General features: G+C 42.5%; 5 protein-coding genes, 1 long non-coding RNA gene and 1 pseudogene across 12 annotated transcripts; 3 read left to right on the forward strand and 4 right to left on the reverse strand.

The window, feature by feature from the left end:
- The first annotated feature begins 18,449 nt into the window (after positions 1-18,449).
- LOC150053725 (NADH dehydrogenase [ubiquinone] 1 beta subcomplex subunit 9 pseudogene) lies at positions 18,450-18,965 on the forward strand (annotated as a pseudogene).
- Positions 18,966-25,756: 6,791 nt separating this feature from the next.
- Positions 25,757-26,676, reverse strand: LOC150053726 (uncharacterized). Its single transcript, XR_016537783.1, has 2 exons — positions 26,368-26,676; positions 25,757-26,153 (listed from the first exon to the last, which is right to left on the reverse strand). It is a non-coding gene; the product is annotated as an uncharacterized LOC150053726 (long non-coding RNA).
- Positions 26,677-26,679: 3 nt separating this feature from the next.
- Acadsb (acyl-CoA dehydrogenase short/branched chain) lies at positions 26,680-62,300 on the reverse strand. 2 transcript variants are annotated; one of them, XM_090345681.1, is made up of 11 exons: positions 62,224-62,300; positions 45,486-45,645; positions 43,145-43,245; positions 40,486-40,692; positions 39,094-39,264; positions 37,375-37,500; positions 36,163-36,255; positions 33,563-33,652; positions 31,075-31,212; positions 28,235-28,334; positions 26,680-26,863 (listed from the first exon to the last, which is right to left on the reverse strand). In XM_090345681.1, exons 2-11 carry the CDS (start codon positions 45,520-45,522, stop codon positions 26,793-26,795), a joined length of 1,134 nt encoding a protein of 377 aa, XP_090201807.1. In that variant the 5' UTR covers positions 45,523-45,645; positions 62,224-62,300; the 3' UTR covers positions 26,680-26,792. The 2 variants fall into 2 exon arrangements, with proteins under 2 accessions (XP_090201807.1, XP_090201806.1); XM_090345680.1 differs by lacking the exon at positions 62,224-62,300 and adding an exon at positions 61,938-62,042.
- On the forward strand, positions 62,295-78,388 carry Ikzf5 (IKAROS family zinc finger 5). Of its 5 annotated transcripts, none has more exons than XR_016537779.1 (5): positions 62,295-62,390; positions 69,643-69,814; positions 72,098-72,280; positions 74,164-75,180; positions 78,301-78,388. XR_016537779.1 is itself a non-coding variant. In XM_090345682.1 (4 exons), exons 2-4 carry the CDS (start codon positions 69,682-69,684, stop codon positions 75,105-75,107), a joined length of 1,260 nt encoding a protein of 419 aa, XP_090201808.1. In that variant the 5' UTR covers positions 62,295-62,390; positions 69,643-69,681; the 3' UTR covers positions 75,108-77,858. The 5 variants fall into 5 exon arrangements, 1 of the variants encoding a protein (XP_090201808.1); XR_016537781.1 differs by lacking the exon at positions 62,295-62,390 and adding an exon at positions 62,582-62,650; XR_016537780.1 differs by lacking the exon at positions 62,295-62,390 and adding an exon at positions 62,851-63,035.
- Positions 78,389-78,520: 132 nt separating this feature from the next.
- On the reverse strand, positions 78,521-87,088 carry Pstk (phosphoseryl-tRNA kinase). The gene is made up of 6 exons (XM_090345684.1): positions 86,845-87,088; positions 84,751-85,042; positions 84,019-84,217; positions 81,569-81,644; positions 80,995-81,088; positions 78,521-78,739 (listed from the first exon to the last, which is right to left on the reverse strand). Exons 1-6 carry the CDS (start codon positions 87,058-87,060, stop codon positions 78,543-78,545), a joined length of 1,074 nt encoding a protein of 357 aa, XP_090201810.1. The 5' UTR covers positions 87,061-87,088; the 3' UTR covers positions 78,521-78,542.
- Positions 87,089-89,555: 2,467 nt separating this feature from the next.
- Positions 89,556-101,147, forward strand: C15H10orf88 (chromosome 15 C10orf88 homolog). Its single transcript, XM_090345685.1, has 6 exons — positions 89,556-89,757; positions 90,448-90,648; positions 91,361-91,433; positions 92,764-92,970; positions 96,052-96,497; positions 99,968-101,147. Exons 1-6 carry the CDS (start codon positions 89,597-89,599, stop codon positions 100,200-100,202), a joined length of 1,323 nt encoding a protein of 440 aa, XP_090201811.1. The 5' UTR covers positions 89,556-89,596; the 3' UTR covers positions 100,203-101,147.
- Positions 101,148-103,369: 2,222 nt separating this feature from the next.
- Fam24a (family with sequence similarity 24 member A) lies at positions 103,370-108,512 on the reverse strand. 2 transcript variants are annotated; one of them, XM_090346861.1, is made up of 4 exons: positions 108,419-108,512; positions 107,393-107,517; positions 105,390-105,618; positions 103,370-103,451 (listed from the first exon to the last, which is right to left on the reverse strand). In XM_090346861.1, the coding sequence occupies exons 2-3, from the start codon at positions 107,506-107,508 to the stop codon at positions 105,426-105,428; spliced, it is 309 nt and encodes a 102-aa protein (XP_090202987.1). In that variant the 5' UTR covers positions 107,509-107,517; positions 108,419-108,512; the 3' UTR covers positions 103,370-103,451; positions 105,390-105,425. The 2 variants fall into 2 exon arrangements, with proteins under 2 accessions (XP_090202987.1, XP_090202986.1); XM_090346860.1 differs by having other exon boundaries at positions 103,370-103,468.
- Between the last annotated feature and the right edge of the window lie 2,919 nt (positions 108,513-111,431).

Consider the following 111,431-nt stretch of genomic DNA (forward strand, 5'->3'; position numbering starts at 1 on the left):
AAGATTAATCACAATATTCACTTGCAATGGTCACTTCTAGTTGTCATTGTGTCTTTGATCTTGGAAGTAGGAACCCAATTTTCCTATGGAGTCTTCAGGGAAGCAGCCTCTGACGGCTGGCATCCATCACAGGAGGCCCAAGGCAGAAGCCTCACTGGCGCTGTCTTTCTGCCTCTGTGTCTTGTTGGATGAAGCCACTTTCTGTTTTCAGGTCCCAGGTTTCTTTGATCCCGTCATCCTGGGATAGCCTGTAAAGTAACTGGTGCCCCAGAGACTCTCAACAGGCTTTAGTATATGTCCCCTTGTTGTCTCTACAGGTCCAGGGCTCACTCAGTGGCAGCTGATAATTGTTTCCTGGTAGGCCATGCATGCCATTGCCTGAATGAGTGATTCACACCAAAGAAGAAACTCCCATAGGCACTGCAGTGGCCAGGTAATGGAACATGAGTGGGTTTTACCAGTGATGACCAGGTGGCCACGTCTATGAACAGCTCCAGGAGGCAGGAGATAAATACCTATGGACAGAAAAGATGGGCATGACTTGTTTCTACAGCTCCCACCCTCCGTACAATGTCTCATCAATGTGCATCATTATATTTAAAGCTCTGCCATATCTGAGGCCACAAGCTTCTGACTGAGAATGACCCTTAGTGGGTCAGCATGGTTGCTGCCTAGACACCAAGATCTTTCTTCTGCAAGCCTGCTTATGGAGGGAGAAGCTATTCCTAGAATTAGAGACAAAGTTCCAATAACAGGACATACATGTAAAAGGGGCCTGTGTCTGTGTGGGCATTCATGGCAGGGAAAGGGGGTAAAGGATACTGAAAAGTGACATATGTACATCCATCTAGAGGAGGGCAACATAATAAAATATGTCAGACACTATTTAAGAAAGAGGGGGGAGGAACAGTGTTTTGGGAATACCATGGAGTGAGTGAATTTACACTAAGTTCAGTGTGTGCATTTATGGAATTATCACAATGGAACCCTCTTGTATTATTATCATGTGTTAATTAAAAACTAAAACAAAAGATGTTCCAACAAAACTCTATTTGGGGCTCAGCAGCAGAGCTGAGACATGGATGTAGTAGTTAGGGAGTCATCACAGGTGAGTTCTGATGCCCTTTCTTGGGTGTGTAGCAAAAAGAGAGGCCTGGGGCCTAATCAAGGTGTCTGAAGATGTAGTCTACAAGATCACTTTTGCTGCTTTTGTGCAAGGTCTGTATGTTCTCAGTTCTGCTTGTGCTGAATTTAATTATTTGTAACGAAGCATTTTCACAGCCCCTAGCAAAAGTATGTGTAATTAGGATGTGTAATGATGTAAGAACCCCAAAGCTCCTCCCGGGAGCCCCCTCTTCTTGGGGCAGGTGGAACTTCCGGATTGAAGCAGTGGCTGCATCTTGGCCAAACACCCCCATAATAATAATTAGGTCGCATTAAGGATGCAATGCCCGTAAAATTGGATTGTTTAAAAATAATGAAACTTTGAGCAGCAAAATAAAAAGGGAATTCTAACAATTAAAGATTTTCAGAGGGTGATTAGGAGAATGTTTCTGTCCAATACCGATGGATTAAAATGTCGCCCATGGAGCTAGGGAGAAATGAAAGGGATGCCTTTGTCTCCTTTGGATGGGTGGACTATGATGAGTCCTGATGGCCAGACTGTAGAGGGCATTGCCAGGTGTGGTGTCAGGGCTGTGGGATGAATTTGGGTCCCACAATGAAAATCGCCCAAGGTTTGGCCATTCTGGCTTTGATTCCAACACTGGGATCAAGTCAGTGAAATCCACACAAGACCTCCAGCCCTTTCCTGCTGCCTCCTTTGAGGCCCTGTCAGCTTTCCTCAGCCTGAGGAGCCTCCCTGTCCCCACGTTCAGGCCCCCACATTCTGCACCCCAGGATCAGAGAGAGGATAGGTGGGTAGAAACCTTCCTCATCCTTGGTGCTCTTCCCCAAGAGGATTCACAAACTTTCCTGGACCTTCTCTCGAAAGCCCTGCTCATCACTAGAGCCTGGTGGCTCATGCCTGTAATCCTTGCTAATCAGGAGGCTGAGATCTAAGAATCATGACTAGAAGCCAGCAAGAGTGAAAATGTCTGACAGACTTAATTACAGTTAACCAGCCACTACTTGTGGCTCAAGTAGTTCCATTCTTAAACAAAATAGCTGAGGCAAAGCTCAAAGTGCAGAGTTTAAACTCTCATACCAGCACAGGGGAACAAATGTCTCAGAAACTTACCCAGTGAACGCCAAATCAGGTCATGGCTACTGGCCAACTTTCCTGCTGATTCTGGAAATTCTCTGCTATCTATGGAAACTGTTGTGGTCTTGAAATCCTGTCATTCATCTGCTCATTCATTCATCATTTGATACTTCCTCTGTGTGTCCTCTGGGACAGACCTCAGTCGGAGAATGCAGTCTCAGTTATCCAAGCACTTGCAATAAACAAGGACATGAGAGGCAATGAAAAGAGCCAACCAGGATGAGGTGATAGAAGATGATCAAGACTGTGCTGGTGACAGTGATCCAGGGACCTAAAGAGAGGGGGGTCAGCTAGTCCAGGGGTGTCTCAGCCTGGTTTCAGGTCTTAGTTTTCTGGAGGAAGTTGGTTCCTGGCTGCAGGCTCCTGGCTGGGGGTGAGTTGCTGTGATTGAGTCTCTGCTCTTGAGGCAGTACTGCTGGGAAGATGCCTTTTCCTATCCCCGTGGCATTTCCCACCTGTCCCTCAAGGCTTAACTTCACTGGAACACATTCTTTATGAAGCCTGTCTGTGTAGAATTCCTCCTTCCTGCCCCCAACCCAGTAGAGGTCTTTATGACCGAGTGATGTCATAGTTCTCATCATGCACGTTAGTCACAAGCCAGCCCCTTGTTCCTCCCTGCTGATGCCTTGTGTGGAGATCATTATCACTAGATGTTTGTCACCTGGACTGAACAGCAGGGTCCCCTCCTTTAGGTTTTCCTTTCTCTTAGAGCTCCTTGTCTGTGTTCAACCCAGGGGCCCTCCAGATTGAATTTGGGTCTTGGGACCCTTCACAAAGGGGAATCTACCAGCCTGGTCATTCCTTGATTCCTTATTGAACCACTGTAGTTTGTTGTTGATGTGGCCTGAGAATTATTTGCCGGATACTAGTAGGTCCATTATCCTTTCTCAAAGAGACAGAGTAACATTCATTCCCCTAGATGGAATAAAGCAATCATCTTCCCCCAAATCCCGCTAACTCAGTGATTCAGAAGGCCATCGAAGGGCCTGACTGCCCTGGAAAGTCAAGAATGCCTCTGATTGTCACTGAAGCAAGTTAACTTTTGTGCTGGCAGACATTACTAGTGACTAGGATGCTAGAGGAATCCTATTTCGGCACTGCCCTGGGAACCCCTACCCAGCCTTCTTCTGTTTTCCCTCCCTACGCTTAGTGCACAGTGACCTTAGGCCACCCAGCCTCCCTGTGCCTCACATGTCTTTACATGGAGGGCATCCAACTTGCCAGGGCAAATTTGCTAGATGCTACAGGTTTCTCGTTGAGGCCACAAGAACTGATGCGTGCAAAAAAGCCTTGAAAACCACTACGTAAATACACTACTAAGAATCATCTGCTGGGTACTAGTGGCTCACACCTATAATCCTAGCTACTCAAGAGGCTGAGGATGGAAGTCAGCCTGAGCAGAAAAGTTGGTGAGATCCTTATCTTTCATCGACCAACAGAATGCTGGAAATGTAACTGGGGCTCAAGAGGCAGAGCGTCAGCCTTGATTGAAACAGCTAAGCAAGCCTGGCTCAAGATTTCAAGCCCCAGTTCAGGAACACACACAAGCATGCCTGCATGCACATACACAGATCCTGTATGAGAGAATTATGTCCTCTGGGATATCATGGGAACAAACTGCAGAAAGACACACCTGTGGTGTGTGACATTCTGTCTGCACTCTCTCCTTTGTCCAAGGAGTCCATCCTGAGAAAACCAGGACTGGCCTATCCAGCCAGGCTCCACTGTCACTCACCCACAAGTCTCAGTCAGGCCCCTGGGCAAAGCCGTCTGCATGCGAGTGTGAGGATAGACAAGACATTTAAATTTTACCAGCTCTCAGTTACAGGCTTGACATAGAGAAATGGCCACAATTCTTTTTATCAGCAGAGAGAATAGGCATGAAATGACAAAATATTAGCCAGGGCTTAGATTCAGGAAAGCTGTAAGTTTGGAAGCATTTCATGAACTCTAAACTTGAGGCAAGGCTGGAGGCACAGAGGACTGAGCCTCTCATTTCTGGGCTGAATCTTAGAGCTCCTTGTCTACTTTTATATTTATTGTTTGGCTCAATCACTTTATTCATCCGTCTGTTCATCTGTGTCAACCCATTTTTTTTAAAAAATTAATTCTTATTTATAGACTGACCTTAATAAACTCTCTTCAAGTACTGCTGGTTTGTCACTGTCACAGATGAAAACATTATTAATGATCGCTGGCTGATGGGGTGAGAACTACCCTTTAAACTCTCCTGCAGCTGCTGGACTGCCGAGCTGGGACTGGGAGAGAGGGTAGTCGATGGGGTCGAGGTCAGTTGAGAGGCCCATTATTAGCGCCCTTTTCCATCTCTGCAGCCTGCCATGCCTGCAGGTGGAGCCTTCTGCTCCTCACTCAGGAGGCGTCCCCATCTCCCCAAAGCACTGGAGAACCCAAGAGCCCAGAGCAGCAGCCTGGACTATTTATTTAACATAAAGAGAAATAAAGAGGGGTGAAGGCTAGGGAAGGAGAATGTGTCTGATCTTGTCCCAGGGATGGGGAGTGATAGGGGAGGTAGGAGCAATTGGGACCAGGTTGGAAAAGGAGGATTCCCTTCCAAGAGCTGTTCTGGCCCAGAAACAGCAGATGTGGTTCAGTGTGGAGGGCTTGCCCAGCACTGGCACTATAAACCAAACCAAACAAAAAGCATTCTTGGAGAAAGACTGGGAACTTACATTGAGAACTAGTGGCTCACGCCTGTAATCCCAACTACTCAGGAGGCGGAAATCTGAGGAGCAAGTTTCAAAGCCAGCCTAGGCAGGAAAGTCTGTGAGACTTCTCCAAATAACCACCAAAAACCTAAAAGTGGGGCTGTGGCTCAAGTGACAGAGCACCGACCTTGGATAAAAAAGCTAAGGGACAGCACCCACTCTGGCTCTCAATTTAAGTCTCACCACCAGCACTTACTCACATGCACGCGCATACAGAAGAAAGAAACAGAACCTGGTCCGGAAACCTGGACCAGGTATAGCTAGCACAGTGTTCAAGGTCCATAAAAATATGATTTTTTTATTGCTTCTAAAAATCAGGAAAAAAATGAATGTAATAGTAAGGACTACCTAATAATGATGGCGGTCTAGATTATATAACAAAATGCTGTCATAAAACCTAATTTCAATTACGTGTGTGTATGTATGTGTCTGTGTGAACCCAAAGCACAGAAGACTGATGAATATCTGCATACAGCATCTAGTCCAAGTGTTTTTTAAACAACATCCACCCTCTTCCCAGATGAGTTACCCACAGTGTTATTAAAAGCACGTCCTGGCTCTGAGGCGTTCTCTCATTACCTGAAGCCATAAACATTACAAAGGCTTCGGCAAGACAGAACAATATGGCATCAAATTGTAAATCAAGGCTATTCCCATTAGCCTGGAGATTAAACATCTCTACGTTAAATCTTGGGCACATTCTTAACAGACAATGGTTGCTAACCTGATTGGGAAGCAGATTAGAAATTTTGTTTGTTGGTAGAAGACTGATATGCCTGAAATGTACCTTTCTGCCCCCTTCCCCCAGAGACTTGAAAGAAGCTTCCCAATTATTTGGCTAGTTATCCCCAATATTGCTCATATTCATCTCCCATGTATGGGTACTGAAGACAGAGCAGAGGGCGGAGGCAGCCTTGGCTTTCCCAAGCACGTGGCCAACTTGAGTGTTGGAGTCTTCCCTCACTAGCCAACCCAGAAGTGGCTACATAAATCACGCTACGCCCCCATTAAAGTCTCATGTTGTTGCAGGGTGGTAATTTTGACAGCAAAATAAGCCACCAACTGCATATGCTATTGGGTGACATGTAATTTTAACTTCATTCAGGAGCGAGACTTTTGAGACATTGCTACCTGCCAAAGCCAGCAATAAAGCAAGGATGTACAGGAATGTGTCAACTCGAGAGCCTTCCTAAATTACGCCGGGAGGCCCAGATTAATACATTTAATATATTCTGGTCATGAGTGAGGGGCTCACAGTAGAGCAATGGCTCCTTCAGCAATATCATTCATGAGAATGAACTAGAGCCACACTGACAGCTTGGAAAAATGCCCCCACTTTTCAAACTGTACAAATGGTGGTTGGACACAGTAACTCAAAACTGGACACTTCATTTCAAGTTTAAAGCTAGTGGCCCAGCCACAAACTATTACTCCATCTTCTTTATTTGTGGCCCATGGTTTTGTACTCTTTAAGAATCAAATAAATACTGGTGTAATGGTTAGCAACTGCCAGTTCAACGAAAAATACTGCTAAATTCACCAATAAGTCTTTTTCCCACACACACAAATTTATGTCCCAAGAACAGAGCCTATTCCTGCCACAGGGCCTGGATAGTTTTTTTTTTTTTTTTTTTTTAATGTAGAGGGAGACTCACTTTAGTGATAAGAGTTTAAACCTGAACTCCTTTTTCCTTTCTTCTGGCTCATACATCTAGCTCTGGGAGCAGAGGGAGGTAAAATCAATATATGTAAGTGGAGGTGCATTAGCGCTAACCATTCACTGCTTGGTGAGAACTAGGCAGGACCCTTTACCGTCTCCCCACCCGCCGCTCCAGCTGGACTCAGCTTTTGGAATTCCCACCCGTGATGGATATCTTCCGGGTTGGCTATGGCTGAAGGCATTTTGCATACCCACCCAGTCTGAGACTTAGCAATGTCAACATCACTGACCCTGTCGTGGTGTAATTACTCCTACTTTCTCACTACTTTGTTGTTGCTTCCCTGAGTAAACTTTATCAGTATATTAGCTCTTGTACTGTGCAATTTATTTCTTTGTTTCAAATGTACATTTCAGCTGGGTGCCAGTGGCTCACCCCTGCAATTCCTGTTACTCAGGAGGCTGGGATCTCAAGATCATGGTTCAAAGTCAGCCCGGGCAGAAAAGTCCCCGGGAGGCTCTTATATCCAATCAGCCACCAGAAAACTGAAGTAGCACGGTGGCTCAAAATAGTAGAGCACTAGCCTTGAGCAAAAGAGCTCAGGGATAATGCCCAGATCCTGAGTTCAAGCCCTACCATCAACCAACAAACAACTTACCCCCCATCCCCAGCCCAAGTACAATGTAGAAACTGGATCGGCAGACCCTCACCTAACATGTGCAAGGTTATGAGTTTGGTTCTCAGTTTAACCAATCAATCAATATTTATAATCTAATGGGTTTTTGAGGTACTGGCAGATAAGTGAGACTAGGCATTCTATTATTATTAATGATGTTATTGTTATTGCCATTCCCATACTCATTAGCAATCACTTCCTTAATTCTTCCACTTAGCCTGAAGCAGTTGCTAATTTATCATCTGTTTCTACAGATTTGCCCATCCGGGATATTTGAGATAAAGAAGAATAAAACAGTATGTAGTTCTTTGGGTTTGGCTCCTTTGACTTAGCCTAATGTCATTCATGTTGCAACATGAATCCATCCTTCGTTCCTTTCAATGGCAAAATAATCGATCACTGAATGGATAGAGCATACCACATCCATTTATCACTGTTAGACCACAGCATCTACTCTCTCCTAGTTGCCACCCACTCTAAATCTTCATAGTAGGCCTATTCCGCATCAAGCAAAGTATGTGTTTATCCAGTCTGGTTATATTGAACACTCTTCTACGTATTGTCAACTCCTGGTTAGTTGACAGCTGGGACACTGGAGAAGAAACAAACTAAGAGACTTAAGGGGACTTACAAGCGTAAGGGCTCAGAAAGCAGCTTTCTGTTAAAGGCTCTTTCTTATACACTGTGAGCCCTGCCCAGTGGGTGGGGAAATTCCAAGCTATCTCTGGGAGGGAGGACAGAGGAGGGAGGAGGGAGCTAGGCTCCTTTAGAAATGCCACTATATCTAAGAGATGGAGTATTCCCCTGGCAGTGCTCACACAGCAAGCAATCTGGGAAAGGCCTAGACTGGGGATCAACAAGCTTCTTCTCCACATGTACCCCTGAGTAAGGAGGTTCACCTGACTAATCAATGTGCTAAGAATAGAACTCCTGTCAGGAGCCTGGGTGAGACTAGGAGAAGCAGTTCCAACAGAGATGGCACAGCACAGCTGCGGGCACTGTGGCTACTGCTTGGAGCGTTGCCAACTCTGGGCAAAGGTGGAGATCTGGTCTGATGTTTATTCTTTACTTTGTCCCCATCGGCAGAACGCCAGTCGTCCCCAGGCATCAGTATGTCCTGCCAAAAGGTTATGTTTCCTAACTCCTTTTTCTTTTCCTTTCCTTTTCTCTTATCCTCTTCCCCCTTTCTTCTCCTCTCTTCTCTCTCCTCTTCCTCCCTTCTTTTCCTTCCCATTTTCTTGCCTGTATGGTGCTTAAACTTAGGGTTTCACACTACACCTGCTTTTAGACAGTCAGTCACATATTTTCTTGCTCATGACTGGTGCGCTGCTACTTGAGTCACAAGTCCAGTTTGGCTTTTCTTTTCTTTTCTTTTTGTCAGTCATGCAGTTTGAACTTGGCCTGGGTATTGTCCCTGTCCCTGAGTTCAACTCAATGCTAGCATTCTTCCACTTGAGCCTCAGCATCACTTCTGATTTCCTGGTTGCTAATTGGAGATAAGAGGTTCATGGACTTTTGTGACCAGGCTGGCTTTGAGCCATGATCCTCAGATCTCAGCCTCCTGAGTAGCTAGGATTACAGGTGTGAGCCACTGGTGCCTGGATCCAGCTTGGCTTTTAGCTAACTGGAGATGAAGTCTTACAGGCTTTTCTGTCTAGGCTGGCTTTGAACTGAGATTCTCTGAACCATAGCCTCCTGAGCAGGATTACAGGGATGAGCCACTGATGTTTGAAAGTCTCTCTTTTCTTCAAGGTGTGGGCAGTGAGAAGAGAGCAAATGTTGTTAGGCAAGGATTATGGGTAATACCTTCTTTGAAAAAAAAAAGCAAAGCAAAATTTTTATTAAAAAGAATTCAAGGGCTGGGAGCATGACCTAATGGTAGAATGCTTGCCTAGCATGCATGAAGCTCTAGATTCGATTCCCAGAACTGGCTCTATGGCTCAAGTGACAGAGCGCTAGCCTTGAGTAAAAAATGTTCAGGGATAGTGCCTAGGCCCTGAGCTCAAGACCCAGGAGGACAAAAAAAAAAAAAAAATCAAGCATAAAAAAGTAAAGAGGTTTGGGCCATAGGTATGCAAATATACCCATCACATGAATTTAATAGTTGTTGACATTTTGCCATTCTTCTTGTTCCAAGTAATTCAAAATAATTTAAAGATGTCACTATATTTTACCTCTGTATAATTTATGATTCAACTCCCAAACCAAATATGTTTATATATCCACAACATCTATCAACCTAGCAAAATACTCCTTCTATCTAGTTAATTTTTGAGGCAGGGTCTCAGGCTTGCTTCAAACTTGCTTCCTGCATCAGTCTCAAGTGCAATACAACCACACTCAACTAAAAGTGTTTCCTTTCTTGATTATCAGGAATTAGCTCATATTTGGTGGCAGAAATTGCTTCAAAACATACTGAGCTGGGCCCACCAGGGTGTTCATTTGTCTCTTCTCTCTTTATTCAGATTTTCTAAACCACAAATGAAAGCTGGACCTTTAGCAGCTCTCTTGTGTCTCTGACATCTTGGGCTTTTTTTTGGTGGGGGGTATTAGGGGGCTTGAACTCTGGGTCTGGGCACTGTCCATGAGCTCTTCAGCTCAAGGCTACGGCCCTACCCTTGTGCCAAGCCCCACTTCCCGTTTTGTAGAGGTTAATTGGAGATAAGAGTCTCAGGTCCTTTTGTGCCTGGGCTGGCTTTGAACCTAGATCCTCAGATCTCAGCCTCCTAAGTTAGCTAAGATTACAGGTGTGAGCCACTGCACCCAGCTCACCTTGGGTATTAAAAAGCCAGGGATAAATACTGCAAGGTGGAGTCTGATGTGATGGCATATGTATGTCATGTCAGTTACTGGGAAAGCAAAAGCAGGGCAATCATGCCTCGGATGCCAGTGTGGGAAAAATTAATGAGACCCTACCTCAAAAATAAAATAGAAACCGAAGGACTGGAGGCTTGGCTCAAGTGATAGAGTGCTTGCCTGTCGTGAGTAGGACTTGGAGTTAATTACTAGTACCATGGAAAAGAGCAAACCAGAAATTATCCTTGGCAAATTATAAAGAAAATATTGCAGCAGAGACACCAGTGCAGCGGTCAAAACTCCTTGGTATAGACCCCCATTCTGCCTTGCATATAAGTCCTAGACAGCTCCACTGGAGCCCTACACAAAATCCGGCCACTTTAGAGGACAGAGACCCAGATCTGAGGAGAGTTCCTGCTGACCTCTTGTCCCTTTACCTTCCTCCCAGTATTCTACCTTCCAAACCAGCCCGAGATGGTGTGCAGCCACTAGAAAACAAAGGAAGCAAACCCTGGATGAGTGCTCCTCCGAGAAAAGAGGAGACACCACAGACAGAGTCGAGAAGGCAACCGAGATAGCAGGCGTCAGGGCAGAGCCCAAAGGAGCCATGAAGCTGGTCATAGGGCCAAGCTCCTTCCCCTGGCCTAAGGGAGAAGGTGAGGATTGATTGGCCAGAGCAACCATGGAGCTGGGGTGCAGAGGACCTCTCAGGGCTACTGAGGTATCCCCTGATTTGTTCATGAGACCAGAGAAAACAAGCACCCCCGCCAGTATCATCCATGTGCAGCTATTGCACGGAGCCCAGGCCCCCGACTCTGCTTGTTTCTCAGCAAAGTGCAGATGGAGCGGGCAAGGCCTGGCAGGGCCACAGGATGGTGCGCTGGCCTCCCTGGGCGAGCCTGTCTTCTCAGGAGCATTCGGGGCATTATCCTTCATGGATTCAAAGGTTAGGTGCTGAATCCACCTTGCTGCGGCAATGAAGAACACAGAAGATGGATGGAGCCTCCCACTTGCTCTATGCTAATTCCCTGTGGGCCCACTGGACCAGGAAATGGCCGGCCATTTTCACTGCCATCAAGACGAAGAGACGCTGCCTCAAAGCTCACGTGCCTTTAATGCCATCCCCTTGCTGGGGCTCCTTAGTGCAATTGCTTCTGCCAATTTCCATGTCTACAGACAGCACGAGGATCGGGGAGAGTGATGGATGAGTGGGGCTCTCTGGAGGTGGCAGGTGATGAGGAGTCCTTACCCACAATTCCACTGTCCAGGCTTAGGGCACTGCCTGGACCACCTTGGGCCAGTCCTCACACTTCAGTCTCTGCTGGGAGAAACAGACTGCCAAGATCTCTGGGCTCTGGCTGGCTTCAGGTGTCCGGTAGACTGCTTGGAAGGCTTTAAAACTCTAGGATGGAACAGAACAATCAGCATACAAGCCAGCGCTTTGGAAGTCTCTGCTGACTCTCAAGGGGTACTGGGTGAGGGGGGGTCAAATGCAATGTTTGTAGTTCAGATTCTGTGATTCACTGGTCACTGGCCTGGGGCTGCCTCCTCAGATGCCCGTCAGTCCCTCTTACGTCCAGGCCTTTAGCTCAGTACTGTAGACCTGGCCCTAGCGCTCCTTTCCCTCTACCTACCAACTACCCACCACAGAGATATAGGTGCTTGTTTGATTCTGAGTGTCTACTCAAACTGGGAAACCACCTCTGCCAGGACAACGCAGAGATGCTACTTGGTCCCAGACTTGGAAATAAAAGCTCAGGGAGTGTGTGTGTGTGTGTGTGTGTGTGTGTGTGTGTGTGTGTTTGCTTTGTGCTTATACTGGTCAAAGACGGGTGATGGAACTCTTCAACACTGAGCCTCTAGTATAACAATGAATAAATACATTGCTGCACACCAGTGATTCACACCTGTAGTCCTAGCTACTCAGGAGGCTGAGATCTGAAGATTACAGCTCAAATCCAGCCCAGGCAGAAAAGTCTGTGAGACTTAACCACCAAAAATCCAGAAGTGGAAATCTCACTCAAGTGATAGAACGCCAGTCTTGAATGAAAAGCAAAGAGATAGCACCTAGATCCTGAGTTCAAGCCCCATATCTACACACACAAAAGAAAGAAGGCATTGTCTCTCAGGTGTCCCAAAGTACACAAGATCTTTGTCACCCACGAAAGAGGGTTCTGGAAAAACCTGTCTTTCAACTGATCAAACATGAACCACCTTTCCTAGTAAAAGTGAAAACAAGAAGACTGATAGAGAACATGTCATAAAGCTTAAACTTACAAAACAAACTCATCTTATTTTGCAATTAAGGCTACCACTTCATCTACTATCTCTGCGCGAGCAAAGAATGAATGGATTGTTACATGTGGGAGTGGGGGGCAGTGGATAGGCTTTTCAGTGACAAATTGCGTGATGGCTCACTCTGTGGGCCTGTCTCTGTGGTTGATTTTCCCAGCATGGTCTTAGAGAGTGTCATTTTGTAAAATTGTCCCAACTCCTCATGCATTGTCACAAGGGCGTATCTTAATCCCAGTACTCAAATCACTCTCTTTTGAGTGTCTTCTGGGTCATCCCCCAGTCTGTTTTTTCCCCCTTAAACTCAAGAATGGCCAGATCCTCATTTGTCAAGGGCTTTGCATAACATTCAAATCAATCTCCAGGATCATTTTCACGATGCCATGAAATCCTGCAAGGGTAGCACAATTTGCAGCTTCATTTTGCAATCAATTTGTACAATGTATTCCTGGAACACCTGACAATTAGTGCGATGGGCGATAACTGAGATGAGATGAGATGGGTTGAGCAGACAGACATTGGAGTTTAGCAGAAGGGGTGTCTTTGCGGAAGCTCCTTTCATTGAGAGGACTTTAGTGGATGCAGCATTATGTGACTCTTGCTGTCCTAGGGTGGCAGCCTGGAGGACAAGATAATGGGTCCTAGGATAAAAACCACAAGTTGCTTTTTATATACTCAGCTCTTTCTTCCTCATGTAAGAAACAAGCGCCTTTTCTTTTTCTTTTTTTTTTTTCCCTTCAGTGTTTTCCTACCGGTTCTGGACCACATTGGAGAGGAAGCCTGGCACAGGGCATGAGCCTTGGGAGAGTCAGGAGAACTCTGGTGAAAAGAGCTCTAGATCTGTGACCTCTTTAAAAATAGCCTGTAGAGGGGCCAGGAGTTTGGCCTAGTGGTAGAGTGCTTGCCTAGCATGCATGAAGACCCGGGTTCAATTCCTCAGTACCACATACATAGAAAAAGAAGCCAGAAGTGGTGCTGTGGCTCAAATGGTAGAGCTCTAGCCTTGAGAAAATCCAGGGACGGTGTTCAGGCCCTGAGCTCAAGCCCAGGACTGGCAAAATAAATAAATAAATAAATAAATAAATAAATAAATAAATAAATAAATAAATATAGGTTCTAGAAAGTTCTCTCTGGACACTCTGGTTCAGTCTGCGAGGACTCAAGGAGGTTGGGGTCAGCATCTGTGGAAATTTATTCCATTACACACCTGTAGAAGTTCAGGTTTTTTAGGGGGCCGGGAGTTTGGCCTAGTGGTAGAATGTTTGCCTAGCATGCACGAAGACCTGGGTTCGATTCCTCGGTACCACATATATAGAAAAGCTGGAACTGCTGCTGTGGCTCAAGTGGTAGAGCACTAACTTTGAGGAAAGCCCAAGGACAGTGCTCAGGCCCTGAGTTCAGTCCCCAGGACTGGCAAAAAAATAAAAGCCCTGAACTTTTTTTTTGCCAGTCCTGGGGACTGAGCACCGTCCTTGGGCTTTCTCAAGGCTAGTACTCTACCACTTGCACCATTTCTGGCTTTTTCTGTGTTTGTGGTACCGAGGAATCAAACACGGGTCTTCATGCATGCTGGGCAAGCAGTCTACCACTAGGCCACACACCCAGCCCACAATTTTACACTTTAGTAATAATAGGAATACGTGTTTATACTGTGTACATTCTTAATGTTGACAGCCAGGTATTGCTGTAAACATTATTAATTCTCACTAATCTGCTAATTTTATCCTCATTTTAAAGTTGGAGAAATAAAGCCATAGAATGAGAGATACTTTTCCAGGTCACACAAGGGGTAAATTGTGACCAGAACCTACAACCAGGCCATCTGACTCTATCTGGACTTCATATAGTTGACAGTATTTCATTGCACACCATGTTAGCTTCTCACTGCAGTGACAAATACCTTAGAGAAATGAGTAAAAAGGGGAAAAGATTTATTTTGGCTTGGAGTTTCATCCTGTGGTTAGTTATTTGGCTCCATATTTCTGGGCCTGTGGTAAGACAGAGCATCATAGGGGAGAGAGCTGCTCACCAAATTGTGGCCTGGAAGGGGGAGAGGAAGAGAGAGAGATAGAGAGAGAGATAGATAGAGAGAGAGAGAGAGAGAGAGAGAGAGAGAGAGAGAGAGAGAGAGAGAGAGAGAGAGAGAAAGAGAGAGAAAGGGGGCGGGAGAGGGAGGGGGGAGATATCATAGACATCATAGACAAGAGAGAGAGAGCCAGGAGCAAGATACCCTCTAGGGAACTTTAAGCAGACCCATCTCTTAGCACCAGTTATGCTATCAAATTATGAATCTCCCACTGGATGAATTCATTGATTAAGACAGAGTCTTCATGATGCAGTTGCCTCTCAACCATTGGACCCGCAGCTGAGGATCAAGCCTTCAGCACATGCATCTTTCAGGGAGAACGCTTTACATCTAAACCACAACAGACACTACCTCTGTTTTTTTCCTTTTGGGTTTGAGTACGGCCGAGGATGAGTGGCGTGAAGGATCATCTCACCTGCCCTCACATACATCCAATGACTTGAACAGGTCAGCCCTCTCAAACAAGAGCGGTCTCCTAAACCCGTAACAAGGCTGGTTTGGTTTAAGGATGAATCCATTAAAAATACGCCATATGAGAGCCAGAAAATGATCATATATGAAAGGATTCCCCAGAGAAGCTGTTGTCACTGTATCTCAGCATGCACGGAACTATTTCCAACAAGATGCTTCATTTTTTGAAAGTAATAAAATAATTGGGTTGAACACACTCAATGCAGACTTTCCTCTACCAGTGAGTTCTTTTATAGTGACTGAAAAGTCACTTTTTGGGGGGCTCATTATCCCTCAAGATCTTGGGCTGCTCATTTGCATATGAAAGAGGAAGTTCATAAAAGCCCTTTCTTATTTTCTAACACAGGTTCAAATCAGGGGCCATTATCATCCTATAGAAAGGCCCAAATGGCATATGGATCATTCTGAAGAAGGGGTGAATGCTTTTTAAGAGAATTGTTTTAGTTTTTGCAGGAAATTAATCAGAGGGATGGGCTTTGTGGAGCGGAGAGTAAATCTAATCTGTCCTTTGTTCGAATTTGCCTTGCTCCAATTCCTACCAATTGTAGACAACACGCTCTTTTGTCCAGGAGACACTTGTTACATGCATAATTAGAGACTGCAGTAGCCGTGTTTAAAGAAAAACTGTTTTCCAATGTAATGTGTGATCTTGATAATAGTATTTTCATCAAAGGTAGCAATTACATTCATTAAGCTGGGACTGGCGTTCAAGGCAAGGAAATTAAGTGGAGCATGAATAAAAAAAAAAAAAAAGAACTCCCCTCCTCCCCTTTTATCTCCTCTTTCTGAGTTGAAATGCATCACGGTGAGCAGTAACTGGGAAATACGTAGTGAATATAAAAAAATAAAGTCCTCCTTAACCTTTCTGAATAATGACCCTGCAGATATCCTAGGGACAGCAACTATAGATGCACTTTTCAAATTAAAGGGCTTTATTCTGCCTTAATTTCCTATGCAAGTTTTAAATGAGCTCAACATATGATTTGGATCTTTAAAAGCTGCTAGGATCTTTAGGATTAACTCCTCGGTCCTTTTCACACACAAATTAATAGTTTTTGTGTCTTCTAAGAAACCCACAACAAGGCATAAATCAACCAATTTAGGAGAGAAACAGGGCTGGTTGCCTATTTTTAATCTCACCTTTAACTATCCATTAGGCTTCTTTATACTTTAATTTTGAGGATGTTGTAAATGAAGCCCAGAGATTTAGGATGAAGAAATGGTGTAGGGAAAAAAGAGCCCTGTGAATCCTTGAATCTTGCTGGCTTGCTGTGAGAAATTTATTCTGGAAAAGGTATGTGTATGTGTGTGTGCAGCTGTGTGTGTGCGTGCATGTGTGCCCGTGTGTGTGTGTGTGTGTGTGTGTGTATTGTGTTGTGTCTGTCCTCCAGCAGATGTTCTGGGGTTTTCCTCCTTGGATTAAAAACTGTCCTTGCAGTGCCCCCAAGGGCCTGATAATTTCAATTTTATCCAGCAGAGCACAGTGAGAGTGAGGTAGGTATCCCTGTGGAAAGTAGATGTAAATATGCCTCCTCATCACAAACATGCCAATGCCCTCAAACCCCCATGCTTGACCTGAAAAGCCTTCTGGGAAAATGAAAGCAATCCACAAACATCAGTATGGGGGATCCCTCTTTTTGTGATTGGGTGTGATACAGCACAAATCATTATCTCTCGGTTGATGGGCCCACATTTTCAGATCACACTGGAGCCGACACAGAGCTGGTCCAGCTTCCACCTTTTCCACTGACTGCACAGTGTGACACAGCAGTGGCCTTGATGGATGACCTGAAACCAAGGGGTTCAGGATATTTTACTTCCTAAGGGTGTGTTATAACTTGAGAAAAAGTGGGATTTCAGAAGTTTTTCACTTTTATTTCCCTAACCCGCTGGTTAACGTTTCATTTTATGAGACAAGAAATGGAGTGAGGGATCAGAAGGTGCAGCCTGTGTCTGAATGGCTGGTTACAGGCCTGGTACTCAGCCCGAGGCAGACACATCTTGTAATTTCCTCCTTGCAGCAACCCTCTGGGGAAAACATTGGTTCCATCATCATGCCCATTTTATATTTTAGGAAGCCAAGCCTTACCCAGGCCAACTAGCCCGTTACTATGGTCCGAATGTGTGTGCTTTTCCGAATCCAGATACTTCTGAAACCTAATTCCCAACGTGGTGGAATTGAAAAGAGAGACTCGGCACTTGTGAGACTCTCACAGCTCTTCTGAAGAACAGAGACCTGTGAGAACACTGGGGCGGGAAACAGAAGTGGGAAGGCACACTCATGATGAAATTGCCCCCAAAGGGGAAAGAAACCAGAAAAGAATCTGTGAAAAAGAGTGTTGTTGCCAGACGCTAAAGGGAAGGATGGGTGAGGATGCTGAGAGGAGAGACACCCATCAAGATATGCTGCATTCATAAATGGCTTTGTTAAACGGCAACTCCTTTATACGACTACTTACAGGTAATAAGTAAGTAAGCAAATAAGTAAATAAGGCAAAGGAAGAGGAAAAGTACCCGAAACCACCCAAATTGGAACCAGTGGATCAGGCCACCATGAGAAGGGTGAGTTTTGAGGACACTTTCGATCCATTAACAGGGCAAGTACAACCCACTGCAATCAGGAAGCCGGCTTTGTGGAGGAAGGGGCTGTCCATGTTTTCAGGCCATCATGCAGAAGCTCGTGGGAATTTATTTTCCTTTTAAGGATAGTGAAGCAGGGGCATACCCCTCCTCCTGCCTCCCTTCCTCTTTCTTTCCTTTCCTCTTCTCCCTTCCCTCCTTTGTTTCCTTTTTCTTTCTTTCTCCCCCACCCCCTCTCTATGACACCTAGAGTCAACTTCCTGATTTAGAAGCAACCATTTCCTAAGGGCTTAGCCAACTGTTCCTTAAAGGAGCAGGTGATATTTTAGGCTTTGTGAGCAAGATGCAAAACTAAGGATATTATGTATATATTTATATGTTATTTAAAACACACCACTGTTCTTAGTGTATAATCCATAACAAAAATACGCAGTGGGTTGGACTGGGCCCTAGAGTCCAGTCAGTTTATTCTTTGGACCTGGGTCCTATGAACTGGAATGAAAGTTTTGAATTTTCTTCTCTTTGATATTTTCAATTCAAGTGTGTGTTGACATTTGGATACTTCAAGTCAAATTACATAAAATCATGTCAAAGCACAATTAAAGAGCAGACCTAAAACACAAGGCCAGTGCAGATGGCCTAGCTTGTTCTGTAAGTGTGCAAGAAGTTGGGGAAAAGCCCTGATCAGCAGAGTAGGACCATATGGTTTTGTTTAGAACACTTGGATAAGGTCACTATTTGCGTACCAACATCAACTCTTCTGGGGACCAGGGATCATCCTGTTTCACCCTCCTGTGCCAGGACTGGATAGTGGTTCCTACTTGGCTGTGTTTGTTTGAGGGAAGCAGAAAGATCAGTTAGGGAAAATAGCGTGCAAAGATGAAAGGTGTTGGTGGCAGCCATGGCATTGTGTGCTCCGCCAGCCTATCCAACCTACCAGCAGAAGGTGCTGCGGCTTTACAAGCGGGCTCTGAGACACCTGGAGTCGTGGTATGTCCACAGGGACAAATACCGGTACTTTGCTTACTTGCTCAGAGCCCAGTTTGAAGAACATCGGAATGAAAAGCATATGATGAAGGCCACACTGCTGCTGAGGGAGGCAGAAGAACAACTCTGGCAAAATCAGCACCCACAGCCATGTATCTTCCCCGACTCCCTGGGGGCACCTCCTACGAGAGACACGAGTGTTACAAGGTTCCGGAACGGTGCTTAGATGACTGGCATCCTTTGGAGAAGGCAATGCATCCTGATTACTTTTCCAAGAGAGAGAAATGGAATAAACTACGAAGAGGAAGCTGGGAGCAGAAATGAAGCAGCTGCAGGAAGAGACCCCACTCAGTGGTCCTAAGACTGAAGCTTTGCCTCTGGCCAGAAAGGAGGGTGACTTCCCCCACTGTGGTGGGAACAGCCAGTGTAGACACACACTCTTCCTGCTAGCAAGTGACAATGGAAGGTAGGTTAGGAAACATACACATTTGCCCTAATAAAAATACTGAACGTAGTCTGCCAAGCCTACGCTGTCTGTCATGTGACTGCCTGTCAGTGTTCTCATTACCATGTAAAGAAAACCAGTCATATGTCCTAATATTGACACTCATGTGATCAGTAAGGTAAAAGTAGCCAAATCAGGTAAAAGATTCACTCTGAAGACAGAGCTGACCAAATTCTAGGTTGAGGGCTTTGCGCTCCAATGCAGAATAAACAAAGCTGAGAAGGGAAAGTGAGAGCTTGGAATCCCTCTTTGTTTTCCCAGTGATTGCACTGATGGGATGAAAAGAACAGGTGGTCTAAGAGGTGACATGTCCACAGACACCTGTAGGGGGCGCTCACGGTGACGAGGAGGTGCAGAGTAGAGGTTGGCTGGTTGGGGCTAAAAGGGAAAGACATAGTAACCTTACTTTGGATGCAGTCGTCCAGCTGTGTTGTTCCAGAGGGGCGGTACTGTCACACACTTAACTCACAATGATCCAATAAGGGTTTATGCTGCTTTTTTTTTTTTTTTGAAAAGATACTGTATAACCGTCACCAGAATCAGCTGGGTTTTCCCTTTATTTCTTGCTAATGATTAGATAAGACAATGCTTGTTCTTGGAGTTATGAGCATCATAAAAGATTTTGTCAGTTGTCTAAATGAGCTCAGTCTGAGTCTCAGTCCCACTTCTGATTTTAATAAAGACTTGAAATGAGGGGCAAAAAAAAATGAAAGATGTCAATAGCAATACAGGTAGCACTAATTTTATTTACGTTGAAAGAAGTAACATTATTCTTGTAGAATTTCAAATAGTATAAATGCTGCTAATGACTCCTCCATCCCAGCAGAATTCCTCAAATTAAGTGTAGTGACATTACTATTCAAGATTTTGTGGTTTTTTTCCCCAAAGAATTTACATATAGTACTTTGTTACACATAAAAATAAAAGTAATGGTTCTGTCCTGTGCCAAATAAAGTACCTATGATTAGGGTTTTGTCACTTTTTACATTGTATTTCTAGTTGTTTTACTCCGTATGTTGTGTTTCTTAGGGACATAAAGTTCTTGGTGAATTCTTCCTTTGTGTGAGATTGTTTTTTTTCAGTATTAGGGTTTGAACTCAGTGCCTTGGACTTTGTACTTGCAAGGCAGATACTTTGCTGCTTGAGCCTCCTCTCTCCACCTTTTTATTTTTTTGTCCCTTTCAGTTATTTCTCAAATAGGGACTTAAGTTTATGTGCCGGCTGACCTGGACTGCAACTCTCTATTTGGCTGGGCTGGCAAGCAAATACTACCAAACCCAGCTTAAAAATAATTTTAATTAAATTGATTTAATTTAATCATAAGTTCTCATGAACTTTTGGCCCAGACTGGCCTCAAATCTCAATCCTGATGTCCACTCCCCAGCAGCTAGGATTGTAGACATGAGTCACTGTACTTTGCTACTTTGGTCTTTAGTCCAATTTTGTTAGATCATAACATCGCTGTTGTTGCAGTCTTTTCCCATCTCTTTCCAATTGTCTCTTTTGTTTTAGGTGATGGGAAATAACTGAAAGCACTCACCCTCTCCACCTGACAGCCATGTCTCCTTATCTTACAACTGTCCTTGCTGTTTACCGGGCTAGAACATCTCCCTCCCCTCCCACCTGAACAAATGTACCCTGTGGTCTTGGAAGAGAGCCTGAGACCAAGGCCACGGCTAACACTGACACCCCTGGTGGACACAGATGCTGTTAAGACCTCATAATTGCTCTCCTACCCCATCTCCATCTCACCCTGCTTCCATCTTCCCCGCCTGACTTCACTTCTGCTGCCTGATAAAAAGGGACCCTAGTTGTAAGGAGGGCAGGCCACTTCCACTTCAGCGGGGCTGTTGCCCTCCTGTTGGTCTGTTGAGTTCATCTTTCTCCGCTTTTCCTTTTCTTACTTTAGGTACATCTAACTTCACATAGCTGGAACTTATTTATTTTTTGGTGGGCCTTGGGGCTTGAACTCAGCCTGGACGATGTCCCTGAGCTCTTCAGCTCAAGGCTACCGCCCTACCCTGGGCCTGGGCATTGTCCCTGAGTTTTTCAGCTCAAGGCTACCACCCTACCTTGAGCCAAGCCCCACTTCCTGTTTTCTTTTTTTTTTAATATATTTTTATTGTAATTAATACAAGGGTTACATTATATTCATCAGATAGAAGGTGCATTACTTCACAAACATTACTACCCTTTCTCATGGTTTTGTCCCCATTTCCCACCCGCAAAGTCCCCACTTCCCGTTTTCTAGAGGTTAATTGGAGATAAGAGTCTGAGGTCCTTTGGCTGAACTAGCTTTGAACCTTGATCCTCAGATCTCAGCCTCCTGAGTAGCTAGGATTATAGATGTGAGCCACTGCACCTGGCTGGAACTTAATTTTTTTCTTTTGCCTTATATGAACACTATTTTTCTTTAGTAGGTTGACCCACTTGCATCTATAAATATATGCATCCCTATTTTTTCCTGCTTACCATGATTTTTCCTTTTCCTTCTCCCTTTCTCCTTTTGCTCACCAACCTCTTTCTCTTTCCTTCCCTCCCCCTTTTCCCTCTCCTTCCTTCCTTGTTTTTATGGGGCTAAGGATCAAATCCAACACCATGAATGCCAGGCAAAGGCGCCACCATTGAATATCCCCAGCCCAGCCAAGATTGGGTTTTGTAATTAGTATTTTATATTGTGAGCTATATCTAGAAATATCTACAATTCAAACTTTCTGTAGCCGCTACTTATGACTTTTCTCTTGCTCTTTTGGCATTCCTTATGCCTCAGGGAAGTTTTAAATTATATTTTCTTGATTTTCCCCAGATCTAGTCAAACCTGGCATCAAGAATGTTCCCATGGATTTCTGGAGATGACACTGGGGCATTTTCTCCACTCTTTTTTCAGTGCTCTGAGATCATATCATTATGTCACTCTGTTTACCTGGTTTCCCTCCTTTCCTTATTCATTTATTTATTTATTATTTGTGATGTGGGGGATGGAGCCCACTTACACATACTGGGCAAATGCTCTCACCCTGTGCGACACAACCAGCTTCCACTCTCCCTAAACACACCTGCTCTCACATCTGTTTATTCATCTTGTGGGCCCCATTTTAGCTAGCTTTTCTGCTTAAAAAATTCATTCTCACTCATGAAGAATGACCACCTAATTAAGGCTAGTTGGTGGTAGCATTTTATTGCATGTTTGTTAAAGATGAAAAAGCCTCAGAGACCCAAAGGAGTGAAATGGGAACATCGGTCTGGTGTGAATCCCTTCCCCACTGTTCACCAGAACATCTTCCTATTTCGCCTCTCTACACCAGTGTTCTTGCCTATAAAATGGAATCCCCATGTCATTGGCTGCAGAGAGTTTGTGTCAGGAGTGTGGGATGACAGCTAGCGTATGGTAAAGTTCAAGAGGTATTAATGCTTGCTATTTTTCAGTAGCACTGAAGTCCTATCTGTATAGAGGTGACCGTGGAAGATTTGTATGCGATATGTTTGTGAGGGTACACTAATAGAAAAAGATAGTGACATGGGCATGCATTGAAATAAGAGGTTGTTATTGCTCCTCTTTGCAATGGCAGCTCAGAGCGCAAAGGACCTAGGATGTAGCAACCACTCAAACATGGTGCTGAGTGACAGGAAGAAAAAAAAAAGACTGGTTATCTAGCTGTATAAAACAGTGTAGAAAATAAAGGGGAGAGATAGTCTGATATTTCCTGTGATTTCAGACTGTCATGTGTCACTGAATAAAAAGTCCAGTAATATAAATTTCCAAAAACAATACTGAAACGCACAGGCATAAACATCAGCCAGATAGTATCTGTACTGGGAAGACATACTCTAAAGAGGTGACCTCTCTAAGAGCTGCTTATATTGCCATGAAAAAAAAAATACGAGTCTCCTGGAAAAAATGTTTTAGCATCATGAATTTAAACCTGGTCTACATTTTAAGACCTCTTCTCTGAAAACAAAGAAAATTGGTGTACATGAGAGGCAAGCTATCAGCTTGGTAAACAAAAGAGTTGTGTCTATCTTGCAGGAAGATTACATTATTTTCTTCCTTCAACTGTATATGTGACAATTTTACTTTATTAGAATAGCAAACAGCTCCACATAATTTAGTGCTTTATATTTTCTTTCTCCACAGAATATTGATTTTCTAACAATAAATACAATTTGACATATGTCATCAAAAAGAAGCTTTCAGGGTGGGGAGTCTGGCCTAGTGGTTGAGTGCTTGCTTAGCATGCACGAAGACCCGGGTTCAATTCCTTGGTACCACATAATTAGAAAAAGCCAGAAGTGGTGCTGAGGCTCAAGCGGTAGAGCTCTAGCCTTGAGAAAAATCCAAGGACTGGCAAAAAAAAAAAAAAAAAAAAAAAGCTTTCATTTTATGTCAGGGCTATAACTAGGGCACGAGCTAACATGTCACACAACAATGCAGCCAAATGATCGCACACAATAATCCTCACATGGAGCAAGCTGGTTGTAGCAGCACAGGAGCACATGCCAAATGCCAGGGCCTTCGGCAAGTGATTAATTTATGTGGTCATTGATCAGTACTAACACTTCTGGAATGTTCTTTCCTTATAGGTTAAAACTGGAATCAATCCACAAAATACAGCAAAGATGAAAGCCTGACTGTGTTGAGCAGGTACAGGATTTAATAACACTAATTAAGAGTTAGTACATCCTGAATCCTTGCCTGGGAATGGACTGTACTGAGGAAGTAACCCACGTCACAAATCCTTTAACATGGGCACTTGGCAGGAAGACTACAACGCCTTCTTTTCTCGCTTCCTTACAGTGATTCATTTTGTCTCGGCTACTGAAATCTCTAATGATACTAAGTTGGCTGCTGGTTGAGTCCAGCTCTGTCCACATCATTCTGGTTAATTCTTTGAGCCCCACGTTGGCCCAGTCCTCAGTCTACCAAGCAGTAATGATGGGCTTCAGGCTCTCCACTAAACTCAAACTGGAGATTGTTTGAAGGCTAGGGGCATGGGTCAAATGGGAGCATACCTAGCAAATGCAAGGTCCTGAGTTAAAACCCAGTGTGTCCCCCTTCTAAAAAACACAGTTTCAAGATAGACCCTGAAGTTTCAGTCTGAGAAGGAGAGCTTTAGTGCAGGAACTATAGGGAGAACACATTTGCTTTGGTAAAACAACATGATGGTTGCACAGAGAACTATAATAACTGTGTGTGTATGTGTGTGTGTGTGCGCGCGTGTGCGCCAGTCCTGGAGACTGAACTCAGAACTTGGGTGCTGTCCCTTAACTTTTTTGCTAAAGGTTAGTCCTCTACCATTGGAGCCACAACTCCACTTCTAGCTTTTTGTTGGTAATTAACTGGAGATAACAATCTCATGGACATTTCAGCCTGGGTTGGCTTTGAACTTCTGTCCTTAAATAGTAACCATTAATAGTTCTTTGCAAATATGTACAGAATATACTCACCAAATATACATTCAACGTCCAGAGGTATGAGGGAGGCTCTCTCCTCCTGTGACTTTGAACACATTTGTCATACTGTTAATTGTTTCTACTTCTGTAGACACTGGTATTCTGTTTACTAAGGCTGACTTCTAATCCACTAGCTGCCATTACAATCACCAAGGTTAAAATGTCTAGGCCTCTCTATAGCATTTCACCCACCTTGCTTATTGGATTATGCTTTTTGTTCTCAAGGTGCGGGATTTTAAAATTTTTATCATTTCCCTATTTGAAAGTCAAGTAAATTTTATCTCTCTGGATTCCAGGTTTAAATTTGTCCTTATTTCTACCTAATATTTTAATGTAATTCCTACCTCAATTGTATTTTTATAATTTTGAATATTTAACTATGATTTGCATTGCAGAAATTAATCCAATTCAATAAACATAAATGTGCAAGGCAAAATTACTTTGAAAATGTCAGGTTTTATTAATAAACTCCATTTTTTCATTAAAATACTAAAATGCTCCCCATTTAACAGTAATGGCAATTTTCAGCAGCTGTATGAGCGCTGGAACATTTTTCATTCTAAGCCACACTCCTCTGTCAGGAACCATGGAGCTCTCACGTGACTGTGGTCTGCCTTCCTGCTTTGAGAGCTGAATACTGAGGACGGGCGGCTAGTGTCGACTGCTCACACTGAAGAAGCAGCCCCTCTAGCTCTGTGCTTGTTCAGTAACTCATTTGGTCTTGTCCAACAAAATCCCTAACAATACTGACTTGCTCAACGGGTTGCGTCCAGCTCTACCTCAGCAGTCTGGACACTTCTTTAAGATCTGCGCCCCATATCAGTGGCCCCACCCACCTTCGATTTAACTAAAGTAATGATGGGCTTCAGATCCCCATCAGATAAAGTCAAGATAGAGTTCCAGAGGCTATGGCTGTGTCCATCATTTGCCTATTCAAATATAAAAAGTCTCCTCTACTTCCCCATCCATTTTAAGATTACAATGTATTTCTTTCTTTTTTTCTTTTTGGCCAGTCTTAGGGCTTGAACTCAGGGCCTGGGCACTGTTCTAGGGCTTTCTCGAAGATAGAGCTCTACCACTTGAGCCACAGAACCACTTCTGGCTTTTTCTGTGTATGTGATACTATGGAATCAAACACAGAACTTCATACGTGCTTCCCGCCCACGATATATTTCTTTATGGGGGCAATCAACTTTGTTTTCTTGAGAATCACTGAACCAAAAACCAATTTCTGAATTATACTAAATTAAATAATGCCCAATAACCAAGGTTGAGAAAAAATTTTATTCAGTTAAAACACAGATATTGTACAACTTACAAATAGTGCATGATTGGATAAATACCATAATATTGGAATATTTTCTGATTAAACCAAATTATTTAAACTTTATAGTTGAAAACTAAGGTAGAGACAAGCTTTAAAATGACCTGCTGAAACCACCATGGAACTTGTAGATCAGCCGTAGCACTGTGCTCCTCTAGTGCTTTACTTGGTTCAAATCATGTTTTCTTTTTGGTGGTAGTTGTTTTGCTTTGTACCTGTATCAATTAGATGACTTACAAAGTTATATTCTTATTTTCTGCTCATTCCCTGTTATTGAGAACTAGATGTTTAAGATTTTTCTGAAAAAATTCCTTTATCAGTTTCTACCTCATTAGCAACTTACAACTGAATCTTTTTTTTTTTTTTTTTGCCAGTCCTGGGCTTGAGCTCAGGGCCTGAGCACTGTCCTTGGACTTTCTCAAGGCTAGAGCTCTACCACTTGAGCCTCAGCACCACTTCCGGCTTTTTTGTACGTATGTGGTACCAAGGAATGGAACCCGGGTCTTCATGCATGCTAGGCAAGCACTTTAACCACTAGGCCAAACTCCCGGCCTTACAACTGAATCTTAAAGTATTAAATAAAAATCGCCTATAATAACAAATGTCTTTCTGACTGATAAGACCAAGATTTAGCGGGGATATAAAGTAACCATTTCTGTAACACTTCAGATGTCTTCATTTTCCAAAATTCAGAAACTCCTATATTTCCTGAAATTTAGGATGATGATATAAATCTGTGCAAAGTTTAAGTTTAAAACAGTTTTGGAGAAAAGATGAGCATATTTGTTTTCCAGTATCGAAATGATCTCTTGTGCTTAAATCAAGCAGACAGAAAAGAGGAAAAAGCAAAAGACACACCTAAGGATCTGAGGAGAGGCTCAATAAAACTATGGTACGACAGAGCCATTCCCCCAGCGAGGCACAATAATGTGAAATGGCAAAATCGACGACCAGGAAGGGACCTAACACTATGCCTATCAATAGTCTGCATCGATAAACTTTGCAATGGTGTTCAGTTGGATATTGGAAGCTCCTTCATATATGGTACCTTAAAAGAGAGCAAAGAGAAGAATTAGACTGGGCCCATAGTTAAGTACAATAGGCAAGTTCCAGCCTGTCATCCTAGCTACTCAAGAGGCTGATATCTGAGGATCTCAGTTTGACGTCAGCCTGGTCTGAAAAGTTCATGAGACGCTTACCTGCAATTAACCAACAAAAGGCTAGAAGAGAAGCTGTGGCCCAAATGGGAGAGAGCTAGTTTTGAATAAAAAAAACTCAGGGAGCTGGCTCTGGTGGCTCATGCCCGTAATCCTAGCTACTCAGGAGGCTGAGATCTGAGGATCAGGGCTCAAAGCCAGCCTGGGCACAAAAGAACCTGAGACTCCTAACTCCAATTAATCTCTAGAAAATGGGAAGTGGGGCATAGCTCAAGGGTAGGGCATTAGCCTTGAGCTAAAGAGCTCAGGAACAGTGCCCAGGCCCAGAGTTCAAGCCCCATAACCGTCCCCTCCCCCCACCAAAAAAACAAAAAAACAAAACTCAGGGACAGAGTTCAGTCCTGAGTTTAATATTCTAAAATCAATATCCACACCCACACCTAGACCCACACAAAAGACATGAGTTCAACAAATATAACCTTTGTATTTACCACAAAACTATTACTTGTAAAAGTCCAGAATTGCAGCTACTGAAACAGGTAAATATGACTAAGAGATCACAATTTTCCATTTGCTTTCCATTAGCTCCTGATCAGGTTTGAATGGTAGAAGACTGCTTAGACTATCAGTGCAGAGGCTCAGATGACACAGCTTTTGGAACTGGGGTGCTTATTTTCCTTTCTGGTATTAGAGCACTGGATGCTTGTCCTAATTTCAGAAGCACATAGCACACAACACATAGCTTCTGAAATTAGAAGACAATGCCGCAATGCCGCAAAGAATAGAATTAAACTACACTAATCAAATGTCTTCATAATTTTGGTTAAAAATGAAAACAGTAGACTTTGTTCCAGTTGAACTAGAAGGCCTGCCTGCTGGGGCATTTTAAAAGGCAATTTTGCAAATATAGCAATGGTACTCACTGGAAGTATATTGAAAATAAGCTATACAACTTGTGGGTGGGGGAAAAGGGAAAAATGACAGAGAGCGAGGGAAGGGGTGATAGTGTCCAAAAAGAAAATGTACTCTTTACCTGACTTAATGTACATCACCTACATAATAACAACAGGAAACAATTTTAACAAGGCAATTTCAATGTTTTTAAAAAATATAAATCTGTTTTTCTGATAGGAAGAGACAGGTAAAAAAATCTAGCCAGAATTGTACTGATGAGATTAAAATTGCCTTTGTCTATAAAATTGATGAATAAAATAGCCCAAACAGTGGCAAATAAAACAAAATGAAACAAAAAAAAATCTTACCAATCTTTGAATCTCGGAAAAACTTTTCCACAGGGAAATTCTTGGTATAGCCGACTCCTCCCATCCATTCAATGCATTTACTTGTTGTTATCCCTGAAATCTACCAAAAGCAAGTCTCAGACCACACTGAGAACACACTGGTTGCATATTATGAATACTCTGTATAGCAACATGGATTCACTAATACAGGCCAGTATAGCGCTGGTTATTTTATAAATTGGTACTGTCTTTTTAATCCCATTCTTGACACCTCTTTCATAAAACATCCCATCAACCTACAGAATTCTCCTCTTCTTAAGAAAACCAGAGTGTGCGGGGGGAGCGTAATGGGGACCAAGACATGTGGAAGGGTATCAATGTATGTGAATTAATGCACCTTCTATCTGGCAAATATCATGTAACCCTTTTTTAAATACAATAAAAAAATATTAAAAAAAACCCAGAGTGTTGCTCAACTACTTATCAAGAACATCATTTTACACCACACCCTCTGATGAGGGATGGGCAGATATGGCCCTTTTGGTTCTGGTGGTCATCCAAACTGTAACCCAACAATCTTACAGAAGCTGCTAGAATGCACAAGAGAGAAGGGCTTGCTAGGAAAGCTACTGTGATTTCGATGGTGACCTGTTTGAGGAAACAGATTGACTAAGATTTGAAGCTTGAGTTAGGGGCATTTAAACAAATGCTTCAGGCGGGGGCGGAAGAGCACATCAGCTAAGGCCCCCGTGGCCATGGCTCATGTCAGGGTGGGAGGTGAGAAGGAAGGAGGTCAGGTGGCCTTGGAGAATGGAAAGCAGGTTAACTATTGCAATCATTTCTTAAGGAAGTCTCAGACTAATCCCCAGAAACTGAATGTGCTACCTTAAAGGGCAGCAAAGACCTGGCAGCTGTGATTGAGTCCAGGCCCTTGAGATGAGGAGATTATCCTAGTTCACCAGGAGTGTGGGGCCAATGGCACAGCAGCAGTTCTTTTTGTAAATTTCATTTTGTTGGGTGATGTAAGAGGGGTTACAGTAACATAAGTAAGGTAACGAGTACACTTCTTGTCAAGTATTGTTACCCCTCTCTTGTTTCTCTCCCACTGTCCCTCCCCACCCAAACTGTTGAGTTCATTTCCAGCCTGGTCTCTTGTACCACTGCTGCGTCCTTGTTTCATCATTTCGTTGTTCCCTTCCCTTCCCCAAATCAGATAAATGCAGACAAGACACAGGGTACCAATCTCAAAAACAGTGACATAGCGCAAAAAACAAAGGGAAAAAAAGAACTCCATACTGTACATTAAAAAACAGCAAAATCAACCACAAAACCCCTCTGTTTCCATATCTTGGAGTTCATATCGATTAGCATCGTTTTATCTGGTCATATGTACATAGCTATTGAGCTGTTGTGATCTTCTGCTAGGACTATTCTAGACAGAGACTAATTATTACAAATGAGGGAAAGCATGAAGCCTATGTTTTTGGGGGCCTGGCTTACTTCACTTAATATGATTTTTTTCTAAATCTTTCCATTTTCTTAAGAATAGGGCATTGTCATTCTTTCTGACAGAAGCATAGAACTCCATTGTGTATGTATACCCCATTTTTTAAATCCATTCATTTACTGAGGGGCATTTAGGTTGATTCCATAACTTAGCTATGGTAAATATTGCTGCAATGAACATAATTATGCTGGTAGCTTTAATGTGGCCTTGTTTATGATTATTTGGGCAAATGCCCAGGAGTGGGATTGCAGGATCATAGGAGAACTCTATGTTTAGTCTTTTGAGGAACCAGTAACAGTTCTTATAAGGAACAGAATGGAGCAGAAGAGTTGGTTTCTAAGGCAATCTGACCACAGCAATAAGAGTCAGAGAGAGACTTGAACATTCTACATTGTGGGCCTGAAGGTGGGTAGAGTGGTGAGAAGTCAAGGAATGACCCAAGCATCCTCTAGAAACCGGCCCTGGATTTTCCCCAGGAGCTTTCAAAAGGCTGCTCTGCTGACCCCATGAAACCCAATCCATTCTGTGATATTCCTTTCAGTCTGGCCTCCAGCAATGGGTGCTAACAACATTTAGTCTACTAAATTTTTTTGGTAATTTGATTGCTGTAGTCACAATAGGAAATGAGAACCGGTGTCATTCCTTCTGTTGTGAGAAGCCATGGACCAGGGAAGGATGCAGCTTATACAAAGCGGATGGGGGAAGACAGGAGAAAAGCAGAAATTCAAGATGTGTTTAGGGATACGTGGATTCAATGTGAGGGAGACAGAGGTCAGTGTGAGGGAGACAGAGGTCAGATGGTGTGTCATGACTTTCAGGTTCTGACTTGTGCACTGTGTAGACAGGCAGGAGGCAGCAGTGAGGGAAGTCCAGATAAGCCATTTAGGGACTGGAGAGGTTATCCATGGGTACCTAGGCCTTGGAGTACATCAGACATACTGCAAAGACTGGGAATCAGCTGTCCCATGAATCGGGTGCATTGTTTAGCCAGTTTCAAGTGTGACATAGAAAGTACACATATGGACAGAAACCAGTAAGAGCCTAGCATTCTTTTCCTGGTTTTTTGTTTTTTACATATCATTTGCTCCTGTAATGTACACAGTGATTACTTTTTGGCCCAATTCGAAACTGTGGACTTGAAGCCTTTACTCAGGGGAGGGCTGAAGGGGCAGTGTCCCCGAAATGAACTGCTTATGGTGACATCTTGACCCCACAGAATTAAAGCATTTTCCTATAGACCCTTCACTTTTCTCCCATAAAAAGTGGGAAGGCCATGTTGTCTTACTTGAAAACTCCCAACTTCAAACAACGCTCCAAAGTATAAAAAGGCCGGATTACATTTTCATCTTCTTACCTCTGAGGCATAGTACTTGGCCATCGATGCTTCTTTTATGAATGGCTTTCCGGCTTCGACGAGCCGGGCGGCGTTGTAGGTTAGCAGCCTGGCAGCTTCCAGTTGGGTAGCCACATGTGCCACCTGGTGTTGGAGCCCCTGAAACATCCAGACCCAAGTTAGGAGAACTAAGCTTTCAAAGACACACTTTATCCCTAAGTCCAGCTAGAACTGGAGACAAACCACACAAATGCACATTCATACCTATTAAATATTTTAAAATCTGCAATCTAAAAGAAAGTAAAACATTACGGGCACTGTGGAATCTTCTTCGGAAAATGTCAAATTTCTCATAATGCTTCATACTTCATTAAGATTTAAATAAACAAATTACAGTTAGGTTTAAACACTCGACTGTTACATTTAATCATTCTTTTCACCTTTCCTTATGATCAAAATTAGACTTAAGCTAAATCACTGTAGAGCACATCTCTGATTATGCGCTTTTCTGGAGGGAGGCAGTACTGTGGTTCCATTTCAGGACCTCACACTCGTTAGGCAGGGACTCTGAACCATGCTCTAACCCCATTTTGACTTAATTTTTTTTTTTTTTGCTGGTGCTGGGGCCTGAACTCAGGGCCTGAGCACTGTTGTTGGGCTTTCTCAAAGCTAGAGCTCTACCACTTGAGCCACAGCACCATTTCTGTTTTTTTCTAGGCATGTGGTATCGAAGGATAGAACCTGGGTCTTTGTACACGTTAGGCAATCACTCTACCACTACCTAACTCCTGGGCCTGTTGACTTAATTTTGCAATAGGGTCTCACTTTATGCCCAGGTCAGCCTGGCTTGCGATTCCCCTACTGTGCCATCCTGTTTCTGGGGATGACAAGCTTATAGCACTATGCCCAGACATTGTGCTGCTTCCATGGTGGAAGTAACAGGACTCCATGGGCCACCAGGTCTAGCCACTGGTTGAGGTGGCATCCTGCAACCTTTTATGCCTAGGCTGTCTGGAACCTTGATGCCACAATCTCTGATCTGACTTCCTATGCAGTGAAGATTACAGACTTGAGCCACCACAGGCAGCCAGATTATATTTTATATTTAACCGAGCGAAGAAGACTTCGCATATGGCATCAAAACATAAAAAGCTGTAAGTTCAAAGCAATGGAGTATTATTTGAAGAACCAGATTTCTGCTTTCATATAACTAACTTTATTAATGTGACTGTACTGAAATATCTAAGAATAGTTACCAGTTATTCTGTTTTTAAAGATGAACGTTAAGAACTGCCCTAAAACTACTACCACCCTGCAATTTTAGAGTGATAGGTGTCACTAAATGTCTATCAATGGAAAAAAAACAACAGGCTGAGCAAGAGCAGGAATATTAACATTCAGTTATAAACAACTTATAAGAGATAGCTATTTATTATAGGCTGAACTTTCTCCCATTCCTTACTTATCTATCCATTGTCCATTTATTGAGCACCTACTCCACTCTGCTGAGCAATGGAGGTATCACACAGTACATTATGGCCCTGTGATTTATGGAGTCTAGCAGGAAAGAATTAAATAATTTTAATAATGTGGTATGGAGGTTACAAGGAATCTTAATTAAGGTAATTACTTAACCAAGGAATGGCATTTCTTTTTATATATATTTTTATTGTAATTAATAAAAGGGTTACATGATATTTGCCAGATAGAAGGTGCATTAATTCACATACATTGATACCCTTTCACATGTCTTGGAATGGCATTTCTTAAACAAAAAGGAAGAAAAAACTGGAATAAACTGCACTGTTTGCAAATACCCACAGATTGTTCTCTTTCTGTGAGCACTGGTGTGTGCAAAATTGTGAGTAATCACAAGCTGAAACTGTTCACAGTAAATATCTTCTCCCTTGTCATCTTACTTTATTGGTTCTTTTTTGAGGAAAATAAATTTTCTAGTTAAATTCACTAATTCTGATCCTTTCGGGTAATTTTTGTTTTAGTTATCAAATCTTTTTTTCTGTTGTCATAAAGGTTATTTTCCTTCCTCCTAAGATTTTTACTTCTTATTTATCAAATTGTTTCTTCTGATGTCATAAAGGTTATTTTCCTTCCTCCCAAGATTATTAAATGTTAGCTCTTTGATGAATTTGGAATTTATTTTCTGTGTATGGTGTGTGGTGTAGGAATAGTTGCATGTTTTCCCATGTGTAAGTGGGAGAACTGGAATTTCAGCCCAGGAAGTCTGATCCAGGCCCACTGCTGTACAAAAGGCAGAGAGGAGCCAGTTGAGTGGACCTTCCTGATGGCCACAGAGGGGCCTCAGGGATTATACTTCTTCATTCTTTCCTGGGAAAAGATGAAGGCATTCCTGAGACCTACTCCCTCTCCACTTCCTCTCCCCTTAAAACCCTCTCAAGAGATTCCCTCTGTGGCTCTGCAACACAACTCTTGGTGAACAGGAAGAGGGGAAAGTCTAGAACAGCACAAAGAGCTTAATTAATTACTATACCTGAAAATCAAATATTCTCTTGCCAAATTGTATCCTTTCTTTAATATATGGAATAGTATAGTCAAAACACCCTTGGGCCAGTCCCAGCATCTGTCAAAAACAACAACAACAAAAACCAGAAGACAAGAATTTTTTTATGTTGTTACAAGTATGCTTTTACTTAGCCGAATTGCAAATTCCTTTTACAGGCAGAGAACTAGCTTAGGTGAGGAAAGCCCAGGGCTACCAGGTAAGGTATATTAGGTGTTGGGTCTTAGTTATACATTCTTACCCACTACAGATGTACAGCTAGACTGCTAGCAATTTGGAGATAATGTGGAATGATTCCATCTGTATGAGTGTATTTAATGCTAGCATGGACATAAATCTCACAGCATGCTGAGTTTAGACAACCAGGCTACTGTTCAGCAATCTGTTCCTTTAAGCTCTGTTCTCTAGGCATAACATGAGCTGAGCCACAGAAGGTTTGAACTAGCCTCAAAGACTAGAAGAATGTTCCCTCCAAAAACCTGAAATCTCAGCATGGAACGACTTCTCTCAACCTCTTACCTTTCTGATTTCTGACTGTGACTATTAAGAGCATCAGGAAGGGTGCATTACAACATTGGAGGGAGGGATTTCTGCCTACCCATCACAATCATTTGGGTTCCTTGATTTAAAAAAAAATGGGGGTCTGGAGTTAGGCCTAGTGGTAGAGTGCTTGCCTAGCATGCACAAAGACCCGGGCTCGATTTCTCTGTACCACATACATAGAAAAAAACAAACAAACCCAGAAGTGGTGCTGTGGTTCAAGTGGTAGGGGTATAGCCTTGAAAATGCCCAAGGACAGTGCTCAGGCCCTGAGTTCACTCCCCAGGACTGGCAAAAAAAAAAAAATGACAGCCCAGGTCTAACACTAGGGTTAAGAACAGAATCCAATCATGGGAAGGAAGAGGATAGTGGAGCATGGCTTAAACATCAGCACTGAAAATGCCTTGGGTGATTTACTGCACAGCCAGGGTTGAGACAACCGAGAGGGAGCATCTGGCAGAGACATTAATTATCTCACATGAAGAACAGGTGAGGATGGGGTACCACTCTGAGCTGACCTGCCTCACTGCTAGTGAATTTCTGTATCTATCGAACGACGCAAGCTTAGAAATGGTTTCTAAACTTCAACATTAGGAGGCTATTAAATCACTATCTAATTATGTCAAACTTCATAGGTTTTTAGAGAAAGAAAAGAAATCAATAGCTAAAGCTTTGGGGGGAAATGCCCACGAACATATCAATATTTCATTAGTGTTCATTCACATTTTCTTTCCCTCCCTCTTTTCCTTCCTTCCTTCCTTCTTTCCTTCCTTCCTTCCTTCTTCTCCCCCCTCCCTCTCCTTCTCCCTCTCCCTCTTCCTGAAGAATCAAATCCTCTGCAAGTAGAGTGTTGAGGACAGACGATCCCCACTCCCTCGGTTACATGCCTTTCCCTCTAGAAGGCATCCACTGAAACACAGCAGCTACCTGACCTTAGCTTTTAATTAGGTTATAAGATAACTTGAAGTAATTAGGCTAAAGCCCATATCATGTATTTTATTGCCAGAACATCAATATTATTTATATGCAGGAACAATGAGGTCTGGTATGCAGTTTTAATGCCATACCTGATTTTAGAATTTTAGGTAAAAATAAAGAAAATATATTCTACAGAAGTGACATACTTTATAACCGAACCAAAACCCTTACTCATTTGTCAATACAGGAAATAAGCAATATCATTTAGTGTGCATTATAAAGGACAAATATGGTAAGAAATAGAACAGTCCTCATGTTATATACATAACTGATGCTATTTTTTCATATATAACAAAAAAATTACTCAACTTTCACATGAAGATGCTGATAGCTTTTGTTTTTGCCAGTCCTGGGGCTTGAACTCAGGGCCTAAGCACTGTCCTTGGGTTTTCTCAAGGCTAGAGCTCTACCCCTTGAGTCATAGCACCACTTCTGACTTTTTCTACATATGTAGTACTGAGGAATTGAATCCAGGTTTTCATGCATGCTAGGCAAGCACTCTACTAATAGGCTAAACTCTCAGCCCCTATAACTCTTTTATATCCATAGAAATCCCCATGCAGAATAATTATTCTAAGCTGAAAAAAAAATAACCAAAACTTCTGGGATTTGGCTTAAGTGGTAAAATGCCAGCCTTTAGCAAGAAAGTTAAAGGCCCAAAGTTCAAGTCCCGTTACTGGCACAAGCGCGCGCACATACACACACACACACACACACACACACACACACACACACACAATTTTTCTGAAGGAATGGATTTAAGTTTTGAAGATGACAAAAGTGTCATACTTAATTTATAATGTAGTTTAGAAGTTTCTGATAGAGGCACTCAATACTTGAATGCTCTCAAAGCAAGACAACTCTGATTAAGCCATTTCCCAATTCCTCGATAAATAATTAACCAAATGGGATTTGAAAAAGATCAGAATCCATTCTTTTGTTTCGTGCAAGGAAAGAGCTCCATCTTGTGTTCACAAGCTGCCACATACCCACTGGTCTGACTGCATTTCTTTTTATATTTTAATTAGCATACAGTATGGAATTTGACTTACCTGAGCAGCAATTCCTATTCTTCCTTCATTAAGACTTCCTATTGCATACTTGTAGCCATGTCCAATTTGTCCCAGAATATTGGTTTCTGGAACCTAAAGATACAAGTTTGCACTTACTTTTCAATTTGACAAAACCAGTTCAAGTATCAACATATATGCGCGTGTGCTTATATAGATGTGCAAATATATATTTTCATTATATATACTATAGTCTATACTATATACAGTGTCATGTATAATATATGTGACTGTAGTACAGGTGCCTCTAAGCATATACTCACAATTATGACATGGCTCTATGGCCATACTTCACTGAACTGCAATGAGACCCCTGTGGATGCCTGGCTCCTCCTCCACACTGCTTCCTACGACCACGCGGTCCATTCCTGCATCCTCCGGGGCCTAGCACAATCTGTTCAATGACACCAACAAACTCTTTCCTCCAGTTCTTACCCATGTGCTCAAAGTATAACATTAAGAACTACAAAAAAAAATCTGGTAACCTTCAAAAATGAGAGTAAGAAACATTTCTTCTGTTGAGATGAACCCTCCTCATAACTGTCAACCAAGGAGGTGTGTGCACGTGTGTGTGCATGTTCATGCATGTGTGTACAAGTGCATGTACCCAAAGAAGGAGGAGAGAAGTGAAAGAAGGAGACAGACTAATAAAACAAAGTTAATACTACGAACAGTAAACAAAATGCTCAGCTGCATGATATGGTCAGTTGGTAGAGGGAGTGGGGCAGAATGGAGGAAAAACAAAATGGAAGGAGGAGGTCAGCTGTAGGGAAGCAGCAAGACTCTTCCCGGCCGCACCTCCACCACACTTGCCCTGCTAGGGGCTGTGGTAAACCTGCTGACAACTTCTCGAGAAATCTTATTTTGTGGGGTGCTGCCTGGTTGCATTCCATTCCCACTGAACAACAACCCCATCTTGTGGCCTTTGGTGTGCTGAAGCTACGTTTGGTTCATGGTCTATGTGGTAAGGTAACTGCTCAACAAATGCCAAACTTACAAAGCATAAAGGGTTCAGAAGGATTTAAGAAGTACAAAATCAGTGAGACTACTTCCTACCTCTGTGAGCCTCAACTGTTGTGAACTTAACCTCCGAGCACTGCTGAGGAGCTCATTGCTTGCACTATTTTGATACCTCTCTTGCACACCTCCTTAATACACAAAGCTTATTTCCCACTGGTGCCTACAGATACCCACCTTGACATTTTCGAACGTTAATGGGCAGGTGGAAGAAGCTCTGATGCCCATTTTGTTCTCTGCTTTTCCAATGTGCAGGCCTTCTGAGCCACCCTCTACCAAGAAGCATGTGATTCCTTTGTAGCCCTAAAAAGATGGAAAATGCCATTACTACTTGCACTTTTACACTCTCCTGTTTGTAAGAAAACTAAGAAAAGAAACCGACGGGAAAGATGAGAGAGTATCAACCAGCAAATCAAGAACTTTACCTTTTCTTTTACTCTTTCAGAAGCTGCAAAAGACATTAAAATTATTCTCACAGTAAGGTATTATATGAGCACAAGAAACCTGCATTTTAAACTTATTATTACTAAGCAGTTTAGTGTGTGTGTGCGCATGCGCGCGTGCATGCTGGGCCTAGGGCTTGAACCAGGGACTGGATGCTCTCCCTGAGCTTTTTTTTTTTTTTGGTTGTGGGGCTTCAACTCAGGGCCTCAGTGCTGTCCCTGAGCTCTTCTGCTCAAGGCAAGCACTCTACCATTTTGAGCCACAGCTCAACTTCTGGTTTTTGAGTGATTAATTGGAAATAAGAGTCTCCTGGGGACTGTTTTCTGCCTAGGCTGGTTGTAAACCACGATCCTAGCCTCCTGAGGAGCTAAGATTACAGATGTGAGCCACCGGGCCCAGCTTCCCTGGACGTTTTTGCTCAGGGCTAGTATAGTGCTCTACTACCTGAGTTGTATTACTTCAGGATTTTTGGTGGTTAATTGGAGATAAGAGTTTCTTAGAATTTTCTAGCCTGGGCTGGCTTTGAACAGTGATCCTCAGAACTCAGCTTTTTGAGTAGCTAGGATTACAGGTATAAGCCGCTGGCACCCATCTTAGAGATGTGACAAAGTAATTCAATTACATCTATGTTAGTGAAAAGACAAAAGCTGTATTCACCATTTTGCTGTATCTCTAGTCTCTAACTGAAAAAAATGTACTAAAAAAGGAAATATACCATGCAGATATTTATACATGTGCAAATTTAAAATTCTATAAAATTGAAGATTAGCTTCTTTATTTTTGCTAGTACTAGGGCTTGAACTCTTGAGTTTCATGTTTTCTACTGGCTTTTTAAAGTTCACAGCTAGTGCTCTACCACTTGAGTCACCCCTCAGCATATCAATTTTACTGGCTATTTGGATGGAGATAAGAATCTCTGGGACTTTCCTGCCTGGGCTGGCTTTGAACCACGATCCTTAGAGCTCAGACTCCTGGGTAGTAGGATAACAGGCCTGAGCCACCAGCAGCTGGCAAAGACTAGCTTCTTATATAACATTAGATAAGTACCGGACAGCACACTATGAAATTAATATTTGTGTCAACAATACTTGGTTTAGGAGATTAAGAAATAAAAGAGCAAGAGGCCGAGAGTTTGGCCTAGTGGTAGAGTGCTTGCCTAGCATGCAGGAAGACCCAAGTTCAATTCCTTGGTACCATATACATAGAAAAAAGCCGGAAGTGGTGCTGAGTCTCAACTAGTAGAGCTCTAGCCTTGAGAAAGCCCAAGGACAGGGCTCAGGCCCTGAACTCAAGCCCAGGACTGGCAAAAAAGGAAAAGAGCAAAAGATGATAGTACAAGTTTCACATTTTCAGTACTGTGGAAAACAAAGAATTTAAGACAAAGTCCCAAAAAGGAAATGCAAAGAGGAAAAGATGGGGAGGGAGAGGAAAGAACATTTGCTGTAAACTTACCAAGCTAGGGTCTACATTAGCGAAAACCAGGAAGAGCCCTGCGTGTTCTGCGTTGCTGATCCACATCTTTGACCCGTTGATCACATAGTAATCCCCATTCTTAGAAGCCCTGGTCTTCAAAGCAAAGGAATCGCTGCCAGCTTCAGCTTCTGAAAGGCAGAAGCTTCCTATCTGAATATGTGAGAAGACAAGTCAAATGAACAATTGTACTTATACTCTGCATCGCAGGTGCCAATGGTAAAATGGGTATTTATGAATTTTACCTTAGCCAAAAATGTCTATTATCAAAATAACATTTTGACAGAATTACTTCTCCAAATCACCCCACCATTTTGCCCAAGACAAACTTAAGTACTTAACAACTCATGCTGCACAGTGCCAGCGGCTCATGCCTGTTTCTGGCTACTCAGGAGGCTGAGATCTGAGAATTATGGTTCAAAAGTAGCTCCAGTGGTAGAGCACTAACCCTGGGTGGAAGAGCTCAGAGACAGTGCCCAGGCCCTGAATTCAAGCCCCATAACTGGAAAAAAATCTTAGATTAAATTATTTCTAATATTACAGTAGAAAGCCATCTCAATGCAAATTAAATGGCAAACAAAGGCATTGGAAAATGAAATGGGCATAAAATCAGCTTTTTCTAGTTTCTCTTTTTCTTTAGGGGGTGGGGGGAGAGGGGACAGAACTGATCTATCTATATATATAGCTTTGGCCAGATTTAAAACTGCTGGTCCTCCCATCTTTAACAAGCAATCCTCCTGCTTTAGCCTCTGCAGTGCAGGAATTACAAGTCTGTGCAACCATACCTGGCTAACAAGAAATTATCTAATAATTGTTTCTTAAATTTCCAAGTGAAAACTGAAGAACAGAGTGTGTTTTTCTAAAAGGATCAACTGACTGAGGACTGTGTGATTAACTGAACTGTGATCTTAGGTAATAAAAGTCAACATGCAACTACTCTTTTTTTTTTTTTTAAGGAAACTTGGCAGAGCTTTATTTGAATAAGTAAACAAACAGGCAAAAAGCAGGCAAACAGAAGGGCAAGGGCACGCTCTAGCAGAATGTGGGTGCTCTGACAGGGAACTAGAAACAGAGAGATAAATATGCAGACACACAGACACACACACACACACACACACACACACACACACACACACACACACGAAGACATGGAAACAGAGAGACAAACTTGCAGAGCGATAAACATGGATAGACACAGACCTAGACACACACACACACAAGAGACACCCAGAAAGACACAGAGAGCCATGCAGCTCCTGGGGACTTTTGCGGTACTTACAGGGTAAAGGTGGGGGGGGGGTGAGACTACTTTTCTTCTGAAAATATTATAAACTTAGAAAAGACAATCTATTTCAATGCTTTCTTTCAACTCACTTTTTCTGAAGCCAGAATGGGCAAATAGGTGTCCTTCTGCTCTTCTGTCCCGTGTTTCATAAGCAGCTTGTTAACTATCGTGTTCTGGATGTCACAGATGAGGGACACAGATGCATCGACTTTAGCTAATTCCTCTATTACCAAGATAGAGGAAAAAAACGAAGCTCCTGTTCCTCCATATTTTGCATCAGTTTCAATTCCCATCAGCTAAAGCAAAGCAAAGGGTCAGTTAACAAGCTGATTTTGCATTGGAAACTTTTTTTTTTTTTTTTTACCAGTCCTGGTGTTTGAACTCAGGGCTTGGACACTTTCCTTGGACACATTTTGCTCAAGGCTAGCACTCTGCCTCTTCAGCCACAGCACCACTTCTGACCTTTTCTGTGTATGTGGTACCAAGGAATCAAACCCAGGGCTTCATGCATGCTAGGCGAGCACTCTACCATTAGGTTACATTCCTGGCCCCTGCATTGGAAACTTCTGAGAGAAAGTTTGGAAATATACTATACCTTTGAATTCAGTATGACTCTTTTCCTATAAGTAATAAAACTGTGACAGGAATTCTTTTATCAAAAAGCATAAAACTACATGGTGTAACTATTATTTGTTTGATTTGGGGGCCTCAAAGAACAAAATAAGAGGTAAAGGCCTGTGAAACAAGAGAATGGAAAGAGAAAAATACCTTCTACACACAGTGATGGCCCTTCAGGTTAAGGACTATAGGGAGTGTTCTGGTCAAAACAGTCCCTAGCCAGGTGTGGTGACTTACGCCTATAATCCTGGCTACTCAGGAGGCTGAAATCTGAGGAACAAGGTTCAAAGCCAGCTTGGGCACCTAAAAAAAATCTATGAGATACTCTCTCCAATTAAACACCGGAAAACTGGAAGTGGTGCTGTAGTTCAAGTGGTAGAGCCCTAGCCTTGAGCTGAAGAGCTCAGAGACAATGCCAAAGCCCAGAGTTCAAGTTACATGACCGACAAAAAACAAAACAAAAACAAAAACATAGTCCCTTTACACTGACTTGAATGTGATACATAAAGGCAGAAGGGAGCCATTGAAGAAATGTCCTAGTCTCTTCTATGCAGGTTCCTCTTTTTTTTTTTTTTTCCCCAAGCAGAGGTAAGGACTGAATAATCATTCAGGAGCCATATTATCAAGTCCAGGATGGTTAGCATACAACTTGCAGTGACATTCATTCAGAGACACACTTAGTAGGCCACAGGTACCTGATAAGCATGACCCAGTGTTGGGCAAAGGCTTACCAATAACCTTGAGCAAGGCTGGCTGTTTAGTCTCCATTTCTGGGGCTACAACATGAAACTTCCTTGGCGCTACTCCATTTGTAAGTGTTCTCATTTCAGAAAGGGAACGTGCGTATACATGATTCAAGATCTAGGTTACAGATACAGGCTAAGGCTCCTAACCTCTTCAGGTACTTGGATTTGGCTCCCTGCAGCTGGAAGATTTAGCTGACAAGAGCCACAAGGGGGGAAAAATAAAATGAATAAAGTGTGACAGAACCGGAAGTGATGCTTTGAGGAAGACTTAGAGGAAATGGATGTGCTGGAAGACTGAAAGGCAGGATAGCTATTTGATTATCTTGAGAAGCTGTCAGACATTCCTTCTGTAAAGGCCTCATTCCTCGTCAAGAGGAAAGACACAGCAGATGAGGGAAGAACTGGGAAGCAGAGACAGGAGGCAGATGGGCTACACTAAGCAAGAGCAGCTCATGTAGACTAGTGGTGCGTGCTCAGTGCCCTTACCACAGAACCACCACCTCATGAGAGCGGTTTCCATGCTGAGAGCTTGGAACAATGGCAGTGAAACAGGCATGGCGCCCACCTTGCATTCCACCCTGGACTTCTGTGTGGCCCTGTGTAGCTCCATACTAGCTTCTATTTCCCCGAAGGTTCATTGTCAGCATAAAACTGGACAACTCATCAAAAGCTGATCACCTTAAAGCCGGAAGGAATGAAATTCGAGGGCTAAGTGGCAGAGGTTATTCTTTAAACAGAATGACAGATTTAAGTCAATGGCTCTTTCAACAGCAGTGATTAGCTCTGCAGTAGCCTTAGTGTTCAAAAACCTTTGCACATCTGGATAAGGCTGAGACCAGGAGTGAGGGTAAGATATTTAAAACACTCTAGGGGTCTCCATGGTGACCGTCTCTCCCTGGCCAGAGCCAGAGGTTGTACTTCAAGCTACATTTTATGTTGCTCTTCCACTGAAAAGTAGGAAATCTGTTGTCCTGATCCATCTGGTTTGTCATACACACAGGGATTCGGGCCAAGCATGTCTTAGTGACCACAGCTGTCCTGTGCACTGTAGGGTGTTGTCTCCCCTTCCTCTGTCCCCCAGATGCCAGCAGCCTCACCCCGGGAGGGGAAAACTGCCCCAAATTCAGGTCTATAGAAGTAATTCTCTCATTTTACTTATATGACAAAACCGATTTCCATCTTAAAATGTTAATGCAATTACGAATCCTTCAGTATATAAATAGTAACTAGGACCTCAATCAAAAAGAGAACAGATATTTTTGACTGGGAAATGAAGACAGCACATTCTGCTCATTATAGACCCTAAATTAACAAAATATGCAAACATTTAACACCAGAATGTATTTATAAAAGTTTGAACTTGGAAGAATTAAGAGATATATACCCCTTGTTGAAATAATCCTTGTATTACGGACTCTTCCATTTTTGAGTTTTCATCCATGGTTGAAACCAAAGGAGCAACTTGATCTTGGGCAAATTTCTTAACTGTGAGAAAAATAATTGCTGGTCAGTGTATATTCAAGTAGCAGTCATTTTAGCAAAGATTATAACAGTTCATTAATAGCTTGCTGACAAGCTTGTACTTTTGAAGAAGTAAGATAAATGGGTACATTTATTCCTTTAAATGAGAACCTGTGAATTAAAAAAAAAACAAACAAATTCTTCCATACTCCCTCTGTTACTCTTAAAGGACACTGAAGAATGAATAACAGGTATATGTAGTATAAAAAATATAAATACTATAAAAAGTATAATATAAAAAATGAAGGCAATTCTCCACTTTGTCATTTCCAAATACAACCAATTTTATGGAAACTTTTCTTTGAAAATCATCTATAGCTACACAGGCATCTATCTGTCTATCTACTGACCTACCCACCTATCTATCTTTTTTTTTTTAAACCAGTCCTGGGGCTTGAACTCAGTGCCTGAGCACTGTCCTTGGGCTTTCTCAAGACTAGAGCTTTACTACTTGAGCCACAGCACCACTTCCAGCTTTTACTATGTATATGGTACTGAGGAATTGAACCTGGGTTGTCATGCATGCTAGGCAAGCACTCTACCACCAGGCCACACTCCTGGCCCCCTACCTATCTATCTTATACAAAGGAATCATAAAGATACACATTCAACTTCTACTTCACTTTCCCTCTCTCTTGGCATTTGCTAGCCAGCACTCTTCCACTTCAGCCATGCCCTAGCCCTGTTTTCTTTAGCTACTTTCTTGAGAGGGACTAACATTTTTGTCCTGGCAGGCCTCAGACTGCAATCCCCTACCTGTGCTACCTGGATCAAGGAGAAGCCGCCATGTCTGGTCTCTCCACTTATATCTTGATCTTTCTATACAAGCGCATCCTAACAAGGGTCTTTTCATAGATGCGTGGTCACATACAGGAGGCAGGCAGGCAGGCTGGCTGGCTGGCTTGCTGGCTTGCTTGCTTGCTTGCTTGCTTGCCTGCTTGGCTGCCTGCCTGCCTTCCTTTCGCCAATACTATAGCTTGAACTCAGGGCCTAGGTACTATCCATTAGCTTTTTTTCTCTCAAGGCTGGCACTCTACCACTTGAGCCACAGCTCCATGCCTGGATTTCTGGTGGTTAACCAGAGATAAAAGTTCAAGGACTTCCCTGGGGCCTGGGCTGGCTTTGTACTGAGATCCTCCTCAGATCTCAGCCTCCTGAGTATCTAGGATTACAGGAGTGAGCCAGTAGAACGTAGACAACATGGGCCTTTTGATAGCTGCACAGTCACCTGCACACCATGGATATTTGAAGCTGGACAGTCTTTGTTGTGGGAAGGTCTGTGTCCTACATACATGTGGCAGCATTCTCAGTCTTGTGCAACTAGCTGCTACTAGTAGGCTATGTAAGAAACTGGGAAAGCAGTTTCTGGAAAAATCTAGGGAACCAGGGAACAGATGCTGAGATAGCCTTTTATTCGGCTATTGTTGTTTTTCACAGTTTGGAGATAATACACACACACACACACACACACACACACACACACACACACACATCGCTTCCAGTCAAGTGGCTCAAGGTTATAATCATCCTTATTTGTGATACAGAAACTGAGGAAATGCAGTTCAAGGGCAGCATTTGAGGTCAGCCCAAGCTCTTGACAATGCATTTCAACCACTTGCACTGGCAAGTGACCGCTACCCAGCTGTGAGGAAGCACAATGGCCGGGCCCAGTGGTGGATACCCATTATCCCGGGGACACCAGCAAGCACAAATAGGAGGATCGAAGTTCAGCATGACCTAATCATAAAGTAGATCCCGACCTCAAAAACAACCAGTGCAAAAAGGGGCTGGAAGTGTAGCTAAGTGGTAGAGTGCCCATTTAACAAGTACAAGACCCTAAGTTCCATCTCCACTACTGCCTAAAAGAAAGAGAAACACAGACAAACAAATAGCACTTCATTTGCATACCTGTAATTCAGCTACTTTGGGAGCTAAGGCAAGAGAATCACTTGAGCTAGGCCTTTGAGTCTAGCCTAAGGCAACATAATAAGACTGCTTCAAAAGCAAGAGAAAGCAAAATAAATACCTCCACAAAACCAACTAACTAAACAAAACCCAAACCAACCCCAAACAAAAACCAACTCAAACCAAAACAAGAAAACCTCATTCCCAAACTTAGATCTCCACTGTCATGTCATGGCTGTGGTGGACCCAGGAACCCAGAACCAGAGGAGAACCGGGATGAGCACGGCGGCAACACTGACCCATTTCCTGCATCAACCTCTCTTCATCGGAAAACATGTGCAGCGGTGCGCAGGGCAGCTCACTAGTCGTGTGCTTGAGCAGAGCTTCGGACTGGGAAGATTTTAGGACATGTGGAGGAATTTTCCATGAAGTCAGGCAACTTGGGAAGTTTCTTCTTAGCTTTAGAACAGAGAAAGAATGAAGAGATTTAAATGGGAATTGGTTTGGAAATAGTTTCACAGTCTACTCAACATTTCATATCACCCAAATAAGGAAGCTTACCTTAGGTACATTCTAAAATTCACATGCCTGGAATATAAACACAGATTTGTTGAACACTGTCTGAATCTCCTTAATCAGCACGAGCTGCTTTAAATAAATGAACAGGAAGAAGTGAAAAGAAGGGCAAAAGGGAATTCAGGATGAGGAGATACATGCAAGAAATTGAAGGAAGAAAAAGGTAGCTGCTTGCACCAAGAAAACAGACTGAGGAAAAGTGTGGAAGTACAGAGAAGGAAAACACAGATGCGTGGAGCAATTCTGTACAGTGCAGACACTGTAGTGTTACATGGCATCCTCTGGGTATTCCAGCAAATGAAAGCATGAACCAACAAGTTGCCCCAATGTGCTGTGCAGCTTACCTATTCACTTTAAAACAATAGGTGGGCATCTGTGGCTCAAGTCTGTAATCCTAGCTACTCAGAGGCTAGGATCTGAGGATCACAGTTCAAAGCTAGCTAGGCAGGAAGGTCTGAGACTTGTATCTCCAGTTAGGCCTCAAAAAGCCAGAAGCAGAGGTGTGGCTCAGTTCCTAGGGTACTAGCCTTGAGCATAAAAGCGCAGGAACAAGTGCCCCGGTTCAAGCCGTAGTATCCACATAAAATCAAACAAAACCAATAACCAAACAAACAATTCATTGCTCCTATTTCTAAGTTTTAGGGGAGATTATTTACTTCACTGTAAACCCACTACAGAATCCTTTCTGTCTTTTATGTCACCTATGTACCTAAGTTGATCTTTAAAAGAAAGACACCACTGAGAAACTCAAGACACAGGTGGGTGGTAAATGATCATTCCTATTCTTCCAGCTGACACAACTGAGGGGCTCTTACTCTCAATCTCCATACTGCCAAAGCACACGGCAGCTCAACACCCAGGGATGATTTCAGATTCACAGACCACAGAGGCGAATGTGCTTAGAAATGTAAAACGTGGTGTATGACTTCGAGCATGGCTACTGAAGATGCTTTCCATAAGACAATGACTATCTGCTAAGTGAATGGAATCCGTTTTCAGCCAAGTCATTAAGACATCCTACATCCGTTCTCTTCCAGAGGATAAAGGACACTTGACTGTCACTGCACAGCTGGGATTCTGGCTGGTCTTGTCTGTCTCCTGCCCTCTGATGTGAACCACGGTGGCTGTAGCTTTGGTGTCCACTCTATCAAGATAATTTTTCACGGTTATAACCCATTGTACCACATCATCACATTTTTCTGTACAGAGCAGCAATTGCTACTTGAATAATGGTTATTTATGCCTTGCCAAATACTTTTTGGAGCTTGAGTCAGATCTTTTTCCTACGAGACTGACCAGAGTTCTGTTGCACTGCAGGCAGATCAAGGACATCCATGACTGTGGGTGAGGTGGGGAAATACTTTATTTCATTAAACTCTCACCAAAAATACAGCATCTCTTGCTATTATGAATATGGGCAAGATACAGCAGCATTAGCAGTATCTTTGACTCTGCTCTCAAAAGAAATACAGCTATTTTCACATTATATCGTGCTGCTGCTTATGTCTTAAAATACTGGTTGTGCTTATTATCACTTCAAAAATCTAGCTACTAGAACCATGGCCAGATCTTATTTGGGTAGTGTGTATCATTATGTGAAATCTTAAGGTCGTAAAACTTTCATTATAATGAATTTTCTCCCCTCTCCTTCTCTCTTCTCCCCTCCCTTCTCTCCTCTTTTCTTGTCCTGGGGCTTGAACTCAGGGTCTGGGTCTTGTCCCTGAGCTTTATTGCTCAAAGATAGTGTTCTATGACTTGACCCACAGTTCTACTTCTGGTTTGTTTTTTTGTTTTGTTTTGTTTTGGGGGGGGTCTCATAGACTTTCCTGTCCAAGCTGACTTTGAACCGTGATCCTCAAATCTTAGCCTCTGGAATAGCCAGGATTTACAGGCGAGAGACACTGGTACCTGGTGGATTTATCTTTAAAAAATTTTTTTTTACTGTAATTAATAGAAGGGTTACATTATATTCTCCAGATAGAAGGTACATTACTTCACATACATTGATAACCTTTCTCATGTCTTGGTCCCTATTCCCCCCCCCCACCTCTCATCTTGTTTTCCCCCCTTCCCTATCCAATTTCAAATAACCAAATACGCAAATATCCAATATATCAGGTAACAAAGTGAAATATCGTAACAATATGAGATAACCAAGGGACAGCAAAAGAGATGAGAGATAACATAGTACATTAAGGACAACAATCACTCATTATATGGCTTTTGTTTCTATATCCTAGAGGTCCTTTCATTTAGCGTCATACTGTATGGTCTTTTGCTCTATTGCAAATCTCTGCTAGGACAGCCCAAGGTTTCTACTGATTATGACAAATGAGGGAAACCATTGAGCCTATGTTCCTTTGAGTCTGGCTTACTTCACTTAGTATGATTTTTTTCCAAGTCTTTCCATTTCCTTACAAGTGGGGCAATGTCATTCTTTCTGACAGCAGCATAGAATTCCATTGTGTATAAATACCACATCTTGTTGATCCACTCATCAACTGAGGGACATCTGGGTTGGTTCCATATCTTTGCTATGGTGAATAGTGCTGCAATAAACATCGTTGTGCTAGTGGATTTAGTATATCCTTGTTTCTGGAAAATTGGGTAAATGCCAAATAGTGGAATTGCTGGGTCATAGGGGAGTTCTAAGTTTAGTCTTTTAAGGAACTGCCATACTGCTTTCCATAGTGGTTGAACGAGTTTGCACTCCCACCAACAGTGTAGTAGTGATCCCTCCTGGCCACATCCCCTCCAGCATCTGTGGTTATTAGTTTTTTTGATCCTGGCCATTCTAACTGGAGTGAGGTGGAATCTTAGAGTTGTTTTGATTTGCATTTCTTTTATGACCAGAGATGTTGAGCATTTCTTCATGTGTCTATAGGCCATTTTTGTTTGTTTTTCAGAGAAGACTCTCTTTAAGTCTTTGGCCCATCTTTTAATGGGATGGTTGTTACTTTGGAGATTCAATGCAATACCCATCAATATCCCAATGTCATTCTTTAAAGAAATAGAAGAGGCAATTCAAAATTTCATATGGAATTATAAGACCCCGTATAGCAAAAACACTTCTTAGCAGAAAGAACAGCGCTGGAGGAATTTCAATACCAAACTTCAGACTCTATTACAGAGCTATAATTCTCAAAACAGCTTGGTACTGGCACAAGAATAGGCCTGAAGACCAATGGAATAGAACTGAGGACCCAGATATTAAACCACAGACCTATGGCCACCTAATCTTTGACAAGGGAGCCAAAAAAATAGAATGGAAGAAAGACAGCCTCTTCAACAAGTTGTGCTGGCAGAACTGCTTAAGCACCTGCAGAAAACTAAAGTTGGATCCTTCTTTGTCACCTTGCACTAGAATTAACTCCAAATGGATCAAAGACCTGGAGATAAAAGCTGACACACTGAAAACTTTACAAGAAGGAGACACACTAGGCCTCCTTGGCACAGGTCGAAACTTTCTCAATAAGGACCAAGAAACACAACAAATCAGAGAAAGACTGGATAAGTGGGACTGCATTAAACTGCAGAACTTTTGTATGGCAAAGGACATAGCTAGTAAATTAATTAGGAAGCCTACAAAATGGGAGAAGATCTTCACCAACCAAACAACTGACAATGGCCTCATATCTAAAATGTATCAATAGCTCAAAAAATTGAATCACTCCAAAACTAATCTCCAAACTGGAGGATTTATCTTTTTTTTTTTTTTGCCAGTCCTGGGCTTGAGCTCAGGGCCTGAGCACTGTCCTTGGACTTTCTCAAGGCTAGAGCTCTACTACTTGAGCCTCAGCACTACTTCCGGCTTTTTTCTATGTATGTGGTACTGAGGAGTCCAACCCGGGTCCTCGTGCATGCTAGGCAAGCACTTTAACCACTAGGCCAAACTCCCGGCCCTGGAGGATTTATCTTTTATGCACTTTAAAACATTTGGAGAGGGGCCAGGAGTTTGGCCTAGAGATAGAGTGCTTGCCTAGCATGCACAAAGACTTGGGTTCGATTCCTTGGTACCACATACATAGAAAAAAGCCAGAAGTGGTGCTCAAGTGGTAGAGCACTACTCTTGAGAAAGCCAAGGACAGTGCTCAGGCCCCAAGCCCAAGCCTAGGACTGGCCAAAAAAAATTTTTTTGGAGAAAGGGTCTATAAAGTTTATTACATTGCTCTGTCCACCCCCACACCCTTTTCTCATGGCTTCAAAAAGGTAAGAACTCCTGATGTGGAATGCTCTGGCAAGGCTTTTGCTAAAGTCATTGGGTTCAGACATTGCTCCAGCATAACAAAATAATTGTTCTTAAATCTTCTACTCTATAAGCTGTCACAATATATGGAAGATACAGGAAGACCTAGCAGAGATGATCTACAGATAAGGATGTAGTGGCAATGTGCTTCAATATGAATTCCACTCTAAATGCCTATCATTATCTGTTCTCTGCCCAGTGTGTCTTCTAGGCTTCTTCCTCCCTGACAAGATCTGTCATGCACAGATCTGCATTTATTATTTGCCAATATCAAGTATTATTTCCTAAACTGACTGCAACTTGGCTTTTCTCTGAGTACACAATGCTCCTGAAGGTCCCTCATGGGGAAAACAATTTCTTCTCTCGCAAGCTCAGTGTCTAAGGGGAAGAAGGAAGGAAACCCTAAAGGCATGCCACAGTAAAGCTTCAAGAACACCATGCCTTCATCTTCTTGTGGGAAGAGGTGAGAAAGAAGACCAACTCCCTTTCAGCCATCAGACCTCTTGGACACTTCTTATTTCCAGAAGCTAGCTCCCAATATCCTCTCCACTCAATACTTGCCGAGAGCTTAGAAGAATTTCAAGTCACTGAGGCTAAGCCAAGTGATGCTGCCATAGTGACATCCTCTCCTATCCAGTGACTCTTCACTGGCGCTGAGTTGCTGGCTCCTGCATTACAATGCCACCTCCTGAAGTTGTGACTTCCCATCCCAGCTTCCTGTCCCCACAGCTTCCCTGCTAAGCTCTGACATTAAACTTATTTTTAGAACATTAGCAGCTTTCCAGACCTTCAGCACACATCAGTACTTTCTTTCTAACAAACAGTCTCTTCTGCTTTTATTCATCTCATTATCCAGCTTAGGTTCCATAGTTGATCTTTACAAACATTTACTTGACAATTCCTTAGATTCTCTTTTTTTTAAAAAAAAAAAACTTTTTATGTTGAGGACCAGGAGTGTGGCCTAGCAGTAGAGTGCTTGTTTAGCATGCACAAAGCCCTGTGTTTGATTCCTCAGTATCACATACACAGAAAAAAAGCCAAGTGGTCTTGTGGCTCAAGTGATAGAGAGCTAGTCTTGAGAAAGCTCAAAGGCACAGCACAACCTAGTACTGGCAAAAAAATCAAACAAAAAAGCAAACTACTTTATATGTTGAGATGTTAGTCTTTCCAAAGAGTTGCTAAACAGAGTTCTTGTTCACATGCCCTGTCCCAGTGCTAGCATGTTATATAATCACTCGTTCAGTGCTCAGTGACCTGTGTCACAGAAGACAGTCTCAGCCAACCCCAAATTCCCAGCCACACCCTGAACTTAGCATCCATGGCTGGCTGCACTCATGTTCCTTTGCTCAGTCCTCTCACACTCTGAAATAATTATCACAAACCTGACTCTCCTCAAATGTCCACCCCTCACTGCCAGTCTACCACCTCTCCTGTTAGAACAAACACTGACACTAGGAATCTATCCACGTTCTCATGACAAATTCTCAAACCACTTTGTGCCTTCAACCATGTCTCCCCTCTTCTCTCCTCTCTCAGTAAACACTGTCTTTCTTCTTAAGAACCACCACTTCTCCAGCTCTTACCCGAGTCTCCCCTTCTCATCCTCTCAGGACATTTAGCCATCCTTTTTTCCTCTCCTCACTCACATTTCTCTCAGCATGAGAACTTGCTCTGATTAGTTCTGTGTTCACTCCGCCTGCCCCTTCAGATACCATTTCTCTCTCCTCCCCTCCACAGTCAAACATCATCAAAACATAGCCATCCTTGCTGGTTCACTCCAGAGTCTCTGGTCTGATCGCCCACGTCTCCGTGCTTTTGAAGCGTCCACTTACTCACTTTCCACACAGGGCAGCTGAGCACATCCGCTTGCCAGCATTCCTGCTCCCGATTCCTAGGACCATCATCTCCTAGTCTTCCAGCTCTAATCTTTCTTTCTTCCTGCATTCTCTCCCCTATTCCCAGCCACCGCTTAAGGAAAGATGAGGGCAGGAGAGAGTGTAGACGGTGGGTTGAGGGTATGTCACTGATGCAATCATTCTGGATGATTTAGTGACCAGAAAGTTAAAGACTTTGAAATTGGGTTCAGAGGTGTTTAAACTTAATGGCTAGCATGATATCATTAAGCAGGGCCTTTCAGAAGCCAGGAGGAAAAGAATTCAAGCCTGTATAAAAGAAGCTTCATATCATTATATGATATGTTCAGCTCACTTGTCCTTCTGCTTTCTGCTATGTGAAGTGAAGTCACCAGACAACTAGTCTGCTGGTTCCGGACATGCTAGCATCCAGAACCAGTGAGACAACAAATGTCTATCCCTTTCTATGGAAATACGTTATAGCAGCACAAAGATCATTAAGACCTCACTTTTGTAGAAAGCCCAGCAATTCTACTTTAATTCACTTGAACAAGTAGACAAGTATAAACAAAGGAAGCAGTAAAATCTATAAAGGTGAATAGTTTTTTTAAAATCTAACAATAAAGGAATATATAAATTGTGGTACATTAATCCAATAGTTGTTTCACAGCTATTTGTGTGAACTGGAGTTACACAGACCAATCTTGAAGAAAAATATAACACTGGTAAATAAAGCAAGAGTTCTGTGTGAGAGGAGAGCGTTTATGTGCACCTTCGAAACACACCACTGACAGCGCATGAGCTCATATGTACTCATACCCAACTGTGGTAGACGTTGAAAGGCATGAACTGGAAGCACGCATGGCTGCATGGAGGGCAGGGTGGAAATGGCAGTACCTGCTGCCAGTCTTGTTTCATTTCTGCCTAAAAGGCAGAGAAGGACTTGGTAGAAGTTACCTTGTGTGACTCAGAGAGGTTCCTCCAGAGGAGGGCAAAGCTCTCAGTTCCTAATCTTTCAACCCAGTAAGATAGCTGGCAAAACAAAAGACAAGAGTGACTGGTGGGTCTAGTCAACTTGGCTGCAGGCTATTGCCTTTAACCTGGTATAAAAGTTATTCACAACACCTGCTTTCCCTTATCCACATGTTCTGTGTTCTATAGTTCAGTTACCTGTGGTCTGGAAATTTTAAATAATGGAAAAATTTCAGTTTTAACTTGCATGTCATGAGTTGGTGATGTCATTCAGTGGACAGCACTGGCCTAGCATGCTCTAGGCCCCAAGTTCCATACACAGCACACCAGCAAAAATAACCCTAGATGACCCCCTTTGTAAAACTAATGTAAGCTAATTTAAAAAATTAAGCTGTATGCTGAGGACATAAGGAAAGTGATTTCACTTGTCCGGCTCAGGCAGCAAATCACCTCTGTCTTCATGTATTTTCGGATCCATTATTGTCAGATCTTCTGTTCCTGTGTGGTGGTACCTGTATTCAAGTCCCTCTTTTATTTGATAAAGATTCAGGAATGCAACAGACCTGAGGCAGACAGTCTGGATAGCCAATGAGAAATGATGGAGGGCAAAGATGAAAGTTCTTGACTTAATAATGATTTCCGATGCTGAGGTTGCTAAGGGCTATAGTAAGAAGGAATCCTCTATCTGTGAAATTGTGAAGAAGAGCAAAGAATTTCAGGCTAGTTTATTGTCAGTTCATTCAAATGGGAAAGGGAGTAAGCTTCAGGCATCCATTGGGGCAGCCTGGGAAACAGTCCTTTTAAAGCAGGACGATGGCATTCTTCCTCTAAAACTGCAGACACCCACTCACTCCCTTCTCCCCTACCAGGACAGAATAGCCACACTGGCTTCTAGTTGAAGTGAGTTCTAAAAGTCACTCATCTTGGAGGTCCTGTGGCTGAGCCACATTTCATGCCAGCTTGCTCAGGAGGGCGCCTCTGCCTGGGGCTGCCTAATAAGCTAATGGCAAACATTGCTTTTTCTTTTTCTCTTTGGTTCTGCATCATAAAATTATGAGTGTAAGAAAAAGTTTTCTTTTCTGTCAGACTAAAGATTATTTGGTATGGTGTAATGATATTTTCTGGTTAGTTGCTTTACTTACCTCTATTGTAACTAGTAAATGTACTGCTATCTGCACTGTTACCAGCTTAGGGAGATAAAGCTTGCATTGAAGAAGTCAAAATAATGAACTCATAATTGCTACGTGAAAAGAACAAAAGAAAAGTAAACTTTTGACAGGAATTAAAGAATGGCTCCCTTTCTAACCAGATAACATTAAAATGTGCACCTAATATGCCATCGACTACTGCTCTGCTGTAACTAAAATCAGAGGAAGCCATGCATATATTTAAAGCGAGGTTGCCTGAGGAGACAGACTGGCTGCCACCACAGGAGAGAAAAGGAGGGAAAACATGTCTTACACTGGAGAGAATTCCTGCAGCCTTGATGTGCAACTCATGTGGTGTTCCTGCCCCATCTGGGCATCTCTTCTCCTTCCCTACAAAAGCCCTTTTGTGTACCTGAGTCTCTCTAGACAGAACTCTAAGACTTCTAAGACTTTTAAGCCTTCTCTCTCCTCTATCTTCAGGAGCTATCCCTTGAATAAAACTAAATTCCAGAGTGCTGGTTTCCAATGGCAAGCAGATTCGAGGCAGGTTAGCTATAGAGAAGCATGGAGGGACTGGGGAATGAGCATCTCCGCCTCCTGCCTGTACTGTTCAAGTCTACTCCTCCTCGTGGGTAGAAAATCCTCAAGCTGACTTTAATTCATGCACAGCGGAATGTGTCTGTCCAGTAGCCAGCCAAACTTCTCTTCATAAGTTACCCCAGGTACTTGTTATAGTGATAGCTAAGTAAATAGGGGGTGGTTTTGGTTTGTTTTCTTTCCCTTTATCATAACAAGCACAGGATTAAAGGCTAATGTGTTTCATTATATTCATTGCTTGTTATTGCCTGAGGTTAATTAAGAGCACAAAAGTAAACCTATTGATTCTTGTGATTTTTATGCTCCCTGGGCTATAAGGATCAGCATGGCCTTCAAGTAGCATTGCAGGTTTCTGTGGATAGAATGTAGAGACTGCACCCTATCATAGCACTGTGATAGAGTGAGCTGCTGGAACTGCAACGGCTGTTTCCTCCTGTATGCTTAGACCCCAGGAGACTGGTGCCTTCCAAGTTCCCTGTGAGGGCGTGGGAGACAGAATGACAGCCGAGATCTGTTGGGTTTTGTCCAGTATTCTCTACCTGCCAGACCAGCAATACTACATTGCTTTGTTGTTGTTGTTGCTGTTGGTTGTGGGGCTTGAACTCAGAGCCTGGGCACTGGCCCTGAGCCTCTTTGTACCATTCTATGACTTTTAGCTACAGCGCCACTTCTGGTTTTCTGGTGGTTAACTGAAGATAAGAGTCTCACAGACTGTCCTGCCCAGGCTTCTGAGTAGCTATGATTACGGGTGTGAGCCATTGGTGGGAAGCTACTACATTGCTTCTATTTGATTAAGAGTAAGAGAAATGAATCTGGATATGCCCAAGAGAAGCCACAAAGTTTACCTTAGAAAAAAATATGGTATATGGCCCTAGAGTGTGGCCTAGTGGTTGAGTGCTTGCCTAGCATGCATGAAGTCCTGGGTTTGATTGCTCCGTACCATTGAAAAAGCCAGAAGTGGTGCTGTGGCTTAAATGGTAGAGCACTAGCCTTGAGAAAACCAAAGGACAAAAGCCAAAAAAAAAAAAAAAAAAAAAAGTACACTCAGGGTTCCATATTGTGTTCGGATTCTGGAATCCCCTGGGGGTCTTGGCACCTATGTACATTAAATGATGAAATGGTCCTTTCTACTTTTAACAGCTGAAGGATTCTCAACCTTCTTCTCTATGAGTTTTTTGTTTGTTTTTACTTAATTCTGAGTGAAAGTGGAATATTAAGCTTCAGATCTAACAGAAGTACTCGTAGCTCATTTGGGGTTTCACCTAGGTCCCTGCTCTGCTTTCATGTCCCCAAAGTCAGAGGTCCATGGAGGCCCCCGACTCTGCTTGCTTCCTCCATAAGCAGTATCTTCATTTGTTGATATTCTCCAAAACTACCCCAAATGTAACACCTCTGGTTTCCCATTTTGTTTGCATAGTACTCTGATGTGAAAGAGTCAGAACAGATGGGCACAGGGCCCAGGGATCAACATAAAGCCCAGTTTGCCTTCCGTGTGACCTGCACTAGACCAGCAAGTTCTTATTCCTAAGCTACCAACATATAAACATGAAGGCAGACGTTTGTTTTTCCTCTATTTCCAAAGAAGTACTACAATGTAGGACTATTCTACAACATAGTTTTCCTTTTTAAAAAATTGTGAAATGATTTAGATCAAGCACTTTATGATGAGGTCTGGGGAATTTCTTGGATCACCCTTCTTTTTTAGGGAGCTCAGGCTATGCAGCAGAAAGAACATTTAAGTAGCACATTTAGTCAGACCACCTGGTCCAGGAAAAGGTTGCATAGTAAATGCCTGTGGCTGAGGATGACACTACACTGAGACAGGGGAGTCTGACTTACAGATGAGTCCTAGCATTGTTCACTGCCTTGTTCTCTTTAAAAATTCAACTGGTACATTTTATTCCGCCTTTTCCTTCCTTGGGTCCGATGAGCACATGGCCTTTGGAGGCCTCCTCTAACTGATGTCCATCCATCCCCTTCTGCTTCTCTGCTTTCCTTCAAAATTGACCCAGGATGTTGGTACTCTACTCCGAAGTGTCAGACCTGGCTTCTACTCTTTCTTTACTTTTTGCTGCCCTGGGTCAATCTGCAGTTTTGGCATCGAGATATTTCTTTGACTTTGGTGATACTTTCTCCACCAATTATTTCATGACTAGTTTTTGAAATACCTTTACAAGTGTGGAGGAAACACTTCAATGACAATCTTCTCAAGTTTTCCTTTACTATGCCTTCCTTTCTAGCCATCAGTGATGAGTTGGCAGAGGGATTGGCTGCCACATCACTTTTCTGGGACTGTTTCTTGAGTCTTGTCTAGTGAATTCCTTCTATGAGCTCCTGACTGTTTTATCTTGCAAAGCCATTTTACAGACTCTCCATTGACTTCTGGTGGAATTTTTCAAAATCAGATCCATTTCTAGAGTCAACAAACTGGGTTTGGCCAACAGTTTGCCAATTTTCTCCCAGGTGGTAAGGAGTAAAGCCTCCTTTCCCCACCCTCAAGGCAATATTCCATACACCTATACCAGTGTCTCCATTGGGTAAACTTGCCCCTCAGTGGACACTGGCAAGGTCTGGAGACATGTCCAGCTGCTACAACTCAGGAATGCTGCTGATGTCTTGTGGGTAGAGGATAGGGAGAGCTCAAAATATCCTGTACCACATAGGACAGCTCCCCATAGAAGATAATGGTCTAGCCAATTTCAGCAGTGCCAAGGTTGAACAACTCTGGTCTAACCTTTAATAAAGAAGGAAATGAAGCAATGCAGGGTCAGGACAAAGCCGGTGTATAAGAAGTCTGAGAGACACAGCCAGTGTGTAAGAAGTCTGAGAGACAGCCAGTGTGTAAGAAGTCTGGCTGCTGAAGCTTTTTTTTTTTTTTTTTAATTTTTTATGATTAGTCTTGGCACTACAGAGAAGGGAGTGGAAAAAATGACATATTTGCATCTGCAATAAAACGGACCCTCCTATGGTGAGGAGGACTAAATGCTCTGCGAGCTTGTGTCTTATGAACGAAAAGGCTGTCCTTTGGGAGTTGTGGGCACCTGGGTGAGCAAGTGTTTCAGGAAGAAGCAAAATATTCCTATGCTTGCTTCAGTCTGCAACATGGAGGCCCAAACTCCATTACATGATAGAGATGTGCCACAGGAACTCATTCCATCTCTGACAAACTAGTCACAATGAGCTCTTCTGGCACAGTATTTCTTAATTTAAGAAAGCCTTTACATTCCTGGCTCCATGGCCTGGAATTTCCACCCTTCTGCTGCTCTGCCTAAAGTCACTTCAAGTACTACCTCCTATACTTGAGTGTGCTCAGGTTATTTCCTTGGCAGAAGCAATATGGTATCTTAAGAAGTCCTAGTGTTCGTTATAAACACATGTATCCCATCTCCGCAATTAAAAATGTCACTCCCTGATGTCAAAGACTGTGTTGCAAGCTTCTACACCTCTTAGATGTGGCAAAGTACTTTGTATAAAGCAAAGACTGCATCGCCCTTCTTTCAGTCCACCCACTCTGCCTGGATAGCTCTTGTTCACTAGTATCTACAGTGTCAGGAGCTAGTATCACATATCTCATTTAATGCTGCTTTTCTCCCACTTGGCAGAGAAGAAATGGATGCCGAGCGGGGAACTCACTTGTCTGTGGTCACTGGGCTAAGAATTCACATTCAAGCAGCCTGATTCCGTGGCCTGTGAAGTATTTTCTCCCTCATTGTACATAAATAGCTTATTCGCTTGCCATCGCAGTCTATTTTATTCTGTTCTGCTATAGCAGAGTAGTATATAGCTTGTCATTACTAAAGAGTAGAAACATGTTTCGGGGCCAGGAGTTTGGCCTAGTGGTAGAGTGCTTGCCTACCATGCACAAAGACCTGGGTTTGATTCCTTGGTACTACATACATAAAAAAAAAAAAGCTAGAAATGGTGCTGAGGCTCAAGTGGTAGAGCTCTAACCTTGAGAAAGTCCAAGGACAGTGCTCAGACCCTGAGCTCAAGCCCACGACTGGCAAAAAAAAAAAAAAAAAGAGTAGAAACATGTTTCAACAGAAAACCAAAGACCAAAGTACTAACCTTTCAGTTCATGGGCAAAGTTCTGGTCCTCTTTTAAAGAATCAATTCTCACTAAAATTCATTAACCTACTCAAGAGGGCAATGTCCCATGATCTCAACACCTCCCATGAGGTCCAGTTCTCAGTGCTGTACTGGGGTTTTCAAAATATGGACAATGGAGCTCCCATTATAACTACAGTATCCTCAAGTTGTTTTCTGCCAGGAGGTCATATGCATGTCCAAAACACAAAGCTAGGAAGTAGTGTTGTGGCTCAAGTGGTAGAACTCTAGCCTTGAGCTGAAAGCTCAGGGACAGTGTGCAGGTCCAGAGGGCAAGCCCCATGACTGACAAAAAACAAAAGAAAAACAACAATAATAACAAAACACACAGGGCTAGCTGGCATGATGATTACCAAATAGCTGAGCAAAACTTTTTTTTTTTTTTGGTGAGTCATGGGACTTGAACTTGGCCTGGGCGCTGTCCCTGAACTCTTCAGCTCAACGTTATCACCCTACCTCTGAGCCTGGGCATTGTCCCTGAGCTCTTCAGCTCAAGGCTACTAACCTACCCTTGAGCCAAGGCCTACTTCCCATTTTCTAAAGGTTAAACTGGAAATAAAGAGTCTCAGTTCTTTTTGTGCCTGGGACTGGCTTTGAACCTTGATCCTCAGATCTCAGCCTCCTGAGTAGCTAGGATTACAGGTGTGAGCTACTGTGCCTGGCTAGAGCAAGAGCAAAATTTCCATGCAGGTTGGAAATTGCTAGCTGGCAGATAATCCTCTCAGGAAGATTAACTGAAAGGAATCACCTGAAGAATCTTCTCCAAGAATCACTTCTTTGAAACATGAGGTGACAAAGATAATCTGCCATCATAGACTGACTAAAGGATTGATTCTCCCCTAATTGGGATGCTTTAACAAAATGGACATGGGGTGGGAGAATTCTAAACTATCACAAGAATGGGATGTAGAGACTGAGAAGGCAGAGGTACAATGATGCCAGTGTTGCAATCCATAGGCTGTGTGGCCTGGGAGCACTGGGGAAGACTGTCTTTATTTGCAGAATCAAGCCACTATTACCTATTGCATTAGGTGGGTTCTTTTTTTTTATTATTTTTTTTTAATTGTTGAGGGGTATAGAGGGGTTACAGTTACATTGGCCAGATAGTAGGTGCATTACTTCTCACACATTGATACCCCTTCTTCAGGTGGGTTCTTAAGAAGAGTAAGTGGGATAGTGCATGTAAAACACTGGGCTAAGAATTTGGCCTAGTGGTAGAGTGCTTGCCTAGTATGCACGGAGACCCTGGTTTGATTCCTGGGTGCTACATACATAGAAAAAAAGCCGGAAGTGGTGCTGAGGCTCAAGTGGCAGAGCTCTAGTCTTGAGAAAGTCCAAGGACAGTGCTCAGGCCCTGAGCTCAAGTCCAGGACTGGCAATCAACCAACCAATAAATACATACTGTCCCTGGTATAGACATTCAACAAAAAGTGTGTTTTCCAATAATCTCTAGATGGGGGAATTAGCCCTACATTGCAATTTCCTATGTCCCTTGGCACCTGCTACCATAGCACTGTGCCTATGTTTTAGCTCTGGTGAACTATCTTGGTGATGCTACATTCTCAATGGCCCACCACACCCCAAAAGCATCATGAATTCCTTTAAACAAACCAATTTCCATTTTGCTATAGTGTCCACGCTCTTTTTTTTTTTAACCTCTTTTTAAGTGCAACTTCCAGAACAACTCTCTCTCCTCCCCCAGTCTTCCCTCAATGAACTCACCAGCCAGCCCACTACAGACCCCTCAGGATTTGTCCCATGCCTAAATATGTGGCTAGAGTTCTAAGCCCTTTTAATGAAAGGTAAACTTCTTCAAGGAAGGCTGTTTACATCTTTATTATGTCTTCTGTAGCAGACAATGCTTTATGCATGACAATAAGAGCTAACCTTTACTGAAAACATGCTGAGTACTACTAAATTTCTAAGTGCCTTCCATGAACATAAAACCTCATTTAATCTTCAAAACAACCCAATGGAATAGGTATGTTACAGCCCAAAAAACGGACACTCAAAGAGATTTAGTAATTGAACCATGGGTCTAAATCCAAGTAAAAAGTCCACATTCTTCACTCTCATGCAACAGTCAACATTTATACAATTACAAATGCTAAGATTTGCTTTTGCAAAGCTTGCTAAACAATGAAGGACTATGAACCAGAACCAGCAAATCCAAATAAACAAAATAGCTCTCTAATTTCTTCATGGGAGAATTGGTGGCAGTAATCTTGTAGATTAGGTTTATCATCCTGTCTGACTACTAGTTTCATCAGTGTTTAGCTTTTTGTGAGTCCTTAATCCTTTTCAACAATCTCTTCATCTGTAAGATTAAATCAATATGTATTGGGAAGTTCGTGAGAAAAACTTGGGAGGGAGAAAATGAGGGAGTGACACTGTACAAAAAGAAATGTACTCAATACCTGACATTTAACTGTAACCTCTCTGTACATCACCTTTAAAATATATATATATATATTTAAATCAGAAGCAGTGAGTGCATAAAACACACACAGGACACAGTTTGTGGCCAATATATGTCTCTAAAAACCGCTCAACGTGTGAAATCCAAACAATTTTCTTTGTTACCTTATGAACCAATTTTTTTTATTAACCTGAGAACATGTCTCTGCCACTCATAAAACAATTATCTCTAATGAGAAACAAATGGAAATCTTGCCTCTGGGTAAACCCGACTAGCAATCACTAGAAGAGCCTTGCCACTGCTTCGGGCAAGCCCCAAGTACAGACAAAAAGCAGAGGGGCAGGGGACGGGTCCTACCGGGCCCCTCCAAGGCGGGAAGTGGCCCTGTGGCTCGCGTGGTGGACGGCGGCCCGGAGCTTTACCCGCAGGCTCTGGGTTCAAGCCCACACCACACCGGGGGGGGAGAAACAAGAGTAAAGATAAAAAAGCCAATGTCGCGCACGCACACCGGGCCCGAGGTCTCCAGAAGCCGCGTCAGCGGGCAGGGGTCTGTGAGGGTCCAGGAAGGGACGGACGTCGGCTCCAGTTCCAGGGGACCGGACCTGCCGGGAGCTTCCCGGGGCCCCGGCGGATCGGCCGGGCCGCGAGCCGGGCGCGGGGAGAGGCGGGTGGCCCGTCCGCACAGGACGCTTCGCCGCCGCCCACCCCGGCTCCCGCTACGAATCCGAACGCCCGGGGCGCGCAGCGGGCCCCGCGGGCGCCTCCATCCCGTGACCAGGCCCCGCCGTCCAGGACGCACCGCGCCCCCGGGAGGTTCGCCCGGGAGCACTCACCAGCTGGCTGCGGCGCAGCAGCCCGAACGCCAAGCTCGCCGACATGGTCGCCGCAGGCCCCGACGGCGAGCTCCCCGCTGTTCCGGCCTCGGCTGGCCGGCGCTCCAGCCGGAGGGGGGTGGAGACGCGGTGGGTGGAGCTGCGGTGGGCGGGGCAGACGCCCGCCCCGCCCCGCTCCCCTCCGCCCTGCTCCCGCCTCTCCCCTAGGCCACGCCCCCTCGCGCCTACGGAACCCCAGGAGAGACATGCGGGCCTCTCCGCGGCGGGCGCCCTCGGCCTTACTCACGCGAGACTTGGGAAAGGCTTGGGGGCGGGAAGGGAGCCGGAGACACAACAAACATGGCGGCGGCGGCGGCTGCGACGGTTACGAAGTCGGAGGCGGCTGAGGCAGTGGCGGCGGCGGCGGCGGCGTTGGGCCAGGCGGTGGAGGTGACTCGCTGCGGCTGTCAGGACGTAAGTAGCCGGTGGCCGGGGCGCGCGGCGGGGCGGCGGTTGACCGGGGAGGACTGAAGGGAAGCCAGAACCGGCATCGCCGCGGGCCGACGGACTCCCTCTCCGAGCCTCGGCCGGGCGGCGTACGAGGTCGCGACGCGGAGCCTGCGCGGCGGGCGCGCGGGGCGCCGCGGTGCCCGTGGCCGCGGGCGTCCCGGCCGGCAACGCTTGCGCGCCCGCGCCGTCGGGCTGCCGCCGGGCGCTGCCTCGGGCCGTGACAGGTAACAGGGCGGGGGGGGGGCGCCCCTCGTTTGTTGTGTCCCCGCGGGGCCCCTGGGGCGGGGTCGGCCCGAGCGCGGGGTGCGCGCCCGGCCCCGGGGACCCCGGCGGCCTGCGGGCGAGGCCGCCGCGGAGACCGCTCGGCCCGCCCGGGGGCGTCTGCGCCCCGAGAGCCCGCGGTCCAGCTCGGCTGGGGACCCCTCGGCGCGCGCTGCGCAGAACCCAGCCGGGCAGTGGCAGGAGAGGAGGACCCCGAGGCGCCCTCGCGCCCCAAGCGCGGGGACCCGAGAAAGTTTGTTAGAGACGAGCCTGCGCGGCTGCGGTGTAAACTCCTCGGCGCGCACACCCCCGTGCCCTCCCGGATCCACCCACCCAGGCCGGCTTTCAGTTGAGGATTGGGCTCGGGAGCTGCTGAGCCCTCCACCCTCCCCATCCCCATCCCCCCACCGCTTTCCCCCACTTCCCTTGTGGCAGGAGTGTTCTGATGCAGTATGTGTCCCTCTTTCCCCTTCTCATCATCCAGTCCCATCCCACAACGAGCCTCCCATGCAGACTCGGTTCAGCTTCCTCAAACTCATTTCTAAACACCTGGAGACCAGTCTTAAAATTCTCATTTTTTTTTTATGTCACGTCTTCACATAGCTAGAGATGAATGTGTATTCTTGGAGTTGGTTGCGGTGAATGGAGATAGCTGATCTTCTTTTTTCCCCTACTGGCTCAGTGTTTCTTAGAAAACCATAACGTTGTACTGTGATAGAAAGCGTAGGGAAAAGCTGGCGCCCCGGGGGTGGCTCACGCCTGTCATCCCAGCTACTTCAGGAGGCTGAGATCTGAGGATCAAGGTTCAAAGCCAGCCGGGGCTCAAAAAGACCTGAGACTCTTATCTCCAATTAACCTTGAGCTGAAGAGCTCAGGGACAGCGCCCAGTTCAAGCTCCATGACCCCCCCCCCCAAAAAAAAAAGAGAGAGGGAAAGTGGGATCAGAGATAATCCTTGTTGGGCTATATTGTTTGTTTTTCTTAAACCATTGCTACAGGTATGTCTCTAAATAGGGTTAAGGAAGTGTTTTTATTCAGCTGTAGCTGTTCAAAATTTTAGTTTTAGAAAAGTTTTTGAAATAACAAAAAGTCTTCAGAAATCACCAGTAACAAGATGAGAGTCACACATGCTTATTATTTTGGGGTGCTCCTGTGGAGTTCTTGCCGATGTGATGCTGTTGTTTTGCTTCGTTCCTTCGCTATCTTTGTTTAGTTCTTTTCAGCCATTGATAATGCTATGATTGGCACACATCATTTTATTAGTTCATTTAACCTGAGGGTGCTAATAAGGTATTTTGACTTAGGGTTTGCTTTCCTTTGAAGACCTTAGTATGACTTTGATTTCAGGTGAAATTTTCTTCATGACCTTTTGGAGTCCCTGGCGTGCCTCTAGTGTAGATTTTGACTACACTACAGTTCATTAATGTTGTAGTAAGAAAAAGGTGGAACTGATTACTGAAAAGATTAGATTGCATAGTTGGGATTTCTTCCAACATAGTTTTATTTGTATTTTACTTTTTTTTTTGATGGGTCATGGGGCTTGAACTCTGGGCTTGGGTGCTGTCCTTGACTTCTTCAGCTCAAGGCTGCCACCCTACCTCTTGAGCCTCAGCCCCACTTGCCATTTTCTAGAGATTAATTGGAGATAAGAGTCTCACATTCTTTAGTGCCAGGGCTGGCTTTGAATATCCTCAGATCTCAGCTTCCTGAATAGGTAGGATTATAGGTGTGAGCCACCATGCTGGCAGTGTTTTACTTTTATGCAGTCAGATCTCTGAGCCTCATCACAGTGTTCCTTTTTTTTTTTTTTAATTTTGCCTTCAAGTAATTTTTGATAATTATGAAATCAAGAATTGTCTTCCAGTTCTTTTTTGAAGGCCCACACAAATCACACCTCACGTATCAGCCTTCTCAATAAGTATGTATTCCCTTGGAGATAAATCTGGTCATAGTTGAAGGGACCCCTTTCTTGACTTCCCCTAAAATCTATCCCCTATAGGCATTTCTGTCTTCATGACAGATGAGTACTTAAGGGGGCTGTAAATTCCCTGAAAATAGCTCATATTACAAGAGCAGTTTAACCAGCTGGAGTTACCAGAATTCCTCCCCCACCCTACCCCCTTCCTGCCAGGAAACTCCCTCTCTTTCCTTTGTTGTCAGTGTGCCAGAAGCCCACCTAGATGATAGGTCAGTTCAAACAACAAAGGTGCCAGTGGTTGCCCCAGCCTTCACTCAAGTATGTTGAGATTCCATTGACCACCTGTGTCTGGCCAAGCACAACCACATGGCTGGTGGCTATAAAAGTAGCCTGTGAGATTAGACCTAGACAGGGTCCCTCTCTCACTCACCTGTTTTTAACTTCCGCTTTTGTGTCAGACTCGTTCCTTTGATCATGGACCCTAATAGTGGGGGACTGGACCCTAACAATAATTATTAGGGAGTAGAAGTAACACATCTGTTGGACACTAGGAACTTTTTTTTTTTTTGTATAGGACTGCCAGACCCACAGATTGTTATTGTTATTGTATGCATGTTAGTTGCTAAATACTCTTCCTTATTGCTTGTAACTCTTAAATTTAAATACTTTTCATTTATCTAGTGACAAATGAAGCATACTTTGCTGTTCATTAAATTCTTCTACAGTTTGTAGGAGCGTATGTTAAAGAGCCCTTCTCTGGTTCTTGTTTTATTTTACCTCTGTTGCAGTTGTTTTCTATGTCACATTCTAGTACTATTTGTTTTAACTAATTAGTTCCTGGTTAAGAGGTTCTGTGTGTGCGTTTGTGTATATATTTTCATACTCATGAATGAATGTGTGCATGTACCATACATATGTGTGTTTGCATGTATGTGCATACTGTCCAACATTTGAGTTATGAGAATGAAGACAGATCAGAGGAGTTTATACAAATCCTTTTATCAGAGACCAGGAAGGTTGTAGAATAATTTAAGTCACTTTCTTGAATGTAAAGAGATTTTCTTGTTCTAGGATATCAACTTAATTCTTTGGCTGGAAGTGTGGCTGAAGTAATAGAGCTCTAGCTGAACTGGCAAGCCCTAGGAAGCTTGAGGCCTTGAGTTCAAGCCCTGGTACTACCAAAACAGAAAGAGGGGGAGGGGAGAGAAGATAGAAAGGAAGGGAGAGAAAAAAACAATTTTTGAGGTTGTAACTCACATATCGGTCCTGCCTATCATGTATAAAACCCTGAGTCCAAATTCTAGTACTGCAAAGTAACAAAACGAAACAACAAAACCCCCTCAATTCCTACATACCTCATTTTTCTCCATTGCCTGTGTTTTAATCATATGCTTGAAAATAATTTTTCTCTTGATTGATATAATTAGTTAGTTCAAGCTAAGAGCACAGACTGGTTTAAACAAGCATTTCTAGAGTTCTGGGGCTGGGAAGTTTAAGCTCAAGCTGTTGGAAGATCTAGTGTCTGGTGAAGGCCTACATAGAAAGCTAAGAGGAGGCCCTGTCTTTGATATAGTCTTCAAACTTTTGCAGAGAACTTCACACTCACAACTCAGTTATCTGAAGACCCGGATCATCTTGGACGTTAGGATTTCAATATATGTATTTTAGGGACATATTTGCTTTGTAGAAATAGATAGGGCTTGGAATGTACCATCAAAATCAGTCTTGGAGAAGGCTTTAATATATTTTTTTTGTGATCATGTAGTTCTACACAATGATATTTTGTGTATGTAATTTTTTAGTCAACAAGCTCCAAAGTATAATGTTCATGGCCCATTGGAAAGATACCATTGAATAAAATTTTAGTTTGCTGAGGATTTCTTAAAGCTGTCCCTAAATTATAGGGGACAACATGGGGATTGGTTCTGGGACTTGTAGATACCAAATTCTGAAGATGTTCAAGTCATTTACATACAATGGAGTAGGGTTTACATATAACCAATACACTTGTTCCCAATTTCTATTTTTTAAAAGATGGCATCAGCATCCCACTTACTGGAATTATAGGCATGTGTAAAATCCCCCATATACTTTAAGTTGTCTCTGGATCATTTATAACTGACAAAATGCACATAGTTATTATGTGTGCAAAGGTTTTTGTTCATTTCTGCCTTAGCAGCATCTTCAAGTATAATTTGTAGAGTTCATAGATTCAACTTTCTCATTTTAAAGACAGTAAGATGGTTTGCATAAAAAACTATATTTTCTTTTTACTACTACTATTAAAACTAATTTAATGAGAATATTTTCAGAGTTGAAAATATTATATTGTGCTTAGGAATACTGACTTCAGATGTAGGAAGCTAGATTTTTGAGCTAAAGACTTTTAGTCCTCTTTATTTGTGTGTCAGTCCTGGGGCTTGAACTCAGGGTCTGGGCACTGTTCCTGAGCCTTTTTGTTCAAGGCTAGTGCTCCACTACTTGACACAGATTCACTTCTGACTTTTTGCTGATTAACAGGAAATAAGAGTCTCAGAGACTTTCATGCCTTAGCTAGTTCTGAGCCATGATCCTCTCATCTCAGCCTCCCACGTAGCTAGAATTACAGGCATGACCCCCGTGCTCAGCTTCCCTTTCATTTTTGAGTCTGTTCCCTAGCCTAGAGCTCTGCAGTTGCTTGGCCTGATGTGCCTTTTGCCTGGAATATATGGGATAGAGGTGATGAAAGTGGTACACAGATGCTTAGTAATGAAATGATATAAAAAAATTTAAATCATGTAGGATGTTTGAGGTTAAAATCATATTTGTATGTCTGAAATTCTGATTTGAGAAGAGCTTTTCTTTGTTTGCAATGTTGACTTTCTTGTTTTGTTGACATCCCTTTTTTTTCCCTTTAGCCCATCATACATAATTGAAAAGCAGAGTACAATTTATGGCAAGGAACACAGTGAAATTTCTAATGTGACAATGTGATAATAGCCCCAATTGTCAAAATATGTCAGCCATCCTCTGTAATTGGGCTCCTTTATGTTCTTAAGCTTGAGATGGAGGTATAAAAATACCATTTCCTTTTGCTTTCTTCCTGGCAATCTTATTGGTGTGATTTAACTGCACTGCCACATATACCAGCGGTAGGGGAGAGAGGGCAATATTAGGCATTCTAATCAAAATTTGGTATGGCTTATATTGTTTATTGAAGCCTATCAGAGTATACTCATTTTCAGGGGGAAAATGTTAAGGTTTTGTAAGAATTGGTTATTAAGTAGTACTAAATTGCAATATGAATGTTAGAATTTCATTCTTAATTACAACTTTTACTATTAGAAAACAAACAAGTGATATGACTTACACACCCACACACCTTTTTTTTAAAAAAAACAATGTAATGATTTCCTGGCTGGGAATGATGGCACACTACTATATTTCCAGCTATGCAGGGGTAGTAAGCAGCAGGATTGCCATTGGAGGCCAGGCTAGGCAAATTGTTAGGAGACTTCATCTCAAAAAACAATACAGGTTGTGATGGTTCACAGTTGTAATCCTAAGAACAGAGGAGGCAGAGGTAGGAAGATTCACTGTTCAACACCTTCCCCATGCAACTAGTACGGCAGGACTCTATCTGAAAACTAGAGCAAAAAGAGGGTTAGGTGCGGGCATGTGTTCACTTCTCTCTCTCTCTCTCTCTCTCTCTCTCTCTCTCTCTCTCTCTCTCTCTCTCTCTCTCTCTCTCTCTCTCTCTCTCTCCTCCCCCTCTCTCATTATCATTGGGCATATATTGTGCGGATGGGCCAGTAAGTCTAATAGAAGATCAAGAAATAAAGCTCCATGAACATACTCACCTGATTGAGAAAGGCGTTAGTGGAGTGTACTGGGGAAAGGCTGTTTATTCAATACATACACATAGCTAGGACAATTAGATATATTCCTAGAGAAACATGCTTTGCCTTTTAACTTACACCATACTTAAAATTCTGTATGAAAATGGGAGAGGTAAAAGGTACTAAAATTTTCAGGAGGAAATATTGGAGACAATCTTCAAGTAATGTAGATAAATATTTCCTACTTAAGACTCTTTCTTTTTTTCTGTTACTTTGAGTTTTGTTTTTGGTGTTTCTAGAGTTTGAACTCAGCTTTGAATCTGCTAAGCAGGTACTCTACTACTTGAGCTATGTCCCCAAGCCGTGTGTGTGTGTGTGTGTGTGTGTGTGTGTTGTTTCAAATAGGGGTTCCTTTATTTTGGTTTGTGGTTGGCTTTAAACTAACATCCTCCTACTTATTCTTATCTATGTAAATAGAATTATAGGCATATGCCAGCACACATGGCTTATTTATTGAGATGCGAGACTCACTAACTTTTGTTCAGGCAGAGCCTAAACTGCCTCCTGAATAGGTGGGATTGTTGTGTGTGCCCCATACTGACCCAATACAAGGATTTCTTAAAACAAGGTACATTCAGCTCTAAATGTAAAGGGGAAAGAAGTTGGTAAGTAGGACTATGTTAAGAACTTGTCATCAAAAGTTATTATTAAGGGGTTGGAGGTATAGCTCAGTTGATAGAGCATTAGATGAGAGTGAAAATGTCAGGTACCAAGTTTGAGTCCAATTCTCAAACTGTGGGGAAAAAAAAAAAAGCAAAAAAAAAAAAAAACCGAAAAGAAAAAAACAGAAGTTGCTGTTAAGAAATTAGGTTGGGTGCTGGTGGCTCACACCTGTAATCCTAGCTACTCAGGAAGCTGAGATCTGAGGATTAAGGGTTAGAGCCAACCAAAGCATGAAAGTCCTTAAAATTAACCACTAGAAAACCAGAATGGTGCTGTGGCTCAGAGTGGTAGAGTGCTAGCGTTGAACTGAAGAGCTCAGGGACAGTGCCCAGACCCAGAGTTAGTTCAAGTCCCACAGCCCATAATTTAAAAAAAAAAAAAAAAAAGTTGGAAAGGATACTACAGAGAGAAAGACAAAATAGTTTTTATCGCTGTTTTTATTATATTCTAGATCTTCCTAAGTGGTACAAAATAGTTCCATTTCTTTTTCCTCCTAGGTATAACAAACTTTAAACTTCAACAAACAAAAAGCAAAGATGGGTGAAAAGAAGCCAGAGCCTTTGGACTTTGTGAAAGATTTTCAGGAATACCTGACCCAGCAGACTCACCATGTGAACATGATTTCTGGATCGGTTAGTGGGGACAAAGAAGCAGAGGCTCTTCAGGGAGGTGGGCTCCTCTGAATACTATTAACTCATTGCCTTGTATAAGTGTACTCATTCTTCTGGGCCACCCAGACTCTGATGTGTTCCACATTAGTGTAGAGTACCCATGTGGTCTATGACATGCTTTACCGTTTGTCAGAAGATTAGCATTTCCAATCCCCTGCTTGTTCTCCAAATTCTGTTAGTTAATTGCAGTAGGAACCCAAAGGCAATTAAAATATCAGCTTTTCTACCCAGTGCCCACTCAGGAAGTATGGAGCAGATCAGAATCCAAACTAATTTCTCATCTTTTAAAATGAAGGAAGGACTGACTAGGGTTACCTATTGAAGAAGAGAAACTAGAGTAAAGAAAGCAGAGCCCTGATGTGGCTGTTGGTGACCAGTCTTCTGTTTTGGTGACAAATCCATTTCTGTCCTAGTACAGGGTCAGCAAACTAGTGCTACTTTCATATGGTCTGTAAGCCTAAGTGTTATAGTTCTGTTTTATTTTGATTTTTGCTTTTCTGCACTGGGATTTGAAGTGAGCCTTGAGTTCCCTAGGCAGGTAGTCTATTTGAGCCTTCTAGACAGGTAAGTTTATTTCTTGTATTTTTCAGGTAGAGTCTCATGCTTGTAGCCTGGGTCTATCCTGAGCCCCACCTGCCTATGCCTTCTGTTTGGCTGAAATGGCAAGTGCGGACTGCCACACCCAGTTCATTGATTAAGACGGTGGTGGTTGTGAGACTTGAACTCTGGGCCTGGGCACTGTTCCTGAGCAATTCAGTTCAAGGCTACCACTCTCCCACTTGAGCCACAGCGCCACTTCTGGTTTTCTGGTGGTTGATTGAAGAGTCTCACAGATTTTAGTGCCCAGACTGGCTTTGAACTTCGATCCTCAGATCTCAGCCTCCTGAGTAGCTGAGGATTACAGGTGTGAGCCACTGATGCCTGTCTCTTACAGACTTTTTGTCAGGCTAGCCTTGAACTAGCCTGCTTCTTTGGTATCTGTGAGCCACTATACCTGGCTAGAATGGCTTTTATGTTTAAAAGTAGTTGAAGAAAACTAAAAAGAATAATGTCATGACACAAATTTAAAAATTCAAACTTTATTGTCCATAAAGTTTAATAGGATACATACATGTTCATTTGTTTAGATCTTTTTTTCCTGTGGGTTTATTTTCCTTTTGGGTTTTACAGTGCTAGGAACTACAAGGCCTTGCATATGCTAGGCAAGTGCTCATCCACAGAGATACTTCATAGTGTATTTTCTATAGCTGCTTTTTTACTACAATAGCAGACTTGAATAGTTGAATAGAAATAGAGCCTGACTTCTGATCTAGATTGCTTAGGGCTTTGAGATTTAAGGTCTGATCTTGTGATCATTATCTGAGAGCTGGTTAGAAATATAATCCTCAGATATCAAAATGTGAGCATCACTGGCATGGGAAAGCAATAGAAGGAAAGGAGACATTTTTGTCTCTTTAATTGGTATGTGTTGGATATTTGACTTGCCTTAGCAATTACCCCTTGTACTGACAGTGAGAGGTACCATGAAACAGGGCTTATATGGACCATGCCAGTACCTCATTCTACCAGATGGAGGGAACTCTTTTCCCTCTGGCACTATATGAATAAAACTGTCACTACCTAATAGTAGTGTGTACAGATTCCTGGAGTGGGACTTGTGACCAGGGTTTTGTTCCTGAGATTTGTTGATTTTCCTGCTTATGAGATCTACCCTTTTAGATTCTTCTTTTTTGCAGAGACATTCTGACTAGATGGAAAACAGTCAAACATTTTCTAGCTCTGAAATTCCTAACATTCATTGGTATCAGTACAATATTTTTCTTTATGAGCTTAGCTTGAATGTTTCCCTCAGTGGAGCCTAAGATGTACAATGTGGGTCAGGTGAGTAGAATGATGGAAACTCATTTAGATGAAAATAGAGTTAGGGTTTTAGAGGTTATTAAGATTGTAGGTGAGGCTAGCTAGTCTCCTCCGACCCCTGTGTGTTCTGCCATAGATCCATTGAATCTCCACTTCCCTTTCTGTCCTCTCACCTGTTCTCTTCAAAAGAATGTCGATGACTAGTATGATTTTGTATAAATATGAGGTCTTTTTGCCTAAGTTTTCAGAATATAAAACTGCTTCTCTATAAGAATGAGTATTCAGAAAGTTTGATATTTTATGAATTTAACTTTGGAAGTAAGTTATCAATTTATGGAAGATTTTTTTCAACTACTTAAGACTAAAATGCTAAAATGAGTTGGCTGAGATGTATAATTTTGTTTCTATACTTCGTTTATAGCTGGACCAGATGGTGATCAAAATGGACTGGATCACCCATCTGTTGAGGTTTCCCTGGATGAAAACTCAGGAATGTTAGTAGACGGGTTTGAAAGGACCTTTGATGGGAAGCTCAAGTGTCGGTACTGCAACTATGCCAGCAAAGGAACAGCACGGCTTATCGAACATATTAGAATTCATACAGGTAATTGAGAAACAGCTGGAAAAGCCATTTCTTTAAGGGTAGGAGCAGGACCAGAGAGAACAAGTCCAAGTAGTTGTCATTGTTAACAAATAAAGATTATTGTAAGATTTGAATGGTGAGGATGTTACTCTGGTTTTCCAATGCTACAGCTTACCAGCATACAAATAGTAGGAAGTGAGGTTTCTTGTCAACTAGGTCCTTCCCCAAGACATTGTTCCTCTTCTTCTGTATAATTGTCATTATTTTCCTGCTGCTCAGGTGGGGAAGTGATTGCTAGTTATCTTGATTCTGTGAGAGATAGGGAAACTTCTGTACAGTTGGAGACTGTACTAAACCTATATTTGACCGTAATCATTCTTCTGAGAAACCTTCCTGATTATATCCAGACCAGACTATACGTCCTGGGTGCTTCATGGCCTGAAAACCTCCTAAAGACAGAGATGGTGGCAAGGTTATCTCAGTAACCCGAGAGCTAGCAGGGTTTCCGGCACATAGAAGATGGTCATGATTTGTTATATGAATGTGACCCCCATCATATGCCAGGTTATTTTTTAAATTATTTTTGTTGGTTGTGGGGTTTAGTCAGGACCTAAGCACTGTTCCTGAGTAACTTTGCTCAAGACTAGTGCTTCTACCACTTTGAGCCACAGCTCGATTTGTAGTTTTCAGATGGCTAATTGGAGATGAGTCATGGACTTTCTTGCCCAGGCTGACTCTAAACCATAATCCTCAGATATCAGCCTCCTGAATAGCTGGAATTATAGTCATGAGTCACCAGTGCCCAGCTTCTAAGAATGTCTTTTAAGTATTTGGGCACTCTTTGGGCACCAGCTTTAACATTGTTTTTCATAGCACTCAAGAGAGGAAAGGTAGAGAAAGAAGAGAAGCATTTGCAGTGTTGAAGAGATATGTTACATAGTTCATTTGCACCAGGTGCTTCATTTACATTTGAAGCTGTTTTTATATAAAGATTTTTTTTTTTTGGTCATGGGGCTTGAAGTCTGGGCCTGGGCGATGTCCCTGAGCTCTTCAGCTCAAGGCTACCATCCTACCCCTTGAGCCACAGCATCACTTCCAGTTTTTAGTGGTTAATTGGAGATAAGAATCTCACAGACTTTAGTGCCCATGCTAGTTCTGAACTGCAATCCTCAGATCTCAGCCTCCTGAGTAGCTAGGATTACAGGCGTGAGCCACCATGCGTGGCTTCATATAAGGACTTTTTAGGAAAAAGAAAATTTCTTACAGGTTTTTTTGTTTTGTTTTTTTCCTCTTGAAGAGAGTGTATGTACATGTGTGATTATCTAGGAACAAGTATTTACAGGTACATACATGAACATATAACTGAGGCCTATTAAGTGCTATTAGTGGTAGGTATAATCACTTTTTTTTTTTTGCTAGTCATGGGACTTGAACTCCTCGGGGTCTGGACACTGTCCTTGGACACTTTTTGCTCAAGGCTAGAACTCTGCCACCTGAGCCACAGCACTACTTCTGGCCTTTTCTGTATACATGATACTGAGGAATCAAACTCAGTGCTTCATGCTAGGCAAGCATTCTGCCATTACACTATGCTCCTCGTCCCACAATCACTATTATGTAGGGAATACTATTGTTACTTTCTTTCTGCAAGTGCCTGTTTAAGCCATAACAGTTTTCGTACTAAATTGAATTATAGAATCTAAGTGTATATTGGCAATTATTGCTGATGAATCCTTGGGCTGCATTTCAATTTACAGACTTATTTGGTTTTGAATAATTTATGCAAATGTGAATTTCTGAAAAGCACTTTTATTTGTTTCAAGTCCTGTGAAAGGACAAATATGAAATTTCCCGTAAATGAGCTATTCTTGCGGTTTCTCTTCCATTTTTTTCTGTTTAAACAGGTGAGAAGCCTCATAGATGTCATTTATGTCCATTTGCTTCTGCTTATGAGCGTCATCTGGAAGCCCACATGCGTTCCCATACTGGAGAGAAACCATACAAATGTGAATTGTGTTCTTTCCGCTGTAGTGATCGAAGCAACCTGTCTCATCATCGAAGGCGCAAGCATAAAATGGTACCAATTAAAGGTACCAGGTCTTCCTTGAGCAACAAGAAAATGTGGGGTGTATTACAGAAAAAAACAAGCAATCTAGGGTATAGCAGAAGAGCACTTATCAACTTAAGTCCGCCTTCTATGGTGGTTCAGAAGCCAGACTACCTTAGTGACTTTACCCATGAAATTCCAAACATCCAGACTGACTCCTATGAAAGTATGGCAAAAACCACACCAACTAGTGGCTTGCCAAGAGACCCTCAAGAACTTATGGTTGACAACCCTTTAAATCAGCTCTCCACTCTAGCAGGACAGTTATCCAGTTTGCCACCTGAAAACCAAAACCCTGCATCCCCTGACGTGGTTCCCTGCCCTGATGAAAAGCCTTTCATGATTCAGCAGCCCTCTACCCAAGCAGTAGTTTCTGCTGTGTCAGCAACTATTCCTCAGAGCTCCTCTCCTACAAGCCCTGAGCCAAGGCCATCACACAGTCAGAGGAATTACAGTCCAGTGGCAGGGCCCAGCAGTGAACCCAGTGCCCACACCAGTACTCCCAGCATAGGAAACAGCCAGCCAAGTACTCCAGCCCCAACGCTGCCAGTCCAGGATCCTCAGCTTCTGCACCATTGCCAGCACTGTGACATGTACTTTGCAGACAATATCCTTTACACGATTCATATGGGATGTCATGGCTACGAGAATCCTTTCCAGTGTAATATATGTGGATGCAAATGTAAAAACAAGTATGATTTTGCCTGCCACTTTGCAAGAGGGCAACACAATCAACATTGAAAACAGTCACATGGACTTGCTTTGGCCTTTGGGGCTTTGTAGTTTGCTTTTTGTTTTGGTCATCCCTAATAAGGTGTGTGCTAATTTAAAGTTTGTCCGTTATAAAATGTAAATTTAATGGTGGAAAACTTTTCCTTTTCCTTTTTTGTAAAAAAAAAAATCTGGTCAGGGTTATTTATGTTATTAGAAAAATTAGGACACATTGATAACTATTCTTTCATTTAGATAGGATTGAAGTACAGTCATAATCCTACACAAATGTTCATTTATATTTTCTACAGTTATGGTCCATTAAGACATTAAGGTTTTCCATACTCTTGATACTTCAATATACACATGAAAGCTAAATGCTTTTTCTGCCACATTTCAAAGCAGCAGAAGATACTTTTTTCTTAAAAATCTGTCACAATGTGTTTCAGTGTTTGTAGAGAAACTGCCTTTAAAATTGCTTTTGATTGAAGTATTATTCACATATCTTGAGTTGAATCAGTTTCAACTGATAAAGAATAAAGCCCTTTCACTGTAGTAAATCCTTTTTCCTAGAAGGGGATATAGAAAACAATTCTTTTAAAGTTAGAAATACAGGTGAAAGTTCTGAAAGGAAGTTGTGTTTAGTATTTAAAATAGTTTGTTCAGTGTCTAGTTTAAACATGTTAAGATTTTCATTGCATTTTTATACTTCCAATTTATTTTTAACTATAGGCAAATACACTAGAGTATGGATGGTTTTCTTTTCAGATGAAATCTACCTTTTCAGTTTATTCTGACATTAATGTCAAGTGAGATTGGTAATTGTAGTGAGAATCTGTTACTCTTCCTATTCTTTTGATGACCAAAGAGGTACAGTGGCAGTCGTCCACCCTATTAAGATGCAGCCCTTCAGAGAAATCTCTGAAGTATCCTGTTCCTGCCTTCTATCCATTTATTTCCTGTAACTGCCTAGAAAAGGTGGTTATAGAAACACTTGGGAAATGTGATGAAATACTCACAAAAACCAGATCCTGGTCTCCTCTTCAGAGCTGGCCATTTAAAATAGTTTCTGTGAATTCCAACTGTAAAAGTCTTCATGTACAGTGACAGTACTATATGGAAACTGTGATTGAATTGTCGCCTTAGTAGGAAGGATAAGAGGTGTGAACGTGGATATAAAACACATTTAAACACATTTGTTTATAGAAGTTAATACTTGCTAAATAGATTTAGAATAGTTCACTTTGAATAAGAGGCTATTGTTTTTTATACCGTGTAATAACTAGCTTACTCTGAAGAGAGCTTGATCAAACAATAAAATATTGTTACTGTTGGTTTCTTTGTACTTTGCAAAAATTTTGTTTTTTAATTTGATTTTTATTCTTGAAAATATTAATTGACCCCTTAAAAAAATACCCTGTTAAGCTTTTTAAAAAAAACATGAAAATGACCCCTCCTCTTATTATAGTTAGTAAAAAAGAAACAGGCAATATCTGGCCATTGAAAGCCCAAGTGCTAAGGTCAGGAGTCCTCCCTTCCCAATACCAGAAAGCCATTAAAAGGAGTGCTTGTGTTGAGTGCTCATTTCAAGGGCACTGTTGAACTACAGTTCTTCTCAAATCTTGTCACCCTAAAAGTTCTGCAGTGGTTTCAGTTTTACTTAAGTCACTTACTGCCCAGGTTAGTTGTAGTGAAAGTTTCCAAATGTATAACTTGACTGGTATTTATCAGTTTTCAGAAAGAAAACAGGTTGACATTTGGAAGTGTTTGTGATTATCGTTTTTTTCTCTTTTATTGAAATAAAAGCAATACCCCAGAACAGAAGATGAAAAAGCTCATTTAAAAAAGAAGCAGGGTGGTGGTACCTGCCTGTAGTTATTCAGGAGACTGAGGCAGGAGGGTGGCATTTTCTCAGGAGTTCAAAGCCAGCCTAGGCAACAAGAACCCCATCTCAAACACAAGACACAAATGGAACAACTCTTCTTAAAATCAGCTTTATTATCTGTATATTCTGGGCCAAACAGTGACAAATACATTTTTCCCTAAAACTAAAAATGAATGTTTTGAAGGTTCACTTTAAATATGGAAAAGACTTTTTTCATAATTAAACTAGAATGAAAAGTTGTAATTTTCTTCTAAGTTAAAGAGCACAGTTAGTATCCCAAAGGTATTGATGCTTACAGGTTACAATTGTAAATGCACTAAAATTTCTGAAGCTAATCTACCTTTGAAACTTTTTTGGAGCTTCACTTTTAAGATTTAGATTTTATTTGAATTTCTTGAGTTAATTTCTGTATTTGGAAAGATATTAGGATCTTCCCTTACAGATTGAATATGTTCCTCTCATTTTATTTTTCCTCAAATATTTTATAGAAATAAGTTAGGAAAAGTTTAACATGCACTATTTATAGTACTTTGCCATTAACAGGCAATGTTCTGAAACTAAATTTATTTTTGTTCAGTGAACATATAAGTTTAGATTTTTAAAGTTGGTAGATAATTTATCTCCACTAATATTTTTTTAAGAAACTGTGAAGAGATTAACAGGGAATAATTTTATTTCAGATTTTACTAATGTAATATAACTACAACTTCTTGAAATTCAAGTGAAGGCTAGACTTTACTTTGAAAATTCCATTGGGTATTTCCAATGCTATTTCATTTTAGAAATAAATGTTTACCATTCATCTGCAGAATTGTTTGACAAAGGGAATTACTACTAAAATAAATAAACTTCTTCAATTTTTGTAAAAATATTTGTCAAATGGAAGTTATTAAAAATTAAATTCCCTGCTAAAGACTTTTTCATTAGTCTTAGAGGGTGTATGCTTTCTAGAACTTTTTTTTGTTTATATGTACTTTAAGTAAAGAACATATTTTGTATGCAATGCATAAATCTTGCATTATGGTTGTAAAATCCACTTTATTCTTTAGGGGTCCAGAAAGCAGTTTAATGCTAAAATAACTATGGTATGTAGTTCATATTGTGAATGAAACTTTGCTTTTGTAATATATAAATAAAATAATAACACTTTGTATGACCTTTTTCTTTTTTGAAAACTAGTATCAAATTCGTTTTTTAGTAATTTCCTTCTATGTATGTAAAAGGTTAATAAAAAAATTATGGCTACAGTAGTTTGGATTTCTAGAATGTCTTACCAAGAAAACTACTATCAGGAGTTTAAAACAGATGTGTTTGTAACGTGTTTCTACTTATTTTCAGATACTTCTTTTCAGATCCATTCAACTGTGCTATTAGAGAGGAAGACCACCTCTAAGGCTTAATCATCCATGCCACATCTCACAGGTAGCTCACTTAAGTCATTTCTGCTATGACAAAGAGATCTTACACTTTTTTATTTGAAAGTCTTTGGAAACACATTGTCTTAGAAAATATCTGGTAAGGTAAAATTTTATAAATTAAAAAAAACCCAAATCAGATATTTTACTGGCAATCCAGAAATTTTAATGATGCTTTGAAAAATACTTTTGCATGATATTATCTTTCTCATTACAAAAAGAAGAAATGACATCTGATATGTCAGTGGTTTGTGGGAAGCATGGGTATTTGTTTCCTTGTCTTAGATCTTCCAAAAATCCTGCTTTGAGCTTGTTAAGTTCTTCTGCTAAAAGTTTCAAGTTGTTAGGAAGTATTTGTTCATCTAAAATAGAAAGATAGTCTCAAATTATTTCTTTTCTTTTTTTTTTTTTTTTTTGCCAGTCCTAGGCTTAGACTCAGGGCCTGGGCAGTGTCCTTGGTTTTTGTTTTTTTTTTTTCAAGGCTAGAGCTCTACTACTTGAACCACAGCACCACTTCTGGCTTTTTTCTATGTATGTGGTACTGAGGAGTTGAACCTGGGTCTTCGTGCATGCTAGGCAAGCACTCTTACCACTAGGCCAAACTCCTGGCCCCTCAAGTTATTTCTAAATAAATCTGGACTGTCTAGGAAATTAATTTAATTACATCAGGTAAACCAGTTGGATATTCTATAAATCATTACAATTACATTATAATTTGCAGACAAAAGGTCACATTGATATAATCCAGAAAAGACATGTGAAACAGTTCAGAGAATGTAAATAACTTACTGTTAATGAGCAGGGGAAAAAAAATGAGGAAGATTCTTTGTGGCTAACGAATAACCAAGATAGCCAACTCAAAAACTTTTGCCTCCAAAAGCAGACATAAGAAAGGACATTTTGAGCTGGGGATTTGGCCTAGTGGTAGAGTGCTTGCCTAGCAATGCACGAATACCTGGGTTCAATTCCTCGGTACCACATACATAGAAAAAAGCCAGAAGTGGTGCTGAGGCTCAAGCAGTAGAGCTCTAGCCTTGAGAAAGTCCAAGGACAGTGCTCACGCCCTGAGCTCAAGCCCAGGACTGGCCAAAAAAAAAAAACATTTTGATTTTGAGAACTGGTAATACCTTGAAGAGTTGTCACATGAACAATTCTACAGTGAGGGAATATTCTATCTGTTGTGTTCAGTACAGAATCGCATGTTATAAGGGCACTGAGAATCTGAGATTTTGTTTATTGAGAAATACTCACCATAAATTTATTCACCTAAATTTCAATTCAGTGGTATATAACATTCACGTAGAAACATTCCCAGTCAATTTTAGAACATTTTTATAACCCAAAATCCCTTTAGCTGTCGCCCTTATAACCACCATCACCATCTTACTTTTCCCCATAACTTCTAAGTAATCTCTAACCTACTTTACCTCAGGATTTCCCTGCTCTAGACATTTCGTATGACTGTGTGGTGTTTTGTGATTGGTATAGTGTATGTGTGTGTGTGTGTGTGAGTCTGTGTCCCACCTATCATGGGGCTTGAACTCAGGGTCTGGGCACTGTCACTCAGCTCCGTTCCTCAAGGCTAGTGCTCTACCACTTGGAGCCATAACTTCTACTTCCTGTTTTCTGGTGGCTAACTGTAGATGAGTCTTGTGGACTTTACTGTGTAGGCTGGCTTTGAACTGTGATCCTCAGATCTCAGCTTTATGTGTCACTAGGATTACAGATGAGCCATTGGTGTCTGGGTATTTCTAAGCTTCTCCACATTATATCCTGTATGAGTTTTACTTTACTGAATAACATTTTAGTGTATGTATCGACAGGTCCAGTGACCTTTGGGTTATCAGTAATAATGCTGCTTTAAACAGATTTTGTATATGTAAGTTTGCCATTTGTAAAGTATGCCCCATTTACAGAATTGGAAAGATAAAGAACAATAAAGCTCTTGCTTAGCATATGAAAAGAGTAAATAAATGTTAGCTATTATTTGATTCACAAATCAAAATTTAAAATTCAAGTTCTTTTTATAAATTTATTAACTGTCACCTTTTTTATCTGTTTAATTTAGATTCACAAGATGTCCTTGTTCAAACTCCATGCTGATTGTGTATGTAGCCCTAACTACTACTCCAGGTTCAATGGCCTCTCTTCCATTCCAGAATATTTCAAACAACTTTTGCTCTGGTAAAATGTCTGCTGCCTGGAGTAGGCTTTGGGATATATGCTTGTTCTATACATGCTTTACATCTCTGCTTAAACGTCTTCTCTGAGAAGCCTTCTACAGTGCCATACCCCACTTCTTCAGAGCACTCACAAATATTCATATAGTTACTTTTTTTGTCTTTTTCTTGGTAAAATGTTGCTTCCTATTGATTCCAATAGGAACTGGTTCTAGCATTTAGAAAAAGGCCTAATAAAAAAGTAGCTAGTCAGTAAACTTATTGGGAGGGTAAATGGAGGAATATCAGTGGTGATTCAGGGGCAGAATTTGAACTGAAGTTACATGTAATGGAACTGTATGTACGTTTGGAAACATGATAGAAGGTTTGGGAGCTGATAGACTACCTGAGTGTGAAGGAGAGTCATCACATCAATGAAACTACTTAACAATTCATACCTTTTGCTTCCTTCATGGTCTGAGAGACAGTTCTTCGGAGTGCCTGATCCGCTTTATGAAGAATGTTAGCAGAACAAATTATTCTGTCTGTTTCCTGTGGGGCATAAACATTGTTATTGGAACAGTTCTGTTTAAAAAAATGAATAGAATGTAGGAGGCCCACATGAAGGCATAATAAGAAAAGTTAAGGTGACTTTTTCCCAGGAGAGGGTACAAAATAAATTTCAGCTAGCTATGAACTGCAGTCCCCAGCAATATCCTGGAGAATGTCTAATAACTGGGCTTTTCAGGAAAGAAAAGCTCTGTGGTATAAATGCACCTATCCTTGTTTATTGTATGTAACATAACATCGACATCCAGTGTTCCTAATCACTCAACTGGAGGCTATAGTCAGCCAGCCACAAGCACAGGCTGCCAGCACCCACTGCATCAGGATCAGAAGCTGAAGGCTAGTGAGATGCCAAGCATTTTTTATTTACTATCACTCACCAAAAGTTCAATTTACTCACTGAAAGTTCAAAGGTCTATACAAGCTGTTCCTTCTCATTGGCTCTGAGTCTACTGGAAGACTGACCTTTTGTTCCACATTGTTCTCAGCGTGTTTCACGGGATTTTCCAAGGCGGTAAGCAATATCTCAGTCACCTCCAGGCTGAGGAGAAAGTGGGATAAAATACAGTAAGTTCTCATACCAGACATGTTTTTGAAAAACTTGTATTAATACTAAAGGATCTTGGTGTAACTCAAGGTCTTTAAAGGAACAAAAATGAAATAATTTGGAAGCTACCTTTCATTTGTAAATCCAGCTGCACTAGCTACCTGCTTATAAAATACTGATTTCCTACATTAGTAAGCTTTGAAAGCCATTACTTTCCCCTATTAAATTCTGGACTGTAGACTATAAAAGTTCTATCTTAGAGAAAAGTCAAGTGCCCAGACCCTGAGTTCAAGCCTCAGTACTGGCAAAAAAAGAAAAAAAAAAGTCTTATTTCTGGCTTCTTATCTACTGGATAAGAATTAGCAAAGTTCTTCACTGGCCAGAGGTAGAATCCATTTATTTAACAAACACCATTTTATATGAAAAATACTGTGTAACTGCATGTTAAGCTGCTAATCTGGGAAGTACTACGTGACCCTTACTTTTCCAAACTGATCATGCAACGGTGAGAGACAGGTGGACTTTGTGCAGATGAATGACAGTAAACCAAGGAACCATTTTTATGAGTGCCCAGAGTCCAGCTGACTTTTCTTAGATGGCCAGGCAGTCAGCTGAAGGATGTAGGAAGGGCAGAGGAGACCACAGGCACAATGCAACAAGTTCATGCTAATGGGAGAAAGCCAGTTGGGGTTTATAGGTGGGGCGGGGGGAGAGAATAGCAGGATATGATAGTGAAGAGCTAGTAGTTATTAAGACTTGAGAGTCATGTTGGGAGTTGGATTTTACTCAGAGCACAGGGAGTAGAAGAGAACAGTTTTAAGTCTGTGAACTTAGTGCATGATCTTTCTATCTCGTGGTCTTCTCTGTCACTGGGAAGAGCCCGGGTTTGGGTCACCTCCCTTCCCTTGCCTCAGAAGTTTCTCCCTTTAAGGGGCTGTAAGGATCGGATGAGGTTGTGTGTATCAGGTGCTCTGAAACACACCTCTTACTGTGTGTGTGTCTGCTCCGTGACTCCTGCTGCTATTAGTACTTCAGAGAAGCCTGGAAAAGATCATTTTTCAACCTTGACCCCTTCAGTTACCTCGTGACTACTTGGAAATGAGCACAGATGACAGGTTTTTAAGACACAGGATCGCAATGCAGATTATGGCATGATACTACAGAAATGCATTTTGCATCTCCCTGGTGTCACAGTGGTGAGATAACTGATGCCATTCCCACAGGACATCCAGAAATCTAACCAAGCATTCACTTCCAAGAACAGCCTGAACTACGCCACAAGAGGAGCAACTAATTAATTAAAGGCTCCCATCAAGTTTGTTAAGATATTACCCCAACACTAGAAACCTCAATAACTTGTCTGGATGAACTGCCTAGTCACTCATAAGGGTATATTATACATTTTAAGGAAAATGTAACCTGGGAGCTAAACATTTTGAGGAATGACATTTTAAACAGCCTTTAAAAGCTAAACTAAGGAAATGTGGAGGCTGGGAGTTTGGCCTAGTGGTAGAGTGCTTGCCTGGCATGCACAAAGACCCAAGTTCGTTTCCTCAATACCATATACATAGGAAAAGACAGGAAATGGTGCTCAGGCCCTGAGTTCAAGCTCCAGGACTGGCAAAAAAAAAAAAAAGGAAATGTGGACAACATACGTTGAGGACTATATATCCAAGACCATAGCCACTGGCCTCCATTCTGCATCCAGATGCTGCCAATATTTTTAAGTGTAGAAAGGTCACATGTAGCATTCTGCTACCATACTGGATAGGGCAAATGGACATTTCCATCATTACAGAAATTTCTACTGGAAATGCGCTATTGTAAGACTGTGGTGAATGGAGCGTTAGAGCCCAGAACCTGTGACTCACATATGTCTACTAGCAGAGTTACTACAGAGAGCTCTAACACAAATCATGCTCCAGTATAATTCTGCTCTTAGGAACTTTATTTTAGCAAAGCTAGACCTTGAACTCAGGACCTCACACAGGCAAAGCAGGTGCTCTGCCATTGAGCTATACCTGCAAGCACTCAGACTTCTTTCTGAAAAAAAAAAGAAAAGAAAACTAGGCAATCTACTAAGATTGCTATACCTTGCTGAGTGTATGAAAGATGTGTGCTACTTACCATTCTCCTGGGACCTTGTGGGGAAGTTACATTCTTGATAGTTACTATACAAACTATGGCTTCAGAACTCAGGGGTTACAAGTTCACTGAATTTGGGCAAGGTGATCTTTTGGACTTCAGCTTGTTCTTGTACACAACACTCTGAGGCCTGTGTGTAGATAAGCTAAGCCACCACTGTGGTTGAGCATTTATTCATGCCCAGCAGCAATGATCACCAGGAAGAATGGTTTGAGTAGGATACCTGGCCTCCGTTGAACACACTGGACTCTGAACTGCGAGGCTGTTGTGTTCCCAAGCATTTTTCCCAGGGTTGGGTTTTTCTATTTTTTTCCCCATCAGGTGGATAGTCTCATTAGGTACTGCCCTGGGTCTCTGGCCATTTCTCTGCAAACAGGTCTCCAAAGGACAGTCTAAATAGAGCTGGCAAAAGCCTAATGAATCTGAAAACAGTTTAAAATAACCAAATTACCAATCTAGCTTCCCAAAATGTGAAATACATATATCAGACAGGACAGATCATTCCTTCTGCAGCAGGTCAAATTTCACCTAGCAGCCACCCTTTAAAACTAAATCCATGTAGACTTCCAAAATCTAACATAATCTTTCTGAAGGCAGTAGTGATTTGTGTGTGTGTGTGTGCGCGCGCGCGCACGTGTGTGCCAGTCCTAGGACTTGAGCTCAGCCTGAGCACTACCCTTGAACTTTTTTCCTCAAAGCTAGTTACTCTATCACATTAGTCACAGCTCCACTTCTGGCTTTTCTTTTTTCTTTCCTTTTTCTTTTTGCAGTTTATTGGAGATAAAAGCATCATAGTCTTTTCTGCCCATGCTGGCTTCGAACCACCCTCCTCAGAGCTCAAGCCTTCTGAGTAGCTAGGATTACAGGCATGACCCACTGACACCTGGAATGACAACAGTGATTTCTGAAATATGAACAACTCTATCCATGTGTAAGGAAAAAAAATTTCAATTACATTTCCGAGCCAGTTGGTAGACTTCATATCTCATACTTTGATAATAAAAGTTGTCATCTAAAACCAAAAGCAAAGGTTTAGAAATGACAGATTTTGCCAAGATGTAGCAAGACTGGGTCTCAGATACCACTGGAAATATCAAATCTTGATCCTTTAAGCAGGTTATGAAATCTTCCCACATGGCTTCAGCCATGTTGGCTGGGGCAGACATCTGACCCCCATTAATGACAATCATCAAGAAGCATTCCAGAAACTTCAACAGTTCCTGTCGAAGTGTCTTCCATCGGGATGGCTACAAAAGATGGAAGACAGGAACTCACATTAGGCTTTGTCCACTAAGGGTGGTTTTATCTTGGTTCACTTGCACCCTCTGCCCGCTATGCCACTTCAGCATACTGGACTGAACCATCTGGAGTTTTCCACAGATCCCTTGTTCATCCTGGCATCTTGTCTTCATATCTACTTCCCCCTCTGCCTGGAAAGTTTCTATCCAGTGCTATGTGGAGCCTTTTTGACTTGACATACAAAAGGTAATTCAGCACCTCCCTTGCCTATCAACATACAGAAGGTAATTCTGCACTTCCCTTGCCTATCAAGATATCCCACTCTGTACGTATTGTGTCTCAATGCTAGCAAGGCTAAGGTTTTGAGGTCTGTGTGCTATCTCCCTGCCAGGTCACTACTTCACTGTATATTCAGCCACCAGCTAAGTGCCTAGCACCAAACAGATGTTCCAGAAATGTGTGTTAAGTGAACAACTGAGGGAATAAATAAGAAGAATGAATTGCTGTGTAAGAAAAAGAGGGAGCCAAAATCAATATCTTGCCAAATTAAAACAGCCAAGCTAAAAAAAAATGGTGCTGGTTTGGTTCTGAATTGCCTGCCAAAAGATTGTACACAGAAAAGTAAATCAATAAAAGTTCCCAGAGTCAAGATGGGATTGGAAGGGACAGAGGAAGCCCACTGCAAGAAAAATGGCTTGAGAACACAAATATTCTTATGTTGGTTGTGGGGTGTAAAGAGCACGAGAAAAAAATTATAAGGAGAAGAAATTGAGATCCTTCTCCTGCCTGTCCCAGCCTTACTACCGGAATCACACCACATATAAAGCATCACCTGAACCTTCCAAGAAGGAAACAGGTATCCCTCCATAAACGGTGACATTTTCTAATCATGGTAGCCAAGTGACTCCCATGCCTCTATAAAGAGTAAAAAACATACATTAATAAAAGTAAGGGGAAATACAGCCAGTGACAACTTTCTGCTTTCGCTTGAGTGGTAAAAATACTACCATTCAAGTAAATCCAGTGCCACCCTGATTTTGTATTTACCTCACAATTAACCAAGATTGAAGAAGCAGATACACTTTCATGAAAAGATTTTCCACATGCTAACCATACTGCATCTTTGCGTACACTCAGTCACATCATAATTGCATGTGTGTGAATTCATCTGCACTCAGGCATTGACCAATTAAAAAAAGAACAATTTAAAATTTCAGAATATTTCAAAGGGTAGTGACTCCGGAGGGCGTCTTCCCTCTTCCTACGTGCTTTTCCAGGGTGCGGCATCTTGCTGGGGGTTTAAGAGGAAAGAAAGCCAAAGAAACGTGCATTTAGCCCAGACACTACCTACCTATCTGGTCGTCAGCTAAGAACAGCTATTTCTCCTGCCCCCAGCACGGACAGAGCAGGGTGGCCCCGATTAGGCGGACACCAGCACTGCCTTTCGTTAGGTCAGTCTCTGCGGTTTCCCAAGTGGTTCCAGCCCCACAGACCGTGGTGCTCAACTGGCCGAGGCGGCATCTTTGAACGATCTTTCCACAGCTTGGCGAGAAGTCTGCCAAGGGATGCACGACGAGGGACTTCCACGGGTCTCCTGGGCACGCAGCCCAGCTCTGCCTGGAAGCCAGGCCGGGCCGCCGGGCCAGCCGGGGACACCCCAGAACGTGGAACCCGCCGGGAACGCGTGGAACCCGCCGGGGACCCGGCTCCTCGCCCGGGTCCGGCCTGCGTGTGCACGATCGCTGATGGCAGCCTCGGCCTGAGCCGCCCGGCCCCGCCCCCGCCCCCGCAGGCCCCGCCCCGTGCTGACCCGCGGCCGCGCGCCAGTCCCCAGGTCCGGGGGAGCCTCGGGCAGGACGTCGTCGTAGGAGAGGACGCCCACCGCCCAGCCTCGCTCCTGCTGCAGCCGGCGGGCGAGGGCCCGCGCGAAGGTCGACTTTCCTGCCGCCGGCAAGCCGCAAAGGACGCAGAGCCCCAGCGTGCACGGCCCCAGGCCGCCCGCCGCCCCGGCCTCCGTGGCCGTCATAGCGCGGCCGGCGCGGGAGTCGGCGGAATTGAGCCGCCCGGGTGCGCATGCGCGGACCTTGCGGCACTGCCGCGCCCCCTAGCGGGGTGGCGGAGGAAACGGCCAAGCGCGGGGTCCGCAAGGGATGCTTGGAGCCCATTTCATTTCTGCGTGGGACGTGAAGTTCAAGACCAGTTTGGGAGTGTCTGCTTTGAGACGGGGTCTGTACCACGTATCCGGGTTGGTTTTTGCCAGTCCTGGGGCTTGAACTTAGGCTAGCGCTCCACCACTTGAAGCACAGCACCACGGCTGGCTTTTCTGGCACCAAGGAATCGAACCCAGGGCCTTATGCATGCTAGCCAAGCTCTACCACTAAGCCAAACTCCCGGCAACCAACACGGTTTCTAGATTATGTATCAGACCTCTGGTTGTGTTTCTTCTTTCTGGTAGTAACAGGCTTGAACTCAGGGCCATGCTCACTAGGCAGGTATTCTACCCATAGCCATGGTTCCAGCCTGTTTTTGAGGAGGCGAAGGAGGAGTCTGAGCTTTTGTGTGTGTCTGTGTGATGCGGCTTGATTTCGGCCTGGGTGCTGTCCCTGAGCTCTTCAGCTCAAGGCTACCACCCTACCCTTGAGCCAAGCCCATTTTCTAGAGGTTAATTGGAGATAAGAACCTCAGGTCCTTTTGTGCCTAGGCTGGCTCTGAGCCTTGATCCTCCGATCCTGAGTAGCTAGGAATACTGGCATGAGCCACTGTGCCGGCTTGTAGCTGAGCTTTTATGCTCATGGCTAGCACTCTACTACTTGAATAGCAGCTTCACTTTTGGCCTTTGGGGCGCTTATTGGAGGTAAGTGTTAGGGTCTGCCTGGGAGAAATGATTTCTTCCTTTGGCTCTTTCCTATGCACCCAGGAAATCCCTGCCCAGCACTGTAACCTTGGCAACTGGCATGTCTGGAAGCAGTGGGAGGTCGTCCAGTCCAAAGTATTTCCCCATCCTCTGAGGTCATGTCTGCTTCTGCTGTGAACCTCCCCACCCCCCATATAATCTGTACTTCCGGTTTGCTTATCAGTTGTGGGGCTTGAACTCTGGCCTGGACTCCTGTCCCTGAGCTCTTCAGCTCAAGGCTAGTGCTCTATCACTTTGAGCCACAGAACCACTTCTTGGTTTTGGTGTTTAACTGGAGCTGAGTCTCGTGGACTTTTTTGCCCAGGATGGTTTTGAATCACGATCCTCATGAGGATCTCAGCCTCCTGAGTGGCTAGGATTATAGGCTTGAGCCACTGGTGCCAGGCCCTGGAATTTCTTTTTTTTAGAGAGGGTTCTTCTTCTTGCACCTTGTGCATGGTTCACAATATTATCACTGTTCAATGCTTCCTATCATAGGTCATAGCTTGATGACAGGGAGCTCCAACCATGTGGCTTCTTTCATTGAGATGTAGTCTTGGAGAGATTTTGTTCTTATTGGCCAGGGGTCGCCAATCCTGTAATCCTCCTGACTTTAGCTTCCCATGTAGCTCTCGTGACAGACACGCTCCATTGTGCCCTAGTGCTGTAAGAGGGTCTCAAATGTACACCTGGATTAGTCTAGAAATTAGATCCTCTTAATCTAAGCCTTTCAAGTAGCTAGGATGATAGCTTCTCCCAATCCTGGCGAATTCCCCTACTATACATTCTGGTGGTGACCTATAGAAGAGAAAAAAATACATCATTTTTCTTCTCCTTTCAATATGGTAAACACAAGGCAAAAAGTTACTGTAAACTTTTTTGGGTGGAGAATACACTTGAATGAAAAAACAATTAAATGGACCAGGGACTGGGCGCTTGCTTGCCTAGCATGCCCGCCCAAAGACCTGGGCTCGCTTTCTTGACACGACACACGAAGACAAAGCCCTGAGTGGTGCTGCGGCTCACGTGTAGAGCTGGAGCCTGGAGAAAGCTCCGGGGCAGCGCTTCCGGGCGAATCGCACACTGAGCGGGAATCTGTCCCAAGTAACCAACACAATCAAGTGCAGCGCCAAGACCCGACGAGGGGCACACACGCCTCTCCAGGCCGCCCAGCCCCGCCTGCAGGGGGAGCACCCGCGTGGACGGCGCGGCGAGGACAGGCAGCGAACACAGCCCACATCCGGGCCACCAGACCGGGAGTCCCGCAGTCACGCGGGACGAGGCCCCCGCCCCCGGGTCCCCCGCCCCCGGCCGTCCAGGCCCGCCGCCGTGCTCATCCCGCCCTGGGCTTCAGAACCCGTGGTCCGCGTCACCGGCTCCTCCGCCAGAGCCAACGTCCAAAAACCGTCCCCGGTGCGCGCGACCCCCCTCCCTGCCCCCCAGCAGATGAACTGACGTCCACGCGCGCGTCCGCCCGAGCCCCTTCTCCCGCAGCCTCGGAACCCGGCCGCGGAGGCTGACGGTAGCGCATGCGCGTATCTGCCCGCCGCGGGGCTGGCGTCGTCACGGGAAGACCGGAAGTTCCTGTGCGTCCTTACGTGCACTCCGCCCGGACCGGAACTCAGGCTCGGGAAGAGAGGTTCCGCCGTCGGCCTGGGTTGGCGGGGAGATGGAGACCGGCGACGCGGACGCGGCGCTGCCGGGCGGCCCCACGCTGACCTCCTCCTGGGATGCCGAAAGCGGGGCACCGGCGCCGAAGCTTCTCACCCGGGCCGGTGACTGCGCGTCGGACCTGGAGTGGGATGAGCTGCTGTCGCCGCCGGCTCCGGGGTGCGCGGGCCCCGCGGGGACTGGGGTGGCGGCCCTCGATGGTGACAGACAGGCGTCCGGGAGGCCGGGAGGCGCGGCGGGGCCGCGAGCCGGGCCGGGGTTGCCGAGTGGGGAGAGGCCCGGGGGGCCCTGCTGCGGGGCCCGGGCTGCCGAGTGGGGAGAGGCCGGGGGGGACCGGCGGCGGGGCCCGGGCTGCCGAGTGGGGAGAGGCCCGGGGGGCCCGGCGGCGGGAGGGAGGCGGGGCCGCGAGCCGGGCCGGGGCTGCCGAGTGGGGAGAGGCCCGGGGGGCCCGGCGGCGGCGCGACCGCAGCCCGGAAGCCGAGGCTCAGAGGATCCCCCTGCGTCGGTCGGAATTTGCCGGGGTTCCATCAGAAATGAGCGGAGCCCTCTGGTTCGCAAAGCCAGGCTCCGTGGATAAAACCCCGACGAGAAGCACCGCGATTTTACACACAGCTGTTAGCAGAGGTCCGCGCCTCGGCTCGGGAGCCTCCCCCTGTGGGTAACGGTGCAGGGGAGGCCTGTGGCTTGTGCAGTGCAGGAAACTGTCCACTTGAGTGCTGTGGGTGTGCCTGCCCGTCTACATTACCTGTCATTTACAGAGTGGGCAGTGGATACTCTCAGGAAAGGGGGAAGAAAAACAAAACAACCACCACCACGTGTGTAATGTTTCCTAATCGTTTGCCTTCTTAGCCAGGACCTGGTGAGTCTGAAGAGCAGCAGCCCCCAAAGTGATCACCCCTGCTTCCTTTACCTGAGTTGTGACCCTAACGTAGGTGAAGAGATCCTCTCTGTGGGCATTCTAAGTTCAGCAAGGAATATGGAAATATACTTCGGAGAGGAGTACTGCGGGACCAGTAGGGGCAAGAATATCTGCACTGTCCTGGATAGCAGGTTTGTGACTGGTCCAGCCAAACGATACTCAGCTTTTTATTTTCCTCAGCCTCGCAGTATTTATGTAGTCTCTGATATCGATGGCGGTCATTAAGGGGCAGAAAGTAAACACATGCCAGGAAGCATAAAATGTTGTAGACCTCTTACAGTCTAGATCAACCTGTTGTAATTGCTGTTGTTTTTAAGGGATGTGGGAAGTGAATTGGCACAAAGTGATTGCTAATTATTGGGAGGACTTTAATTGGAAGGAAAGTGGGGAAGAGTGTTTCTTTAACTTACAGTGGTCTGTCTTTTAAACGTTAGTCTGAAGCATTGAATACCTTTTAGGAAACTTACTATAAATGGTGTAGGAACCTTAAGACTAAGCTGAATAAGCCTACTTATTAACTTGTTATAAAGCTCACAATTTGAAATTTTCTCACTGTGTTATGACCTTATGTGTTAGAAATAATAGCCGTGCCTGTTGAACTTTAAAATAGGTCCATGTGCAGCATGACTGCATATGTTTTTTCATTCAATCGTAGTGTTGTTAATAAGTGGATATAGTGTATGTAAGCAGATGGAGTTCTTCTAGGCACTGCAGGGCAGTGAGGACTCAAAACCCCATGCTTCACTAGGAACTGGAAATCTTAGGTCAAAATATTGCCCAGGAAATACCTGTCTTTAAATGTAAATACTAAAAGTGACAATTATTTAAAAAATTTTTTTTTAGTGAACATGAAAAGATTAGTTTGTACAAAAAGTATTTGAAATTGGAATCTTCTACACATTCTTGTAAGATAAAGGTAAGTCATTACCAAATTTTAAAATTCAATTAAATTTTAAATTGTTTTTGTTCTGTATATTCTTACTTTGTGTTGGTTTGACAGTACAGTTAAACTACCTTGGTCCTCAGTTTTAGTTCAGTTTAGTGTGGAGCCTATGGGCCATTAGAGGAGTAAGGATATGGCTTAAGGTAGAACACTTGATGTGATACCCTGCATCACAAGAAAACAAAGTATCAAAGAAATGAAAACTGCTGTCATAAAAGACAGAAGAGCAAGGTTCTAAATTTCACTTTTACTCACCGTGTTTCCTTTGACACATTACTAAATTTACTTTATTCACATGTAAACTAGTCAGCCAAATTAGTTTATCTGACAGTTCCCTACAAAATCCAGAAGAGGGGCTAGGAATGGGGCTTAGTGGTAGAGTGCTTGCTTAGCATGTATAAAGCCCTGGATTCAATTCCTCACTACCACATAAATAGAAAAAGCCAGAAGTGGTGCTGTGGCTCAAGTGGTAGAGTGCTAGCTTTGAGTAAAAGAAGCTCAGGAACAGTGCCCAGGCCCTGAGTTCAAGCCCCAGAACTGGCAGAAAAAAATTTAAATAGGAAAAAAAAAGAAAATTCAAAAGATTGCATTATGTTTAAGATTTTAGTAAATGTGGACAGGATTATTATGTTCATGTATATTATAAAAGACTGTAGTATGTTAAAGTATGCAGGTTGATATCTCTCATTCCTAATTTATTTAAAACTTTAATTCCCTATTTTATGTTTATTTTTGTTTTTTTTATTGTAATTAATAAAAGGGTTACATGATATTTGCCATATAGAAAGTGCATTAATTCTGTTTTGTATTGCATATATTTTTATTGTAATTAATAGAAGGGTTACATTATATTCACCAGCTAGAAGGTGCATTACTTAACATTGATACCCTTTCTTTTATGTGTTTTTTTAAATAGATTTTTGTTGTTATTGTTGTTGTGGGGCTTGAACTCAGTGCCTGGGTGCTGTCTCTTATTCTCCTTGTGCTTAAGGTTGGCACTCTACCATTTGAATGCCAGTTCCGGTTAATTGGAGATATGAGTCTTCCTGGGACTTTACTGCCAAGGTTGGCTTTAAACCAGGGTCCTCAGATCTCAGTTTCCTGGGTAGCTAGGAGTACAGGTGTGAGCACTGGTGCCTGGCTTACAGTTTGAAAACTATTTTGTTGGTTCAAGCCTCATGATGCATTGGAAGTTTTTCCAACTGATTACTCTTTAGAAAACCTTAAAATGTTTTTGATGTTAATTTTTATTTTAAGTCTTTTTCTGTCATTTAATTACATTTACTTATTTGTTTTGTAATAGTTACTGTCTTTTGGTGAAAAGCAGTGTGTGTTCATCAGTAAAGTTGTGGTACAGATGAGACCAGTATCATCAAATTCATCGCGAAGCACTCCCACTTTAGGATCCAGGATAGACCTCGACAGTATCCAGACCATAATGGAGTCCATGGGATCAAAGCTATCACCTGGAGCTCAGCAATTGATGAATATGGTTAGGTTTCAGCAGCAGGTAAGCAGAAATGGGTTCATTTCCAGATACCACTGAGGTTTCAAAAGAATGTCCTGTAGTAAGATAGTGCAGTGTACTTTTAAACATTTCAGTTTTGCAAAAAACTCATTTCAGTTTTGCAAAAAAACACATTTTGTAGACTTGCCAACCAACAGAATGCTTTTTGACTGTATATCCTTAGGCTTTTTTCTGAGTTTATTCAGAAGTGCCTTCTCTGTGAGCAAGGGCATGGTTTGAGGGTGCAGGGATGGTCAGCTAGCCTACAGCCTATCTGTAACTGTATTTAGTTTAAATCATATAAGTTGGGAATGATGAGGTAGATTTTAAAAAGCTTATTAAGTAACTGGCATTTTATCCAAGCCATTAAAGAAGAAAGATGGGGTTAGTCAAATTCACCGGAAGGTGACTGTTCTAGAACAGTATGCTGGTATGGATGAAATCTTCTGTGCAAGAAGGAATAATATAGGTAGGGATTAACTTTTTTTCTTTCTTTCCTTTGAGCAGATAGATTAGCAAAGTTTACAAGTAGCCTCCAAGATCATAGAGAGCTTTGGGTGCTACTTTAAATCTGTGTATGTTGTTGTCCTGTCTTGAGATTTTTAACCCACTGGTGCACACAAGGTGACCTAAGGAAAGTGAGACGGAGATGGGCTGCCCAGGTTGCTCCTGGCCCAGATGAGAGTTGATGGGGTCTAAGATGAGACACAATAGCAGGGTGCTGGGTTGTGACACGCTCCATCAGTAGAACTATGGGACAGGACAGCCAACTTAAAACTGGCATTGTGGGAGAAAAAGAGAGTCACAGTAGAATTGAAGTTTGAGGATGTTGATATCAGAAATTGTCCCCGAAGGCAGAAACAGAAGGAATTTAATTTGGGAAGTTGAGATTGAGCTGTGACTAAGACATTGGAAGGAAGTTAACTGTTTGGCAACACAGGATTGGGGAGGTAGAGAGAACCTCTGGGAAGTAGCTGCAGGGTGTGAGAGGTGTGCTCACAGAGTGAATGTTTCAGGAGACTAGGAGGAAAGACCTTCAGAAAGTAGCTGTTTGGTAGACTATGGGGAAAGGAAAAGGGATCTGAAAGAGCCAATGACAACGTGTAGCAAGAGAATGGCTTTGATGACAGAAGGACTCTGTCCTGTCCTGTTCTTGACATTTTTTAGTTCTCTCTCTTTGGGAAGGTTAGATTTATTTTTAATGTGAATTTTCATGTTAAAATTTGTCTTGTTGATCTGGCTTGGTTTCATGATGACTTTTAGACTGTCTAGAGGAATATATAAACAGATTCTCCAGCTAATCTCGCTAATGACTTTTCCAGTCTATCTCTCAAGCTGTCAAACAGCAGACATGATAATTATAGCCACTGATAAAAATCTATAGGTTTTCGGGCCGGCAGTTTGGCCTAGTGGTAGAGTGCTTGCCTACCATGCACGAAGACCCGGGTTCGATTCCTTGAATCGAACATACAAAAAAGCGGAAAGTGGTGCTGTGGCTCAAGTGGTAGAGCTCTAGCCTTGAGAAAGCCCAAGGACAGTGCTCAGGCCCTGAGTTCAAGCCCAGGACTGACTAAATAAATATATAAAATTAAAAAAAAAAACTATAGGTTTTCTAGGTTTTGAAGATAGAGCCATGTGCTTTCAATAGTTAAGCTGGAGGTCATTTTCCTTTAGTGGAAAAGTAGAAAAGCCTGATAAGAATATAGTATAACTTTCTCTCCCAAGTAAGCCAGAGTCTTCTAAGGAAAGCTTATTGCATAAGTAGTTACAGTGAATACCTGGAATGCAGTTTATTATTCTGGAAACTCTGAAAGCCATTACTCTCATGCTAGTCAGTGAAAGTGTCATATAGTGCTCATAGAGCATCTAACTTCAAGTAATGCAATTTCCAGGTAGTGTTTGCAAAGAAATCTATCATAAATATATGTTCAGGCTGGGTGCCAGTGGTTCACATCTGCAATCCTAGCTACTCAGGAGGCTGAGATCTGAGCATCACAGTTCAGAGCCAGCCTGGGCAAACAAAACTGCGAGACTTAGCTCCAATAAGCCAGTTTAAAAAAAACAGAAGTGGAAGTATGGCTCAGGTGAAAAGCTAAGGAAGATCATGAAGCCCCTTATGTAATGGGAAAAAAAAAGATAGCATCAGGTAAAAATAAATAACCTTGTGTGTGTGTGTATGTATGTATGTATGTACACACATATACATGTTTTTTTTTTTTTTTTTTTTTTTTTTTTGCCAGTCCTGGGCTTGAGCTCAGGGCCTGAGCACTGTCCTTGGACTTTCTCAAGGCTAGAGCTCTGCCACTAGAGCCTCAGCACCACTTCCGGCTTTTTTCTATGTATGTGGTTCCGAGGAATCGAACCCGGGTCTTCATGCATGCTAGGCAAGCACTTTTAACCACTAGGCCAATCTCCTGGCCACATATACATGTTTTTGTGGGTCATGGGGCTTGAACTCTGGGCCTGGGTGTTATCCCTGAGCTCTTTCAGCTCAAGACTACCTACCGCCCTACCCCTGGAGTCACAACCCCATTTCCCGTTTTCTAGTGATTAATTGGAGATCTTTTGTGCCTGGGCTAGCTTTGAACTGTGATCCTCAGGTCTTAGCCTCCTGAGTAGCTAGGATTATAGGCGTGAGCCACCGCACCTGGCTCCCCATACATTGAATGCTGGCCATGATACTGAGTTCTAACAAAATGATCAGTGATTGTTACTAAATGGAGAACACTTTTATTTTATTGTCATAAGGTAAGGCAGCCTTTGTAGTGAAAATGTTAAACTGTGCCCCCACCACATTTTTATTATACATGCTAGTGTGATATATATATATATATATATATTTATATATACACACACACATATGAGAAGAGCTACAGTGAAATAGTGACCATAAAGTTAGGTTCTTTTTGGGTTTATGTCCTGTTCTGACACTTTCCAGCTGGCCAGGTACCTTTTACTCTGGCCACTCTATACTGCATAATGGTAGTCTACTTGAAGATGTTTTGAGAATTCATTGAAACAACGTGCAGTGCCAGACTCCTACTAACTACTCCAGTGAGCTGCTTGCTTTTCTATCTCGTTTAGAATTGTATTCCCCTTGGCGAGCAGCTTCAGTCTGTTTTGGGAACTGCTGGATACAAGCACGCAATTGCACTACAGTCATCATCTACTGCAGGAACCTCAAACAAGCCATCCTCGACACCTTTTCCTTTTAGAACTGGATTGACATCTGCAAACATGATGGAAAACTTAAAGGCTTTCATCGATAAAAGCACACAGCCACCTGTTGAAGAAAATACTAAAAACCAGTGTAAAATTGTGCCACAGAATCATTCCCTTCTTGAAAAGGATCTTAAAAATGCAATGTCTTTCTTACCAAAGAAAGCAAATGACAACTCAAATGCGCCCCACTCTGAGTTGCTGCCCTTCCTCCAGAATATCTGCAGTCAAGTCAACCATCTCCGCATGGGCCAAGGCACCAAATGGCAGGAAAGCATCCCCAAGCCCCACGAGGAGACTGTTGGTGTAGCGTAAGTATTTTATTTCAGGGCAAATGTGGCTTAGATTTGATAGGAAATCAAATGAAGGGAAACATTTATGTCAGCACTCAGGCTCCGTTTCCATAGAAAATTGTAGTAGCTTTTAAATTTTTCATTAACACTGAGAGGTAATGTCTGTTCTGCAGAGTCAAACCGACTGCTCTGATGGGAGGTGCTGCATTCTTCTCAGACGTCTATGTTGTGGAATAGGTGGGGTAGTACAAGCTTCAGCTAAGGGTTGTAGTAGAGGCTTACTTGCATAATAGAAGAGGAGCTATAGGAATCATAGTTTTACTTTTTTTAAAAAATTGTAAAGGTGATATACAGAGGGGTTGTTTTTATTTTTGTATTAATTTCTAATTATAGTATGATATTGCAATAGATTTTCTTTGTAGGTTAGGTGTGATCAAGATTATTTCTGGAGTAATCAAAAACTATAATAGTGTGGTTATTATTTGTAGTATATAAGCTGACATCCCGGGGTCTTTTAATCCCTCATCTTTGCAACATATATTTAATTTTAAATTTGCTAATACTAGGAACATTTCCAGTCCTTTTTTACAGATAATAATGTGCCAAAATATTGTTGAAAACTGAAATTCAGGATCTGGACATTGTTTGGCTTAACCTTTTTGCCATACTAAATAGTGTAATAATTGATAGATTATAGGTTAATAATTTCAGTTTAGACTTTTTATCTGAAAATGGTGTAGTTACATTAGTTTGGGTCTGAGAACCTTCAGCCAATAACAGAATTGTATAATTGATTTGACAAAGAAGATTCCACAACAGTAGCAGCTTTGTGTATGTGAAAGATTCACAGATAGATCACATCTTGAGTACTGAAGCAAACCTAAGAACATTTAAGGTTGAAGTCAGATTATTTCCTCTAAACAGAGAGAAACTAGAAATCATTACACAGTAATAGATTTCTCCAAACAAACTTAAATCTGTAGTTCAAGAGGTCAACATAATAAGATTTGTGGGATGCATTTAAAGAAATATTAATAAGGCTATATATAATAAGCACTGTTGGCTTTCCGTAATACGGAGGGTTCTTAGATCAGAAGCATAAAACTACATCTCCCCCCCCCCAAAAAAAAATGAAATTTATAAGCTGGGCATGGGTGACTCATGCCTGTAATCCTAGGTACTCAAGAGGCTGAGAATTGAGCATCGCAGTTCAAAGCCAGCCCTGATAAAAAAAAAGTCCGTGAGACTTTTCTCCAGTTAACCACTAGAAAACCAGAATTGGCTCTGTGGCTCAAAATGGTAGAGCATTAGCCTTGAGCTAAAAGAGCTCAAGGACAGCACTCAGGCCCCGAGTTCAAACCCCATGACCAACTAGCAAAAAAAGAAAAAAAAGAAATTGATCATCTGAATAGTCCTGTACTCATGAAAGGAAATTGACTTTACACTGGGCATGAGGACACACACGTGTGTAACCCCAGCACTCAGGAGGCTAAGGCAGGAAAATTGTGAGTTCAAGGCGGTTTTAGAGTCAGCCCTTTCTGAAAAAAAAACAAAACAGTTGTTAAATGTGTTATTTAAAAAGCCAAGCAAGCAACAGAAGGAAATAGAAATCAGTTTAATTGCAAACAGGAATAAAGCTTATTCTTTACGAAAAATATTGTGAGCTCCTAGAAAGACCAGCAAATAAGAGCGAAGATACAAACAGCAGTGTGAGGAATGGGACAGAGAAATCCACCACAGATTCTAGGGCAATTTGAGACAATGGGGAATAGCTGGTAGAAATTTATGATCACACATTTGGTAGCCTAGAGGAAATGGATTAATTACTCAAAAACTACAACTCTTATAACTACAACATGAGTAGATAATAGAGTAAATCTATAGCCAGTGAAAAGACTGAATTTTAATTCCAGGATGTCCTCATGTGCCAAGGCTGGGTCCCAGCCCTTAGTGCCAGTTATTCAAAGGTGATTCACAGTTGCTCTGATCTAATCAATGCACACAATCATAATCTGATGGCATTATTTGGAGATGGTAGAAGTGAAGCCTGCTTTGATGGGGCGGTGCGGGCAGGGTGTGTGGCTTCGGGGGACACTCCAACTCCTCCCTGATGCTCACCGTGCTCCCAGTTGCCCGAGGTGAACCGCTTTGATGTGCTGCTTGCTTTTGCTGCTGTGAGATGATCTCTCACTCCAGCCCCACAGCTGTGGCAAGCTGATCATGGATGCACACCTCTGTAATCCTGAGCCAAGGCTTTCCTTCCTAATGCTGAGTCTTTTCAAGTATTTCACCAGGAAGCGCGAGCTCTCACACAGAAAGCGCATATACAAGAAGTATCCCTGTCCAAAGGTCCCACTGGAAAACTATGCCAGACATTTGATAAACATTTTTGCCAGTCCTGGGGCTTGAACTCAGTTACACCACCACTTCTGGTTTTTTCAGTCCTTGGTATTGAGGAATCAAATCCAGGGCTTAATGCATGCTATGCAGGCACTCTACCACTGGGCCCATTCCTTTCCCCCAAGTAGTTCTTGACAAAGCTACAAAAGTAACTCAGTGGAGGATCGCTTATGTATTTGTGTGCTGCTGCAATTTGACATCCACACACAAAAAACTAGCCATCTCCTTCATACTGTAAATGGAGCATAGAATAAAAACACGTTACAAAACGTGAACCATTTCTAAGGTGGGAGAAAGTCTTAGGGACCTAAGAAGCTATCTTAGGTAGGACACCAAAATCATGATCGATAGGATGAAAAATTGGTATGTAGACCTCATCATCATTTAAACTTTTGCCTGTGAAAAACCCTGTTGAGGTGATTAAAATATAAACAGAAAATATTTGCAGTCACAGACTCAGCAAATGACTTGTATCTTAAGAATTCATAAAATTCACCATTAAAAACAATCCTGGTTAAATAAAACATTTACAGAACAGAGCATCATATCACCAGAGGATAAGCCCATAAAAAGATGGTTAGGGAAATGCACAATTAAATATAACATATCTCTGCTTATTTGAATGGCTAAAATGCAAGAAAACGACAGCTGTTGAATACTGTCAGAGATATGGTGAAATGGGGTTTCTCAAGTGTTGTTTGTGGGAATGTAAAATGGCACAGCCATCAAACGTTTCAGCAGTTTCTTTTATGCTAGTAAGTTTTTTCTTTTAATGAAAGAAGAAAAACTTAAATTATATGTGATTGCCTCAAAACATTTTGAGCTCAAAGTCAAAAGGATGCCTTTGTGGTATACACAATAAAGAAAATTAAAGAAATTAGAGTGGTGGACTTCTAGGACTGTCGTCACCCTTTGTCTGCATTTTATTTTATTTGTTTTTGTGTGTGTCTGTATTTTAGACTCTACAGTGCAGCCTAAGGTGGTGGTGCAGTTGCTGAGACGAATTTCAGCTGTGTATAATAGTGCTTGTTGCATTGCTTGGGTTTTCTTATTAGGGAAATTGATATATTTAAAATTTTTCTCTTTAGAATTGAAGAACAGCCTATTTGCTCCTACTTAGAAAAGATTCTTTCTAAAAACATGGAATTGATGGAGAGGAGACTGATGGATTATATTGATCAACGAATACATAGGCTCCAGGAGCACGTGGATGATAAGATTGCTTTGTTAACAGACTTGCTGCAAAATCCCAACTTCCTACCCACCGGGATGCCTCTGAAGCACTATGACTCTGGAGAAAGACTTTCCAATGGGGAAAGATAAGCTCTCAACATGTGTAGTGCAGCTCGGATATTTATTACGTATTTATTACAAAGCCAAACCCCAAAAATGTTTATGAAAAGCAAGTATTTAATGTCCTTTGAAGGATCATTGTCTTAACATAAAGTGACCTCAGTGTTCATTTTACTCCCGGGTTATTACAAATCTAGTACTGTACACCAGGAATTAACATGATACCTTCATAAGTTATATTGTTTGTGATACTTTCACTCTTACAAAAACTTCTGTGTACTGTGTTGCTTAACTGTTTAAAATGTTTAAGGATTTCTAATGCAGTTCCTTGGTTTGTATTGTATATTATTTACATGTTTGAGGTTTTTATTTATAGAAACACCTCACTTGATATAGTCTTAGAACTATGCAAAATAATGCTTAGAATTTTCTTTTTCTAATTATTCTTGGAAAATTGAATACTTTGGAACATTTAATTCAGATCACTAGTTTTATTTTGCACTGTTTTTTTCTGAGATAATGAGTGAAATGCAGTGTTTGGCATGTATACTATTTGTTTGCATCTGGGTGTCAGGACTGTTACATTGCAGGGCAGCTGTAGAAGGAAGTTCGAAAATCAGAACCCATCCTTTCATTTTGAGTACTACTGTTTTGGGATTGGTGCTTTGTGTAGAATGGAAGCAGTCATCTGTTTGAGCTCATTAACTCTAGCTGTGTAAGGAATCCTCTCCTTTCTTGGTCACATGCAGGTTTTTCTCCTCAAAGTCTTTTTCTGGCATGTTTAATGTGCCACCATTCTGAGAATCTGAATTGAAACTTTGAAGTGTCTGAATCAAGGAGATTGCAAGTCTCTGGCTAACTTAATTTTCATTACTTATACTTGCTGTTTATGTGTTGAAGGGTGATACATTTGCATCTCAAAAAAAACACTTGTCTTAAATAAATAGAATTCTTATTTCCAAATAATCTTTGCTTAAATTATTTCATTATTTTGAAAAGTAATACTTCATACTCATTTTGTTAATTTTTTCCTTTAAAATGACTAATTTGTATCCTTTTTTTTTTGCCAGTCCTGGGCTTGAGCTCAGGGCCTGAGCACTGTCCTTGGACTTTCTCAAGGCTAGAGCTCTACCGCTTGAGCCTCAGCACCACTTCCGGCTTTTTGGTATGTATGTGGTACCAAGGAATCGAACCCGGGTCTTCGCGCATGCTAGGCAAGCACTTTAACCACTAGGCCAAACTCCCGGCCCCTAATTTGTATCTTATTTTTATCATACTACAAAAGAACCATAGTATGTGGAACACTTCGCAGTCATTTGAAGATTTGCATACAACTTTCGGTAATCTTTTAAATGGACCATTGTTTATGGGACAATCATAACATTCCTATAAGATGACAATTTCCTATGGAGATGAAATGTTGAACCTAGAGTTCATAGTCTTGCAGCTTCTAGTAGTTGTGGTGTAGTCATTGATAGATGAATGAAATACTTATTCAGAGCCAGGAGCATGAATTAAGATAGATGCAGTGAATTGGGAGGCAAAGTCCACGTTCTCTGTGTGTTTTTTGAATTATTGTAATGGAAAAGGAAGGGCACAGTCATATAAAAAGTTAAGGTTAGAACCAGGTCTGGTTGTCCACAACTGTAATCACAGCATTTAAGCTAAGGCTAGCTGTGGCCACATAGTTAGACACTATCTCAAAACGAATAATGACAAAATATTAGTTGGTAAGATCATTTGGTAAATTTATGATTTCCCAATGTTCTCTGTGGGTTTTAAATTTGAAAGAAAGCCAGCTTAGTACTTTTACTGGAGTAGTTTACTAAAAATCCCAACGTATCCCCCGAAATGATCCTAATTTTAATGGCTAGTTTCATTTGTTTCCCACATGTGTGGCAGTAAACTTATGAAATTAAAATATGGTGCCCAGAGAGCTATGTCAGGTCACTGATAGTATATTTCTCCATGATTTCCAAAATGTTTTTTTGGTCAATGGGGAAATGGATTCTTGTGAAATCAGAAAAGGATACTTTATTTGTATTTCTGTAAATGAAGTTCATTCACAAATTTTCTAACTTGGAGATTTATGACAAACACCTTTGTAGTCAAAGTATTTCTAAAAGCTACTTAAACTTTTGCTGTCTTTTTAAGACTTTAATAGTGATTTTAAGACGATGGCAAGGTGCTGAAAATGTCCACAGAACCCCGCCTACCACCCCACACACAACCTCCCTATCTGTCCCAGCCCAGGACCATAGTACACTGGTTAACAACCATCATCATCATTCTCCAAAGTTCATAGTTCACATTAGAATTCATTTGCTATTATTTCCGTCTGGATTTGTCTTCAGTGTGTGCTTGTAGTCTGTATTAAAGACTTTCATCCAATTCTTTATCTCATCTCTGATTCTTGCTCTGAAAGTTCATAAGGGCTGGGAGTTTGGCGTAGTGGTAGAGTGCTTGCCTAGCACAAAGACCCAGGTTTGATTCCTCCGTATCACATAAATAGAAAAAGCCGGAAGTGGTGCTGTGGCTCAAGTGGTAGAGCTCTAGCCTTGAGAAAGCCCAAGGACAGTGCTCAGACCCAGAACCTGAGTAGTGATCTTTATCCGGTGTAATTTTGCAGACCTCCCCAGCCTTCACCACTGGCTGTCCTTTAACTACCCAAGCCTCCCCCTTACTTAAAATTTGACTACTCAGGTCTTCTCCCTGAAGAAGTCTCCATCATAACTACCCCCTTCCATTCTGTCCCCATGTCTTTTGATTGTGTCTCTGCTGAAGGCTGAATATTGGTTTGGGGGGGTGTCTAGCCATTATTTTTCCCCTGAATTGATAGTTGGCTCAAGCAGAGGAATCACAGACTTCTCATATGTGCCTTCTCTTGCAGGACCAGTTGATGTTTAAGGAACTGCATTCACTCTGTGATGAACCAACTGGATTCAAGTTCTTGCAAACAGAACTTAGATGGAGTGAACACAGAAGGAGGCAGCCTTGAGGGCTTTCTTTCTGGTACTGACCCTGCCAAGAGCCACTTGACTGCATGATTGAGGGGCAGAAAGATTCTGCTTTCAGAGCTTATTCTTTTCAAGGCAGGAACTGTGCCTTATCTCTGGGATGACTAATGTCTAACAGGAGGCCTGAAACCCGTTAGGTATCCTGGGCCATGACTTTCCTGTTAACAGAATCGCAGCAAATGTAGTTTAAAGGTTGCATTGACTTTTATTGGTATTTTATGACTAGAGGAGCTCTTGATGAATTCAGCAGAGGAGGCCAGCTCTGTAGACAGAAAAGAGCTGAAGAAGGAAGTAAAACTGATTGGTCACTTACTTTCCTTATAGAATAGTTAAAGCAGGATTTCCTTATTATTACAATTGAGGCAAACTGAGAATTTTTCTGTTTGGTTGCTCTTTATCTCATTTTTTAAAATTGCATTTTGCTGTTAACTGTACCATTTCAAAATACTGCTTGACACTTAGCTTAAGAGAATCCATTCTGGTTTTGTCTGGTCTGTTTGGTTTTAAAACCTTCAACCTGAATTTTGTCAATTTCGTACAAGATTTGCTAACCTCATCATCTGAATTCAGGAATAAACCCTGAAGTATTAGCCTACAGTTAGAAAATACTTCTTGTTATACACCATGCGTGCCTTTTTTTTTTTTTTTTTTTTTGCCAGTCCTGGGCTTGAGCTCAGGGCCTGAGCACTGTCCTTAGACTTTCTCAAGGCCAGAGCTCTACCACTTGAGCCTCAGTACCACTTCCAGCTTTTTTTTTTTTCTATGTATGTGGTACCGAGAAGTCGAACCCGGGTCTTTGTGCATACTAAGCAAACACTCTACCATTAGGCCATAATCCTGGCCTTTATAGTGCATATTTATTGTTGAAGGTGTTTTAACTTGGCTCAGTAATCACAAACCTTTGGTCATGGAGCTCCTATCTAATATGTTTGCAAAGACATTTCTGAGTCCTAATCCAGATACAGCTGTTCAACCTCTGCCAAAAGGGGAATCCAAAGAGTGTAAGTGCTCCCGCTGGGCTCTCACACCATGTTCACAATCCTTGCAGATATTTTCTTTTGAGATTTCCCAGCATTCCTAACTGTAGGATACATGCCGAGCACTGCAAATCAAGTCTCAGGCAGTTTATGGGGGAGGCAGACTTTTTTTTTTTTAAGATATGTTAGATAATAAACTCTCATTGCCAGAAATAAGTCTGGCAGTCAAATTGGGGGAGGAGGGCCACACCTGCAATTAGAACCAGGGACCTGAGCTTGGTGAGGTGCCACTGTTAACAGGGACTGCCATTCCCTTGGAAACTTTTTGCAGTTCTCACCCACAGAGACTGTCACCCAGATGTGTCATTTTGTCAAGTGCCTGTCCTGTGACTGATGGGTAGATAAGGCTCCTGCAAACACACCCATGCCTGTGGAGTTGCATTTCTGGTGGTTAAGCAGTCATCTTCTCTCATTCCATTAAGCTCAGGAGTCCCTTACTCAACTCAGAATCCACCTCTGCCTTTTCCACAGCCTCTTTTCCTCTGTTCTGATTTTCCTCTTTACCTTTAGGTTCTGCCTGACTGAGGGCATTGTCTGGGCCCTTGCAACTGGTGTGATAAGGGGCTGCTGGTGTTGCCCACAGGAGATAGGAGATGAGAAGTCCACCAAACCGTGCGCCCTCAGAGGCAAGTGAACATCCAGGGTGTGAGCAGTAGTGTGCCCTCAGTTACTAGTGTCTGCCAAAGTGTGACGATTGCTTTGTAAAACCTAAGTGGAAAACATTCCATTGTTCACTTTCAAAGACAGGACTCCCCGTAACAAAATCTAAGCAAAATTTAGCACCAGAAAAGTCCGTCTCATTCAGAAACTGCTTCATTTTGCTTGGCTGCTAGGAACCTTCAGTCTCAACTTTGTTTTGAAATGCTGTTGTAGATAAAACCCGGGGTTTTATCCCTCCTTGTTAAACCGTTCATATGTTCACATGTTCTCTTTTTACTCTCTGCTTAACTCTCCTGTTTATATTACAATACAATTATACTACAAATTAATTACCCTAAGTTCCAAAGTGGATAAGAAAAAAATGTAAAAAAAAGGCATTCTTTACCAACAACTAAAACAAAGATGATTATTTTCAGTATTGTACTTTTACAAAAATACCACATTATCTTGTATGTAAGCATATAACCACTATAGAAATTGAGTGGAATAATAAGACATTGTACCTCAAAAGAAATTGCAAGTTTCTGTGCCCACCATTCTCAGAGTCCCTCGTTAGGGTTACAAAAGCAAGGTGGCAGGGTGTCCACATCTGCATACATGGCGCATTCATCACAGCACTGGAGAGGGCGGCAAGTGTCAGTGGTGATGACTCTGGCTGGAATGACCTTTGTCTGGGTGACCTTGCTGGGATTGCTATAGGGTAGATGTGAAGTACTGTATTCCTTTGCACATCTTAAGGAAAGATAGAAAGCAGGAGCTTAGAATTTTTCTTCTGTTTCGTAAAAATGTCAAGACTAATCACAGGTGGCAGTAGCCTAAAATACAAGCTCTTTGTCTCTGCCAGATTCCTGGCTCACAGTTGCTATGCATGTAAAATCAGGTCACAGCTCAAGGAGGCAGGAAATAAGTGCAGTGGCTCACAGCTGGAAACTTAGCTTCCCAAGAAGGATGGGATCAGAAAGATGGAGCTTTGAGCCCAACCCAGGCAGAGTGACGAGAGCCCCATCTTTACTAAGAAGATGATGGCATGTGCCTATCATCCCAGCTACATGTGGCATAAGTAAGAGGGTCAAGGTCCAAGCTGGCCCAGACAAAAAATGAGAGGTCTTTTTTGAAAAAATAGCTAAAGCAAGCATGGACATCGAACAAGATGCATTGTACTTATTAACTGACGTTGACTTGAAAACTCTTCATACAACTACTTAAGGATAAATTTTAAAATATTTGGGGGGGGGGATCATGGGGCTTGAACTCACCCTGGGCATTGTCCCTGAGCTCTTCAGCTAAAGGCTACTGCCCTACCCTGAGTCAAACCCCACTTTCCATTTCGGAGATAAGAGTCTCAGACCCTTTTTGTTCTGCTTGCTTTGAACCTTGATCCTTAGATCTCAGCCTCCTGAGTAGGTAGGATTACAGGTATGAGCCACCTCCTGGCTTAAAAATCTTTTTAAAGATGATGATGAGGGGCCAGGAGTTTAGCCTAGTGGTAGAGTGCTTGCCTAGCATGCACGAAGACCCGGGTTCGATTCCTTGGTTCCACATACATAGAAAAAAATCCAGAAATGGTGCTGAGGCTCAAGTGGTAGAGCTCTAAACTTGAGAAGAAGAACCCAAGGACAGTGCTCAGGCCCTGAGTCCAAGCCCAGGACTGGCAAAAAAAAAAAGATGATGATGAGAGAAAGGACAAAGGATGAACCAGTGAAATAGCGATATTCACAAGACAATATGTTGGAAATGTACTCTACAACTTGGGAGGGGGTGGGGGAAGGGAAAGTGGGAGAAAAACATGGAAGGGGTAGCAATGTTCAAGAAGTCATATACTCACTACCTTACGAATGTCACTGCAACCCCTTTATACATCACACAGATAATAAAATTAAGAAAAAATTTAAAGAAAAAACTAATGTGAAGGGATAAGCTTCATTTGTCTGGATCCTACTGGAACCATCTAATTCCAAGACCTGGGGTGCCACCGCGGCCATACTTAAGGGTCCCTACCTCAAAGGCCGATATCTCTTCTATCATGTACAGCTCCTTGTCAACTGCCCTGCATGGAGTCTCTGTCCTATTGGCCTACCACATTTCCCCCACGATCACTAGCAATGAATGAGGAGCGTGCTAACAACGGACTCATGGCTGCCCTCTGTCTGAAGGAAGGCAGAGCCCATTCCCACAGCATCCCTCATATTCCTGTTGAGTCTACAGCACCATGAAAGAGGGGGCTCAGGTAAGGGATCACTAAACACCCGAAGGTAAACCCAGTGAGTTTGGGTGACAGCAAAGGAATGTTGATATGCATAGCATGCAGGCTGAGGAGCTCATGACCCCAAGCCAGGCGGAAAAACACTGAGGATTCTGTACCAACCCACTTTTGCTTCCGATACCTGCCTGTGGTTCTCTACCATGCCCACAGCATGGTCACTGGGGTCAGGAATGGCCCTGCTCAAGCCCAGAGCCCCAGGCTCCCATTTGAGGAGGTTTTTTCACTCTTACCCACATGACTCACTTCAATGCCTTGGATACTTTGAAGTAGAGACAGAAGACAACGGTTATCAGCACAATCGCAGCGATCAGTAAACTGCTAGCGATGCCGACCATAACCTTCGTCTTGAGATCGAACATCGTTCAAACCTGGCCAGAGAAATGCATCAAGCAGTGAAGGGGTCTCCTTCCCCACACGGCCACGAGCAGCCTCAATGGAGGAGGACTGGATGTTGAACACAGAGCCTTTCGTGTGTAAAGCATGAAGCACTCACTCTTCCCAAGAGAGGCTTCAGCTGGCCCAGGACTGGATATGAAGGTTTCTTAGATGAAAAAGAAGTCAGGTATAAAATTCAGAGAGCAGAAGCTTAGAATGACAGATACTAGAAACAAGTTACCTTTCACAGGCAATGATGGATGACCTCTTAAATAACAAATGGTCATACATTGAAACTCATGTTTTGACTTCTAGATACCTTGGTCTACGGAGCTATGTCCACATTCAATTAGAAATTTCATTTCTGTGTATTAGGATTCAAATATGTTATAGAGTAAGGGAATTCTTTTGTCAACATGTTCTTCAAAATTCCTGAGATGTGCTATTTTTTTGTCATACGGTAGAGTTTTTAAATAATCATCTAAACCTAAAAGCCCATTTTCAATGTGTCTAAGCATTGTAGGAAAAAAAAAGTTTAGTTGTTTCAACTAGATTGTGCCACCTCAGGATTAAGGAATTTATGGAAATTTCCAGTCAACTCCTTGCCCAGCTTGAAATGTGATGTGTCCTACACAAATCACTAACAGATATTTGAGGAGTCAGTTGTCCCTCATTCTGTCTTTCTAAAAACTAAATCCTCCCCAAAGGGCCAGTTTGTCTGAAGTGACACTGCAAATTGCAAACAGAGAGCCAGGAGACTCAGCACACTGACAACCAGGTGTACTTACTACAGTTAAACCATCCAGCACTTCAGCAAGGACAACTGTAAGAGAAAAAAGAAAAGGAAAAGAGAAAGCCTTATGGAAGAGGATATGTTATCAAGAATTTTCAGACCTGTACTTTGGGAAGAGGAATGTAACCATGCCAGTTAGGAGTGATGAAGATGGAAGCTGAAGAGCTCACACTTGAAAAGAGCTCAGTGTTCCGCTGGCACTGGCAGCATATAGCGGCCACAGGCTATGTGACATCAACTCCCAGGATTCTAAATTCTATGTTTAGCTACCTTTGAAAAGGCTGTTTGACTGCTAATCAAAAGTACTCAACTTTTATTTAAATTAATCTTTAAAATAATCTCAGTTATAAAAATAAAAAATGGCAGGAGGCTAAAACTTAGAAGTTCAGTGATAGGAGACTGGGCTGGGTTTTATGTTTTGGCTATATTAGAAATAATATGGAGACACTTATTAGAATCCAAGCCCAAATTCATTGACATTGGCTGACTTTTCACATTTTATATGTAAACGGATTATAAAAATAAGAGGATGCCAATCAGGTTTATATGATTTCCAAGCAAACCCAGTGGATGGGTTTACCACATTGTGGCTAATAAGACAGTGAAATTCAATGAGGGAGTCCAGGCACAGACAAGAGAGCACAGACTTGTTTTGTCTTGCTTCTCACCACGCAGTATAATTTCTTCAGACAACATCTGTTCAATGAAGGTCAAGTTTGTTTATAAGTGAACAATTATATGTTAAAGAACTAAATTCTCCTGAATATTAAAAGTATAAAACATCTCTTTCCATTAAAAATAAGCCAGGAGCTTGGCCTACTGGCAGTGTGCTTACCTAGTAGGCAAGAAGACCTGGGTTCAATTCCTTGCTATCACATACATAGAAAAAGCTGGAAGTGGTGCTGTGGCTCAAGTGGTAGAGCTCTAGCACTGAGAAAGCCCAAAGACAGTGCTCAGGCCCTGAATTCAAGCCCCAGGACTGGCAAAAAAAGCATCTTAAACATTAGATGAGAAGAAAATAGTTCTGTTGATCACATCTGTAACTTCCAAAGTGGACACATTTCTTTTTAGATGCAACTAAATTGTCCTTTAAAACACAGTACTTGAATCTTCTGAAAATCAAGGCAGCTAGGGAGACTTGTAGTTGCCTGGATTTATATTCATTAATCTCTTGATGCAGAGCCTCGGCATTACCATCTGATGCAGGCCAGGAAAGGCGTGGAAAGAAGACTTCCTGTCAGTTCAGAAAAGCAGACTTTCTTCCATGTTCTGGGGCTACTCAGGGAAAACAACGTGACCATACACTCTGAATCAAACATTGAATCCTAAGTCATGAAGTAATAATAGGCCAGGTCTGATGATCATATTCCCATCTACTGCATTAGCGCAGCAGACCACAAAATTAATGGCCATAATATGAATAGTACACACAACAAATATGACATCTAATTTAGGAAGTTTATGCATGTTGGGGATCAGAAAGCAAAGGTCATAGGTTGTTCTTCAGAGGGCGAAGCAAAAATGTCATGATTTCTAGGGCAGCATGCATGGCAAGATTTTATCCTCCAAAAGAAAAAGAATATAGATCAAGAACCAGGCTTTCCTAGAAAAATGTTAGAAAAATTTAAGAGGTCTCATATTTCTTTCCATATCCTTAAAACTATGAAATGTCATTGTGTAAATTAAAACACTTATCACAAGCTGTATTAGAAATCCTTAGACATTTTGAACACTTAAGAGCCACACAAATATAGGTAGATTTCTGTAAGAGTGAACACATTGCAAAAAAAAACAAACCTTAACTTACAAATGTGTCATGTGAACGCCTAGTGTACAACTCTAGATTTATAATAACCAGGCAGGAAATGATTCCTGAGATCACTTTATGGAAGACAATGATTCTTCAAAGGACATTACATATTTGCTTTTCAGAAATGTTTTTGGGGTTTGACTTTGTAATGAATTCCTGTGGAGAGCTTATCTTTCCCCATTGGAAAGTCTTTCTTCAGGGTCATAGTATTTTGGAAGCATCCCAGTGGGTGGAGAGTTGGGATTTTTGCAGCAAGTCTGTCAATAAGGCAAGCTTAAGTCTCTTTCCTATCAGTTCCATATTAGCTACTTTATACAGTCATGGCTTGTAATCATAAATTCCTTACTTTTTTGGTTTTGTAGGGTTTTTATATTTCTTTTAATTATGAATGATTTATTTTGGAAGTTATCTTTTTTAAGATTTGAAATACATTATTCCCCATCCTAATTTGTAGTTTCTGTGGAGAAATCTGCTGTTACTCTGATGGATGTGCCTTTATATGTGACTTGACACTTCTTTCAGTTTTCTGTCTTGCAGTAGTTCTTTTCTGGCCTCGTTTGGTGTAAACCTCATGTACCTAGATAACTGTCTCTTAAAATTTAGGAACTTAAAAAAAATTGTGTTTTCTATGCCTTTAACTTGAACCTATTCTACTATGCCCATCATTTGCAGGTTTGGTCTTTCCCTTATTACCCTCCCCTGCAAAGGCCTTGCATATTCGATCTATCCCTTTTTTCTTTGAGTATTCTAATTCCTCTACATTGTGCTCCAGTAACCATAATGATAATTTTTCTTCAACTTGATGGTCTGTTGAGAAATGCACTTCCCAAATCATTACTCACAGAGGCTCAACAGAGAACTCAGAAAGAAGTCTCCAGATACCAAGGCAATTCCTCTGTTATTCTGATTATGGACATTCTATGAAAGCCTGTGTTGAGTCTCAGTTAACTAAATACATTTACTGGCAACTACTGTGTGCATGAGTATTTTTCTGAGTAAAATAGATGTGGTTCTCTGTAGTTGGGCTTTATTTATTGTCTGCTTTTACAGACCAGAGAGTTTTGCTGGTGAAGATTCCAAGGCAGATTTTGACCCAGAGAGGGGCATCCTTTGAACCCTAGTTTCAGGCCATGGTCACTCCTCTGCCAGGCCAACATATCTCCCATTTTAGCTTAGCCCTGGGACACACACCCTTGGCCCTCACCCCCAGCTTGTAGCCCCTCTGTAGCAACAAAAACATCAGGATTTAGCTAATCTCTTTCTGTCTCCATATAATAAACTGTATGTTATATCTTAATAGAATT

Source organism: Megascapheus bottae, chromosome 15 (assembly GCF_031878675.1).
Source record: "Megascapheus bottae isolate mThoBot1 chromosome 15, mThoBot2.hap1, whole genome shotgun sequence".
Taxonomy (NCBI): Eukaryota; Metazoa; Chordata; class Mammalia; order Rodentia; family Geomyidae; genus Megascapheus; species Megascapheus bottae.

What these genes read in the sequence shown, in the direction of transcription:
- C15H10orf88 (XM_090345685.1), top strand. Translation starts at nt 89,597, where the DNA reads ATGGAGACCGGCGACGCGGACGCGGCGCTGCCGGGCGGCCCCACGCTG. An exon ending in CTGTCGCCGCCGGCTCCGGG is followed by an intron (nt 89,758 to 90,447) that starts GTGCGCGGGCCC and finishes TTGCCTTCTTAG; the next exon opens with CCAGGACCTGGTGAGTCTGA. An exon ending in GAGGAGACTGTTGGTGTAGC is followed by an intron (nt 96,498 to 99,967) that starts GTAAGTATTTTA and finishes TTTTCTCTTTAG; the next exon opens with AATTGAAGAACAGCCTATTT.
- Ikzf5 (XM_090345682.1), top strand. Translation starts at nt 69,682, where the DNA reads ATGGGTGAAAAGAAGCCAGAGCCTTTGGACTTTGTGAAAGATTTTCAG. An exon ending in AGCAGAGGCTCTTCAGGGAG is followed by an intron (nt 69,815 to 72,097) that starts GTGGGCTCCTCT and finishes CTTCGTTTATAG; the next exon opens with CTGGACCAGATGGTGATCAA. An exon ending in ACATATTAGAATTCATACAG is followed by an intron (nt 72,281 to 74,163) that starts GTAATTGAGAAA and finishes CTGTTTAAACAG; the next exon opens with GTGAGAAGCCTCATAGATGT.
- Fam24a (XM_090346861.1), bottom strand. Translation starts at nt 107,508, where the DNA reads ATGTTCGATCTCAAGACGAAGGTTATGGTCGGCATCGCTAGCAGTTTA. An exon ending in AAAGTATCCAAGGCATTGAA is followed by an intron (nt 105,619 to 107,392) that starts GTGAGTCATGTG and finishes TCTTTCCTTAAG; the next exon opens with ATGTGCAAAGGAATACAGTA.
- Pstk (XM_090345684.1), bottom strand. Translation starts at nt 87,060, where the DNA reads ATGACGGCCACGGAGGCCGGGGCGGCGGGCGGCCTGGGGCCGTGCACG. An exon ending in GGACTGGCGCGCGGCCGCGG is followed by an intron (nt 85,043 to 86,844) that starts GTCAGCACGGGG and finishes CATCTTTTGTAG; the next exon opens with CCATCCCGATGGAAGACACT. An exon ending in GTGTGTTCAACGGAGGCCAG is followed by an intron (nt 81,645 to 84,018) that starts GTATCCTACTCA and finishes CTTTCTCCTCAG; the next exon opens with CCTGGAGGTGACTGAGATAT.
- Acadsb (XM_090345680.1), bottom strand. Translation starts at nt 61,982, where the DNA reads ATGTCGGCGAGCTTGGCGTTCGGGCTGCTGCGCCGCAGCCAGCTG. An exon ending in CTAATGTAGACCCTAGCTTG is followed by an intron (nt 37,501 to 39,093) that starts GTAAGTTTACAG and finishes CCATCTTTTTAG; the next exon opens with GGCTACAAAGGAATCACATG. An exon ending in GAATAGGAATTGCTGCTCAG is followed by an intron (nt 33,653 to 36,162) that starts GTAAGTCAAATT and finishes TGTTTTTGACAG; the next exon opens with ATGCTGGGACTGGCCCAAGG.